General features: G+C 39.7%; 1 protein-coding gene across 1 annotated transcript; it reads right to left on the reverse strand.

Annotated features, from left to right (window-relative positions):
- Positions 1-8,224: 8,224 nt before the first annotated feature.
- Positions 8,225-84,855, reverse strand: PAM (peptidylglycine alpha-amidating monooxygenase; the record flags this gene model as incomplete). The annotated part of the gene is made up of 24 exons (XM_084278389.1): positions 8,225-8,406; positions 8,912-8,968; positions 13,291-13,344; positions 14,713-14,812; positions 15,754-15,872; positions 18,232-18,414; positions 19,047-19,272; positions 19,801-19,873; positions 20,371-20,487; positions 25,825-25,954; positions 30,897-31,202; positions 43,091-43,165; positions 43,821-44,008; positions 48,419-48,522; positions 48,810-48,886; positions 48,999-49,079; positions 50,485-50,552; positions 51,038-51,086; positions 62,246-62,329; positions 64,037-64,122; positions 68,293-68,380; positions 74,921-74,978; positions 83,509-83,629; positions 84,764-84,855. 24 exons carry the CDS (start codon positions 84,853-84,855, stop codon positions 8,225-8,227), a joined length of 2,718 nt encoding a protein of 905 aa, XP_084134515.1.
- Positions 84,856-144,179: the final 59,324 nt, after the last annotated feature.

Here is a 144,179-nt window from a genome sequence, read left to right on the forward strand (position 1 = left end):
ATTCCTGTCTGCTTTGTTGGGTGCAAAGGAAAACCAACCCCTCCACTGCTTGCTTTTTTGTTTTTAAACTTCAACTCATGAGTTCCTTGTTTGCACACAATGCAGCAGAAACACGTTCTGGGGAAGCTCTGGGGCAGCACAAGTGCTCTGTGCTCGTTAGAGCTGCCTTGGGGAAGCAGCTGCAGTGACTATGGAATAGTATAACTAGGAAACATTCCACATAATGTGTAACGATGATCATTCCGTCTTCCTGGTACTTTTGATTGGCTCTATCAACAGGCACGTATTAGTGCCTCCTGAGTGTACCTGAAGGGGCCTTCTTCACGTGTGGGAGGTCCACAGCGTAAAATACAAGCGCTTCAGACTAAGGGTGTGACAAACAGGCAATGGAAACTGGGGGGGTAAAACCACCAGGAAGGTTGAACCATGGCAAGCAGCACACCCTGCTTAGGGAAGGAAGGTCACAGAAACCTTTTGCACCCTTGCCATGATGAAGGGATTTTCAGTGTGTGCTTGTGACCGCAGTGAGTCATAAAATAATGCTTTTGGTTTGTATTTTAACCAACTTTGATAAATACACAAATGTCATTATGTACTCTTTCACTGGCATGCAGGTTTGCTTTATGATAGCACAACAGCAAAAGACTCACAACAGAATTCTTAACAATTCTGTTTTCTAATAGAGTTTGTATCCCCTTGTGTCAAGTTGTTTAGTTAGAAGGGAGCACAGTGTGGAAGAAAAAAGGACGCACATCTCCTCATGCCTTCCAGCACAGAACTATGAACGTTTATGCTTTTGGTCTGCTAGCAGAACTAACTACTGACTCACAGTTTGATGAAAGGCACCCTAAAATACACCTGCTAGTGAAAAGGCTCTGTACAAACATTCAGAGTGCTTTACTATGGAATGACAAGTATTCCTCTCTTGTTTGAATACTTACTGAATTTCTGTACAGCGTTTGCCCATTCTGTGTTACAGTGTTCATGCTTTCCAGCTACAAATGTTAATTTTTTTTTTTTTCTCTTTCTCCTCTGTACTCCTGGAGGGCACCAATGAGTCATGATTTGCTTTTCAAGGCAAGCAGTTAACAAATCTTCTGGAAATACCATTTTTGAGAAACAGATAAGTTTCCTGTATTCATTTGCTTGGGCTCAACATCCATATCAATGACCTTTTGCAGCATACATCATTACTTTAATGACTTCACGTCAAAATCTTTGTATAGCAACCTTCTTGGTATTTTCAAAACATGTAATGGAATATTTTGGCAGATCAAAGTGTCATGGACGATTTCAGCTAACTTTTATTTGCACACAAGCCCTAGAGCCTCACCAGGTGGTGGAAGCACGGCAAGGCACAGCAGCTGCTGGCCTCAGAGCATGCTGCCCACCAGTGAATTCAACAGAAGGAAATGCCATGTTAAAAGTCACCAAGACTGGGCATCGTTTTAAACTAGAAGGCTAAATTTGACACAAATAAACAGGATTTAGCAGTGCCCTCAGGAAATGGGTGTTCTACTCTTCTACACATATTAGAAGACCTGTTGGCCTACTGTGGAAATCTTGGTAATAACACTATGTAGAGATTTGGAATGGGAAGTACTATACAAAAAGCTTTAATATGAAAAGGAAGGCTCTTCCAGATAGAAGTTACAAGACAGTAATTTAATTTTAAAACATTTGATTTAGAAACAATCCTGAGCTGCATTCCCCAGTCAGTTCTCCTTCCCTCCTCTCTGCTTGTACACAGATGAAGTCCACATTTGCAACCCTCTGTGCACTCAGGTGGCCGAGGATGCCTCCACGTTTGTCCCGTTGCAGCAGGCATTACTACAGGCTTTTGGGATGGGCTCATGAGTTTGTTTACCCACAGAGCTCCTGGCTATGGTTCTGTGGGATCCATTTTACCCCGACGCTGTGCAGTGTGTTAGGGGTGATGGGGGGACCTGCAGCAGCCCTCCTGCACTGGTAACAGAAATAGGTATGTTGATAAACAAGGCAGATAATTGTAGGATATACAGCATTCCCAGCAAGCCAGGCGGTGCTGCTCAGATACACAGTGCTAGCGTGATGGTCCACAAATCAGCTGGATGCAAATCTCCATGATTTACCAGGCTTTATTCATTTGGTCCTTTTCTGGAGGTTTGGCAAGAATCCCTCAGCTCTTGTCAGCAGAGCAGGAGTATTGAGAGCTGCCGCTGGTGGCAAGCAGCACTGCCATGAATACATAAAGTGGTACCTAAGATTTCACAGATTCAGTATTTAAATATTTGAGTTTAGTGGGTTGTGGTTTTTCTTTTTTTACAGTGTATACACTCAACGTCTATGTGCCTCACTGCCCCCTTCCAGACAAAGTTAGCAGCACTACGTCAGGTTGCGGACATACTGGGAAAAAAATACTCATCATTAAGCCATCAGAGATAGCAATGAAAGCCCTGGCAAAAGAGTCCACAAGGAAACGAGTTCTGTATTTTGTGCAGAATTCCAGTGATAAGCAGTAAATAATACGTGGGGGGTCCCCACCAGACTGATTTGTTGAACGTTTATCCTGGCAGACATCACCCATTGCTTCCGCCCACTAAAGGCCCGGGAGAAGGAGAGCAGACTAAATGGGGCGAGGGCAGGATTTAGCCTGCTGTTAGGATTACACTGTCCGGGAGTCTTGCCTTCCCCGTGCCCGATCCCGCGGGCACGGGGGGGTTCCTTTCGGAGCACACGCCTGGGCCGGGCCTTCCCCGCCTGCCTGCGGGCCTGGTCGCACGGTGGCAGCCTGGCACCGCAGAAGTGCGACCCGCGCGCCCGCCGCTGGCTCCGGGGCCGGGGCGGGGGGGACACGCGATGCTTGTAAAAAACGCAGCCCCACGGCCTGTATCTCCCGGCCTTCTCTGTCCTGATCTTCCTTCGCAGCAAGAATTACCCCCCGATTGGCAGCAGAGGCTGGAGGCGAAACCCAAACCGCCTGACGCAGCACGCAAGGCAGTTCCAGCACAAACGCGCGGTACTGCCCTGTGCCTTAGGTAGTTTATGCCGTAACTGACGACTGTGGCAAGCGTGTGACACAGCTCTGCGGCTTCCTGAGAGCCGGGCACCCCTCCTCAAACCTCGGCAGCTGCCAGCGGGGGCTCGCCTGCCAGGGCCTGGCAAAAGTGTGTCGTCTCAACGCCCCCCGCCCGGCCCCTGGCCCCTCCAGCGTGACGCTGTGCAGCCCGAGACCCAGTTCAGGGGAACAGGGCAGAACTGTGGGGCTCGGGCCTTTTTCGTGAAAGTCTTGAGCTGCAGGTTAAGGATGTGCCACGGCTGGAGCAAGCGGTGACAACTGTGTCCACGTGTATGTACCCAGTGAGTGCAGTGGCCGGGCAGGGCTCTGATGGCGAAACCTGTGTGGTGAGGAGCACCAGCACTATTGGCCTGTTACCACTGGGTCTGTGGGTTGCCTTCCCCGCCCCATTCTGACAAAATTCTTAAATCCTAATTAAAAAAGAAAAAAAGAGTGAAAGATGTAGGTTTCTCATATGTTTCCATTCGCGAAGTAAATGCCGTTGGTAATTAATGATGGTTTCCCTAGTTAGCTGAACTATTTGCTAGGAAGAAATTGCCCCACTGCACTTTTAAAATCGGTACTTTTGGCACTATTTCCTAGGGGAAAAAAAAATTGCCTTTACATCATCTGTGTATTTTTTGTTAAAGTTGCACAATGAAGTCAGGCAGTGCTTCACATGCAGGGTGTTGTGCTTCATGTGCAACTAATTACCAAGAAACTGCACTGGGAAAGAGCTAAAGGAAGGAGCCATTTAGCAAACATGCTTTTGTAACCTGTGCCATTTATGAACTCTTAGTGCAGCTTCCAAGTTGACTCCAATGCTGCTCTCCCTTTTACCTCTCCAAACATGTGCATCACAAAGCCATCTGAATGCGCCTTTAGGTTTTCCAGCCACTGTGCCCAGAAACAGCAAGAAGGACATAGCTTTTGCTTGGATAAGTAGCTACCACTGGAGATTTAAAACCCTCCTTCACACTGGCAGCTCTCCCCTTCTGCCAGTAATGTTTGAAGAGCAGTTACAGTGCAAATTTTGCATACAAATGTTGGTAATTCACGATGGAGAAAAAATATTTTCATGTTTAAGAATTTGAAAATCCCAACCAAACGGGTAAATCGGGGTTTTAAAGTTCTAGGGTTTATGAACATCCATATTATGTTGAAAATACGGTGACCTAATTTCAGCTCTTAATTGGCAGTGGGTATGGGGTTTTTTTAATATCATTACTGCTTATGTGAACCCACACAAACTGAATGATGTACTGTATCATAACAGTCTTTCAAATTTAAAACTATGTCCAATATGCAATTAAATAACAAAGCTGCTTTTGAATTGCTCAGCAGTAATCTGCTCCACACAACTTGTATTGCTAATACATACATAGTTTTTCAAACAAGTTCCCACATGTGTGCTGGATGGCAAGACAGAAATAACAAAGTCCCTTCTCTTCACCATGGCCCACACTTAATCCCAACCCTCTGTTGCACGGCAGACATTACTGACCTAAAAGTTCTGGTAAAACATAAATAAATCTGGCTTTGGCAAGCAAGAAGCTGTTGCAATTTACTGCATTGATCTATAAATCCTCATTAACTACTACAGTGCACTGCTTAATTAGAAAACTCTACTTAATCAAGATGCTTCCCAAGGAATCAATTTACACCTAATGATACTTGTGGCAAGGACAGCTGCTTAATTGCTATGGTAATTTCCTTTAATCGGGACACCTTCAGGTGACTTGGGTGACAACCTGCACGTTACTGTTCAGTGCATGCTTATCACACCTTGCTGTTACCCCAGTTTCCCCTCACTTACAGTGAGCTACTGAGAATCGCCCAACACCACTTCCCGGTGAACAGGCAGCCACCTTCCTGTCAGTCTGAAAGACTTCCAGTGTGCCAGACCTACAGAGGTGCTCCATACAGTACTACTGCAGGGAAAGGCACCTAGCTACTTCATTAGCCCAATTTTAATGAAAATATTCAGCCCAAAATGGCTGAGATTTTTCCATTTTAAGACGGCTTAAGAAAGGATTAATTATCAATTCACAAGAGCTAATGTCCCACCTTTGAAGTCTTAAAATGTGCAGTTCCATGTTGTTCATTAAAAGTGTACTCTTAACTGGGACAACTGCTGAAACTCAATGCAACACATGCACTCCAAATCCACTAGTTGAGACTGAATAACCAGTATTCAACACTTCATACATAAACAATAGTATGAGCAAATAAAACCTGCTAGGGCAAAGAATGGTCTGCTGGCTTATTAAAATTAGAGCTGTGATTACAGAAAACTTGTGTCTTTCTTTCCTGTTGCAGCCTGGAGTATGTGGCTTTCTTAAGACAAGGCTTTAATATGAGATAAAGGCCATTCAGTGCCTTCAAGCAGGTTCAGGTTTTCTGCCATTGTACCTGCATGACATTGATGCATGCAGCTTGAGGCGCTGAAGTTTGCTTGTCTGTCAGCGCAGTTACCCAGGAATCACAGAATGGCCTGGACTGGAAAGAGACTTTGAGTCCACAAGGTCTCCTGAAGCCCCATCCAACCAGGCCTTGAACACTGCCAGGGAGGGGGCAGCCACAGCTTCTCTGGGCAGCCTGTGCCAGGGACTCACCACCCTCATAGTAAAGTATTTCTTCCTAATATCTAAGCTAAGTCTACCACCTAGTTTAAACCCATTCCCCCTTATCCTGTCCCTACTTACCTTGCTAAAAAGTCTGTCTCTCTTAGAAGCCCCCTCTAAGTATTGAAAGGCTGGAGCAGGGTTTTCCCAGAACCTTTTCTTCTCCAGGCTGAACAAGCCCAACTATCTCAACCTTTCTTCATGGAAGAGATGCTCTGATCATTCGCACAGCCCTCCACTGGACCTGTCTGAACAGGTTCACATCTTTTTTTTCCTTTGGCTGGAGACACCAGAGCTGAGGGCAGTACTCCAGGTGGGGGGTCTCATGACCACCCTCGACCTGCTGGCCGTACACTTCTCTTTATGCAGCCCAGTCTACTGCAGAGACCAACTCTGTGGAGCCCAGCATACTGGAGAGACTAACCTCTGAATTCCAGAGAGCAGAGACTGTGACTAATGTTGAAATAATCTTAGCTCATACGTGCCGTGCCCTTAAACTGTATTTGGCTACACCCCGCTCAACAAAGCATTTTTTTAACTGGAGGGAAGGTTCAGCTAAAGGGAAGTAGTAAGGAGGCAGCTGCACATTACCTTACATTGACCTAATACCCTGGAAGCGGGGAACACCCGAAATCAGATGGACATGTGAACGATCCAAATGCAGAAAAACGCACCCTTGCCGTTCACTTTTGCGGAAAGCCTGTGATCTAGAACGGACACCATACACGTGCCTTTGATAGTGCCACCACAGCTCTCTTAATTGCTCTCATGAAAACCTTCCTTTAAACTTGCGAGCTGTCACCTTTGGAGACAGCTTTACCAAAGCCTTCACAACTACCCTCTTTTTTCACAAGGGGATCAAGACCACAGCTAACAATAACATTGCCTGGCTTTCAAAAGCAAGGCAGAAACAGGCTGTTTAAACATTAGGAAAACAGAAATTATCAGGAAAGGTTGTTACTTGGTGTATACACTAAATATGTACCACATGGCACTGAGCCTAGACTCCAGTATCTTAGAAAGCTATCCTGGAGATTTTGAGAAAAAATTGAGAAAAAAACCCCAACCTCTCAAGGATCTTAAGTTTTTGTTCCAGAAAAAGGACATTTATAAAATCTTGCCAGGGAAAGAAATCTTACCTTCTGCTCCACTATCATTACCCTTATTCCTTCAAAAAACACACTGCAAAACCTGCCACCCCTATCAACCTGAAACCTATTTTTCAAGATCAACACCAGCAATAGCCTGTTACAACACCTGCAATGGCAATAATGAAAGCTGTTTCATAAAAACCTGCAGCAATTACAAGTGTGTACACTCTGCTCATAATGCAGGTTTTAAAAGGAGATGAATCATTTTCTGGTCCTCAAACTAGAGTTATGAATCATGGTGACATCATGCAATGATTCACACTTCAGGTGACTCATACAGCCATGATAATTATCTAACAGGTCTTCTGCAACGCTCCTGGTCAACAAATAAGCACATTGCAGGACTCCTGCTGTATGAATGAAAGAGTGAAGGGAGGGAGTGAAACAAGAAAATCATCACTACAAATCAGGTAGTATTAGATGCCTATCTTGTCTAATTTGCATATTTAATTTGAGACACAGGTTTCCTCTTAGCTGTGACCATATTTTATTAAAGTAAATACCCTGCAGTTTTATTATACAGGTAAAGTTCCTCTTTAAATGTTTAAGCTTGACTTAGTACATGTGTGTAAATTAGTCTTTAAAAAAAAACCCAAACCCCTGTGACATAGCAAAATATTTATCCAGCTCCCACACAAAATAGCACTTTTTCTCTGCTGGTAGAACACATTAAAATTTTTACTGTATTAAGTGGTCTGTGTAACTTTTACAAAAGTTGTATACAAAGAACTTAAAAGTATGCAAAAATTCCAAATTACACTCCGACAGCTAATGCTCTGCGAATACTTTATTACACAAATTACATTCAGCTTCTGAAAATAGTGTTCTAACAGTGATACCATCTAAAAATAAGACATCCCAGAAACACATCAAGTTAGGAAGAAGAAAAAAATTAAATAGAGACTTTTTTCTTTCCTTCAATGCAATATAATGTTAGTGATTTTAAAAAAATAGAAGAAGATTTAGCAGCTTCATTTTCTTGTGGCACTGTATTTTCTCTGTACTGCAACAGGTTAAGGACATCAAAGAGGAAAGGCACAAAACAGAAACTGGCAACTGAATAGTTACAAGAAAAATATTTTGATGAAGCAGATAGTAAGACTTATTTACAAGATCCCCAAATTGACATGAGAAAATACTACTGCTTTAAATCAGTGCTGCAAGTAGAAGACTTTGCTTTATTAAGATGTTCACATAAAAAAACAACGGCACTGATATGGAACTTCCATACACTCCTCCACTTCAAAAACAGAACTAAAACCAAACAAAAATCAAAGGAACCAGTGTACAGCCCCACACAGACTAGTACAGTTCACAATTAAATACACAAAATCGTAAACGTGCTTGCTTAAGGGAAAAGGAATCTGACATTCTGGGTTGAATTGTTATGATGGAGAACTCAAAGGCTGGTTTCAGGATGAAGAAGGTGCTGGTGGGGGTGGAGGTGCTGAACACTCTTCCTCTGAATCTGTGCCATCGTCTTCATCTTTTTCTTGGTCGCTTCCTTCAGTGCTCAGTCGGTCAAACCCCTTTCGGCTGTAGCCTTTGTGACTTGCAAAGAAGTTCCCAAGGTTAAGGCCACCACCGCCCTTCCCTGTGGGAAGGAAAGGCAAGGATTGCTGTAAGGTTCGCTTTACAGTGGAATAAAAATCTATCTACACACTCTGCAATACCGTGGAGAATATTTTGTGTCCTTCCAGAAACTGATTTTAAAGATCAGCATGTGAGCCACAGAGGCTAAGCACAGAGACTAGGAAAGACGAAGGAAATTCATCTTTGTACTAGAAATCTCTAGTTTCTATAGTTTCATGAAGTCTTTACACAGGCTATTTGTGCTCCCACCAGTTAGTCCCTTAGTCTAAAAGTGCTTCATGTCATTCACCAGGTCCACAGGTAACTCCTAACAGCCACTGCCCCCCCGCTGGTGGCAACACATCCTCTTCAGAAGGCTGTAAAGGTGCTGGAAGACACTTCAACAGGACACCTGAGGTTTGCCCCCAATTCTTCCCCTGAGAAAGTTTTGTCAAATCTGTTACTCAACTACAAATGAATAAAAACTCTCCAGTTATGGCATTCATAAAGGATCTGCAATGACTTACCTCTAAGTCTGCCTAAAATTCTGCCTGAACTTGAATCAAGTTTGTGTTCTCCATCAGCTGAAAAATAAGGTAGATTTCAAAAATAAGCTAAAAAACATCACGTTGCATAATTAAATATCTATCTGTATTTTCTGATCCAAAGCACTGACATTCAACAAATTCATCAGTGGTTCTAATAAGCAAAATGAGTACTTTTCAGCTTTGTGATTAAGGTGAAATTAGAATTTCTAACAAAATTATCACACCACACATTTTCAGTTTATTTCAGTTCAGCCATTAAGAAGATTTGCATGTTAATTATTTTTGAAAATTTCATTCCTTTAGCTGTTCACTTGTGTTACTATGAAGAGTTTACAGGAAGGACATGAACCTTGTAATTTATAATGTGCACGACTACACTCCAGCACACTGCAAAACACAGCTTGAGATGTGCACATTTTCCTTCAGAGAAGACTGGCTTTCTGGAAGATCTGTGAATTTCTTCAAGTATTTTGGAGGCACTCTCTCTTCCACCCCAGAAACTATATGCTCCTCCCTGGTTGACTTTCCACTCTCACCCAAAGAAAAATTAAATGCAATGACCAAACTGTCTTGGAATATATACTGCTCAGTCTCCAAGAAATACACTTTTACCAATGTGAATGTATCATGCTCTTTGACACGGTAAATTCAAGCACCACTTGAATCCAAGTGGAATGCAAGGATGCTATTAGAGATCATATCTGTTAAAGGCAGTACTGCAGTTGGCTAGAATGTTACCACATTTGATGTGCTGAACGCGTTGAACACAAAGAGTCAGGAAGCTGCACACTGAAATCTCAGAATAAAATACATCCAATTCAGTTGCACAGCATTACTGGATCACTGAATTACCTATGCTGTCAGCCAGTGGCAGGGCTGTCTTACTTGTCTGTTCCATGGATACTTTCTTCTCTCAATGAGAGCATTTTGATTTAAATTGTTTATGCCACAGAAAATACAAGTCTGATGGTCGGACTCCTACTGCAGCCTGCCAGCTTCTCAAAAACAATGTTGTTATATAATATGAAGTAAGCAAAAATTTACATAGCATTGCAAGGCCCCATTAAATCTCTCACAGCAATGAATGGAGGTGCATTATGGAAACACATCTGACTCGCAAAATGCTGTTAGAGAACAGATAAAATCTCTCATAAGTAAGTGCAGTCTGTTTGCATTTTGCTTACACCTCTGTAATACCCACCCAGTCCCCTCTTCTCAACGATTTAAGGATTGCAAAGTGTAAAATGAAACTCTGCTCAGAGTATTAAAATCTTTTGTTTTCCAGGTGGTAACATGAATATATATGCTAGCCATTTCTGAGTCAGTAATTCCTGTCTTGACCCCAATTAGATTTTAGAAACATGTTCTGAAAGCTGGTGTCTTGAGATGTCGCGTTAGAGGCACCGGGGGATGCAGCTGCTGTGAGCGTTCTGGTCCCAAGTTTGCATGCAGCGCCACAGTGACCGCTCAGAGGGGTGAGGGGACAGTAAGCCTCTCCCATCCTACCCCCGTCCCTCAGTGTTCAGCCATGGTTTGAACCGGAATAACAAAAGCCTCTTCTCTACAGTTACTCATGGTTGTTACCTCCATAGCCAGTTGTCTTCCTCCACCGAATAAATACTAAAATTGCCAGCAGGACAACAACAGGGATAATTAGAAGAGTTGTAATAAGAACAAAGGAAACTCCAGTGCTGGCCTGTCCAACCAAATGCTGTTTTTCCTGCTTCTTTACAGGGTCTGTTGATTCTGGGTTGTTTTTCAATCTGGCTTCTACAATTGTTTCTGATTCTTTAAAAAAAAGACAATTTCAGTATGTGATCCATATGAATCAAGCAACACAGAACAAGAAATTAAAATAAAACAACAAGCTAGAATACCTGAAGTGTTGAGCCACAAGGAAACAAAAGAGAAACACTTACGGAAAAAGCTATAGCTCTTGCTGACGTAATCTAAAACATAAGGCGGAGGGAGGCTAAATGATACCACTTCCTAACAAAGATGCCCTCCCCTTCTCTCAAATGGGGAAATGACAGGTGTTGGGGAGCGTTTTGTTTTGAAAAGCATCTACCATTTAAAATACAAGAAAATACCCAAAAGTGTTGTTATTGCAAATAGACGTGCGATGTAATATCAATCAAATATCTTCTGACAGCAATACTTCCACAAGAAATACAGAAATCCAGTATATTCTGTATTATCACAAACAAGAAGGAAAGCCTTTAAAGTTCTTAATAAACTTGTGATAAAGGGTTAAATTTTCAGAACTGCTACATCCCGTGAAAGAGCTTTTGCTCTCTCAGTCTGGGGACCTTTTGAAAACTGTGTCTGATCACTGCTGACTAATCTGTCACTTTTCCACCTACAAGGAGAAAATCAGTTTCAGTAAAATCCTCCATGCTGTTTTGAGAGTATGCGAAAGACACGTGCTTTGTTCTAGCTTCTAATGAGCAGGCCAGTCTAGCTTTGTGTTTTAAAGCCTGACAACTGCACATCTTAAGAAGCAGCGGCATCAGAAAGACATTCTGAATCAAATATTGTGATTCTGTATCAAACTTAAAATGATGTTCCATTCTGAAAGAACAGTGAATGCTTCAGTGTATGCCGAACACTAATGCAATGATGACAGTATATTTGTTATCACTAATACAAAGATAACGATACCATGATAATATGCTGTCTGTTCAAGCAGTAGTTACAGCCAAGAGCAATTTTCCTCCTCCACCACTGTGACCACCTTGAATGCACGGAGCTCCCCGTGCATTCTTCCCCACTTGACAGCAGTGCAAGCAGTTGCATCAGTCTGTCATCAGGAGGCTGTCAAAGTTGCCGGCCACTCCTATGCATTTATTAAGCAGAGGACGACCATTACTTGATCATTTGTTGTGAAGTCCACTGTTTTCTTCAACTGGAGTTGAAATTTCAAAAAGTTCAGAATTTCAGAAAGTGGAAAATTCACATTTCCGTGTGAATATAAGGAGAAACTTTTTCACCATGAGGGTGACAGAGCACTGGAACCAAACCAGAGAGGTTGTGGAGGCTCCTTCTCTGGAGACGTTCAAAACCTGCCTGGATGTGTTCCAGTGCGATCTACTCTAGGTGATGCTGCTCTGGCAGGGGGGTTGGACTAGATAATCTTTTGAGGTCCTTTTCAACTCCTAACATTCTGTGATTTTGTGAAAGATCTTAATTTCAGTCTACGTACCCTAAGGAGTTTCATACATTCTTTCTTACCCTGGTTGATACTATTCCCTTTTCCTCTGTAACACTGCAAGTGTCAGCTAGCATAGTCTCTTCTCAAAGAAAGCTGAAGTACCTTATATAAGCCTAGATTTGTTGTACCATGGATGCTGTTAACACCAACACTACCCTTTTGAGTACTTCAGGAACAGAGATAAAATAGAAGGATAACAGTCCTGGAAATATGGATTTCACTGTTTTATAATATGCTATTCTACATGCTTGCAACTGGGAGTTGGGATCTCAAGGCTACTTTGTCTACGTATACATGGCTAAGGTAAACCATGCAAGCTCTGAATTCAACCAAAGAAAACCAACAAGGAATACCTAAACAATTTGCAAAGGCCCCTTGACAGCCTGGCACTGTTTTTCTGAAAGGGAGATGAACTTTTCCTTTCCAACATAAAAGGCCTACATAACAGAATACCAGCGGTTAAAATTACTTTTCAGCTTCCTGAATTGCCATTTTGCCCCTTTCAATCTCCCCTACATATATTTCTTTATCTCCTTATAATAAGTTTCTTCATGTTCTTTATTTTCCTTTATTTTTTTTTTCCTCGTGCAGATAAATTGGACACCCACCCTTATTATTTAAGGAATTAAAAACTAAATAGAAGAAAGGTATGTTTTGCCACATGTCATGACTGACGAGGCTGTGTACGGAAAGACTATGCAGAAAGATAAAAGCAACTGCCATTTCAAGTAACCCTTTTTTGGTGGCTGGGGGCTGTAGAGTGGGGGTGGGGTGCTGGGGAGTAACTAGCACAGTTACATTTCAGAGCTATTTCTGCATCTAAGGGAACTGACACAGATACCAATCTGGACCATAGCAGATGGTGGTATGGAATTAATCCACTAGTTAATTTTTTATCTTAGTGTCTGTGAAGCACTTGTCATCACTGAAAACGGAATGTTTACATTGGCTGTAAAATAGCATCTACGAGGTAACACTGCTACAAGTTGCTTTCTTCGGCTTCCTATGTAGTCCCTGTATGAAATGATGGTGAAAAATAAAACAGCAGTGAACCTAGTTGAGCATTTTCCCCCTCTGACTTGGCAGAAGCAGTCCTGGTCTATGTAAAAATACTGGTTCTTTCATTTCCATTACAAATCAGACTAACCTTTTATTTCCTGTACCTCAATACCAGCCTTTTTAACTGACCGATGTTCCATCTCTGTAAAACAAAATTATTCTTCAGGACATCTGACATTTCAGAAAGACGCTCAGTGACATTTTCCTGCTAGCCTTCTCAAATGTACAGTACAATCCTATATTAAACAATCCCACCAGCATTTGATCTTCACCAAGGAGAGTCAATATAAACCATTCAATAGCTCACAAGGCCATGAAAAAAATAAAAGAGCTTGATCCATGAAAGGTGTTTGCAATAATTAATTCTTATGCCACAGAGAGATTTTTATGGGCGCATGTAAAGGTTCAGAGATTCCCACAAAAATAAAACTGTTAAGTATAATCAAGATCATGATGGATTAAAGGCTGGCTGAATCAGGGCTCCTTAGCTACTGCAGTTTTATACTGCAGCAAAAGCTAAAAAGACAACTATGTACAAGGACTTTTCCTCTCCTAACCTGTAACTGCTGATCAATTCCTTTTTCCCCACCCCTCATGTTTCTTTCAACAAAAGCCTAGAAGTGTTCTTGTTCAGATTACTATAAGCATAAAAAAAAAAAAAAGCCCTATCCAGTCAGAATTACAATTTATCTGGTCCAGTTTCCTGTTATTACCAGCAGCTGATACCAGATGCCCTGAAGGAAAACCTGTGAATTATAAACAGACAAATATGGAATAACTGGCTTAGTCAGAAGTTCATTTATAACAGCAGACTCTTGCTGGCTGACTAACAACCTGAGGCCTGAGGCTTTATCTCTCTCATACATATTTTATACAATATAATGCAACAGTGGATTATATCTTTATTCCTGTAAAATATCTAATCTCTCTCTGAATTCTACTAAACTGGTGTCTAACTAATCAGGTCCCCCTTCCTGAAGTCAGGCTGCCTGGCTTGGGGTTTACTAGATTAAAACTGGGAAGTGTTTTCACTTCATGGAAATAGGACTTCACATCATACTGCATTCATATTCAAATGTCAATACTCCCAAAGAAATTACTACAAATTTCAAGTTGAGTTGTGTTTTCACTTCAGCCCCTGCGAGTTTCCCGTATGAGAACCTCAGAGGAAGCAGTTGACTTCTCAGCAAATGATACACTGAAATGCTGAAGAGTTACACTTTGGTTTAAGCAGGTACTGGCACCACAAGGATGAGACACATGCGTTTTGACTGCTCCTGCAACAAACAAGCTGCTGTGCTACGCTCTGTCCTTGGACAGAGCGAGCAGCGATGCTGAAGAGCGGTCTTTCAGTGAAAACATCGCAGTAACACACACAACTTCTGCAGGCAGAGCTTATACTGTACTTAAAACTTTGCCATTACACCACCAGTTTCTTTGACCATGGTACCAGACAACTGGTGCTGATCTGAAGACACAAAATGTGACTTTAAGAACAAAAAGACCCTACTTTCTGTGGATGCAAACTTCCACACGGCTCTGGCATGAACATCTCCAACAAATACTGTTTTATCTTCAGAAGCAATGACATCGTGTGGCATCTCAAACCTCTGTGAAAATCAACAGTCAGAAATTACTCTCAAGCATCTACCCATTCATGAGGCCTCCTTAACCCTGAACTTGAGACTGGTCATACTCAGTCCTTACACCAGAGAACTAAGCAGGTTCTGCGTGAAGGCCTAACACTACCAAAGGGAGAGGAATTCCATTTCTACCTGCCTACTTCATGAATAGCAGCAACATGATTATTAGATGTATTCATACTACACGGTATTTGTATTTATAGCATTCCTATTTATATTCTTGCATTCAAATTTATCCTGTGAAATAGATATTTAAAAAATCATGATCTTGGTTTCAAGCCCACATATTTTGTTTCTGTCAGTTTTTATGAAACACAGCTATTTGCTATGCTCTCTAGTGCAACTTCAAAGTGGACTGCAAATAACTGATTATGTCTTACCCAGAAATCAAAATCTTAAGATTCATTCTTTAGTCTAAGACAATATAAACATTTTTTAATGAAAAAAAGCATAATTTTAATGTATATACTGTATGAACAACATTTAGCTTCCACACTGATCTTCTGCAAAAAAGGGCTGTAACCATGCAGTTATATATCCTCCATTTTTTTGCATATTACTAAGTACCTAAATATATGAACATTTCAAATCATTCATTCTTCTAAATCAGCTTTGAAGAACTGTCTGACAGCAGTTAAGCAGGTTTAACCTGACTGAAGGCATTATCTTCAGGAATCACCTCGAGCATAGTATAATTTTTGAATGTGTACCCCATGTGGAAACTAAGGCACTAAATTCTAGTGCCTTTATATTAATATTATAAAGACTTCCTTTTGAATTCTTTATATTATAAAACATCTTACTTCCTGTAATAGTCTTATGAAAGTTGTATTAGTGGGATGTTACCAGCATATATATGTTCTCATATACATGATTATATGCACCAGGCACTCTGTGCAACACCCTACCTTTCTGAGCGGAATGAAAGTATCTATTATTTCTCCAGTGGAGAAGTTCATCACAAATCCTTGCACTGCTTCTCCCTCTCCAGGATAAGGCATTCCATTAACTGCAAAGAGGAGACCACCTGCAACAACATTAGATTTGCTTTTAGAACCCACAGATGGCAAACTACAGTGAAGATGACTTGTAACAGTACAGACGAAAAAAGGCTGTCAGAGAAAAACTGAACCACAGGAGGAAAGTTAAGTAAAGTATAATGGGTGGAAGTCTGGCATTTAAGAGCAAGGGAGTATTTTACAGATTGGTTAAATGTAAAAAGATTGTGAAAGGGTTAAAAAAAAATCTGGAGAATGCTTTGCTAAGGATGCTTGAGGAGATTCTGACAATTTTTTCTGCTGTAGATGAAGTGTTCAGGGGAGCCAGCTCAACAGGAAGAAGATACACAAAAGGTGTTAACACAGGTTAATAATTCACCAAGTTTGAATGGCATTCACTTAAGTTCAGAAGGAACTCAAATCTGAAATTAGAGACCTCAGGCCAAGCTGAGTAACCTAGCACTGCCAACAGCTACTCCTCCATGAGACCAGAAGACTGCCCAAGTAATGCCTATCTACAAAAAGGGCTCAAAAGGGTGCCTGTGAACTGCATGTCAGCAATTCTGGCTTCCATCCCCAGCAAGATGGTAGCATCCATAAAATGAAGAATAAGACATCTAAGTGTGGCCTGTCAGAAACAAGCTGGTACGGCTTCTCTGAGGGGGAGTTTTGGCTCACCTCTGAAAGGGGAGAAAAAGCACAGAGGTAAAAGAGATTCTGTGGGCATACTTGGATTCTCATAAAGCAGGGTTGTGCCTCAGAGGTTAGCAAAGAATGTGAGCTGTCATAGGGCTGAATGAAAGATCCACTAATGAACAGGAAGCACAGAGCAGAGCATAAGAACAGAACTTTTCATTTTTTAGGATAGAGAAGCCTAAGCAGTGTGATCCTGCAGGGATCAGAGCCAGAAACAATTTAATTCAATGGCCTGAAGAACGGGGTGAAGAGTGACATCTCCCAGTTAAGGAAGGTACTGAGTTCTGTGGAGTAGTCAAAACCTGACGATTTTGAGAAAGCCTGAAAGTCTTTTTCTAGAAGTGAGTTGTCAGATGTCTGAAGAGCTTCAACAGAGACAAATGTGGAGTGACAGTTCTGCAACATAATAATCTAGATCATGCCTACATGATGTTTGGCTTAGAGACATCTCTAAGCCATCACTGAAGATGTTCTGAAATCTCTGGCTCCATGTACAGTCATAGCCAAAAATTCAACAGAATGTTTGGCATCACCAGGAAGACAATTAGGAATGAAGGGGACAGTTCTCTGACTGTGCAAAAACCTAGCTTGCCCACATCTTGAGTCCTGAAGGCTGATGTACTCTCTGTATCTCAAGAAGGTCCTAATGAAGTTAAAGATGCATGAAGAGAAAGGCAAAAGACAATTAAATGGCTTATGGGGAGAAACTAAGGTGGCTAGGGGTTCTTTAATTTGGAGAGAAGGCTAAGAAGCGGCAGATGTGGGTAGTGTGGAACTGTTACTCGCCAACTCCCGGAGCAGCTGGACTGAGAAGCACTCAATAAAACCAGGTCGCTTTTTTAAAATTAAAAAATTGGTTAGTGAACTCCTGAAGCCTGTAACTTCAGGAGGTCAAGATGGCAGACAGTACAAGCCAGTTGAAAAAATGGATTCAGAAAACTCATCCAGTAGGTCTATAGAAAGATACTACGAAGAAGCGCTACCTCCTAACACCTTTAAATAAAGTGCTTGTGGATGTATCAGTAGCAGGAGAGGAACCAACCACAAAATGCAGCCAAGCTTACAGTGTCCTTAGAGTGCTAGGCAGAACACTGGACCACAGGTATCAAGTCCTTCACCCAGGACAGCACCTTCTATGTTCCTGACAGACACAAGAGATAAGTTCTTTGTCCAGTTCTTGATATTTAAATTACCTTCAGTATAGGCATTAAAAATCTAACCCCATAATTTAATACAGTAATTGTTAATCAGATTGGGATATTATGAACAAAAGCGGTTTGGTGCTTTCAGATTTTTTGTTTTATGAAACACAAAATTTTTCTTGACAGTTTGCAAACTGTTTTGCTCTCAATATTCCCTTGATACGAGTATTTTAAAACATTGTTATTAACTAATTACTGAGTGTGCAGTCGCTAGGAAGCAAACAAGATGATATTCTTTTGACATCACACTTAGGGAATCTATTCAGTCATTTCTCAGAAGCAGTGATTATACAGGAGCTTCTCTCATCCTGCAAACAGGAAAACAGGACAGTTCTAAAATTTTCCATTACATCAGCTCTACTTTGAAAGAGAATAAATATCTGGCCTGGGATAAGAAGTTAGCACTGTTCATGAAGTGACACTGTGTACTGTGACACGCTGGCATAAAGCAGATACTTGAAATCTGAAGGACAGGGAAAAAAAAGATTACCTGGAACATAGGAAATTGCGAACACCTCTCTTCCAAACGAATCGTGCTTGATCTCTCTTAAGAACTCCCCAGTCTCTAACCTGAAGCACTGAATTCGACCATTTTCCCGGTCTGCGACACAAAGCTGAGTGAAGTCGGGGATCAGGGCTAAGCTGTGAGGGATACGAAACTGCCCAGGTTTGGCTTTGCCTGAAGAGGTCTCTGCAATATAAAATGTTCAGGTTTGTGTTAAAATACGCAGTGAAGCTATTGTTTTTGCTTAGAAACAGCAATATGTCACATAATGCAATATAACCTCCAGAAAAGAATACAGTCAGCTTGCTTTCTTCTCCTGGAAGTGTTACTCACTTCGGTAGGTAAACTGAGGTAGTCTTCTGCATTTTCTTTGTAAATCCTGGAATTATGATCTTTCTACTTCCCTATAATATCTGGCATAGTTTAATGCCTGACATAGAAATCTGAGTCAAGCAGAAATGTAAATGCTCAGAGAACTTTTAAAATAGATGGGATCATGGCATAAGTCCTGTAAATAATACTGTTTGAGTCAACGTTTAAGAAAAAAATAGGATATTTGTGAAAGTCGGAACATTTTCCTGATCGGATAGGACATGCCAGTGTTTGTACTGACTCTATAGCTACTACAAGTAGCTGCATACTCATACAGCTTCCGTTTGGAACTGTAATGACAAGGCTGAAATTCGCTGAGGGCCTGGAAGGTGTTTTGTTAATAGGAATTTATAATCAGAAGTAGCAGTAACATCAGCAATCTTATTGCTCATGCCGAGTCCCCGGTAACTGCAGTAGGGGTGAGGTACCAGCGCTCTGACCTGTGCCTTCTCCCCACTGCATCACGTACAATCCACTTGGAGAGAACTGAATGATGCGGCTGTTACAGTAGCCATCGGAGACATAGACGCTGCCAGTGGTCGGATCCACGGCCACGTCCGTTGGCTGGCAGAAATGGCTTCTGTCACTGCCCGGCTGCATAGCCACTCCCAAGATCAGTAACGGTTCTTTGTCGTCTGGTCCCAGCTTGAAAACCTTTGTTTTTTAATCAGCCAACGGGAAAAAGAGAATAGGCTGCAGTTATGGAAGGTGAATGTAAAGAGGAATGACTGCCTATAGAAAAGTATCTATTAATATATCAAACATACCCTTAATATAGTGACTACTACATCTATTACCTGTTTTTCAGTAAGAGCTGGCTCTAGTAAATACCTGCCTAAGACACAAATATCCTGTGATAACAGCAAACAACTTAGTTTCACGTTCTAAATACACAAGAGAATCAACAAGCAAAGAAGTAGCAGAAAAATCTGTTCTTTTTCAGAAAAAATCACTGTTTTAAAACATATACTTTTATTTATGAATACTACATCCATGTAGCAGATTGTTCAACACAACAAATTGTTCATCACAACTATATTCTTTGAGGGCCACAGGGGTCAGTTCCAGAGGCAAGCCCTTATTGTTTATTGTAACAGGCAAGCCTAGACAAATAATTTATGTGAAATCTCCAGAAAAATAAAAACATTTTCGGGCAAATATACTAAAGGTTCAGTAACATACCTGATGGAGAGCTACATCAGTGACCCAGTAGTTACCATTTTTATCTACACTCAAACCATGTGGTAAATAAAATCTGCAAGCAGAAATGTAGAAGAATCAAATTAAAAACATCTTTCAGAAAGGACGATGTAGTTGTGAAGATTTAATTTTTTACCTACTGATCAATACGTGCTGTACATACCAAATAACTCCAGCATTTAATAAAAAGATACCTTTATGGAATAGAGATTTCTTGAGAAATGTCTCAGCTCTGAAATTCAGTTGATCTCTGGTATCTCACTCAGGTTAATATTTGGTATCTTTGAGGACAATATGCAATACCCATGAGTTTTGCATTTATATTAATCTGGCTGGTAGATGAAACCGTATAAATTGCTAGAAAGCATAGGTGGTAAAGATGGCAAATTGCTCTTATTAGTAGTTGATTTTGTAATTTTTATTTATTATTTTAAATAAACTCATAGGCTCCAGTCACACAATGTAATACAAACGTGAAAATGGGCTCTGGGATTTTCTGGAGTAAAATACAAAAGAACGTTAGATCTATTGATAAAAGCAAAAATAACTTACAGACTTTTGCCCATGGAATGAAGCAGTTTTGCATTAGCTGGATTCAAGACAAGAATTGTGTTCTGTTCAATTGGTCCAAGTCCTCTTTGCTGATAAACAAATTTGCTGTCGAAAGAACTACACAAAAGTAGTGGAAGAAAAAGTCAGCATTAGAAGGTTCCACTGACAAACACTGCACACACAACTTAAAGCTGAGTCTTGTAGTTTAAATCCAGCGTAGGGTTACTGGCTTCTTTTTTGTCTTTAAGGAAGCCTTATTCCATTATTGTATGATTATAAGACTTACAGTGTTGGATGTCTCAATTTCCTACTGCCTTCCAAATGAGAGGAGCACAAAATCAACACAACAATCAAGATAACTGTAAGGTAAGCAAGCAACACTCTTTTTTTTTTTTTACTTCTCTTTGCTGTTGTGAAGCAAACAATAGAGCCTAAGTAAAAAATAGAGCTAATCACCAGGGCATAATTCCCAGTATGAACAGGTATACTTCATACTGTGTAAGGCAGCGTGTACATGTTTGTGTTCCTTTTGCTTCTTCTGTCTTCAAAAGCATTATTTTCCTAGAGCTTACTACTGTAAGATTCAGGTTTTAGGGTCCTTATCCTTTTCACAGTGTAGTTTCAGGAGATTATAGGACGCTATTTCTCCCACCCCCACAACTACGCTAAATTTTCAGGGCATGTGGAATATAATTATAATTAATAAACACATTTAAACACATCACTGTTTCAGACATTAAGAACCAGGATCAACTTTCCAGAAGGCATTTACTAGGCATAAGTTTATCACATGCATAACAAAGAATTAAAAATACAGTGTCTGTACTCCTATGGGGAATTAATGGCTGTTAATCTAAGATGTTGATATATACACTCAGTATTTAGTGAAAATAAATTGTAAAGTATTTTGAACAAAAATTAAGACTAAATGTTAGATAATGGTATTTAACTGAGGATGAAAAACATGTGAAGACAAGACACACTCCTCCCTCCCACCTTGCATTTTTAAATCCATTTGTTATTCCCAAGAGAAATCCAGCTATGATTGATGCAACTTGGTAAACAAGAGCATACTTTGTAGTCACAGAGAAGGCTATGAATAAAGCTATTAAAACTTTATATTGTACAGTCCTAGCAGCCTCACCCCTCCATAACATTAAATATTTATATGTCTGGAATGTTCAATGTGGAAAAGCAATACTGGCTTGATATATAACCAGAAAAATCTATGACAGATGTGTTTCTGCACAGGCTACAATTAAAAAACATAGTATTTAGATACTGCAATTACGCTATGGTAACTACCCGTGACTATTTATTTAATTTCTGATAGGAATCAGCAAATCCTTTTCACTGTGAATGATTAAGCACAAGGTGATAGCTACTAAAACTCTGTACTGAGCCCTCGTAAATGCTCTGCCATGAAGCTGCAGGGAGAATGGAGTAAATGGTACTGGCACACAATGGCCTGCTGATGTGGGCTAGGCTTCTTTGACATGACCTGTTGTTTGACCATGTTTCAGCAGGTGTTTTATTCCTTACCATTACTACAAGTAACCTTCTGTAACAAATTCCCTTGACTTTAAACAGTTTTATTTAAAAATGAGTCTAATACTCTTCATGACTCGCTCTAGGAGTGGATCACCAACAACTGGAGAACCAACACTGGGCAGACTGAACTGATGTTATTAATGATCAGCACAGCTGATCACAGAAGAGGATCCTCGTGATGGCAGGTATTGTACAACCACCCCCCCCCGAAAACAAGATCATATGGCTGTAAGCTGACAGCTAGACAATTTTTAAAATGGTTGGCTTTCCTTAGGATGATTTTGGATTTCAGTAACAGTGCTGTCCAGACTTCTAAGTATTCCCTGCTAACAGCTACCCAGCTCTTCTGGGAACTGAATGCTGTCAGTGTAAATAAGAGACTATATGGTATTTTATGCAAAGGAAGCCTAGTGAACTTTGAAATGAGTTTATGGGAATTATCTTCCATGCATCTTCTCCCTGTCAAATATCTTCTGCTATAAGGAAGGCTGGCGTGCTACAGAAGCACAGCCGCTCTTTCCTTCTCAGGCTCTGAAACCCACTTTCCCAGGTAGTCAACGTTCCTTTGTTTCAACTGATAAATGAGCACTGAAATTGTGCTGACTACTGCTCGCCTAAAAGAAGCAAGACCAAAACCAACCAAATAAGATAACTGAACACCTTACTATTATATGTCATACTGCCTTACAGCATGATTTTCTAATAGGTTCTGCAGTGTGATACCAGGGGACAACTAACATACGCTGCATATGTTACTACTTCTAATTTCAAACCCTGATGTAATTCTACAGCTATTTTTCTAATTTTCAGCTGGTCACTTCACACTAATGCAAAGAATTTATTGCCAAATCTAATGTTCTTCTGGTGGGCTAGATATTAAATTTGAACAGACCACCTGGTCTCATAACCCCTGGAGGTACAACCCCGAGCTCTCTTCTTGATCAATATCCATCATCACTGTGGTACCATGCTCAGCCTAAATTAACCTGCCTAGGTTGTTAAGACTGCTGTTACAAGAATGCAGTTTATAGTCATCATTGTGTCTTTTATAAATTGCATGAATATTATAAATTTTTCATCATAAAACGCAAAATAACTTCCAACTGATTCACTGCTCAGGCAGATGAACAGGTTTGGCTTGGTTTTTTTTCCAGTCTGAGCAGCACAAGCCACGTATTCCAAAGACTCTTCTGAAATGGAGGAGACAATGTGGTAAAAGAAACCAATTTAAAAGGTTTTTTGCTGGTGGGGTTTTATTATTATTATTATTAGGCACAGAAGGAATGCTACAGCCACTGAAAAACTGCTACTATATGTGCCATTGTATAACTGCTTTTGCATTTTAAAGCAGACTGAAGTTGCCTTATAAAACAGCAGACACCGTTCATCCAGCTATATTTAGCAGAATGAAGATCCAGCCTTTATGGCATATATTAATAATGCATTGCCTAAGAGCACAGATAATTTTTGTTTAATTTGTTTCTATACTATGTTGGTGAAGCACTGAAACACAGAAAATAAATTCTGGGCTTTTAGGTTTGACTGATTCATCACGTTTATGATTCGGTAAGAAATATTACACTCAATTAACTGTGTATTTGCAGCTAATTATAAACATTAACTTACAAGTTTGATAACTTCTTACCCCTTCCCAGTCACAAGGAAACCCTTTCAAATACTGAAATTTTTCATTCCCTTTTATTGAAAACCAAGAACACACATACTCCTTCCTTTTCAGCACAACCCATGATAGAGTTCCCAGATTATTTCATATGCTCATGGCACACAGAAGATAAAAACAGAAGGCCGACTGGCTGAGCACACTTCTGTGTGCCTCCTCTCTGAGCCACAAGGTATGGAACAACTGCTTAACCACAGGTGTGTTTCCCAAATACATTGTTTTAACGTCAAAATACTCTTATTTAAACAGGCTTACAGAAGATTTAGTCTATCTCATTTAAGGGTTCCTACCAACAACAGCTTTCCTATATATTGTTTGTGTTCCACAAGAAGAAAAAAACCCCAAACTTGTGAACAAAAGCCTTCTGAAATTAATTAGGATTTCCAGTGTTGATCCATAACCAGAATCAGTAACAGCTCATCTGACACCTTGGTTACTTCTCTGGGACTGAATGCTTCTGATCATAGTTACAACACCAGGCAGTTTCACATTCTTCCAACTTCAATGCCCACATGACAGCAAACACAGAAAGTTCCCACACAGGACTGATGTATGAACACTACTAACACTAAATATAAGATAAAGCACTTTCCTGGGAAGTCCAATAATTGCAGGCTAGATATGGTGAGAGCATGAAAAACGGCTGCTCTCAAGGACAGGGCTGAGTGAACTCGCAGTGTTACCCAACACAGCTGATGGTGAGCGGGTGGATTTCCAGACTCCAGCCCACAGCTCTGCCCTTGTTCTGCACCCACACCACGAGAAACCCCAAGTTCAGTCTGTCTCTCGACATGGTTGATTCATCATGCTGACTGGCTATTTTAGGGAACATTACTTATTTATTTATTTTAAATTCTGTAGGCTCTCCAAATACTCCCTGGTCTTGGGCTCCCAGCTTCATGCCCTGTGCTGTGTGTGTACCTCCGTGGCCACTCGAAAACCTGAATTCCGAAGTAAGTAATGAATGCAACTGCCAGGCTACTTTCAAGTATTTTTTCAATTCTTTCTTCAGTGACACAAAGAACAGCACTTATGTTCATGCGTAGGAGGATGAAGAAAAAAAACAAATCAGTATCGGCTTTTAGCTGAAGCCTGAGTAATACGAGTTGCAGCATGCGTCATCCTTTCAAAGTTTATAGTCTATATTTATATACACTTCAGCTGGAGCGATCACTGACATAATACGTGAAACATAAATGATTGTTTTATCTGCTGCATGTTATTTAGCTAAAAACCTAAAGACCTTAAAACAGTATTCTAGGCGTAATTTGTTATTACGAGGTTCAGAAAGCTGCCCCCTCTAATTTTCAGAAACCATGTTATCTTAAAATGAATTCATCAAGAGCTGGAAAAAAACCCTCCAGTTTAGCCTTATGTACGTGGAGAACAGATGCTAAGAAAGAAGACTGAAACAGGACATTTTAAAAAGGTACTACCTAATATTCTGTTAAAGCTAATACTGTTTTGCTGCAATTTCATGGAATGTTTCCTGAAGTGTCCATGTAAACAGTTAGACACACCATTTTAAAGCTCAAAGGCATAAGGACACTGCACAAATACATTATATATAATTTGGAACATTCTGCTCTTAAAATAATATACCTTTGAATATATTACTTTACAAACACTAGAAAAATGGCCATTATAAAGTTTGGAGGTTTTTTATTTCATTTGAGTGACACTAAATGTAGTGAATTTTACCAAACGAATAGAACAAAGCCTGTTTTGAGAGGGTGAATAGCAACAACAACAACAACAACAATAAAAATAGTAATAATAACTTGAAGAAGTTCAGTGGACATAAAAAAAAATGAAGATACACTGCAGCTAGTACTGCATGTCTTACGGTCAGGTACTAATAGTGGTATACCATATTAAAACATAATTTTCCCAGGCTAATTAATCCCCCTAAAAACATGGAGAAGCAGGGATAATTAATCTCAGTGAACATACCACTACCATGGCTATGCTGTTTAAGGACCTAATGTGCTATGTTCTTTTTCTCTGGAGACATATTCTAATTGTCTAAAGGCCCAGAAAACCCCATGATCTTGAAACGGTCAGTCACCACTTCCATTCTGAGTCCTGTGAAAGCACTTTCAGCCCAAGAAATGAACTTTAAATTGAAGAGGAACTGCATCTTTTCTTTTCCTGAAGAGATACACATACTGCACACACCAGTTTGACCTTCTAACATGCCATTCAGCAGAATATCTACTTACTTTTCATCCCAAACATGATCACCTCTGTGGAAGACAACTAGGTTATTTTCAGGGTCCAGAGCCAACCCAGAAACTTGACCTAGTTTGAGGTCTAACCCGGGCCACTCCACAACCTCTTCCATGTGGAAATCTGATCAAAGAACAAACAAACAAAAGACAGACATTCATGTAGCACATCTGTAAAAAAATATGGTTACCTGGCTTTAGTTAGAGACTGTTGGGAATTACACAGACATTTTCTTACATGCTCTATTCCCATTAATGCATTGCAATTTCATTCCTAGCAGAGTTTTATTACAGTAAAGCATGCACAAGCACCAGCATCCTGCTATGTATATGACGACAGAAACTTCAAAACTGCTTTTGACTCCATTCTTTTCTCCACCTTATAAAGACACAGGTACACAGACTCTGGAAGATTCTGGAGTCCTGTGAATATTTTATGCATGCAAAGATTACAGAAATATATACAACTACAATCCAAAATCAGCAGACAATTTAAAATTGTGTTTTAGTTAAAAAAGCAAAACAAAGACTGTGACTCACTACACCAACTACACATGGCTTTTTTTTCCAAAAAAAGCTTTTACCATGAAGAAGAAAAATACAGCAAAAGAGGGGAAAAAACTGCCATAAGAAGGAAATAAATCCATTCTGGGAAGTTTGCCTATGATGTTTCTTATAGCCAACACATCTATTGTTCATATCCTAATCCAAATCCAAAAGGCATGTATAGGAAGTAAATGTCTAAATCTGATGAAAGAGATGAAGGATAGAATATCTGTCAGTGTTTATGTTGTAGCACAGTTTTTAAGAATAAATACTGAATAATTTTTGAACACCACAAATATTTTCACACTAATTCAACAGCACAGGATTTTAGCACATGAGCCACTATTAAGAAGTCAGATTGCTTATTGTGGTTGTCTTAAATCCTCAATTAAAAGAAACGAGTTTTGTTTCAACCGAAAGATTAAAATTGAAAATACAAAAAGATTTCAATCCCTGGTTTATGTAATAAAAGGCATGAACCGTCCTAAATTTGAGAAAGTTGTAGAGGGCTGGTGACAAGAATTGATTCTCACAAATAGACTGCTTAAGTGCTATTTGAAAGAGGCTGGTCTGGGTTGCTTTGGCAGTATTAAGAGACAACTGGACAATACTGCCCAAAATAAAGAAAAAACGTAAGGGCAAGGAAAACTTAATTGTGATAAAAGAGTTAAAAAACCCTCAAACAAATCCTAAAATGCTGCCTACACATTAGGAAGTCCATTACTCCTTCCTTACAGAAATTAACTTGTTCAGCGTAATTCAGGTTCAGCGTAATTTGTAAGGAGCAGAGGCTGTTTGTGGGGACGTACAGCCAAACTGAAGGTGAACAGAAAGCCATTCATTGCAGTTGAGGGAAACTGGAGCTGTTTCACTCGTGTTCAGAGTGTTTGGCAGCACCGTGCTGTACTCTGCAACTTGCAGTTCACCCACAGTTCCCGTGTTCTGCCCCGATCCCAAAAGCTGAGCTTCTGGTCAGGCGTCTCCCATAGGCCCCTTCACCAAGCACCAGGGCCCCGACGCTTTGAAACAAGGCAGGTCACAGACCTGAACATGCAGCACCCAAGGAGTCTGCACGGGTTCAGCTGGAAGTGACCTTCCAACGAAAGGGAAAATGAAAAGGGGAACAATGCCCAGTATCTCCAGGTCACCTGTGAAACCCAGCTGTTCCCATAAGCACCTCCCCCCACCAACCCCCCTCCCCTGGCTTCCACTGCACTTGGAAGATAAGTAGCAGTCTGTGCAGGGGCAAGATAAAACCAGTGCTGGAAACCCTCCACAGGACAGGAGGCATTTCACCTCTGTGGTTTTAGACACCAGCAGACAAGAGAGAAACTAACTCTTCAGGCTAACGCAAACCTACGACACATCCAAGGCACGTGGCAATGACAGTGACCCCACGAGAGTCATCAGAAATTTCTAACCCAAGAACATCTAGTCTGCAGCAATTTTTTGCTGAATGCAAGAAAAAGAAATGCTGGTAAGAAAAAAACAAGTACATGTATTCATACTTCTGTACAGTTCAGCTGGTTGCAGCAGGTGTAGTACCAGGTATATCCATGGACACTGACATTTTGGAAGGAATACAAGGATGGAAATCAGGTGTCTGCTTCCTGACTTGCTTATCTTGTATCAGTCTACATGCAGAAAATGTTATTGTGCCCCTTGGCCTCTGAGTCTTTTCCAAAAAAGCTAGAAAAACTAAAAGGCTAACCACTGAAAGCCCCAATTCTGGCCTGTGTAAAAATTCAGCCCCTCAAAAGGCATATATACTATAAACCACAACACCTTTATACTTAAAGGACTGAAAGGTTCCTGATCAATCAAAACAATAAAATGAATGTGCAGTGAAATAGTCTGATCACAAGAACTCCAGCCTCTCTACAACCTTTATTTTTTCTTACTCTTTTCCAAAATTGTTTATTATTGTTACCTTTTCCCTTTGAAATCTCATGCTGAAAGTCTAATACAGATACTAAATTTAATTTGTCTAAGATTGCCTATTAATTTCCTAAAAAGCTAAGTGGCCTGTGGAACAAGTTACACACAAAACTAAAGAAAGTGACTTTTCCCCATTAAAATAATTTAAAATGTCTTTAAAAAATAATTATATAACTATCATTTTTGTTGTAAATGAGACTTCTAAGTATCAGATCTTTGCTACCTTGAAATTTAGAGTAATTTAATCAATAAAACTATAAAGAAATACACAGGTTTACAGCATGCAAATCAGCCTCTAATCTCTCTACAAGGGAAATAATAAAGCCTTCTTTTACTGGCAGAATTGCAACTGACTGTCCAGAAATCCCTGAAAGCTCTTGCTAGCTTTTACCATTACAAGTGTTAGTCATGCTGCGTTTACTTCCTGCCGCCAGAACAGGCACTGAAATCTCGACAAACATTTATGACATTATAAATAATGCCATAAATTCTAGAAATATTTATCCATTTATATCTATGACAAATATAAGCACTGCACAAAGGAGTTTTAAAAACTGGAAAATTACACCGTCTGCCTTAATCAGGAGGTATAATTATACTGCTCGCAGTCATGCTTAACAACCTGATTGAGAGTGACCAGTCTTGGGGTAATAACAGTGTAGGAAGAGTAGAAGTATAAAGTTAAAACATTTCTAACCACCTTACTTAACATGTTAGTTGGTATTTCAAAGCACTTACATGTTTAAAATCATAACATCTGCAAGACTAAAAATATTAAACTGCTAAATTAATGGTGGTATTTGTAAAACAGTTACATTAATTTAACAGCAACCAGAGCCTTGTCTGAAGAAATCCTGAGATTTTTTTTATTTTAATTTAACAAAGGATACAAAATTTTAACAAAGGGTACAAATTTTTTAATTAAGGCACGTTAAAGCTCTTTATGTTCCACTTCTTCCTCTGAACAGGAAAACTCCATTATGGAAGGTTCTGTTCTTCCTATACATAAACAGCACCCAAACCAGAAACAACATGTCCTTGAAGATTTCACTGTTTTCTAAGTTCTCTTGCCAAAAGATGGCGCTGACAGCTTCTGCAGAATTTCTGTACTTAGCAGTATCACATACATTTAAAGAAATGAATCAATGCTAATTAAGATAATCTATTTTTCCTTTTTGTTGTAACTCAAAATTGAATCAACGGGAAGTCCATTTACTAATTATTCCCCCACCACCAAATTTCCCCAAAATGTACATATAGTACTGAAGTAGCCAGGCAAATGCTGTCTGTAGTTAGAATTCACGACATACTGTGTGCCAACTAAGCCATTTATTCAGTTCACTGGCACTCCCTCCTCTGCATCAGTTAAAACAGAAAGGAAATTTCTTTTTTCCCCTCCATACTCCAAATGCTATTAGTCTGAACAGAACAAACTGGTTTTGTAGAAATGCTACACACAGTGCTCTTCCAAGCATTTAATTCCAGTGTCACTTATGGAATTATTTATGATTTACACTCATGCCAGATGCGTGGTAACATCCCACCTATTTTTTGCCCCTACGCCAGTAACTTGACAGGCTCTCATTTAACTGGAAAATCCTCATCTTTGGGTTTCTGTTAAATACTCAGAATTCCGCTGAAATTGAATCCTACAACAGAATCTCACGTAAATCAACATTTTAAAACTGAAATAACAATCAGAGGAATGATGAGTGATGTGTATTTGCGTACAACAGTACATGGAAACATCAAGCTGGCTGGTTGCAACATAAAAGCAAGCATGTGCTGCTACTGCTCACGCATACAGATGACTTTCATGCATACATACTGGTTTCTTTTATGAGATATTTGTCACATGCTGCATTATCTGGCTTTCCACATTAGCAAGTAAGACTAAGCACAATCAATAGCACAGAGACCAAAACGCAAGTAAAACAAACACAATACATCTGTGGTTTCTGCTGTCATAGAAACCTGAAGGGAATGAATTATAATCCTGGTACAATTCAACAAGCTGTCATCCAAGAATATTTGGACAGCCAAGCACAATTTTAAATAAATATGAGGAACATTTTACTTTTTAGGAATCTTTCAGGATTGACTACCTCTCTTTTTCTGAGTGAGAGGGAAAAAAGACCGATAGAATTACAGCAATAAATTTTATAAAATCTTGTCTCTGACAAGGGTAATCAGAAAACTCATAAAATGCATCGATTAGCCCAGTGACTATTTTATAGTCATTACTTGTATTAAGAAAATTCTTCACTTCCCATGACTACTATATCCCGTGTTTGCCTTGTTACAGCACAAATGATATCAAATTATTACCTCTTGAGAGCAGAAAAAATTATTCTATGTTATAAAAAGTACTGGTACTGTCTCAATGGCATACAGTTTTTCTTCACATCTGGAGAGGGAAAGAACTCCACTGAAATACCTCTAAAATAGAGGTATTTCCATAATTAGGAAAACTGTCACGTAAAATAATTCCAAGCATCAATTGATATTCCCTTCAGATTTTGCTAATGTGGATCACAGCTCTTACATTGCATTTCATTGTATAAAATTAACCCCTAACCCACCTCCTGTATGTTCTTTTTCCCAGCTTCCCTCACCACGCTTAGGCTCTTGTAAAGAGAAATGTCTGTTCTCTGGTGGCCTCAAGGTAGACTCTAGTCTGTGAAATTTGTGAACTCTGTCTCTGACAAGAACAGTATTGTCCCTCTCATCATGATTTGTGATCTCTCTGGCAAGATCCTTCTTTTGGACTACGTTAGCAATCTCAGCTACGAGATCTGATTCTGCCTTTTCTGTAGGGTTATGTTTATGCACATGTACAACATCTTCCCTTTCTCCTAGCAGCTTGGAAAGGAGTGAATAGAAATCACCTGTACAGAAAAGAGAAAAGATAAGAGGAAAGGAGGGAAAAAAACAATTATAACAGATCCTGTAGTTGTAGAAAGCTTCAGCAAAGTATAATGTAACAAAGTTATTCAAACAGCCATTGTCAAAAGTAGTGTAAGAGGGAACTGTTTCAGCCTCAGGAATTGAATGAGCCAAGTCTCTGGTATGAAAAGATAATGTCAAGCCTTTATCAACTTTAATTTACATATAAATGTCCACTTTTACCTGAAACTCTGGCATAAAATAATTATCACCTCTGCACAGATGTTCTTAGGAACAAGGAAAAAAAAAAAGCACAAAGCAAAAAGCGTGCAAATTTCAGAAGAAGAATTTTTATGATGGAATTATCTGGCTTGCCAGGCTACTGGAGATTTACTCCCTCTTAATAAAACAAAACCATAAAAATTCTATAGTTTTATCAGTTTGTTCATTTATACAGACAATAATAGACAGTCAATGATGTATTTCAAAAAATATTTATTTGAAATCTGTCATCTCAGAAGAAGCTCAGGCTGTAAGAAAACAAACTTTGAGACTGCAAACAGATTTCATAGAGCATACTACAGAAAGAAGACACGCTAGAAAAAAGAGTGATCCATTAAATTTTCATTCATTAATTCAGGCTGGGTCCTGTTCCTCCTCTTCCTCCAAACAGTTAATACCCCTTAGACACAGCATCACCTGGAAAAGCAGGGAACAGTATGTTCTGAAGTTCCTTGCCAGCAATGCAGTTATCTCTATAGCTTTCTTAGACATCAACAAGCATTTCAGTAAATTCCACAATGGTTCAAAGCAAACAATCGAAAATTAGGTATGCAAATTCCAGAACCACAACTTTATTCACAAACTACTCCAACCAAACAAACAAGCTTTGATTACGTCAATGGTAAACTCTGTGTGCAGGATTAAAGTAAGTGATGACATGGTAACAAGAAGATCCCTCTCCTGGGATTCTCTGCTAACCAGCAGGTACCCAATTTATAATTTATTAACCAACCACTGAGGCTTCCTGAAGCAACTGTCAGTTATATCAAGGTCCTGGTTTTCAGCTAGGATCAAGTTAATTTTCACCAGAAGCTGGGATGGGACACAGCCAAGGCAAGAGACCCAAACTAGCTGAAGGGGTACTCCTTATCATATGATGTTGTGCTCAGCATACAAAGGGGGCTGGCTGGGACAGGCTTTGGGACAGGCCAAGTGTCAGGGGTGAGAAACCTGCCTTGCCCATCACCTGCTTTGTATATTCTGTTACAAGTCCTGCTGATGTTACTTCCCTCTCCCTGTGCTGCCCTTATCCCAATGTCCGAGGTTTGCTTTTGCTTCCCAACAATGCGGGCTCAGGGGGAGGTGGGGTGAGCGAGTGGGGTCATGATGCTCAGCTGCCAGCTGGGGCTGAACCGTGGCAGTCAAATATAACTGCACCATTGGCTGGAAAGAGACATCCAATATGCTTTAAGATTTAATGCAGGTAAGGGTAATTTTAAGTACAAATCACTCATAATTGAGAATGTGATTGTTTTATGACAGGCTATATACAAGATTCTTTAGAAAAGCAAAACTACCACTGATGAAGCTTCCACTAGAAAACCCAACAAGGTTCAGAACCAGAAACCAATACTTGCAGCCTGGGAAGAGGTAATTAAGTCTTTTGGAAACGAGTTTAAGAGGACCTGTCACATTTATAAACAGTCCTAGTTCAATGATTTTCCACAGGATTCCATTCTTCGCCCATGGAAATTAAATATCCCAGATGAAATCTTCTGTCAGAAAATAATTACTGAAGTAACAGGGCTAATTTCAATGAAATTAACAAAGCAAATTAGATAAGAGAGAAAACTGTTGAGCTATAAAACAAATACAAATTATTTGCTTCAAATACAATTGTGAAGCTAGAATGCTTCCTAATCCTGTCATTCAACTAGTACAACTACTGAATCGGAACAAATCCAAATATTAAAAAAGTGTGATATAATAGTAGTTTTGGATACAAACCATATTTATTCTGAGAAAGGTTTATAATTAAATCAGCAAGTTTCAGTAGTCTTTACTTAAAGCATCCAAGAATTGGTGATGAGGTAGAAACACACCTGGAATTTCCTTTACTTCAGAAACATTCAGTATTAAAATACTCCCTATTGGCCTAAACTATATTTTTTGAACACTAAAAATAAAAAAAATTAAACAAAGTTTATATGTACAAACTTTTGGGTTTACCCATGGCTGGAGACCCACAGACAAGCAAACCCCACCTACTTCTCTATGTGCAATAATTTCCAATGGAGAGGTCTGAATGGTAAAAGCAGTGTTCTGCCTAACCTCACTGTCCCCTTGAAACAAAAGGCCCAGTGCTTTTTTAAACTGCAGACCTTCAGAGCAATTTTAGTGATCTTTGCCCAGATCACTTTTTCCTAGTTCTGTCTCAATAGTCTGATCAATTTCCTTGTAATTCTTGGTCACAAAAAGAACAAAAAACATGCTAGTCTACATAAATACTCCAGATCCCTAACTCACAACTCATATAATCCTTCTGTTTGAACAATGCAGTTAGTCAGCTCCCTGCTTCAAAGACATTGCATTCTACCTCTCTTGTGCAATGGTTGCCACAGAAAATTAACTACTCATCCTCCAAAACAGGTATCCCTTGCTGATTTAAACAAACAATTTGCTTCAGTTACCTGTTTGAAATTAGCTTCTCTTGCTAGCAAATAAACTGCTAAGAGACGGACTCAGTGGAGGACAAGAAGAAAAGAGACCAGGGGAATCAACCTTAACAACAGCAGAAGCCCACAAACAATTTTTAGGACAAGGCACTTCCATAGAAAATTCCAGTGCTCTCTATGGGAGTTATTAATCAAGAGACTACAAGCAGGTTGATCAGTTCTGGTTTTCTCCTGTCACTAAGTCTATGATCACAAGATATATGAGGAACATTCAAACAGTGGAGTCCTGAAGAAGGAAGTTTGGGTACATCAGTGGCTGGCTGTATATAATGTTGAGTCTGTCCCATTAGAGCTTTCATCAAACAAGTATGTTGTAACCACAACAGTTAAGAATACTTAGGAACTGTGTGAGTATGTGAGAAAAGGGTGTGCCTCAGAGTGAGGTGGTCTGAAGTGTAGCTGATCTCAAATTGTGATCTTTAAGTAAAAGTGTTTGAGAAAATTAACACAAAATTTCTACAATTTAAGTTCAAGAGACATCCATGAAGCCTACATACCCACCCCGAACCCCCATCTGCTTGGCACAAACAGCTGGCTGAAGTCTTCTGTCAATTTCTTGGCATCTTAACACAACTTAAGAGTAGAGGTGTATACAGACATGGAAGGGAAGAATTGAAGTTTTCTGATTCTTCAATGTATGCAACTGTTCTCTAAACTCCACACATTGAACAGAGGTCCCATATTATCTGGCACCACGTTTTTTGTGATTCTCAGGCAGATCTTTTCAAGTGACTCTTAATTCACTTGGTAACAAGAAGAGAGCAGACTAATGTTGTTTCTGACTAAGAGTTGCTCTCTGCAAAGCAATATACTACAAATATCAAAGCACAGCTCCTGCTGCTGCTTTACAGATGTTTTCTACAAGGGTGTTACTTGCTTGAAGACAGTGGGGAAAGAACACAAGAAAGATGCACTGTGTTATTTGTTTGGTCTTCTTAGAGCTGAGACAGCCTGGCCTTTAGACTGCCTGGGTACGACTAGAAGATATGGGTCAACGAACAACATCCTCCTGTTGACATAACTGAAGTCCAGCAGTGCAGTCTCAAGGAAGCTGACTGATTAGGATCGTTACACAGAAGGTACTTATATGCACTTACGTGTAAGCTATCAGAACGCTTCCCTTTATGTAAAATATGACTGGCTACAATTACCTAGAGTTTATTCTGTTCTGAGGGAAGTGACATCTGTCCAGATCAACACCTCCAGAACGGAACAGTGCAGAAGCACCATGCAGAAGCATGCTGCAGTAAGTTTAAGCTTCCTTGCTCTACATGAGGAATATTCTTTTACAGAATGCTGATTTGGAAAAACATTATTCGAACAAATAAAATCAGAACTTTGGCAGCTTCATTGAGAACTGTGAGGTGAACCTCACCTAGCTCAGTAAAAGACCAGGATGATGTAGGGTTAATGAAACAGTTTAGTATCTTGACCACTGAGATGTGAGTAGAATCCCAATGATGTTGAGCTACCCAAGTATAAAACAACCCTCCTTTTTTGTAATCACCCCTCCTCCAGTGACAGTGATTTCTGGATGTGCAGCGAGCAGTCGCTGTCCATGGTCCTTACACAGCTGCTGGAAGTACCAATTTCCGGTCTGGAGGAAGTATCTAGTCATGGTGCTGCAGGATCAAGCTCTGAGACAGATGGAAAGTTCACTCATAATAGGCCTGTCCAGAGAGTTTGAATATGTAGCGATTAAGATACAGATGTGAAAACTCGTTTGGCTGAAAAAGGCAAGAATATCCTGGTGGTGCCTGAGAATTCTCATCACCAGAATATGTACTTGTGTCATAATGCCTCTTAACAGTTTCACTGAGACCGCTCAGATAGGCTCCCCAATCTGTCAGCAGCTTTCCAGGCTGTTAAGAATCAGACTGAACAGGGTTTCAAACACGAAGGCACTACTGCAGCCTTTTGACAAAATTATTTCTTTCCAGGAGATAACCAGAACTGAGGGATTAAGAGTAAAATTCTAGCAAGCAGTCCTCTGTATTGGCAGGGGACAGGTACTGCAAAGTTTATCTGTGTGTTGCTGCAGCTCAGCTGGTGTGAATACTTGTACTGAAAGCCTTGAGCATACCTGATCTGACACAGAAGCAGTATGTTGTTCCTACAAACTCAAGTCTCAGTCATATTAAGATCATATTAATAAAAAAGTCAGATCATATTAAGAAAAAAGTTTTCATAGTTGACTTTGGCTTTCCTCCTTATCTCTGAGTAAAATGGGGTCTGAGACTGTACGTATCTGCCATGCACAAAGGTGCCTCTGTTTAGCATGTTCATCTGGCAAAAACAGTCAGTGCTTTTCAGAAGTGCTGAAATCAGGGTACAAATGATAGGGACTTCAACTATGACTTCATGTCATCTTACATCTTGGGAACAGCCTTTGATATAATAGGACAAAACAAGTTTCAAAATGGCTTCTAATCTGGTATTATTTTTTCATGCGAGTCCTTCCATGCTGATATCAAGTGTTGCTTTGATAAAAGCACTGGAAAGATTCCTGAGAACTACAAAAATATTAAGTAAGGTTATTTCCTTTTAGAAGGAATTTGAAGGGCTTCGGGAAGGAGGCACAGATACGAAGAAGTGAAAAGGGTTAAGCTCCTCTGGAGATTCTTGGCCATCATCAATGTGCACTAAGTGATATGCACCTACAGTGTAGCCAAACTGACAAGTTCGAAGAAGAGGAACTGCATCTGCTCTCAAGGCATTTCTAAGCAGCTTACAGAGCTAAAAAAGATGGAAGAAAAGGTTAAAAAATAAAATCATTAGGTGTTTTCTTCAATGTCTGCACAACCTTAAGAAGGCCTTTTACTACTACTGCAATGTAAATGCACTTTCTTTGGGTTTAATTCATGATTTGTTTTTTTCTTCAACTGTAAAAATGTTTTAATGCACAAATGGTTTTAGGGTCCAGCCATAGTTGACAAGATCACCACATTAAATGAGTTTGTAACTGCAAAAGACAGTATAAAAGGTAACAGAAAGTAAGGAAGGTGAAAGAACATTCACTGAGGATTGCATTTTGTTACAGATGTGTGCTCTTCATCAACAAACCAGAACTTGAGACTGAAAACTCAACCTGGTTGCAGTTTCCTAACTAATTATTTCCTTTCTTTCCTGACCAGTAATAAGTTCCTGACAAGCACCAATCATTTTGTTACAACAAAATGCAGGTATCAGCAACTGCTAAATGACTAGCAAGAAATGCAATGGTTTCATTACATGGAACTTTGATGTGGTCATTTCGATATACTACAGACATTTGTAATTCAGTCACAGAGTATGCCAGTTCCACATCAAATTCCTACTTCCTGCAGCACATACATGTAAACACATTTTATTTCACAAAATGTTATATAAAAGACTATGCTTATTAAAGAATAGTTCTGCTAGGTTTATTTCTTGTAACACCATCATGCTTTAGTTAAAAAAAAACAGATATGAAAATTATATAAAAGGAAAACATGTTCCGATGATAATAATAATAAAATAATTTCTGCTGCTTTGTATCTGTGGTCTGACTTCATCGCTTCTCTGAACTCTTCCTGTACTAATACAATGACCACTTTCTACTTCTTCAGACATGTTAATGATATTACAAATAGGTTTTGCAGTTGTTCATTGATTAAGCAGTTTTTTTACACTGCAGCAAATACCCAGAGAAAGTCCCTCTATAATTTTAAGAACCAGAGAACATAAACAAGGTATCAAAAAATGAAGACTGAAGCATTTAATTTAAAATGGCTTCTTTCCCTTCTTGTTACAGTCTTTTCCTGCTCAAGTATGCAAGCACAATTTTTTCCCCTTAGATCAGTTGCTCCCTTCTTTACTGTGCTGGAGATGCTTTTGTAAAGATTATGAATACTCTTGTTCTAACCAAATCAAAGGCTCATCTTTTATTTACAACTTTTGACTAGGATCTTTCACTTGAAACAACAAGAAAATCCCCTGAAATTCTTAATCTTTCTTATTATACTTCTCTAAATGTTAATATTGCTCCTAATAGAATCATAGGGGTTGGAAGGGACCTCCAGAGATCATCGGGTCCAACCCCCCTGCCAGAGCAGCTCACTAGGACATGTCACTCAGATAGGCGTCCAGACGGGTCTTGAATATCTCCAGAGAAGGAGACTCCACCACCTCCCTGGGCAGCCTGTCCCAGGGCTCTGTCACCCTCACTGGGAAAGATACGTTTCAGTACCATTTTCTTTCACAGTTTAATTCAGTCATTTTTCTCTTACTCTTGTACTCTTATTTAAGGGACCTCATATAATCTCTGAGCAACAAGCATTCATCCCAAGCCTGAAGACGTTTAAAGATTTTTTCATATGTCTGCCCTTAATCTAAAAATCTCTCTAGCACTTCAGTCTGGGCATTCCATGTCAATAGTGGAAAGTGAATTTTCCTTTTGTTTCAAGCCTCATCGTTTCTCCATCAAGCTAAGAAATTTTAGCCACCTACCTAATTGAACTCCTCTCTTTTCTCACAACCACACAAACTAGCCAGGGTAAATTACGACAAATTTCTTTTAGAAATGAATGTAACTCATGGCTACGTCTTCTGGCGTGAAAATACATCCAGTCCTATGGACTCTGCTGTCATAGGTTTGCCATGTAATTCTATCACAGAAATACACTACTTCATTACCTGAAAAATCCAAGATCTGTCTGCATGCTGATTCTCTTTTCCTCTCAACACCCAGCACACAAAAAATTGTACTCTTCCCTTCACATTCCCCCCCTCACTTTCTTTTAAAAAAGGAAAAAAAAGATAAAAGATGCAAAAAGAGGAGGAGCTATATAGCCCAATTTCACTACCTAAAAATTTGTCTCAGGGGTACAAAAAGCCATGTACAGTACATTTTTATTGTAACAAACTTTTCACAGAAATGCATAAGCAAAGAGCAAAGTCAGCTACACTGAACAGACACTTCAGTTTCTCAACTCACAGATTTAGCTACAACCTAGCAAAATATTTCCAGCAGTTCAGAAAAATGTTCTGCAAACTATCTTTGTGTTTGTGTGTGTGTGTGAGCCCTTGTGCAAATATAGCATACAACAACTGAGAATAATTAAAAGGTGGTTTAGGCATCCAACAGGTAATAAATTGCAGAGTTATGTGTAACCATAACTCAGCCACCATTTTGTATGGATTGCGACGTTAGCTCTACTTACACAGAAATCTCATACAATTGATGGAGCATCACTATTTCATTTACTACAGACACTCTAATCTCTAAAACAATGAGGTTTCTATGCAACCTAGCTCACTGTCAGGACAGTAATTCTATGATTGCAGACTTAAAGCTACCTTCAGAATGCTAGATTGAAGCTGTAATATTACTTTAAATGTAGGAGGTTTAATGGGATTTATGCTGAAACGCTCAGCTGTGATACAGGAAACTGATATGAGACATTGAAAAAGAAAGATCTTAAGTTCACTAACACTGAACTTCACCATTTCAGCTCCTGCAATAATTTGTGCTCATGGTAATTATAAAATAATGGGGAATGAAGGAAAAAAAGGACCCAAACTGACAGTACAAATGACCAATACTGAGGGCAGAAGAACTGTAACTTTGACTCTTCAGCTTCTATCATCAGAGGCAAAAAATACACATTACTTCTTTTTTGGTACTAAATTCTAAATTCCCTAAGTCTGACACAAGCAAAGATGCACTTTTTTGTCACAGTAGAACATTAATACCTGAAATAAGATGAAAATCCCATCTCCTCTCTCCCCCGTGTAAGTGTAGTAACTTATACATGTGTATACACATGCCCTTCTCAACCAAAAAATCAAATCTAAATTTTGGGCTGTGTGTTGTAAGTGAATTTTCATTTCAAACCAGCCTTGAGAGTTTTTTAAAAAACATTTAAACATAATTATACTGACTTTACTAGGGAAAAAAGCTGCCTTTTCTGCTTCAAAAGAAAGTTCATGATTACATCTAATGCATACAAAATGAGATATCAAATCATGAGCCACAGGTCAACAAATTAAATACTGCACATCTGATTAACCACCATCTGTGTATTTCCTTGTCAAGAAACTACTGCTATTGTGCCTATATAGCTTTCAGGTCCATCAGCAGCTGACTTTCTCAATATAAAAGGTGCTTCATTGCTTGCATACCAAAACAAACCTAAACTATATTAAATTATGCTACAGGCTACAGACAGGGAAGTGTTGAACAAACACAATAAAACACATTTAGGCCTTTTTTTCCACAGGGAAAGAAGACACATCTACCAGACATGGTGAATGCTTCGAACAGATAACATATTTTTTCTGTACTGTATCTATTCAATACAGTTTTATCAAAGTTCTGTTGATGAAGAAAAAAAATCATAAATAATATTTGGTTTGCTAGGGCTTTTGTGCTTCAGCAGGAACAAGAAACTCTCCCATATGCACAAATGTCTAAATCAATTGCATTTCCTACAATAATTAACTTCTTATGAACAGTTTATCTTCACCAAACAGTGACACTGCTGTTTCAGAAGCAGTATCATGAGGTCAGTTTCATTAAGGTAAGTTCAGTTTAATTTGAACACAAAAAGGGATTTAGCTTTGCCTTCATGCTGATTGGTGGTTCACTTGGTGACATTACTTATTTCAATACATTTGCATTGTTTATTAATGTGCTCCTGATGAATGATGGTGGTGAAATGGAAAATTTATCGTAGAAGCAATGATTGATAACTCCTTGGAGGTGCCCATGTAATGAACTGCCTGTGTGTAGCAAAACCTCTGCCCAGGCAATCATGTGACATACGCCCTGTTAGCAGGCAGATCCTTTCACATGGCAGACTTTTTTTGTTTTCCCCTTTGGAGGCAAATGCTTAGACTTAATACCAGTCAGGTCAAAATCCGTCTCTCTGACCATGCACCTACCCGCTAGACTTTTACGTATCTCCAGGACAACATAACAATTTAACAACTATTCCAGCATTAGTGAATTAACAGGGTTTACTTCAGTTACTTGAAACTAAGGAGGTAAAAGTGAAAGTTGCACAACATAAAGAGTCACTGGGAAAATACTATGCAAGATAAAACACAGAATTATGGAAAAATCGTTGAAGTACTATCTCCAGAGCAAAGCAAAGGCCGAATTAACTATGCAACAGCTCAGCAGCAACAGATCTAATCAAAGCCTGTGTTTTGGTGGATCTGTGTGTGGATAAGCTTATCATATAGAGTATGTCATGCCAGACCATAAAGGGAAAAACACGTGCTATAACCTTTACCTCAGCAAACGTATGTATTTGCTTCTGTGCAGCTTTAAGGGTCCACTGCACCCTCCCTCCAAACTGCAAAAATTTATTGTCTTAAAGATGTTGTTCAAAGCCACTTGAGGGGGGTGGACACATTGGGAACACAACTACATAAAACTGCTTTGCTCCACAAAACCAGACTCCATTTTGGGTGTAATTTTCATAGGCACATTTTAGCAGACCACTTTGGGTTCTTGGTTTTCTCAGTCGATCTTACAGGTGCTCATGTGCCTGGATGGACCAAAACCCACTTCCTAAAACACCCAACTTTCCCTCTTTGGAAAAAAATATATTTGATTTCTCCTTTTGCTTGTTTTGCTTACACACACATAATTCAAGTGAAGTTAGAACTGTATCAGTGCAAAACTGAAGGTAGGCTCCTATACATGATGGGAGAGTTTATCTTAAACTAACAATTAAGAACATGAAACAAAATTCCCCCAAGGCAACTACGGTGTTTTGATATTTCACACCATGAACACAACTAATTTCAAGTGGACAAAACAATGCAGCATGTTTCCATAGAAACATGTTAGATGAGGATGTACACTGAATAGTGGTCTCAGGAAACGAGGCTGCATTGCAGAAATGCAGCTTTGAAATACATTTCAAAGACAAATGAAAAAGATTTTAAAAACAGGACTTTGTTTCAACATTCTGTTTCAATCTCCAATGAATTCAATAAAACACAGAGGTAACAAGATCCTCAACCAAATGCTAAGGTACTTCTTAGTAACATAATGGTGAAGCAACTTGCCAGCATACATCTTGATATAAAGTTGGAAGGAGCTAGGTCATTCTGGTCTGGAATAGGTGAGAAAAATGAGAAGAGTATCTCCTTCCTAAAAAAATCCATCTTGAAATGACTTAAGACAATTTTCAGACATGGGATTATAAAAATTGTCCCTAGCAGTTTAAGGTACTTTAATTTAAGATGCTTTTAAACTCTAGAAGCTAGATTGTATGGAACTGTAACTTAATTGTGAGTTAACTCTGCAAAATGGCAGAGTACATAGAAAATCCAGCCCCTCTGGGAGATGTTATCAAAAACTCTGAACAGTGACCTAATCTTTGCTCTCATTAAAGGCGAAACAAACTGTGTCTTTAATTTATTTAGTCCTTGAAACTGAACTCTGTTCAATGAAAACCAAAGGAAACTGTAGCTGACAAAGTCTCTTCCTAAGTATTAAGAAAAATCTTGACAGTAAACCAATATTAATCTAGAAGCATATGACCCACAAGAACTTGAAAGTAATTTAAAAATATCTCTTAAACATGAGTAGCAGCATATTTCTAGAAGTTGTAGAAACCCAACTAAGTACTGCCTGCATTTTTGCATGACTTGTTATGCATATATGCTCACATACACAAATGTAGTGAAAAATAATTCAGTATTAAACACTAGCAGCATATACAATCCATGCTGATGCCCATGAACATACTATTCCCTAACACACACATAGCAATACAATCTGATAAATAGGAGAATAGCTAATAGCATGTAGCTACATATTGAATATAGAACTGTCACATGCTATAGGACTATTTCTTGGTGTCCATTCTTTAGGATTGCACTTGCACATAGATTACAAGCTTCTCTGGCAAATTAATCCAAGAGTAGGAAAATCTAATGAGATTAAAATGCACTAATAAATTTCACCCACAAGAGATTAGTGGTACACTATTTTTAAAAAAATTATTTGTTATATAGCATTCGATCATATCAGCTGTACAGAAATTGAAAATGGCATCAATTAAGGATAAACAGATTACAAACTTCATAACTCGTTAACAATCAGGGTATGATTTATCAGTATTTTCTATTAGTGATTCCCTTACTTGACACAGAAATAAGCAAGTACATACCCTGATCGAAAATCTCTTCTTCTTCTTCTTGTTTGGCCTGATTCAGCAAAGAACTTTTATCAGTATCCTTGGTTTCTGAAAATGGATTTAGGATACGATGTTAACCTCTGCATGTGAGTGGAATTGAGTATCTTCCTACTGGGGAAAAAAAGCCCTTCAGAAATAACATTTGGTATTTTATCTATCCATAGTAGTTGTACCAAACAGCACAGCAGTAAAACAACAGAAATAAAATATGATTTGTACTTTGGTACACAGACATACCAATCAGATTACTTCTGGATAATACTGCTGGTCCAACTTAATGTCCCTAACAGTGTTCAATAGGAACATTTGATTCCTTCTGTAATAAGGCAGTGGGATCCAGAAAACTACTGAAATGTTATGATACAACTTTGTGGGAAATAGAAGATAAAGAAAATATTAGGAAGTGATAATATGAAGTACTGTTACTTGGCACAGAAACCAGGGCAATCTTTTTGGTACACAGCTTACAGAGCTCTATATTGGAAACTGAAAGACAGTTATAAATGAAGAAAAGACTATGGGAAACATTTTCACCATAACCAAGAGCAGAATCCTATGATTGTCCATAAGTGATTTGAATTTCATTTAGAATTGCATTTCCTCTTTAATGAAAATTTAGAATATCAAAGTGACATAAACAAACACACCCGTGAGCATAAACAGACTTAAATAAAATGATGATAAAATTACTATTTTTTCTCACCTTCGTGATGTCCATGTGCCATCTTTAGCATGTCAGACTTGACTGGAATAGGAATGTTTGCTTCCTGCGGTATATTTCTGAACATCTCAGGGTTTGCATTCTGTGTGCAGGTCATATACGAGACAGCATGCTTGGCTTCCATATAGTACATGATGTAAAAATTACACATTTCATCATTGGCTGTTCCCCTGCACAATACAAAGAAGGTGTGGCAGTTAGGAGAGGATGGACTGAATAAAGATGCAATTCAATTATATAACTTGTTTAACAGAGCATTAAAAGGTTGGAATGAAGTCCCACAATAACATATTTAAAAGCTTAATTGCAGTGAATATAGAAAGTTTCTTTCACTTTACACTAAAGATGCCACTTTGCACAAGCTTCCCATCTATCTCAGAAATTTCTAATAACTAGAGTGTGATTCTACAGAAAATTGCATCAACTATTTACACTGCTCTTCCTTCTCACTTCCCCAGTATCATCCTCACAGTCTCCAGTGTGTCATCAACTATGCAAATGTTTGGATGAACTGTATCATTCATTACATCACTATTCATATATTTCTCTGTCAATCTGGGGCAAGCCTGGTTTAGAAGCATTGCAAAGAAAGTCTATGTTTCATTTCAGCAGCTATCCTTTACGAAATTTTCCGTGCCATGTTCAAGTGCATCCACTTATTGGCTACCTTAATTTCATTACTTGTTAAGGCTACTTAAATATCTGTTAAAGAGGTTATAACATTGCCATCTTTAGAAAAACTTTATCACAAGCTTCTGTACAGAAAATATAAGCGCAAGAGGAATGATTAGACACGAGAAAAATTCAGGTCTTCAATAAATGTTGTGCATTTATTTGAAACAGAAGAGGCTCTTCTGTACTGCAACATAATCTTGTCTTCAACAGAAAAAATTGGCTGGTTAGAGAAAGACTTTTTTCATGAAAAATATTACTTTGTGAAGCAGATAATACAGGTCCTCTTTGCAACTGTGATCTGTGTCTTGTTTTTTTCTCTGCCATATAGGTGTCTTTTATTTATAACCACAATCCTGACAATGGAATAAGCTAGGAATTATAAAGAAAGGTTCACAAAATAAAGGGCTTTATATTAAGATTTTTTTAATTAGCTTTCACAATTAAACAGTGAGTCCACAATCATAAAAAGATACGGGGGTGGCCTATTAGCTGTTTGCAAAAGACGTCAGTGCTGAATTTCCAGCAGCATCCTGCAGCACTCATTTATTCACCATAGCAACAATAATGACACCAGCCAGAGGGGAGACAGGGGAAACATGGGAGAAGAGACAGTTTCAAAAGGGGAATTGGTATTTTTCCATGCATTGAAAATTTAGCATCCCTTGGAGACCACAAAAATCAGACTCTGACTGGGCAAGCTCTGCTTAAGCTTTTAGAAAGCATCAACTTCACTGCTGGATTATCAGTATCTGTCACTATTATTGCCCTCTCCTTAAAAGTAGAAAAAGGGATGTGGAACCTACACAAACTCTTGTTCACCTGACACATGTTACTGTGTATAAACATTTCAAAGTGTGTAATTTTAAATATTTAGAGTTTAAGAAAGAAAAATAAATTGTCAACAACAGTTTTAGTAAATCTACAGAAAAACCAGAAACCCTTCATTAAATATTTGAAGTCTTGATTAGATATTTGTGAATGAGTTTAATGAGTAGAAATGCCAATACACTATGGGAGAGAAATTTTAACATCCTTAAAGAATGCATTACACAGTGAAGCACAATGAAAAAGAGGGTTTAGCATCAAAAAGCAAGATAATGCAGTTTAAAAATCTTAAATGCTGAGTGGGAACATTTTGCTACAGGCACATAAACCTTCTTTTCAATGGTACAATGCCTGTTAAACATATTTTGAAAAAGAAAGATAGATGTTGCACTATTTTCTGTCAGTTAAGAGTTTTAAACATTGTATGACATGGCAACTGGAAAAACAAGCAGCCTCCATGGCCAATGGCACTTTCCTTTACAAAGATACCATCTTTACAATGAATGGGCTCTAGTTCTTTGAAATCACTTAGGCTGGTAAACTACAGACTACTTGACACAGTATAAACTCTAATGTTTACCCTGAAACATCATTAAGTTATTTGTTATGAAAATGCAGTGGCTGCTTGCATGGAGTACTTACTGGCCTGTAGCAAAAATTAAAAGCAATCTTGCTTCATAACTTAAGAATAGTTTATGTCCTTATTTTACAAAGGATAATTCAACCCTTTAATTTTCACAGGTTTGAGCTAACTGAAATGGATGATTTATGAAACTTCTGACGAGAGGAGTCCTGCCACACCTCTCCACACCAGAGTCACTAAGTCTGTGCTTGTGTAACTACCCTGAACTTGTATGCAGTCAATAGCATAAGCAGAGTCAGGTTTCACTTCTGAACCTTGGCTTGCCAAACTCCACACATATATGAGGCATGCCTCAATACCTAATTTAATTTCTCAGAATAGGAGAGGAAGCAGGATGGAAAAGGTTAGTGGGAACAATGGGAGTCATGCAATAACGTAAAACAATGGAAAGCAGTTAATGTAATTAAAGCATGAAAAAAACCCAAGCTGACCTTTTTTCAGCTAGTTTAGGAAAAAAACCAAAACAACACAGGCAGAAAATTAAATATAGACCCGAAAAGTGAACATTCAGAATCCAACTGATCCTTTTCAGATATCTATTATTTCACAGCTTTCCATTCATGTTTGCATTTCACATTTTTTCAGTGCTGGTATTTGGAACTCAAAGGTTCTTTTAATGTTCCTTGTGGACTGACAAGTAATTCTTGCAACACTGCAAGACAACTGCAACATCAGGGCAAAATTTTCCAAGATTTAAACAATTTTCCTTGATTTTATTTTAACTTTTATCTTTCCATATACACATCATTGTTCTGAATGCATTCCTTTTCATCCATTCATTGCCTATTATGGTAATAATTATTTTTCCAACCATATACACTTCCATATTTTCTTGGGTTTTGTGTAAGAAAGACTTGTTTAATATGTTTATGTGTAGTGTCTGATAATTCACGGGTAGAAATTATCTATAAGTTTAAAGGTCAGCTTGTTTTATACAAACTGCCCCAGTGTGTGTTTCTTCTACAGGGTGCAGCCCTTGAAGTCCAGTCTGCTCCAGCGTGGGTCCTCCAAGGGGTCAAAAGTCCTGCCAGCAAACCTACTTCTCCCTCTACAGGTTCATAGGTCCTGCCAGGAGCTTGCTCCAACATGGATTTCCCACTGGATTTCAGCCTCCTTCAGAAGCTTCCACCTGCTCCACTGTGGGGTCCTCCACAGACTGAAGGTAGAATCTCCACTACCCATCATCTTCCATGTGCTGCAGGGGGACAGCATGTTTCACCATGCTCTCCTCCACAGACTACAGGGGGATCTGCTCTGGCTCCTGGAGTGGCTCTCTACCCCCTTTTTCACTGACCTGGGTGTCTGCCAAGTTTCTCACATCTTCTCATTCCTTTCTCTGGTGGCAAAAAGCTGCTGCCTGTTTTAAATTTTTTTTTCCCCTTTTTAAGTTATGCCAGAGGTGCTACCACTTGTGTTGATTGGCTCCTTGTTGGCCAGTGACAAGTCCGTCTTGTAGCCAGCTAGTATTGGCTGTGTCAGACACAGGGGAAGCTTCTGGCAGCTTCTCCCAGAAGCCACCTCTGCAGCCCCCTGACCCTTGCTGCGCAACCAAAAACAACTACCCACTGCAAAGTGATAAATCCGTATTGAATCCTGAACCCTCGACTGAGAAGCAATCTTAGGGTGGTTCAGTACACTAAAAACTCCTTCCTTGGGTGTTGCAGCACATACTTGCAGAATGGGCAGATTTCTGCAGGATATCTTCATATTTTTGCACATGCAGTTAATTACAGTTCAAAGAACTGGAGCCAGTTAAGGGAACAGCCATATTGCACCTGTTTTTGCAGTTGTATTTGCCAACTTGATCTTATAGAGCTATGCCTGTCATCTTCTGCTGAACAGCACCACTGAAAAACAGGTCAGATTTTCCTGTTTATCACTGCTAGTAATTTATGTCTTCATCTTATTTTTCATAAAAGCCTGTATATTTTTACATAGAAAAAAAGGTAACAGGCATGTTGTTCCAAATTATAATGTTAGATTTTATGATGTGTCAAAATTTTATTAGAATTTTATGTGTCCATACATTTTATTTCTGAAATAATGAAGAGAAATTGTGAAGCTCTATTATTTTGCTCTGAACAGTCAGTAACTTCAACTTACTAAACCCACATATTTCAGAGTTAATATTCTGAATCCTTCTCTAAGTGCAGAATAGACCAACACCTGAGTAAGGTATTTGGAAGCGTATCTTTGCCTAAGAAATATGTTTACCTAATAAACACGTCAGCAAAGTGATTATTCACATAAGTAAAGCCAATGAACATTGTGTAGAGTAAAATCTTTCACAGACTATACAGCAGAACAGATCATTCTGGTAGAATTTAACAGTTTGTTAGAATTATCCTGGAAGAAGAAATGAAACAAATACATTTCTACACATAACCAATACCTTGGAAACACTGCTTAGGAAATGGGACAAATAGAGAAAAATTACCCTATATGTGTCTCTGTAGTTCTGCCTTCACCACTGAACACACATCTAGCTGCAAGGATATCATCATAACTAACATCTACAGGATGTTCTACTGGGTAGAATGCCTGAAAGAGAGGATGATTCACCATAATTAGTGAAAGTTTCTTATACTATTTACGTCATTATACACACACAAGAGAATAACAGTGCTAGACATCTGGAAAGTAATTTTGGAATGTTTTTGCATCATAATGTAATCATGATAATACTTGGCAGTATTCACTTCCAGTGGCACAGCAGCATGTTACCAGTGGAAATGTCATGACGCAGATCTGTGTGTACATGACTGCCAATTCACCTTCTCACTTGTAAATAATTAAAATTCACAGTTAGAATTAATAAAACAACCTACCTGTGGTAGTTGTGGACTCTGTCTACCAATCAAGGTCCATTGACCATTCCTCACTCTGTATCCACTCACTACTTTACCTACAACATACCAATATGTTTGCAAACATGAGACACATTTATAAAAAACACGTTGTAGTGCCATTTTTTCTGTTAAATATTTGATATTACTAAGTTGCAATACAACTCTTACCTAGTCTGTGTGTATGAACTCTGTAGGCAAAAAGGTGCATTGGAAACCTTTTGTAATGGCAGGCAATGTCGGCATCAACCACTGTTAAAATATGACGGCATAATAAGCAAAGAAAACCCCATTATTTATCAGAGAAAAGTTCCGTGTGAAAACCATTTACGAAAGGTATACCTAAACCAGACAACAGACAATTTCAAAAGATACTGCATGATGTTTCTGCATGTCTATCTCAAGACATCTGTAAAGAAAAATTAACAAGATAAAGTACACGTAGCATGAAAATTACTTTCTGTGATGATGTAGACACAAAATAGGGCTGAAACTCAGTGGCATTTTTTCCAGCGTGTGTTACTGCTACTTAATGAAGCAAAGTACCTGCTTGCAGACTGCGCTGAGGGACATTTAACATAAACATACCTATGGTCAATGGCCTACTCAGTAGAAAATGAAAATAAAACTATATAAACTATTAAAATTTACAGTGAAGGCTTGATTTTAAGATCTTACAATTCTATGCCTAGCTTTAAAGACCCTGGGTTAAATGTAGATATTGCCAGAGAAATGCTGGAGAAATGCTGGACAGACAACATCTGCAGGCCAATTCTTATGTTAGGTGCATCACAGTAGCTAAAGAAAAGCCCACAGAGAAGTACACATCTGCCCATGCCTCTCTCCCAGAGCTATCTGGGGAGTTGCTGCATTTTTTGCGTTATAATAAACTTCACACTTTGCTTAAGAACTGCAAATCTGATTGAACATGAGAAAGCAGTTATCAATAGGCACAGAACTGGTTTTATTCCCCTTTCCCTCATCCCTCCAGGTGAAAAACTAAATTTCTACACTGATCAAGTATTTCTGGAGGAGGATTAGTTTGATATGGTTTCATACTGAAGAGCAAAATGTATTGCTTCAATTAAAATTAAAAAAGATTCACTGAACAGCTTCAGTCAGTTAAGCATTTGACCATCTCATTCTATTTAGGCATCTAATTGTAAATGGACAAATGGTGTTCTTGGATATCTTATTTAAATTTCTGGTATAGTATAGGAAAATGTAAGAACAGTCTTCAGCTTCCTTAAAATAGAACATTCTGTGCTAACTTGAAGAAGAGATGTAGGGACTACCCAAGTTGAGTTTCAGATAAAATCCATGGCATAGCAATCTGAATAGAAACTGTTTGGAAACTTTCTTTTACACTATTTTAACCATCTAGGAACAGAAAAAGAATTTGAAGAGCAGCTCCTTACTGTTAGAAATTAATTCATCAAAACTGAACTCTTACTAAATCACAAATAGCATGAATGACAAATGTAGATGAAGAATAATAAAAAAGATAGAATTTTAAAATTATAACTATTTTCTGATTATTTAAGTAATTAATGTGTCCACCTACAATTCAGCCTCTGCTAAATCTTCTTCTGCAATTAACAGTAAATCTAAATCAGATGTTGAAATTATGTAATCACTTGGAAGAATTACGACTCACCTTTCTCGCCAGGTGGTATTACAGTGTTCACAGACATCATAAGATACATTCCAGCAATCAAAGGCTGCCTGCAATTCAAAACCCAAGCTCTGCTAAACAAGTTCTTTGTCAAACCCAACTGCAAGCGAAACAACATGTAATCCCACTTAACACCCCTACTTTCTAAATACTGGATTATGTCTGAAAGCAGTCTAAGAAGCTGGTACACAGTACTTCCCTTTCCCTCCTTTATTTCACAGTGTATCTTCTACAAAGTAAGTGAAATAAGACAAAATAGTCACCCACATAACTGGAAAGTAATTTCACAGACCCACATCACTGTTTGTGTCCCTGATTTCTAAATGTGAAGCTCTTAAACTGCATTACCTCAGTAGTGCTTGCACTATTTCATCAAGCAAGAAGAAAAATTATTGCCAGCAGATGACAAATGGCTTAAAACAGCCTTAATATCATGGAGTATGTATTATTTTTATTTAACATGTTTTCACAGGAATCTAAAGGAGAGGTCTCTATGCCTTCTGATGAAAAAAACAGTGTTTTTAAAGAGACTTACTTCTGATGTGTCAGGTGTAAAGTTACACCAGAGCAGTCCTTGTGTTTATCTGTACAAATTACAAAACAGTTTTATTATTAGTAACTGAATCCATGTGAAATTATTCCACATTAGTAACATTCTTCTGCAGCATAAAAAATACCAAAATACAAAATTTAATTAACTTTCATGTATGGAAACATTACTCAAATTTGCACAAATCTGACCACCACAAAATCCTAATATAGTTCTGCCACTGTATCACCCACATTTTTTCCATTCAAATAAACAGCCAAACAAACGATACATTGTAGAAAAATAGACATTTTTCAGTATAATAACATCAATAAGTAACATCATTATGCAAACATGTATGTTTGTACAGACATATAATAGACACTGAAAACTTAATCTAAAATTTACAATAAAAATTCTCCACTTTAAAGTGCAGTCTTGAAAACACATGTATTACTTTTTACTTTTTTTAAGTTAAGTCTTAAAAATGGAGCGGGGGGAAGAGCACCTCTCCAGACAGAGGGATCGAGTGTACCCTCAGAAAGCTGCTGGTCACACCAAGCTGTGAGGTGAGGTCAACACACTGGAGAGAAAGGATGCCATCCAGAGGGACCTTGACAGGCTGGAGAGATGGGCCCTGCCTGAAGTTCAACAAGGCCAAGTGCAAGGTCCTGCATGTGGGTTGGTGCAATCCCAAGCACAATTACAAGGCTGGGTGGAGAATGGATTGAGAGCAGCCCTGAGGAGAAGGACTTGGGGGGGGGCTGATTGACAATAAGCTCAACACAAGTCAGCAGTGTGTGCTAAAAGCTCAGAAGGCCATCAACAGGCCGTGAAGCTGTTCAGGGAGCTGCAGCATTTCTCCCATGAAGACAGGCTAAGAGAGAGTTGGACTTGCTCAGTCTGGAGAAGAGAAGGCTCCAAAGAGACCTCATTGCGGCCTACCAGTACTTAAAGGGGTCGTACAGGAAAGTGAGAGAAGGACTGTTCACCAGGGACTGTAGTGATAGGACAAGGGGCAATGGCTTCAAGCTGAAGAGGGCACGTTTAGATTAGACATTGGGAAGAAATTCTTTACTGTGAGGGTGGTAAGGCACTGGAACAGGCTGTCCAAGAGAGGCTGTAGAAGCCCCATCCCTGGGAGTGTTTGAAGCCAGACTGGATAGGGCTTTGAGCAACCTGATCTAGTGAAGGGTGTCCCTGCCCATGGCAGGGGAGTTGGAACTAGATCATCTTTATATTCCTTTGAACACAAAGCATTTTATCATTCTAAGTTACAGCAGACAAAGGCAAAATGTCAAAATCAAAATACGGTCAGCACTGGCTAAAGATGGAAACAAAAAATGAAGTTATGTCGTGCCAGACTAAGCACTAGTTTTCAATCACAGATAACAAATGTTGCTTCTAAATGGCCAAAACATGAATCTAAAAGCACCAGAAAGACTAAGCAATTAGGACAAAAGTATAGAAATGGTAGGAAAACATTTAGTAGAAAGACAAATTAAATTATTTGGTTGTCAAAAAAGTTCAAGATATGTATACATACTCCTCACTAGAGGAGTCTTCACTTACAATCTTAATACTACCACGTCTGCAATAAAGTTCTTTGTGACATCTCTTTTGGCCCACCTTCCTTGTTTCAAATTATTATGATATTTTTAATTAATATTTGGGTATTCATACAACACTGGAGATACTGCAGAACTCATATTTAATGAGTTAAACATTGTTAGAAGTTTGCAGTGCATCAATTTGAAAGGAAGCTAGGAAATGCTTGCTTCTTATCAGAACATTACTTAAAGTAATAAAACTTAACATTTAAAATGGAATTGGTAGTTTTGTGTCTCTCAGTTTTGCAACTTACTGCTGAAAATTCCACCATCCCATGTTTCAAACACCACCATTAAAACACCCCAGAACAGTAAAACCAAACCTGTCATAGGCCAAACGAGTCATGCTTGAAAAATGTAACCGTTACCATTTCATAGTCTCTTTAAAAATAGCGATTTGGGAGGAGAAATACTACTCTTACATATCTTTCAATTTACCTTTCAGAGTATTTACTGAATTTTTAATGTTGTTTTTTCTTCTAAACCAAGCAATTTCAAAATGAACTGAAGACAGTGAGATAGTTATTATGGCTATTATGCAGTACTTACATAGTATTATACAGTAATAATCATTACTGGGAGAAACATGAGAACAACCTCTGGCACAAGAATCTGACCTGCAGCGCTGTATCAAGAATAAAATAATGAACGGACAAGTTGGTCTAGCCTTACAAGAAATTCCTACAGCATACTGTAGTTTTGTCTGTGGTTATATTTGGCCATGACTGAGGCAAATGTTTTTCTAACTACAGAGGTATGCTGGAAATGCTTTTTCCTTGCCTCTCCTCTACAGCTCACCTCCTTGAAACACTCAAAGCTGTTAAACCCTCCACCCAAGAACTCTTAACTGCAGTGAGCCCATGCGTAGTTCCTTGTGCAAACTCTTTCCAAGCTTTGTTTTGCAACCTATGAATAATACTCCTAAATAAAGCACACAACCAACAAAATCTGAAGGTCTCCTTTGTAGTCTGTCACTCCAGCTTATCTAACTCATTGCATTTATTTGTTTCAGCTATTCAACAAATACACAATGTCCTAGGACACAGTAGATACTAGTTACTGTTTGCCATGTGGCAAAGACTGGAAAGCACATTTCTAGATGCCTCAGCAACAGGTTCAAACCAAAACCAATTGTTCATGCAAGTTTCCAACTCAAATGAAAGTAGAGGATGTGCTTATGACTATGCAGTCATTTAATATGATTGTGTTATATTTGCATATATATTTGCATATAACACAATCATATTAAATATTCCCTGCTTTAACTTTATCAAACAAAAACTGGTGTCAAATTTTAAATATATCATTTGTTTTAAAAGTTGTACAACAACTCCGTAACAGTAACTCCAAGTTTAAATGCCAATAAACTTTTAAATTAGGTAAAAAGAATCACCTATGCTATACCTGTTAATTTTCTAGGAGAAATATCTCACACACTAGAAATACTGACTTTTGTCAAATGAAACACTCATAGCTGAGAAGCCAAATTATCCTAAAGCCAAATACTGCTTTTCTGTAGATTGATAGAATAAAACTTTCAATGCAAGTATGACTGGCTTCCTGCTAGTCTGTCTACCCAGATTTGTAATGCTGAACATGTATGATAATTCATCATAAAGGCTGAGATTTCTTGGGCTTCCTAGATAGGTAAAATTCTGCAGCTTTTTTACTGCGAATTAGGAGAATAAACACTCTTCAAACCATTTTTTCTTTGCACTCTGGGTAGATGCATTATAAATTATAAAGCACATTGTTCAAACTAGTTATTCAGTTTCCATAGCTCTATTTCTAATATTTAATAGGAACAGTATAGCATCCATACCTGGCTGCTAGAATGCATAAAAGCATTCACTGTAACAGAGTGGTGCTTTTTTTATGAAGCTACAAACCTCGTTATCTCAAAGTTAGCTATTTGATTTGTACCAGAATCTCCACATATGTTCTCGGAATTGGATTAGCCTCATTAAAGATTAGGAGTAGCGTCAAAGCTGACCAAGGCAATTCCAAAGCTAATGCTCACTGGAAAGTGAATTTGTACACATTATGTTTAAAAAGACAAAGACACACAGCACAAAAATGAACCTAAGACTTGGTATATAGAAATACAAATTATGTTGCACTCAATATTGCCACCTAAGAACACCAGCTGATACATAAAAGAACATTATCTTTGTCGTAAGAGTGAAGGTGCTTGTTCTTGCTCATAATTTCATTCAGACAAAATCAACTCAGCAACAACGGTCCTGATTTTGGCTACAAGGGTGGATTGGCACAGCTCCAGGACAGTCTGAGGGTGGGCTGAGTGTACAGTTGGTTGTCAAGTCAGTAAATTGTCTGGTGTAATCACCAGGTTTGCATATTCTGTGGGAAGTCCTCATTTTGTTGTTTCCCTCTCCCTGTGCTGTCCCAGCAAACCATCCTTATCCCAACCCATGAGGTTTGGTTTTGTCTTCCCCTTCTCCTACCCATCCTGCTAGGGGAGGAGTGAGTGAGTGGCTACATGCTGATCAGGTGGTAGCTGAGGCTGAAACACGACAGGCAGACATGAATGTCTACAAATATGCAAAATTAATTTTATTCAAGACACCACCGTTAAGCCTCCTCGTTATTAAAGAGATGACACTGTTCAGATAGGACTAGGGTGCTTATGAAAAAAAACAGTTACTTTCAGGACATCCACCACCTTAGTGGCAAAATTGAATTACTCTCCCTGATACTCAGAACAGCACCCCACCCCCCCTCCCCTGCCTCACAAAGGCAGACATGTATCATATGTAACGTGGGTAATGTAATTCTTGTAGGGAATGAGAGCAGGAAGAAATAAATCCTTGCTCAGTGAAGAAGTGTGGCTTAGAAAAAAACTGAGAATGTGAGTATTACGTGTGCTCTGTGCATGAAAAGAGAGGGAAAAACAAAGGGAATGAGAAAGGAGCCAAAGTTGAACAAAAATTGAGGAAGTCCCCAAAAGTTTGCTCCACACACAGAATCACAGAATATATTGAGTTGAAAGGGACCCATATGGATCATCATGTCCAACTTCACAAAGATTTTTTAACTACTTCAAACAATGCTAGGGTTATACGTATAGAAAATGATAGTATGTGATTAATCACAGAATCGTAGGGGTTGGAAGGGACCTCAAGAGATCATCGGGTCCAACCCCCCTGCCAAAGCAGCTCCCTAGCTCATATTGCACAGATAGGCGTCCAGATGAGACTTGAATATCTCCAGAGAAAGAGACTGCACCACCTCCCTGGGCAGCCTGTCCCAGGGCTCTGTTACCCTCACTGGGAAAAAGTTCTTCTGCATGTTGGTGCAGAACTTCCTGTGCTCCAACTTGCAGCCATTGCCCCTTGTCCTATCCCCACAGACCACTGAAAAGGGGCTGGCTGATTCACCTTGCGTCCCATGTCTAAGATATTTATAAACACTAATTAGGTCCCCCCTAAGTCTTCTTTCCTCGAGACTAAACAGTCCCAGTTCACTCAGCCTGTCATCATATGGGAGGTGTTCCAGGCCCCTAATCATCTTCGTTGCCCTTCTCTGGACTCTCTCCAGGAGATCCCTGTCCTTTTTATAACAGGGAGCCCAGAACTGGACACAATACTCCATGTAGGGCCTGACCAGGGCAGAGTAGAGGGGGAGGATCACCTCCTTTGACCTGCTGGCCACACTCCTGATGCACCCCAGGATCCCATTGGCTCTCTTAGCCACCAGGGCACACTGCTGGCTTATGGCCAACCTGTCATCTACCAGGACCCCCAGGTCCTTCTCCACAGAGCTCTTCTCCAGCAGGTCATCTCCCAGCCTGTACTGACACAGACGGTTATTCCTTCCCAGGTGCAAGACTCTACACTTGCTTTTGTTGAACCTCATCTGGTTTCTCCCTGCCCAGCTCTCCAGCCTGTCCAGGTCTCTCTGGATGGCAGCGCAGTGTTCCTGCATGTCAGCCACTCCTCCCAGCTTTGTATCATCGGGTACTTGCTGAGGGTGGATGCTATTCCCTCATCAAGGTCGTCAATGAAGATATTAAACAGGACTGGACCCAACACTGAGCCCTGGGAACACCGCTAGTCACAGGTCTCCAGTCAGATTCTACTCCACTGATCATAACCCTCTGGGCTCGGTTCGACAGCCAGTTCTCAACCCACCTCACTGTCCACTCATCTATCCCATGCTCTCTCAGCTTTGCTATCAGAATCTTGTGGGAGACAGTGTCAAAAGCCTTGCTGAAGTCAAGGTAGATGACATCCACTGCTCTCCCTCCATCCACCCAGCCAGTGATGAGATCATAGAAGGCTATGAGATTGGTCAAGCACTATCTCCCCTTGGTGAATCCATGCTGACTACTCCTCATGACCTTCTTCTCTTCCAACTGCTCAGAGATGGCATCCAAAACAAGCTGTTCCATCACCTTTCCATGGACAGAAGTGAGGCTGACTGGCCTATAGTTACTGGGATCCTCCTTCTTGCCTTTTTTAAAGACCGGAGTTATATTGGCTATTCTCCAATTTTAAGGCACTTCTCCTGTAGTCCAGGACCTATCGAAGATGATAGAGAGTGGCTCCGCAATCACCTCCGCCAGCTCTCTCAGCACACATGGGTGTATCCCATCCGGGCCCATGGATTTGTGTGCATCCAATCCTTTGAGTCGCTCCTGGACTACCCCTACCTCAACTAGAGGGAAGCCCTTCATTCCCCAACCACTCCTACTTTTGTCCGGGATCTGTGGGTCCCAAGTAGCCTTCGGAGTAAAGACCGAAGCAAAGGCGGCATTCAGTATCTCCACCTTCTCATCATCTCCTGTTACCAGGACACCTGCCTCATTCAGCAAGGGACCTACGTTATCCCTGGTCATCCTTTTACTATTCACATATCTGAAAAAACTCTTCTTATTATCCTTTATGTCCCTTGCCAGCTTCATTTCTAAGCGGGCTTTAGCCCTCCTAGTTGCATCCCTACAGGCCCTGGCAACATCCTTATATTCATCCCAGGAACCCAGACCCTGTTTCCACAGTTCATAGGTCTTCTGCTTCCCTTTGAGTTTACTCATAAGCTCCCTGCTTATCCATGCAGGTCTTCTCCCTCTCTTACATACAGAACAAGTTAAAAGATATTATTATTATTATTAATAACTTTTAATTAATTTGATTCTTGGGGATAAGGTCAATAAGGACTAAGATATTAGTACAATCTTTCTTTATTAGAAACAATCTTTCTTACAGTGATGATGGAAAAAACAAACTCTAGGGACTGGAAAGAACCCCGTATTTTAAAAAATTAGGTCTAAAGGCACTTGTATCAAAGAATAAATTCAGAACAGTGTGTCAACTGCATTGCATATACAGTAAACTTTGTTTTGCCATCTGAGCATGAAGTGCAGGTCTAAATATGAATACTTAGCTGTGGATTATGTCTAAGGAGGGAGGAAAAGCATAATTAGTTTAATAACTGGTTAATTAAATGAAGAAATATCAACAGTTGAAAATGAGAGTTGATACATTTTTAACTATGACTTTTTTTCACCCAAAATTGATAGGAAGTAGAATTGGGTGCTAATACACAAATAATTATTGGGTGCTAATGCATAAATAATTACTACCTCCAGCCAAGTACTTTATATTTGCACTCATTCTAAGTCAGAAAATTAAATTATGAACACTGCTTCTGAATCTGGTGTGCTACTGAAAATACAGTAAGTTAATTCGTATATTTTATCATTTGTCCTCTGAGTTGTCACAACTCAGAGGAGGACACGGGGAACTACAGGCCTCAGCCTGACCTCGGTGCTGGGGAAGCTGATGGAACAAATAATGTTGAGTACCATCACCCAACACATGCAGGACAACAAGGTGATCAGGCCCAGTCAGCCTGGCTTTATGAAAGGCAGATCGTGCTTGATCAACCTGATCTTCTATGACAAGGTGATCTGCTTTGTGGATCACTGGAAGGCTGTGAATGTGGTCTACCTGGACTTCAGTGAAGCCTTTGACACTGTTTCCCACAATATCCTCGTACAGAAACCAGCCACTCATGGATTAGATGGGTATACGCTTTGCTGGGTTAAAAACTGGCTGGACAGCCAGGCCGAAGGAGTTGTAATGAATGGAGCTAAACCCAGCTGGGGGCACGTCACAAGTGGTGTTCCCCAGAGCTTGGTCCTGGGGCTGGTCTTGTTCAACATCTTTATTAATGAGCTGGATGAGGGGATTGAGTGCACCCTCAGTAAGTCTGCAGATGACACCAAATTGCGTGGGAGTATCAATCTGCTGCAAAGCAGGAAGACTCTGCAAAGGGACCTGGACAGGCTGGATCAATGGGCAGAGGCCAACTTTATGGGGGTTCAACAAGGCCAAGTGCTGGGTCCCGCATCACTATAACCCCACGCAATGCTACAGGCTTGGGGCAGAGTGGTTGGAGAGCTGCCTGGAGGAAAAAGACCTGGGGGTGTTAGTTGACAACTGGCTGAACATAAGCCAAGCCAGCAGTGTGCCCAGGTGGCCAAGAAGATGCCAGCAGCGTCCTGGAATAGTGTGGCCAGCAGGAATAGGGAAGTGATTGTCCCATTATACTCAGCTCTGTTGAGGCCGCACCTCAAGTACTGTTTTCAGTTTTGGGCCCCGCACTACAAGAAGGACATTGAGATGCTGGAGCATGTCCAGGGAAGGGTAACAAGGCTGATGAAGGGTCTGGAGCACAAGTCCTGTGAGGAGTAGCTGAGGCAACTGGGGCTTTTTAGTCTGAAGAGACTGAGGGGAGACCTTATTGCTCCCTACAAGTGCCTGCAAGGAGGGTGTAGAGAGGTGGGGGGTAGTCTCTTCTCTCAGGTAATAGGGAATAGGACAAGAGGAAATGGTTTCAGATTGTAAAGTACTAGAACAGGCTGCCCAGGGAAGTAGTGGAGCCACCACCCCTGGAGGTATTTAAAAAGCGTGTAGATGTGCTTGAAAATATGGTCTAAAAGTGGACTAGGCAGGGTTAGGCTGTGGTTGGACTCAATGACCTCTGAAGGTCTCTTCCAACCCAAGTGATTTTATAATTCTATGATTCTAACCGCATGTGCTTATTTAAAAACTGAAATGACTGTATTTTTATACTTTGACAAGCCACACTTATCAACAAACATGTCATTCATACAAAAAAAAAAATCTCCCTTAAGGTCATTACTGAAGTTTAAAAATACCTGTAAAACTAGTCTAAAGTTATGCACTGAATATCCTTAACACCACAATCAAGGTTTAAGATATTTAAATTATTAGGAGATTAGATTATATTTTTCTCTACTGGAATTTTCACAGGCAGACTACATTTTTTTGTCAGGAAAACAGCTGAAAAAGTAGACTATTTTTCACTTTTAAATTGAGATACTGGACTACCAAAAGACACTGAAATAAACCAGGGCATTCTCTCATACTTTTCAACTGCAACAGTACATAACACTAGTATCATCTTCTAAATTGTAGTCCTAAATTCACACCTCTTTTCCTTCCATAATTTTGTAGACTCACGTCCAATCTTTTATAGATATTCGAGGCAAAAAATAAGGAATTCTGCTGTAGGGAGGGGTGCTGGTACAAAATTAAGTTTTCATTTCAGATGCTAACTTATTTCACTTTAGTTTCACTACATGGGCAAGAGGATTTTTTGAGTAGAAATTTTGACAATCAATTTACTAATTAAAACTTCTAAACACATACTCTTCTCATTGCTCATGTGCAATGGAGGTTACTGAACTCATTTGTTTTGGTGGGGTTTTTCTTCTAATAACTGTGTACACATAAATTGTACTTAAGAGTGAAAATGAACAGTGAGAACTCTCTCTGTCCCCAAGCAATAATGAAGACCAGGCTCTCAACGCGCTCTCTTTAGAGGTTTGTAACTTTAATTATTCATGATTTTAGCAGGCAAAGAATCTCATGGGCTGCATGGGTCCATCTGAACTGTCTCATGAAAAATCAATTCTTTCAACTTCATTTGTGCGTATCTGCATATTTTCTCCATTTAAGCAGTGCTGGCAGGCTCAGCCGTTATGCTGCATTGTATCTTGATGTCATGGTAGAAGCCAAGCCTTCAGCTTCATGCAGTGCTGCTGAAAAATCTAGGTGAGTATTACCCAAAGTTTACCAGAGGTGTACAGAAGAGATGCTGCACAGCACCACGAAGCTGCCAACTGCAGTGTAATTTCTTTATTCAAAACCAAGTACAACCTGCGGATCATTTACCATGGTACCACTGAAGGACTCAGAGGCCATGGGCATTTACATCACATGTTATTGGTGTAATGCATATTCCTCCCTTAATTCTTCTATTATTCAGCTTCCATCCCCTTTCTTCTTTCAAGTCCAACATTTTTATTATCACTTAGCCCATTAAGTTCTTCAAACTGTGACACATCACAGCCAAGTTCCAAGATAATGACAACCCACAGATTTTTTGTTCTTGAAGGCCAGAGAGGCCCTAACACAAAAACTTCACAGAGCAAATGAATCACAAAGTAAAATTAAGAATTTATGTATCTCAAAGGTGTCAGAACAAGGCATTTCACGCCTTAAGGAAATCTAAATTTAATAAACCCAAGCCTATAATATACGGGATTGATGAGCAGAAATCAAGGTGAACTGAAAACGAGCTGAATGGTCAGGCCCAGAGAGTGGTTTTCAGTGGTGTAAAGTCTAGTAACAGACGTTAACTAGTAGTGTACCCTAGAGCTCAGTACTAGGTCCAGTCCTGTTAATCATCTTCATAAATAAGCTGGATGATGGAGCAGAGTGTACCCTCAGTAAGTTTGCTGATGACACCAAACTAGGAGGATTGGTTGATACACTAGAGGGTTGTGGTGCCATACAACAGGACCTGGACAAGCTGGAGACAGCTGGGCTGACAGCAAGTTCACGCAGCCCAACAAGTCCTGCACCAGGGAAGTAACATCCACAGCCACCATTAAATGCTGGGGACCACCCAGCTACAAAGCAGCTTGGCACAAAAGGCCCTGGGGTTCCCTGTGGACACCAAATAGTACATGAGCCAGCAACAGGCCTTGACTGCAAAGAAGGCTAATTGTATCCTGGGTTGCATTAGCCAAAGTATTGCCAGCTTGTCAGGGAGGTGATCCTCTCCCTCTACTCAGCACTAGTGAGGCCACAGCTGAAGTACTGAGTGCATTGCTGGGCTTCCCAGTGCAAAAGAAACATAGACAGACTGGAGAGACCAAAAGGAGGGGCAATAAGATGATGGATGGTAGCATCTGCCTAACTGAGAGGGTTAGGATTGTTCAACCTGGAGAAGAGAATGATTCGGGCAGGGGGAGAATCTCATCAATGTATAAAAACACCTGAAGGAAGAGTGCAAAGGAGCCAGGCTCTTTTCAGTGCTGCCCAGTGACAGGGGCTGAAACAACATCAAGAAACCCCTTTTTACTGTGAAGATGACTGGGCTAGCACTGGCCCATGTTGCCCAGAGAGAGTATGGATTCTTCAGCCTTGTACATACCCAAAAGCCACCTGGACATGCTCCTAAGCCAGTGAGATGCGATGGACTAGATGTAATTTAACATTGTAAATATTTTACTGATAAAAATTACAAAACAAATTTCCAAAATACATACCTCTAAATGCACTAATATCCCCATAGTGTACCTGGAGCACAAAATATCTGCCACCTGTTTCTCCTCCAACTCTGAATCCAACACCTGAGAGAAGCAAAATGCATCGCTTTCAGAAACAACAAAATGTAAGCTTGTTCACCACTGGTAACCATACCTAAAAATACAAATCACTGTAATGGCTTAAGAGCAAAGGGGTAGAAAATTTCACTGAGACACCAGTGAAGAAAACATTGTCCTGAAAACTAGTAAAACCACCATCACAGCATTTCCAAATAGACTAAGAAATTAGGACTGTAACTTAGTTATTCATTTTCTTAGGCAGAGAATTCTCTCAATACAAGATTTTTACTACACATTATATATAAATATATGCACACACAGAGCTATTTATAAAAATAAAAAAAAATTTAAAATTATGTTTTGCCATCCTTGTAGGATTTGGTTGAACTTTCTTATACAACCCCTGAATAACACAACCTGATTAACACTGACTTACTAAGAACACACTGAGAATAAAAAGATAAAAAGATCGCCAGTAAAATATTTTGAGATGTAAGTTAATATTGTATGCAGAAAAAATCTTGTAGAAATTATGAAGCTATGATTCTTGTTGATAGAAATAAGCACAGGCACAGAAGAAAACGGAGGAATTTGAAATAATGTGACATAATGAAATTGCAAAATATCACCAACACCAAAAGGGATTTCTCTAAACCGATTCTACAATGAACACTCTACAAAAGAAGCTGAGAAAGCAATTTCTTCCTATTTGGCCAGTGGGTCCCACTAGATTAAACACTGCCCACGGCAAAGCCTACTTATAAATGGGACTGCAGCCTTTCTGTGCACAGACATAATATCATTATGAACCCTCCCCTTCAAACCATGTATTTATGGACAGCTGAGAGACAAGAAAATTATTACTAGCTGGGGTTTAACAGCAAAGCAAATACCAGGCTTCCACAGAATCCTCCAAGCAACGTTTTTTTAAACTTGACATTCTGATAACCAAATCAAATAACATTCATGCTGATAAGTGTGTAAATGGTTTATTAAAAATAAACCTCTTCACGATACTGTGCACTGTTCATACTGCTTATGAAAAGAGGCAGTAATTTTTTTTTTTTTTTAATTTCATTCAAAGTATTTTCAGACTGAGGCTATATAGGTAGTAGATATTTCTAGGACCCTTAGTGGTATTAGAAAGAGCCACTTCTCCCTGTCTTTCAAACATACCACTCCAAGTACCTTAAAAAATTTTGATTGAATTCAGCAAAGTCATCTATCATACAAAACCCTGGTACATAAACATGTTGCTCAACCGTACCAAAGTATCAAGAAATGAAAAGCACATGAAATTGTCAAGTATACTTAAAGACAGAGGAAAAAAATTCAGTGTTTAGATTGAAATTGTTTTTGCTTTCCCACACAGGCAAAAATATTTTAATGCAGTTGATGTGCTACTGAAAGATAAACAGTACCCTTCCAATGACATATCGTAGGAAATGCAAGATTAATGCTACATAATAATAAAGCATTATATTATGACCGTTATCTTTCCCTTAGCTATTTTCCCCTACTGAGCCCCAGAACATTATAGTAAACAGGAAGACAACCCCCACCCCCCACCCTGTAAAATACCTGGCATAATGTATTAATAGTTTATGATGTCAATGTTTATACAGTTTCCATCAACAACACATAATAAAAATATTACAGGAGGTTCCTAGGTTTGTCAGGGGCTTACTTCCACCCCCTGTATGCCAGAACTTCACAGTAAAGGTACAGTACCTTTGGGTAGCCTGGTGGGTGGAGCGTTTCTTGCCCAAGCATACAAAATGTTAGATTTGTCTTTGCATGTTCCTTCATCACAGTCCCTAAAAACATGAGGAAATAAAACAAAAAGGAATATAATTTTTAAGATTTCAAATCCGAAAAGGGCAGGTGAATTACATACAAACCCACTAATTCCATGATCTATGAAGGTGGCTTTGGGTGTATTTTGATTAAACATAGATCTTTTAATGTCAACTTCTTTCCCAGATATCATTAGAACCATGATCTCCTTGAAACATCAAGTAAAAAACCCCAAACTATCCGGAAGCTAGTAAAAACTATAAACTTACAAACGAACAAAAAGTTAACCAATCTCTGAAATCCATAGCTTCTTTACAAGCACAAATTCATGACATTTTGAACAGAATGAGTAGCACAACTTAAAAATGGACTGCAACTACATACTATACTGTATTGTACTAACAACTAATTTTGACTGCGATCAAAATTGGTTGCGGCGGGGGCAGAAAGGCAGGGGAGGGCATGGGAAAAATGCTTACTGACTGCTGCTCAGATCTCTTTTTTTCTGCAAATTCTCATGGACTTCACAAATGTATTCTCCCTAACCATAGGTAAGATCAGAGGCAGGTTACTTTAATGGCACTGGGGCTATGACCAGTTACCTAGTCAAAAAGCAAAATATTTCACTATTTCAGCATTTGGCTATCCTATGAGGACATTTGTTTTGTTAGGAAAACAAAGATTAATTTCTTTCTCTCTTACACTCTACTCCTTGATTCTAACCATGACTTGTCAAAGAGATAATGGACGAGACTGAGCAAGAAAAATAGTAATTTTTGGTTCTTAAGCTGAACGTTTCAGAATATTCTGGGGCAGTGACAACAGTAAGAAACTACACTCAGAAATACAAAACTTCATACTCATCCCACTTTCCCCTAAACAGTGAAATACAGCAATTTCACTGAACCAGTCTTAACATCTTTGGCAACCTTTCCTGAACTACTGACGTCGAAAGCTTCCAAATTCATGCTCTCCTGCCAAAGTAAGCAGCTAGTCTGACAGAGGAATTACTGGGTGGTGACCCATGACCTGTACTCATGCATTTGTTTAAATTAGAAAACTATTTAAAGTTGCCCCACCTGATCTCTAAGTACAGAATGCCAATGAATCACCTCATTCACAGGAACTCATTTCAGTGTTAGGCTTGATGCACCGCAAGACCTGCCTTGCCAGGAGACTCAGAAGTTCTCAATAATTCAACATTTTCTGTTAAATCATTCAAGTGTATTCTTGATTATCTACAAAAAATCTGAACTTCTGATGAATCAGCTCAGGGATGAAACTTTGATTTCTGCAAACTTTATCAGCTCAGGCAAAACTTCTTGTCATAGTGGGTGAACTGTTTCTAAGGCAAATTACAATCAACAAATAGGAACACCCATACTTGGTTTTGGTCCACTGAGCAAACCCAGAACATACAAGCCCTGAGAGATTACTTTATTTCTGTGGAAAGACCTGAGTATTTCAAGAAGGGAGAAATATCTGTACACCCCTTTTGTGTTTGTTCAGATGAAGATCCTGCCGTGTTTCAGTGAATGTGTCAAGGCAGAGGCAGTGCGGGCCCAGCACTGTCAAACAACCTTTCAGAAGGCCAGGGATATTTGTGTGAATAGCATCAAGTCACCAGAAAAGCTAGCAGGACAGCCGTGTCACAGATTTTGGCCTAGCACTGCTATGGCAACAGGACAGCTCATCCCAAGAGAGTTCTTTGGATGGTGAATTGTCCCTGCACCCATTCCACCACAGTCAAACCTGGCTTGAATAAAACCTTACAACTCAGCAATATGACTTTTTTCTTGTGTTCTGAACGCTCCTAAAGGATTACTTTTCCATAATACACATAGTCCACATTGTGCTGGTATGAAAAATACCTCTTGACTTGACATGTTTTCAATGTTCTGACTAACGTTGCCCAGAATTTTGATGAAGAAAATACAATAAAGCAAAAAATAAATGCTGTATGCCTTAATTGAATAAAAACTTGCTGTGTAAAAATGTTGACCATGTAAATGGTAAGGTTACAGTATTGCTACAAAATTCTTATAGTGGTGTCTTCAAACGCCAGTTCTCAATCAACCATTCTTTCCTCTAGTAGGTGGAAGGGCAAGTAAGTAACAAAGAGAAGATAACAAACCAAAATAAAAAAATGAAACCGTTATCAGAAATACCTAAATGGAATTTTTACAAAACTGGTTCCAGTGGGTGGAAGCCTCTAGCAAATTTAAACTAGTAGGAAAACACTTGCTTTTAAATTATATGTACTCTCTGCAATGACTTATAAAAATGTGCAACAGTTTCTACACATCTGAAAATTTCAACTCACATATTCACAACACAGGCATTTATAGATATAGGGATATATCTATACACACATCGGTATTACAGTAATTATGTACAGACACAGATACATAGCGGCATTTATATCAGCTTATGTAAGTGTGTCAAATAGGCATAAATGCAGATGTCTAAAGCCTGTTTTATGTAGAACAGATGTGATCATCGTCTTTGCAGCCCTGCAGAGAAGTCATGAGCAGAGCAAGACGAAATGTGGCAAACTCTTGCAATAGCAGGGACGTGAAATGATGAGAGGTTTATTTTACGAATGTAAAGAAAACACTACATCTCAAAAACTACACACACACACAAAATAATTGCAAGATTTAATCAAAACCTGCACAGGAAAAATTATAATTTTCAGATTTAGATACAACACTAATTACATGTTTCATCATTTGACAGGTAGCTGTTAAGTACAGCAATCAAGAACTGCCACAGACTACCATTGGTGAGTTTTCTGTTGGGTCATCGTTCTTCAGGAAGTGATGATACAGCCAGGGAGCTCAAACTACCTGAAGCCTAGTCTTAAATCAAGGATTTGAGTCTGATTCAGCTTTGAAGAACTTATATGGCTTTTGATCCCTATCTTTGTCTTTGATAGCTCAGGAATGTAGCATTTCGCCTTCAAAACATCACCTAGAGGTGACTTAGGCATCACCTCATGACTTCATCTCAACGCAAGCACTTGATCAATACACTTCTAATCACATATGGATTATTTCAAGGCTCTAATAAAACTTCTTCCAGACATATGAAAACAGAACAATCTACGAGTGCAAGCTACTCAGTTTTAAATAGGCCACCCACAGTGTAAAGTGATTTTAAAAGGTCACAATGGGACAAGTTTCATGTTGGCGTATTTTTCACATTAAACTACTGCAAAAGTGTATTCTAACATGTAAGATAAAAGATAAAGAAAAGCTGTCTGCTGGGAAATTAATAGAAATTCTCTGCTTTCATAGTTTTATTTTTGTCTGAGCTTCTTAAGCATCCTCCAAGACAAGTTTACATAACACTTTTAATGAAAGTTTGCTGTATGTTCAGAATAGTAATCAAATCATCTTCCCAAAGATGCAGAGAATATTTGAAATGCTAAATTTACTTTTTTGTGGAAAATACAGTACACTATTCTTCCTAAATTCCAGTTATAGTTACCTTTTCTGCAAATGCTTGAAAGATAAATTGTGATTACATAATAGTATCAGAAAATCTGTAATAAATTATTCCACAGATTAGATAAGCAAACTAAGCTTTGTAGTATCAGCAAAGCTACCCTATTTGCTCTCTTGAAAAACTGTAGAAAACTTGTGAAATTACTGGGCAGACAATTTCCACCCATCTTCACATTCTCTTCACTTTGTTTGCCCATGCTTGTTTTAATGGCATTGAGAGCTTCCCTCTGGCCTCACTGCTTAGGAATTTTGAAGGACAAGACAACTACCAAACCACTTGACAGACACAATCCTCTTCAGCTTAGCCTTCATTCAGTTTCCTTCTCAACACCTTGAACAATACTTCTTCACATACACAGAAAAGCAGCCAACTAAAAAGGAAGACTAGATTTCTTGTTATCCAATGGCAGGCACAATGCCCACTATAGATCCTGTCTCCTCAGCGACAGACAATTAGTCATGAAGAACCAGAAAATGGATCCTTTTCTCCAGAGGAATGAGTTAAGAAAAAAACCCAAAACCAACAAACACTTCAAGAGGAAAGACTGGAATGTTAAACATTTCTTCTTTCCAAATCTTTCTATTTTTCCAAGAAATTCCAATACTGGGAAAGGTTCTATGTAGAAGCAATTAACACAAGAAAAGTTAGGTACAATAAAAAAAGCAACTTGCAACTCTTACCAGTAATTTTCAGTAGAAGAGGGCTCATTACATCCGAAGAGCAACATGTGGTGGACAGTGTCCATGCTGGCGTAAGGCTTAAAGTCAACTGAAAAATAAAATGATAAAACAAGTAATCTATCCTTACTCTCACCATAAGTTACATTAAAGCACTTTGTGCATTTTTTTCCTGTAATACTAGAAACAAGGCATATATGTTCCAGCTCATTTACTTTCTGCATTCCACTTAGCAAGTTTTTCTTAAATTTCCATTCAAAAGCCTGTCTTCCAAGCTAAAACAATGTATCTCAGTCATTAAGAAAAACAAATTCCAAAACTGATGCATTTTTCCCTACAAGTTAAATTTAATGCACAGTAAACACATCATTGTATCCCAAACCACAAAATTTTACTGTAATCAGTCTAATTTCAACCTAGCTTCAAAATTTCTACTTGTGACTTAATAATACTTTTACGCTTCTTTTGTACTTCATCAAAAATATAAACATCAAGTTACAGTTATGTGCAACTAACATCTTATGCATTAGCTGAAGCTGTATCTTCTTCCAGTATTCCATCTGGTTTACATTTTTGCTGCATCTTTTTTAGGATAACAGTTCCAATAAGTGATTCTGATTTATTCTTACTAATATGTCAAACCCTTTGGAATGGAAACCAAGATTTGTTTAAAGTCATTGCCCGAATATTTCTCATTATTAGAAACACAGAGAAAGGTGAATGTTCAGCACTCAAATGTCTGTTCTTTATCCCATGCCAGAAACAGAGAAGGATCTGGGAGGGTTTTTATTCTACAGCAGAAATTCCAAAAACGAGTCACTTCTGCCCTTACATGTACATAGACACTAAGGAGCCTTCAAGTTAAGTTTCTTTTATCTCTTTTAAGACTCTTAACATGGGATTTATCTGTACTTTGGGCCGAGTGTTTTAACATGCAGCTGAAGCAGGGTTCCTGAAGTGAATTGTGATATGGATTGTTGTCCCAGTTTCATGAGGGAAAAAAAAAATCAAATCACTTCTAACCCTATTTTTGGAGCTAGGATCTGTTGTGAGAAGTGAGGAAAACCAGCCAAAAGTTAAGGCATGCAAGTCAAATTCTAGCTTGAAGACATAAGGCATGCAGTCAGATTGTACAGAAATGAGCACAACAGCGCTGAGGGCTTGGTTTGGGAAACAAGAGATGCCCTGGAAAGGTACTTATGAGCACTACACATGAATTCAGAAATGCTGAACTTGTCAGCATGAATGAAGTCCAGAGACTACATAACATCTTTTTTTGCTATAAGCAAATTCTACACAGTATATAGCTAAAAAAGTAATCTGCATTACAGTAAGACCTTTTGTATTGATGTTTTTATCAGTAACAGTAGTCACATGGGACAGACAATGTGTCACTTTATGTGGATTTCCTACCTTAGTTTTCAGATGTTTCAAGTGTTTCAAGATGCTGTTACCAATTTCAGTGAGAGATTAAATTTCTGAAGGAGTTTATAAGAAATTAACAGATGTGAAATTTAATGAACTTTGTTGCCAAACTTGGTATCTGTACAAAACATACTGTTGGCATGTACTAAGTGATGTACCCGAAACTACCAAGGGCTTAAGAAATATGAAGCAAAAGCCTTATATGTCTAGTTGGCAGAATCCACATTTTACACTAATGAACAAAAGATTACTCAATAGAGAAATATCTTTTTATGCATGGAGTAGTGCTACAGAGTGTCCACAGTTTGGCAGATTAGGGAGACATCAGCGGCTTTCAATACAGTCAATTCGTCGTTACTTGCCAACAGGGAAGTTGATATATGTTGCATTAGAGCAACAAACCCAAAGCATCACGAGTCACATATGGATGAAAAGTAATAAATTGCATAATTATTTCAATTTGTGTTGCTGAACGTAACAGGCTCCATCTCATTTCTACAGCACAATCTGACAGATAGTGACTTACCATGAATCAGTAAGAAAAAGACACATTTATTTACTGGTCACCCATGTGAATGAATGCAAGGAGGTGAAGATGACAGTCAAATTTCTTGGCTGAGTGGCTTGCTGTCAGACTCAATTCTTATGAGTGTCTGTAGAGCATCCTTTAACTATCGCTACAGCTCAGTAGTCAAAACCTGATTTTTATCGATGCCTGCAGTATTAAAGACTTAATCTAGTTTCTGGTTTGGTTACTTCTGCATAAGCATTAATCAAACGAGTCGGAAGAAGAAAACCGCAGTATGCTTTCAAAAAGTAATTGGAATGATACTGCCTTGATAAACTACATTTTAACCTCACTCGTTAAGAGCTTTTACGTATTAGCCTCACAGCCATTTCTTTCACAGGAGCAAAAGGTATGTTCCTCACATTAACCTAACATCATACAATCCCACAAAAGAACAAATATTTTCTGTGCCTCCATTTGTTAGCATTTAGAGTTCTTTGGGAAAGAAAAACAACTGGTCCAAACAGAAATCTCAGCCTTGACAGTCTGACTCTCCACTAAAGAATGTAACAGCATCTGCAGAAATACACAGATGCATCCCTGAAAACAATTTCTAGTGCAAAATTTGCTCTGCTCCTCCTTCTAGCTGGTAACATTTCATAAATAAGTTTGATTAGCTCCTTCTTTTGACGCTGCCTGAGAACTGACTCAGAAAAAGTTGGTAAAATCTGGAACCGCATCCGTCCAACAGTGCAGTATGAAATTACACCCTTTGTCCCTATCTATTGGTTTTAAATGTTTTACTTGCCCCCATTACAAGAAGGACATTGAGGTCCTCAAGCCTGTTCAGAGAAAGGCAACTAGGCTGGTGAAGGGGTTGGAGAGCAAATCCTATGAGGAGCTGCTGAGGGAGCTGAGCATGTTTAGCCTGGAGAAGAGGAGGCTGAGGGGAGACCTTATCACCGCCTTTAATTACCTGAAAGGAGGTTGTAGAGAGGTGGGTGATGGTATCTTCAGCCAGGTGACAGGTGATAGGACATGGGGAAATGGCACAAAGCTGTGCCAGGGCAGATTCAGATTAGATGTTAGGAAAGAATTTTTTACTGAAGGAGTTGTCGGGGCCCGGAAAGGGCTGCCCAGGAAGAAGGTTGAGTCACCTTCCCTGGAGGTGTGTAAAAAAGGGTAGATGAGGTGCTTAGGGATATGGTTTAGCATAAGACTGCAATGGTTGGACTCAATGATCTTAAAGGTCTTTTCCAACCTTGTGATTCTGTGGTTTAGGGAAATAGCAAAGTTGAGGTCTGAATTCAAAGTCCTCAAATACTAATTAAAAAAAATACTATAAAAGTTACAGATTTTTTTTTTACTTACTAACAAATGTACTACTGCCTACATACAACACTAGGAATGAAGTTCTCTCTTCAAAATCCCTCAAATTTCACCAATTTGCAACAAAACTATTCTGCTGCTGGTCCTATAGACTGAACCTCTTACACACTGTCTTGGAGGAAGGAGGAAAAGGGGGTAAAAATAGGAAAACGAAGTAAAGTAAGAAACTAATTATTCTTGGTCAAAGTGTAAGTTCACTTAGTCATAAAAGCGTCCTTTTAAAACGCAAAAGGGAAAAAAAACCACATTTACTTGGCAACATAATGTGCAAATAAATTCATCTGGAGGCAGGTCACGTAGGTTCTGGTCTCAGCTTTCCCATTGCATTGCCTCAGAAGCTCACATTATTGTTTTAATTCTTTATATTCACATCTCCTCATGTTGAAGTTCTTCAAAACACATATTGTCTCAATACAACACTGAACAGCAACCCAGAGTGACAGTTCATATGTTACTTTTTAGATGCTTCTATCACAAAGTACTACAGTAGTTAATGAAAGTTAATTGCAACATTTGTTGGCAACGCAATGAAGGCAGATTCTGCTTAAAACATAAAAGTGTAGACACTATGCTTTTAAAAATAAGCATCTCATTCTCTGTGTGTCAATCTTCTATGCTTGTTTAAGCAACACAAAATCCATGAATGCAAGTAAGTTAATAATTAGTTTAACAACACTTAACGGTATTAAGAAATATTTAAGGAAAACTTTCACTAGGCATCTCACTTCTTAGATGATGATTCCTGTTGTAAAAATCTCTTTTGTGAGAAGATCTAGTTTGCTATTTGGGTATTTTATAAGATACATTAGTTTGCATTCTTGCTACTCTCTGCAAACGGATATATTTGAGTCTTTCTAATGATTACGTAACTTCTGTTAGTTGCAAAGACTCCCATCTAACAAATGTTTTCCACCGAACACACTTCCCAGTGACCTTACTGAAGCATGAGGGAACTGCTTAAGACTGACCACATGCCTATCCATTTTGGTGGAAGACACCAAGAAGAATAAAAAGCAAGCAATTTTGTTTCCTTTTCAAGGCATCCAGACATAAAAGGCTGTAAGTAACGCTATCATGGTATTGTGGTTTAACTCAGCAGGCAGCTAAAACAACCGCACTGTCATTCACTCACTCACTGATCCCAGTGGGGTGGGGGAGAGAACAGAAAATGGAAAAGGGAAAAAATATAATTGTGGGTTGAGACAGCACAGTAACAACAACAACAACTGAAGTTGATGCTCTGCAAGACACCAAACTGACCTGCTTCTGAGCTCACCCCCCAGTTATAAACAGAGCATGACGTGGTATGGTATGGAATTTCCCCTTTGGCCAGTTGGGTCACCTGCCCTGGCTGTGTCCCCTCCCAGCCTCCTGGCTACCCTCCACTCTCTCAGTAGCAGGGCAGTATGAAAAGCTGAAAAGCCCTTGACTGCTGGGCAACAACTAAATCATCAGTGTGTTATCAACAGTGTTCCCATCCTAAACTGCTAACACAGCACTGCACAAGCCACTAGAAAAGAAATTAAATTTATCTCTGCCAAAACCAGGACACATGTGAAAACTTCATGTTCACAGAACAAACGTGGGTTTTTTTTAAATTTGCTCATTGAGTTCCTTTTGCTCTTTAAAGCTCCACCTGACAGCCAGAATGATTACTGTGCCCAGACCTTACACTGCTTTGTAATGATATGTACTTATGAAAGGTCATCACTGGAAAGGTGACTAAATCCTATAAAAATATGGTGAAAAGCATGTAAACACCTAAAATTTTTCCAATCTTCAAAGAAAAAGATGGGTTGCCTTGTATGGCTCATGTTAAGATAAATACCACTTCTAAGCAAATTCTTTTAGGAAGTCTTTTTAAAAACTACTGAAAGAAGTTTATCTGGCTGTCATGGTTCAGCCCAAGCCAGCAGCTGAGCACCACACAGCTCCCCCCTTCCCCACAGCAGGACGGGGCAGAGAATGGGGAGACAAAGACACACATCAGCAGTGGGATAAGGACATTGTCTTGGACAACAAAGGGAGAGGGAAATAGCAATAACAGGATTTACCACAGAATATACAGAATCACAGAATGGGAGGGTTAGAAGGGACCTCTGAAGATCACCTAGTCTAACCCCCCTGACAAAACTGGTGACACGCAATGCAGTTTCTCACCACCGGCGATACCGCTTGCACCGTACAGTCAGATTGGCCACGAAGCTAGACCATCACCTAGCTGCATGTCCTGCACATGCACCACCCTCCCTGACCAACCCCCTTTTACACTGACCATGATGTCATATGGTATGGAATACTACCTCTGGCTAGTTTGGGCCACCTGTCCTAGTTGTGTCCCATCCCAACTTCTGGTGACAATAAACCTATCCTAGCTGAAACCACAATGGTGGCTTTAACACATGTAAACACCAAAAGACAGAACTAAATGTGCAGCAATCTAACAAAGAACTGAACTATGCAATTTTGCAACTCAGTGAAGCACTAAATAAAAATTGCTTAAGCAGCAGTTTAGCAGTATGCCTTTCTATGAATCACTTGAAATCAGAAGAATCTATTGCACACACTGCACAGCAAGTATAGTTTAGCAGAGAACGAACACCCACTCCCCTTTACATTCATTTCTTTTCTTTCTCAGGCCAAACTCAGAGCTAAAATGTGAGGGCAGTTTCTGACTATTTACAAAACAGATATACAGAGAATGCACTGAAGAACATATACTCAATTTTTTTAGTTATTATAATACAACATGAAGTTCTACTATATACACAGTATTTTCTGCTATCTGTCCACCAGCATTAAAAGAGTCATGCCACAGCATTAAAAAAAAAGGAAAAAAAAAAAGAAAAAAAGAGAAATAAAAAAAGGAAAAAAGGAGGGTAGATTAGTTAGTTTTGATTTTTTTTCCCTGATAAGTAAAATCTTACTGCAGCCAACACTGACTGTAAGTGCGAAGGATTTACAGCCTGTACCAGCAGGTAAATAAACACTCTGCTCAGTGGAGCAGAATTAAGTACCCAGCCAGAGACAGAAAGCCAATACTTTACAAATGGGGCTGTTTGGTACTGACTGCCAGAGGCATCTGCATGCAGCTCCTTAACTACTATTACTCATGAATCTCTCCTGATACAGTTTGTTATCTTGACTCTAAGTAGCTCTCTCTAGTTTGTTTCTGCATTAGCAATGACGAATGCATTTTGGAAGCTCTGACATCCAGAGATTAAGTCAATATGAATCAAAGGAAAAACAAAGAAAATATTGAGGTTCTTCAATGGCTTGCTTAGGCTCTTCCAGTTAACCAGTACTCACCTACATAGGCTTCATCATCCACTGGCAGGGGTACTGACATGCAGAGGTAGGTATCGGACTATTAAAAGACAAAAGAACAGAGATTACCTTTAAAATAGAAATACTTAGAATGAAAAGAATAGAAACAAAACATCAAAATTCTCTACACTTTCTGAAGATGACTATGGCTCTAATGAACAAACTAATATACAAAAAATATATAGTTATGTGCCTTAGCATTGAACTTACTTGCAGTGGTTAACACTCCTTGCCTGCTAAAAATTTGAAGAAGTAACAGTGCCCTCTCCATGTCCAAACAAATAGCATGAATCAGTGAGTGTGCTATATGAAGTGAATAGAATTATTGAGCTTCTGACTAGTTGTGTTCTTGGTATTCTCAGTATTTATAAACTTACTATAATCTAATAATCAACAGCACGTGAGTAGAGGGGGAGGTGCTGATCTCCCCTCTCTGGTGACCAGCAACAAGGGACGCAGAATTGGGATGAAGCTGCATCAGGGGAAGTTCAGACTGGCACATTAGGAAAAGCATCTTCACTGAGAGGGTGGGCAGTCACTGGAAAAGGCTCCAGGCCTCAATGAACCTTATGCATCCTTTCCCATTTGAGATATTCTGATTCTATGACTTCATAGCTAAGTAGATTTCTGCCTATAGCAGTATTTCACCTTATTCCAAGATTTATATAACTGGACTACAAAGTGTAAAAATGCTGTGCCACTGCAGCAGCAATCATAGAAACACAGGTTTTTTTGATTTATGCAATTCTACTACAATCAATGAAAATATTCTTCCCCTGGCATTCTAATAAACATCAAATGTCCTTTAAAATGAAGAACAGAATCAATTACGAAAGAAACAATTCAATATGTGATTTTCTTGCTTAAGCATTGTAAAGGAATAAAATTTTCCTGGAGCAACTGGACAAACAGTCTGCACAAGATGCAAAGATTTACAAAGAATGCCTTCTTCATGATGCTGCAGTTACTTTTGTTGCCTCAACAACATGAGCCATTGTGTGGTGCTCAGCTGCTGGCTGGGGTTGAACCACCACAGGACCACACTGAACAGATCAAGATAAAATTCCTGCTGTGAAAAACTTCAAACCTAATTTAAAAGAAGCCACTGCAAATAGATGTAGACAATTAAATGCAACTGAGAAGGATGGACAGGAACAATGGTGATAACAATGTGATTACACAAAGCAGTGATGTGTAGACAGGAAACCGTTTCTGTTGGTTTTCCTAGAAAATGAAAGGATGATCAAAGGTCACCTGATATAAACAATGTGAATGCCTCTATGTACTCTAGTTATATGTGTTTACAGAATGAACTAAAGCCTTCTAGAATTGAAAAGGAGCTATTTTCCCATTTCTATTTTACCTGGGTTAAGAAGTATGTATTTTTTTAAAGCCCCTTAATTTTGTTGATATTGTTACGATACCCTTTATTTAGGCTTTACGTCCAAACTTTGAAAGTCAATGGTAGCAATGCTTCACATTGTAGTAGGAAGAAACAGCAGATTCTTCATCTTCAAAATTTAATTCAGAAACAGTATGGACTAAAATTAAGCATGACCCATACTTTTTGAAATTAACATTTAGTCAATTAAGAATTAAATTAGTTAAGAACAAAAGAACAGAGTATTAGGACAGATAAATTGGCTGAGATCTTATAACTTGTGTCTTAACATCTACAAATACTAAAAGTCTAGATGTACTAATATTTTTGGATCTTACTTTTCTAATTGAAGACTGTTAACTGGCTGTCATTGATGTAACAAAATGGTATTGTGCTATTCATTAATCTGAGAGGCTCCAGAACTCAGTCGTGCCTCTGACTCAGTGTTATAATGCACACAGCATCTGTCCCAGTTAAACATCTCTCTTCCATCTTCTTTGTCATCTGCACAAAAGCTGATGTACTCTACATTGTATAGTTTAAGAGAAAAACTCTCAGATAATCTGATGTGCCTTTAGGATTTTAATCCTAAAGTAGAGCAAATGGGTTTTTAAGAGGAAAAAATCCCAACCAAAACCAAAAAACCAAACAAAAATGTCAATCAAACCCACTGATTGGAGAACAACAGAGCAGCATGGGAGTGGAGCAAACAGTTTTATTCAAAGCTTTTTACCTCCTATCTGTCTGTTATTGTTTGTATTGCCTGACATTAGTCATCTCTGTTCTTCAAAGCAATCTGAAGCAATTCCATTTCATTACCAAGAGATCCTGGACAGCAGTTCCTTTAGCCTGACCACCCTACAGATGCAGGCAAAGCATTTAATTGCAAAAATTCCATGCTACTCACAGTGTAGTTTCACACTTTTCCCCTTCCTACTGTTCCAACCTACCACCATGTTGGGGTTTATTTTAATTATCTCCTCTTCTTCCCTATCAAAATGTATTTTGAAAAGTAGACAGACCAGGAAACAAACCCACAAAAATTGCCCTAAATATAACCCTTTTCTAAATGCTGCAAATAACTTTTAAAAAGGAAAGAAACCTATTTGAAAAAAAAAAAAAATCCAAGATTATCTATGGCTTGAATTTCATTCTACAAATCAATGACAAAGACCTATCACTATCTATTAAATATGATAGTATGAACTAAATCCCCAAGCCAGCAACCTCTCATTATTACTTTAAACAGGGAGGGCATGTTCTAGGTTTTGCATTACCACCCTCCTACCCTGCCTCTTATAGTCTTTCCATAAATAACTCCCATTAGGTATAGTCAGAGAAAAGATCACTTGGCCAAATGGATCATGCAGTCAATCGCTGTGGTCATTAAGTTTTTACCATTACTGGCATAAAAATCTGAGCTGGCACAGTCACAAGGGTTTTCAGTTTTGTTTCTGACATACAAAGCTATGTTGTATTTAGCTGATAAAATGAGTAAATAATAAAAACAGCTATTGGATTCAACAAAACAGATTTTGGTTGCTTATCTCCAATTGCCAGTACTCCAGATTTCCAACACAGGAAGAGCAGGAACATCCTGACACCAAAGCATTACAAAAGGCACACAGCAGAATCCACAATAATCCTGTCCTGTTTTCTTTTCCTTAAGTAGGCCTTTGAGCATGAGGTTGTACATTTGATTCATCTTCAGAAGAAAATTATTATGTAGACTTCAACGTGCCTAAGAAACAAACAGGCAAAAAGCTAGACTGTTCCACTATGCACAACCTCATCAATTCAGATGTTTAAAAAAAAAAAATAAAAGAACATTCAAAGTGCAACAAGCTGCCTGCTGAAAAGAGACAGGGGATGGGGCTAAGAGAAAAGCTGAAGTTTTACCTCTGCTACCCCAGTCCTTTCTTTAAAGGAACAATCTTTGTAATTGCTAAGTCATTGCTGACTAATAATTGCACCACTTCTCATAAATCTCTGGCATTGACATTAGTGTTTACTGTGCCAGGGTCCATATTCATATAATTAACTAAAATATGGTTTTTTACAGAATTTCACCCTAAGTAATATCCAAGTAATTCACCCAAACTTCTCCAGAGTCAGAGCAAGTCTTTGAGGATCTCAGGTCAAGATCTCAACTTGGTTGTTGTAGTGATAGTAAAGAAAGCCATGCCAATAATGTATGGGTATCTGTCCTGGTTTTGGCTAGAACCGAGTTAATTTTCTTTCTAGCAGCTGGTGCAGTGCTCTTTGGGAGTTGGGAAGGGAGCAATGTCGATAACACACTGATGGTTTATTTGCTTCCCAGCAGTCAGGGGCTTTTCAGCTTCTCATGCTGCCCCGCTAGCGAGAGGGTGGGGGGCACCCAGGAAGCTGGGAGGGGACACAGCCAGGGTAGATGACCCAGATTGGCCCAAGAGGGTATTCCATACCATATGATGTCATGCTCAGCATAAAGGGGTGCTGGTGGGGGAGGAGCACATGGCTCCAAGACGTGCAGTTTGGGGACAGTCCGGCTTTGGGATAGCTCTGAGCAGTATGGCCTGAGTTGTGTGGTTCATGGAGAAACCACATGGTGTAACATCAGTTTTGTATGTTTTGCTATGACGTCCTGTTGCTGCTACATCTCTCTCTGCTGTCCCAGAAAGCTGTCCTTATCCCAACCCACGAGGTTTCTGTTTGGGTTTTTTTCCCCTCCCCATTTCTTCTCCCTTCTCTTGCTTAGAGAGAGTGGCTGTGTGGTGCTCAGCTCCCAGCTGGGGCGAAACCGTAAGAGTCTCCAATTTCCTTCTTGTATTATGTATTTTTATCTCATAGGGTATGATATACCCAAGCAAACTGGAGATCAGAAGAAAAATTTTAACGAAGTATTTCAACTGAGAAACTAAAGTTACAAAACCAAAAATGCAAGTATTACAAGCACTGCCGACCTACTAGTAGAAGTTCAAGATAAGCAGTTTTATCAAAAACCAAAACCAACAAACAAAAAGCCATGAGAAATCCACTGAACAAGAACCCTTTCACACATAACCTTCCCACATTACCACACTATCAATACCCCACCAAGGCACATCTTTTACTACTTTCCTGTGCATTTAGCAATGTTTATGAATTTTGAAATTTAAATTTAAGAAGTCAGCCAGTGCCACACAAGAATTAATTTATCAATGGAAAGTTTGTTCAGCCTCAAACATAGTATCAATTAATTTAAAAAAAACAACCCCAAAATAGTATTTACGAACAAAATTACTAGAGATACAATTTTAATTGCACTATAATTTTTTATCATTAGTTCTTGTTTGATTTGTAACGAACACAAATAGTCACAGCAGCAAAACATTTTACCAGCAGAGTAAACATGTTTACCCTGCATTCTTAATGCTTTCACAAAATAGACTTTAATTTGCTTAATAGTATTGGGTTTTGTATTTGAAATTCAGAAGTCTTCAAAATGCAATGTTCCAGTCCTTTCTTGGAAGACAGAACAATCTGCTTTCCCGTTTAAACAAGTCCTAACATAGTATTAATTTACTGTGCAGAGGAATAATTTTCTTCTAATTATCTGAATTATAAGGAATTATTATTGAAGTTTTCCCTCAGAACTCAAAAAGCCCTTCAGTCTTCCTCTCCACAGCTCTTATATGTCCTCCAGCCTTCAGCGGAACACCAAAATTACTCTTTACATGACATTAGTTGTGTTTTTCCCTACTGTGCAATTCAAATAATTAAGAAAAAACAGAGCATTCAAATACTGCAGATACTGTTTCCCCAACGTATGAGAGATGGCATTGGTCAAAACTAGGAGTGAATATAAACCAAATTTATTAACTGAGCTGGAAAGCCATTTTGTCTCACTGATTTCCAGATTTGTCTTGCTTGAATAGACATGTCAGTGCCCCCGTTCATAAGTTCCTGAAATGGTTTCACAGGACTGTTCTTGTTTGGCACTTGGGCTGAAACAACACACAACTTGAGGGCAGATGAGCAGAGTTATCACCTTCCTGAGCCACATTAAGGGTTGGCTCTCACTGATTCACTGAGGGGGCAAGTGCAGCTACAGAATGTCAGGCAACACCCCTCATCCAACCCTCCAAAGTCAGAACAGGTCTCGTAACTCATTGAAGAAGAAAAAAGAAAAGCAGGGGTTTTGGCAACATTTCCCACAGCCTCGATTATGAGATACACATGAATTAAATTTTAAGCGACTAACCTAGCAGCACAAGGACATACTGTGAACTTTACTTCAGCCATTTGCAGATCATTCCACCAAGAACTATACCACCTAAACAATTTCAATTTGCTACCTGTGCAGATAATACAAAATCATTTGGGGTTTCTTTTCCTTTGTCCTATTTGGAAATGGCCATGTATTTGCTCTGTGAATCAGACACATATTTCGGAGTTTAAACTGTAAATTAGCTCTATGCCTCTACATTAAAATAATTCAATAATTCAATGACAAAAACAAGAATGTGAATGATCATAATCTAGGTATAACCTTCCTGGTAGCACCAAAAATTCATCTCAGTTTCAGGGGAAACATGCAGATCGGTTAGATCTCTTGGAGGCCAATGAGGTTAACTTTTAGTATCTGTTTTCAGCAAGCATTACATGGGAACATGGAGTATCAAGGACTTTGGAAAACAAAATTAAATACGGTCCCCTTCAGTGATGCTATGTAAGAACTCAACTCAACAGCAGTGCTACTTCCGAAGTTCCCTTTGTTTTTCAAGCTTGGAGACTTTTTTGACTGACCAACCAACCACTGTAGCCTTTCCAGAATAATTCTTACATTGCATGGACCTTCTGATTGTATGTCTAGAGTAGGTCATAGTGGGCATAAATTGTAACCAAAGAACTGTTTAGTTCCATTAGACATCATTCTGAGAGCTAGCTGTGACTCTAGAGAAGAAATGTGACTGTCATGTGCATACCACCAAGAGAGAAATTAGCCAGAGCAGTTTGTGAAGTCTCTGTAAAGTAGTAATCTGTGGACAAATAGTGAACTCAGAATTCGTAACAATCCAGTGGAAGCAAGATGTTCTTTTCACAAAAACATGCACATACTAACCCTACACATACTGGTGTTGCCCTGAAGATACACTTCTGACTTTAACTCATTCACCTCTTCTCCACTACTTTCAGCTCCTCCTCATCTTTTTCTTTTTATTCATTTTCTTTCTCTTTTTTCTTTTCCCACTATTCCCACCTGAAGTTTTAAGTGTGAGAATTCAGGAACTGCAACTAGGCAAAACAAAACTGCAATACACCTCCAGAAAGCTCTTAATAAAGCATTTTAGAAATTGCATTTGTTCTTTCTCTTTGGCTTATTTTGGCATCTTCCATGAATAGATAAACTTGCTGATAGACACTGGAAGCAGAAACCTATGTATCACAGAATATCTCAAGTTGGAAGGAACACAAAAGAATTAAATCCAACTCACAATTTACACTCATAAATAAACAGCAGTATGGACAACTTGAAGGCACAGTAGATCCACGTTCACTAAACGTGTGTTATCCCACAATTAGGGCCAAAAGGTACATGAAGATAGCAAGCTACTAAGAGCCTGTCTAAAGAGGATTCTTCCCTGCCATGTTCTTTCTGCCACAAAAATGAACTAATGGCTACTATAGATGTTGGTTATCTTCTGTGAACGGCATGAAAATGAAGACTGTCTTTTCTGCCACTGCTTCTTGCCAAGTGTATCAGTTTAACATGTCTAAATGGGAACCAAGTTTCCTGTACAGTTAGCAGGGAACACTCTGGAAGGGAAAATGAGAAGATAGGCAGGTGAGACTGAGAGATTCAAATAAAAGCAAGACTTGAAAGTGTATAAGGCTAGTAGTTACTGATTATTTTCACCTACATTTTTTAACCTGGTAAGTTGCTTTCTGCTGCCGTCTTATCCTGTCCGTCCCCCAAATGTATACTAGACTGCAACATTTCAATATATTGTATACATAAAGGCTGCTGACCATATATATACCCACGAATGTGAGAAGTATTATGTTCTCTCTATAAACCATGGCAGCCTTTTGTTGGTGCTGTTGGGTTTTCGTTCTCTTTTTTTAACAGGAATCTGAAATGTCTGACCCCTTCATATGTGTGTCCTACCTCTTCAACTAATGGCTCCTCAGGTAAAACCAATAAAACACAATTACAAATATGCAGCTGGATGAACTGAGAGTATATTTCACTCTTTCTGAACAAGAAGTTTAGTATTTTGCTACAGACAAATAAGATCTAGCAGAAACTATATTTCTGTTTCACACTTGCTGGGATGACACCACTTGCTCTAAATTACAGGTTCCAGAGGGGGCACTCCCCAATAATTTAAAACCTCATTTCCCTTCAGTATTTTTTGAAAGTGCTATCTGCAACTATGAGTCATCATCCACTGCAGCACATCCTGCTCTTTCCAAGCATCTGCAGCCCTCTAAAAGAGATGTGGGGTCTTTTCATGACATATGCAATTCCCTGCATTGCCTCGCCGCAAAAAAAAATAAAAAAAATTAATCAATTAATCATTGTTTATCTTGCTTTGTGAAATTACATGTGAAAATGACTGTAGAATCTCAGACTTTTATTTGAATCTTAAAAATGCTAATGCTAAATATATTTACTATTGCCTTAATTTTGTTCAGTTGGCTCAGCAGAATATAAACAATTTCAAACCTTAAAGAGTATTCCATTACAATTTGTTTCTAGCAATTTTCCTGGGGTATTGTAATGGTTTAAAATACTGTGCCAAAAGTATTGCCCTTATAAAAAGCTTTCGGTTTTTTGTCTCAACTTGCCAAAGTTGCACCAATGTTCAACTCAATGCAACCGAATTCAGCTCATCACCTGGGATTTGGTGTAAACTGGAAATCTAAATAAAGGTATGCCTTATGAGCACAGCTGGTAATATTTCACTTTAATAAAAATCACATTCCTTCTTTTAATAAACATCAGTAATGCAGGTTATGAAAACAGTATTTTTACAAATAAAATTAATCAGATTGAATTCTTTTTTTTATCATTTGAGATTACTATTCTGATCCCTACTTTTCTCTGAATATATAACTGGTTTTTGTTTTTGTTTTCATTTTATGTGACATTGTAGGCAAGACTTCCTTTTCCTAGGTTACAATAAAAACAGCATGTGGCAAAAACCCCCTGCATTTCTCTCACCTGCTTAGGTGTCACTCCAGGCATGCGAATGTCCAATGCAAAATCTGACAATCCAAGTGAAATCACTGGGCGATCACTTCCAAGGCATTGACTGGAAAGAGATCTGGTAGTATCTTCATACCTTAAATAGAAGGAGTACATATTTTTTTAAAATATTGATTTTTGTTATGACTTTCTAAAAATAAAGGTCTTCAGAACTAATTGGACAATGCTGAGTAGCTCCAGGACTGATCTAAAAATTTCCCTCTTTCATAAGCTGAGGAAAACATCTTAGTTATCAAGCATTTACTGAAGTAGTTCTGCTGAGCAATGAGACAGACTAGTTTGGAAAACATTAGCTGAAAACGTAACCTATAATCTGATCTGAGTAACTGTCTGATGTACAGACAAAAAATTAATTCATTAGAAAATGTCAAGTTAAAAATTCAAGACAGGTTTCTGGAGTCTCTTTGTTTTGGTTTGGGTTTTGATTTTTTAAAAATCTATGTACTTGATGTATAATTCAATACAGATTAAATTTAAATAATGTGGTAAAGGACAAATTTTTACTTCCAACACCACAATATCAATAACAACTCTAATTGTAAGTAGCAAAGTAGAACAATTAAGTTTTACAACTTCACATGAATAGCAAGGCTTGTATTGAAAGCAATATATAAACAAGTTGGAAAAAAAATGTAGATTACCATAGGAACTAAATTATAAGACATCTGAAACACGATGCAACATTGATATAAATTTTGAATATGTGTATTTATGTATATATATAAAAATAAAAATGACATGGTAACTACCGTGCACAAAACACAAACAATAAAACATTTTTTTTGGTAGAGCTAAAAGGCTACTTTTTTTGTCCACACTAAACTAAGGTTTACCTATGTAATTTTGCATTCAAAATCCCCCAAGATTATCCAGTGTTAAACTAGCTGATGCTTTCTCATTAAAACATTCAAGTTAACTTAAGCAGCTGAAATACATTTCCTCCCTGTGCAATACATCTGTGGTGTTATCTAAAAAGTTCTATTTGCTGTTGTTTTATCATCCTTAACATTTTATAGAGCAACCTATGGATAAAGCAAGTTTCTGTCTTCAAAACGACACATTTCAAAATCTAAGGAAAAAAAAAATCAGAGCAAGTAAGCAAAACCCAACAAATCCCACACACATTTTTTATCTAGGACATGCTTTTTCATACTTCCGTAATATCGTGACTGCATGCATTCAACAAATAAGGTCTTCCTGCATAACCCACCTCTTGAAGACAGAAAGTGGGCTTCTGAAACCCAAACAGATGTTTTGGAAAACAAGAAACAGTATAAGCAGGTTGTTAACGGAGCTAGCCATGTCCACCCTGCTGTTCCCGGCCTGATTAAGGGAGCAGAAAAAGGACAGTGCGGTTCTATCGGCTGTGATCCTGACAATTAGGCGGCGGCGGCAGCGGTATCAATTCACCACTTCATTATTATGTGCTCTGCAGGCATCCTCCAGCTTCTGACAGACCATCTGTCTTGGAAGGTGGTGCGCTGTAAATCAGGAAGGTGGATGATGCTGTGTTGTCTTTATTATTAGCTGTAAAAATCTGTTGAAGAATCTTCCCTCGCAGATAGATGACACTACTTCTGTCCACTTAAGGAGCTGAAAAGAAGTGGCGCTCCTGACACTTTCTCTCCAGACTGTGCAGTTAAATCTGCATGTTACTTATCAATCCACAGTGCTGGTGATTCCAAGTGGCATCGCACAAACCAGCGTCAGTCATCCTTCAGAACCTGTAAAAATAGAAGCAGATAAAGGATGACTAACACATTACAGCATTAGTTCTCAGCAAATCCCTGTTCAGGCATTTTAATACATTAGTAAGTTCTTTCACAAGCTTTAGACCAACCCAGGGAAGATTGTACCAAGTCTGTTGATTGCTCCTTTTTCTCCCTTTCCACGGTCTGAAACTGACACGTTTCATATTGATACATTAAAATGCACTCTCAAATATATTTTATATGATAGGAAGAAATATAAAACCCCTTCAACATGCAAAAGGCAAAGCATGAAGTATTTCACGTGTACGAACACTAGTATAATGTGTTTTACAAGCAGGAAAAAAAAAAGAGCCAAACACTGACATGACAAGAATCAAGGTTTGTAAATTTTATCAACTACCATTAAATGTTTCAGCACACATTGCAGGCTGGGAGACTATTTTACATTTAACACAGCTTGTAATACACTATTATGTTGTTACGGTGTTTGTTTCTTATGTACTTAAGTTACTTTTTTATCCATTTCAGAAAGTTCATACTTATAAATTATTTTCTGAACTACTACAAGAACTATTAAGATCCAACTGCTTTATATTATTTGAATATTTTTCTATCCTTTCATATATTGAGGCTGTATCAGCGTAAACCATTAATCTCCTCATTGCTTTAACATCCCAATTTCAGTTGTCACAACATTTTAGTTTCAAAATTTGTATCTTTTTATATGCATGCTAGAAAATCATGCTGTGTGTTAGTGAAGACATATACTATTATTTTTATGGAGCATTCTAACTCTGGCAGGAGACAAATTCCAAGTCAAAATCCTTAAAATGTATTATGTAGTGATTCCTTTAAGATAAGTAGTATTAGGAAGAAAATGCCTAAACCCAACTATTTCCCAACCCCTGGAAGACATGGTCAAAATACTGCTATAAGGATGAACCAGAAAAGAAGGATTCTGAAATTAAACAAACTTAAAATTCATGTGTTTTATGAAAAATAAATCACTTCCATCTCTGGGCACCAGTAGGAAAAGGCTTCCTATCAAACAAAAGTATATGTATATGTAGTATCTGGGAGGTCATGTCTTAGAGACCACATGAGAAAAAAGAAAACAATCTGGAATAATCTCTAAAAGCAAAGACATTAAATCTGTGAGATCAATACATGTATATCTAACATCTGTACATACTACTTAAAAACAGGCCAATTTCACCCACAACCTTTGCTTTTAACTACCTCAGCTGGATGGATAAAAAAGGTTAATTCATCTGGTACCTAAGATGAGACCCCTGCACAACCGAATTTTACACTGGGAAGAAAACAAAAAAGAAAATAAATTATAAAGAAAAGCAGCACTGCTCTGAAGACAGTTCAGTATCATTTCAGGTAGGATGCAATACACAAGAATTCCAGACAACAAGGGAAAAAAGCGAGGATAAGTGATGCAACAAGAAGATTACGCAGTTACTCAGGTTCATTATGCAGACATCTTGATACTGTTTTGCTTTCAATTTGGGGTAAGAGAGCCCAAGGGAACAGGAGTAGTCAAGTAAAAAAGATGTAATGAATGACAACGACTAGAGTGAAAGGAGAGAAAGGGAGATGCAGATCAGATTGGGCAACATACGCATGTTATTTTGTCCTACATGCCACACCCAGACACAGCAAGAAATTATATAAAACAAAGGACTGAAGAAAGCCAAAACAGGCCAACAGCAACTAGCATGAAGACACCTTACTGAGTAAGCTGAGGGAGGAAAAAAAAAAACGTGACCAAGAAGCTGGAATTCAAAATACAATTCAAAAAAGCACACAAAATAAAAGTATTGTTTCACTGTGATGTTAAACGAATTAAAAAGCGAGTCTTTTGAAAGAAAGAAATTAGATAATCAATTTACAAAAATGAACTGCTGAAAAAGAAAGCTCTGTATTAACCACAAATTCATAAAGCACATCATAGGAATTCCTTATCTCAGTTTAGTCGCTAGAACATTTTATATACAGCAGCAAGTACACAAGCCACAAGCAGAAACCTCACCTTCAACCACCACTACCATCAAAGAAAAAAAAAAAGGTCAAAGCCTATGGGTATCGATATGGAAGTCTGTCACAGGTGGTAATTTCTCACAATTCAATCTCTTTCTTGTCCTTTATGGACTGAAGTCATGGAATTGAGCAAGGATTACTTTTCTGTCTGCATTCTGTCTCAGACAAAATTTTAAGCTTAGGAACAACTGGGTACACAAACAACAGCCAGCTGAACAAACTGCAGCTAGGCCTCCAGGTTGAAGCACTTTGCTTCTAATAACACAGGAAGTTCAGTATGTTGTGAGATCACCTCAGAGATTCATTAATTAACTAAATCCAGTCACTTACAACATCTTGGTCAAAGACGTACACAAAAAGCACTTTGCCAGAAACTGTCAACCTCTTGTGCCTCAACATCATTAAAAACATCTTACAAAACATTTAGCAATCTAGCACCTGGATAAGCAATTACGAAGAACACAGATGTATAATGTTGATGACACCAAACCAGGAGGAGTGGACAATGTAACAGAGGGTTGTGCTGTCATACAGCAGGACCTGAACAAGCTGGAGACACGGGCTGGCAGCAAATTCACGCAGCCCAACAAGGGGAAGTGCTAAGTCCTGCACCTAGGGAGGAACATCCCCAGCCACCATTATATGCTGGGGACCACCTAGATACAAAGCAGCTTGGCACAAAAGGCCCCAGGGTTTCTCACCAACACCAAATTGAATGTGAGCCAGCAACAGGCTCTTGCTGCAACGAAGACTAATCATATCCTGGGTTGCAAAAGTATTGCCAATAGGTTGGGGGTGGAGGGATGATCCTCCCCTCTAGTCAGCACTGGCAAGTCCACAGCACTGGCTTCCCAGTACAAGAGAAACATGGACAGACTGGAGAGTCCAAGGGAGGGCCAAGTAGATGATGAAGGGATGGGATCGTATCTTCTCTGAGGAAAAGCTGAGATACCTTGTACTTTTCAGCCTAGAGAAGAGAAAGAATGGTGGGGACGATCTCATCAGTGTATAAAAATACCTGAAGGGAGGGATGCAGTAAGAATGAACTCAGGTAAAAGCTTTTTTAGCATCTTTATCAATAATCTGGATGAGGGGATCATTAACTGCATCTTCAGTCAGTTTGCTGTCAACACCAATTTTTGTGGGAGTGCTAATCTGCTGGAGGGTAGGGAAGACTCTGCAGAGGGATCTGGACAGGCTGGATCAGTGGGCTGAGGCGAACTGTATGAAGTTCACCATGGCCAAGCGCCAGCTCCTACACTTTGGTCTGAACAACCCCATGCAATGGTACAGGCCAGGAAAGAGTGGCTGGAATGATGCCCAGTGCAAAAGGACCTGTGGGTGCTGTTTGACAGCTGGCTAAATGTGAGCCAGCAGCGTGCTTTGGTGGCCAAAAGGCCAACAGCACCCTGGCCAGTATCAGAAATAGTGTGGCCAGCAGGAGTAGGGAAGTGATTGTCCCCCTGTGTTTGGCACTGGTGAGACCCCATCTTGAGTCCTGTGTTCACTTTAGGGCCCCTTACTGCAAAACAGGCATTGAGGTATTGGAGTGTGTCTAAAGATGGGCAACAAAGCTGGTGAAGGGTCTGAGAACAGCTCTCATGAGGAGCAGCTGAGGGAACTGGGGTTGTTTAGTCTGGAGAAAAGGAGGCTGACGGGAGACCTTACCACTCCAGCTGCAACAAGGTGAGCATCAGTCTCGTCTGCCAAGTAATGAGTGATAGAGAAAATGGCCTCATATTGTGCCAAGGGAGGTTTAGATTAGATTTTAGGAAAAATTTCTTCACCAAAAGGTCTGTCAAGTACTGGAACGGGCTTGCCGAGTTAAGTGTTGATTCACCACCTCTGGAGGTATTTAAAAGGTCTGTAAATGTGGTACTTAGGGCCATGGTTTAGTGGTGAACTTGGCAGTGTTATGTGGGACTCAATGATCTTAAGGGTTTTTTTCCAACTGAAATTATTCTGATTCAATTCTATGACAGGACTAGAGTCAATGGGCACACACTGCAACACAGTGGGTTCACTCTGGACATCAGGAAACACTTTTTCAGTGTGAGGATGATCAATACTGGTACAGGTTGCCAAAAGAGGTTATAGAGTCTCCATCCTTGATCATACTCAAGAGTCATCTGGATATGGTCCTGAGCTCCCAGGTGATCTGGACTGTTGGACCAGATGACCTCCAGAGGTCCCTCTCAACCATTCTTTGAGTCTGTGACAATAAATTCTTTCGACCTTTAGAAACAATATATAAGGACAGTAGAGTATGTCTATTAGAAGTAGGAAACTGATTTGAGAGAAATAGATGGCAGTTGATGTGGATAAGGGATTACAAGCATGGAAATTCTAGCACTCTCAATGGCATAAAGAAGATAGAAGGCAAAAAGGACAGATGATACCTAGGATTTTCCCCATGGATTGTCATGTGTTATCATTTTGCATAGTCGTGTTCTGGTGGAAGAGGGGTGGTTGCAGGGGCAGCTTCTGCAAGCAGCAGCCAGAAGCTCTCTGCAGACACCACAGAGCAAACACCAGCTGGCTCAAGGCCAGAGTCGTGGTTGACCAAGGCCGAGCCCATCAGCGATGGTCACAGCACCTCTGGATATCACATTTAAGAGGAAAAAAAACACAAGCAGCTGCATTTTGCCATCAGAGAAGGGAGTGAGAAGACGGAAGGAACTGTGCAGGCACCAAGGTCAGGGAAGGGGGAGGAGGACGCGTCCCAGGTGCCAGAGAGAATGATGTTCCTGCAGTCCATGGAGAAACTCACGGTGGAGCAGGTATCCCCCCCACAGCCCATGGAAAAGGCCAAGACCCCACCTGCAGCCTGCGGAGAGGCCCCACACTGGAGCAGGTGGAGACATACAGAAGATACTGTGACCTGCATTGGAGCAAGCCTCGGCCAGCACTTGCAGCCCGTGGTATAGACACAGAGATGAGTGAGAGAGAGAGACATCCATGATGGAGCAGGTTTGCTGGGGGGACTTGTGACTCATGGAGGCCCAGGCTGGAGCAGTCTGGGTCTGAAAGACTGAAAGACATTCTATGATTTATGACAGCACCCCATAGCAGTGACTCTTACACTGGGGCTGCTGGTGAGGTGCTGAAGCCCCAACAGAAAGGACTCACATTGGAGACATCTGTGGAGAACTGTCTCCCATGGGTGGCACCCCACAGTGAGCAGGGGAAGGGTGTGAGGAATGTATTCTGTGTTGAGTCTGGTTTGCCCGTGATGCTCACTGAGGAATGATCTCTCCCTGTTCTTATCTGGACTCCTAAGCCTCTCAATATAAATTTTCTCCCCTGTCCAGCTGAAAAGAGGAGTGATAGAGCAGCTTTGGTGGGCATGTGGCCTCCAGTCAGGGTCAAACCACCACATCATGGCAGATGATGAAAAATTTGTATATCCAAACTGAGGGCCCTTGATTAGTTTTACAACCTTACTGCCCATACAGGGCAATGAATGTGTAAAAAGATACCAGGAAAGCTCAGAAAAAAAATCTCTACAGGTGCGCTGCTTTTACAGATTAGAATTCTTTGGACACCAATGAAACCATGTTTAAAGAAAATATAAGGCTTATGTAACTTTTAATGAAATGCATAGCCAAACAAATGTATCCCTATACTTATTTATTTTAAAAGTAAGTATTGAAAATGTCCTGACATGTATCATGTTTTAAGCAATTTTTTTTGATTAAGTAATACATTTATCACTTTAGAAAATACTTCACTTAGAACATGATCAATCATCTGAAAGCTAAGAAGGTTTTTTTGGTTTTGGGTTGGTTGTTTGTTTTTTTTTTTAAGTAGAAGCTGCTGCTTCAAACTAGACTTCATTGGCCTGTTCCTCCATAAAAGTTAAAGGCAAATTCTCACCATATACCAAACATGCTGTAATTGTAGACTGTCTTGTGTTTTCTTCCTCCTTTTGCTCTGCATTGGTTCAGGAAGCTGATGCCCGCCCCTCTGACCAGCCCCAGCACTGTGTTAATTTCCCATCAGATCAACTGGTCAGTGTGCCAGCAGTCAGTTGTGGCATTTCTGTCACAAAAGAAATGGTGTGAGCACGAAGCTGGGGTTGGAAAGGCACAACTCCCATCTTCACAGCAATCCACTGAATTTGGAGCAGTATTAAACTTCTTTTTTTTTTTTTTAATGAGTATTATAATTTATCAAGTACAGTTTACCTTTTGGTTTCATTTAGGTTTTACAATTTTGTATCTTCTGCTACCAAAACACTTTTCAGGTATGGATACCAAAGGAAAAAAAAAAAAGAGCAAGATGATTTCTATTGTTGTTTCTATGAACATCCTTTCCTAAAATTTGCTCTGCTGAGCATAAGCATGGTGCTCACTTTAAAAAGAAGTATTTCATAATAAGAAACCTATTGTCCACTCGACCAGAGGCAGCAGAGTATTCATGTATTGAATAAAAGACTGCAACTTGAATTTTCTCCTATGTATTACAGCAGTTGAATTGGATACTTTCTAAATGGATTTACTCTTCACATGCTTTCTGAATGAATTGAAATCAGACAACGTGTATTTCTTTCTGATCTGACTACAAGTATTAAATGAAAAATTTGTATTAAGCAGCGCTTAAAAGGATGGTTTGTAAGGGCAACATTATTTATTAAATGAAGCTAAATACCTGAATAGCTGAACTTATTCTGAGGGATTTTGCTGACCTGTTAAACATTTATGTGCTTCTTGTTAAATGAATCAGTTTTCTGTGTTTCCTACTTGGAAACTTCTACCATCTAAAGACAGGATATCTACACCAAGAAAAACAATAAAGCAAAGTCCTTTGTCAATTCAGTAGGTATTTTACCCACTAGACAGCAATCTGAAATTAAGTTTTCCACAGCAAAGAAATAAAGGATGGAGAACTGTCATTTACACTCTGCCTTTTCCTTTTGGATATCAAGTTTCACAAAAGGTCTTGCAGGTTCCTAACTGCTAGAATGAGCAAGAATCACAAATATATCATAAACCCTATTACCCCAAGCCATACACAAACCCCACCGACACAACAATGAAGGAAATACTTGAATTGTACTTACTAGGCAACTTACACAGCAATACCAGTCATGGAAATTAGAAACAAAAGAATGTGAAAAAAAAAAACAGGTTATAAGAAATGTTTATGCAATGAAAGAACAGACAGACAAAACAAGAATTTTATTATTACTGATTTAGAGAATAAATACAAATTAATACCAGCCTCAGACTTCTGTAAACATCAGGAAATACATGAGGAAAACCAGAAAAAAAACCAAAAGAAGCAAAAAAAGCACAACCGGGGTTGTCAGAATCACTGTCACCTAAGGCTCCCAAGCTCCGCCCACAGCTGCTGCCTTCAGTACCTCCAGGAGGACTGAAAGGGGCCAACTTCAAAGCCTCAGCAGACCTGATTTTGTCAGATCAATTTCTAGAACAGCTAATTTTCTAAACAGTGATAACTTAGTCAAAATAGAAGAAAATATGTAATAAAAAAGAAGGAAAAACATTTAACTGCTACTTTCCAATGTGATCTTACTGAGCAGCCTTTGCTTTATCAGCCTGTTGCCTATCTGCCAACACAGTTCTTAATGCACATTGCCTCTCCTTTGCCAAATTAAGTATGACAAATACCACTCTTCAAAATAATATACACTCAGGTATGAAATAAATAAATACCTGAAAAATAAGGAAATTAAATATTACTTAATCTAGAGATACATGCTGGTGTGTTTCAGACCAAAATAAAACTAATTTTCTTGGAAATTCTGGAAACTTAAATAAATTTCTTAAATCTAAGACAAGATTTTAAAAATGTGATATACAATTCAAAATAAGATTTTATTCATTTACTCCATAACCATACTGTAAATTCTTAGGTATAACAAGAGTAAGGAATTGAACTTATTTTTATAGAACAGAACTATGTAAGAAACTACCACACAAAATCCTTTCCTCCTCATATTGTGTTCACACTGCTAAAATATTAGGAGATTTCAATCAATAATGAGTTTTTATAACCTGATTTTTCAGTCTTGCACATCCACAGAATAGAAAACCCTATAGTGAAACATCATGACGGTTGCATGCTTTCTTGGAAAATGGAAGAATTAAAAGCTTTTCATTTTCTTTCCCCTACCATCTTTTAGAATTAAGATTGGCTACAATTTGCTAACTCAGTATCTGTTATTACATTGCTAATGAAATATTTTATAAATGCAAAACATAAGCTTGTCAAGCGGCTTGAAACTCTCCCTAATAAAACAGTAAAATGCAACCCCCCTTTTTCTTCCTGTGGGAGTCACAGGCGTTTTTCAGAAGTCTGAAGACCAGAGAGAGTATGTTTTAGCTCTCCCATTCTGCATTATAATAGCATTTGAAAAGCATTTTATTCACAGCAAATCAGCCTGTAATCCTTCTGCTTTGACCCAGCATCAAAACAGGTAAAATTCTCTTGTCAAGGAAGATCAACATTTTTCATTGAAAGACGACATCTGAACGAACTGCTAATTTTATATTCTGAAAAAGTGAGTGAGTTGGATGGTACTAATTACTTGCTAAAAAGGGAAAACACAGGAGAAGCCTCCGCTTTCATTTTAATATCCAGATCCCTATCAGTAGCACAATGTAATAAGGATGAAGGTTCACTGAAGTGCCCTTTGTTTTCCTTTTGTTATGAAAAATAGAAAATACTAAAGGGAGAATGTTTTACAGAGTTAGAACTGGCCTCCAAGGATAAATGAGAGATCAGTTAAAATATTTAAGTTCAATTACACATTGCATATGAACTAAATTAATTATGAATTAAATTAATTGCATGTTCCTTCATTAAGAAGGACTTAAAATAAAGCTCCCTGAATTCCTTATGTACAAGTTATATCCTCAAATAAAAGTAAAGCACCAATTTTTTTCAGTCAAAATGCGTATAATGTTGTACATATGGTGTATTGTATTTACATGGAAAAGCTTTGGAAAGGGGGGGGCAGCACGGCTGGAGTGGCTTCTGTGAGAGCTGCCCTCATGTCAGAAGGAGTATCAGTATCATCCAGGTATGAGATGCACCAGTGATGCTGGTGGTGCCTTCGCAATAACACAATTAAGACAGTGTAAACCCATGGAAGAACCCATGCTGGAGCAGGTGGATGCACCGTGAAGAAGCTGCAGTTCTTGAAAAGCCCATGCTGGAGCAGGCTCTGGGGAGCACATACTAGAGCAGCATGTACCTGAAGGACTGCACTCTCAAAAAGCACCTACTCCGGAGCAGTTCACAAAGACTTGGAGCCTGTGGGAAGGACTCATGTTGAAGAAGACTGTGAAGACCCTGTATCATGAAAGGCTGTTTCAGGTTTGTGTGGCAAGGTTTTTGTAGCAGGGGCAGGGAAGAAGTGGCTTCTGCAAGAAGCTGCTACTAGAAGCTTCCCCTGTGTCTGACAGAGCCAACACCAGCCAGCTCCAAGACGGACTCAATGCTGGCCAAGGTCAAGCCAGTCAGAAATGGTGTTAGCACATGCGTGATAATGCACTTAAGAATTAAAAGAATAAAAGGAGTGGCAGTGTTCTTTTCAGCCAGAGAGGAGTGAGATGTCAGAAAGAGCCTTGCAGACACCAGGTACAGTGAAGGAGGGGGAGGAGGTTCTCCAGGCACTAATGCACAGATCCCCCTGCAACCTGTGAAGACCATGGTGAAGCAGGCTGTACCCCATGCAGCCCATGGAGGTCGACAGTAGAGCAGAGATTCTACCTGCAGCCCATGGATGACCCCACATCAGAGCAGGTGGATACACCTGAAGGCAATCCAGGAGCAGAGAAAGCATTACAGACTGACTTCCCCATGCCCTGCACCATTCAGGTGCATGACATAGAGGGGGCAAGTGAAGTTGAGCCTGGGAAATAAGGAGGGGTGGAGGGGAAGTAGTTGCAGATTTGTTCTTATTTGTCATTACCTACTCTGTTTAACTGGCAATAACTCAAATTAATTTCTCCAAACCAAGTCTGCTTTGTCTGAGACAGTAGTTGGTGAGTGATGCCCCTTTCCTTATCTTGACCCGTTAGTTTTATTTTGTATTTTTTTCTTTCATGCCTTCCTGATGGAGAGGGAGTTACAGAGGGCCTTTGTGGACGCTTGGTGGTGAGCTGAAGTCAACCCACCACATATGGCAATTCATCTGTTTTAAACTGCTTCACTGAAACCAAAATATATTAGGGAGTGATTAGGTGAGCAGCTGAACTCACAGATCACAGATAAGAAGTGACGGAGCACAGCTGCTGCTCAGAGTACCTGTGAGCACAGCCCTGCTATGCCACTTGTGAGACTGTGGAGCCATGTGAGTTGCTCACTGACACCAAACAGAACATAAATTGGAGTATTGGAAGTTATTACTTCCACGTTTTCTATTTGCTTAACACCCAAACAGGAAGCAAACACCATCCAACCCACACACCCCCTTACACACACCCCTCGTCCCTGGAAAAATCCCACCTAAAGAAATTTTCTTCAAAAGGAACGGACCACTAGATGGATGATATAAAGGAAATTATTCCCAATAAAGGACAGAAATATTCTTCTGGCAGAATATTTTATTTGAGACAAGTGTAAGTGAGAGAGTTGTCGGTACACTCCTCCCACCCTGAAAAAATAGAGAATTGTTTTTTTCCCTTGAATTGTATGCAGTAGGACACTCTTAAGAGCCACCCAGAGTAAAATCTGGAATATTCTCCCACAAATCCAGCCTAAATTATATAGTTAAAGTGAAATTTACAGCATTGTAGCCTCATAAAAGTCACAAGCAACTTCATTTAACAAAAATAAATCAATAGAAGCTTGTTACTTTAATACAAAACTAATGTTGTGGTCTTTCCTTGTTCCAAATGGCTCAGATAACACCACCTCTTAATTAAAGATAATGAGTGGAAGACAAAACCCAGGTCACTGATTGTAATTCAACTTAGTTAACGGTTGAACAATGTAAAACACATAATAAAGGAATTCTCAGTAGTAGAGACACCACACTGGAGCAAGTGAACATGGTCTGAAGAAAGCTGAGTCCTGCGGAGAGCCCATGCCAGAGCAAGCTCCTGGCAGGATCTGCTGCCTGTGGGGAGGAACTCATAAAGGAACAGGTTTTCTGGCAGGACATGTGGCCCCTCAGGCGACCCACACTTGAGCATTCTGTTCCTGAGGGACTGTACCCAGTGGAGAGGACCGATTAGCCCAGTTCTTGAAGGAATATACAGGGTAGGACCTTAAATAGGAGCAGAGTCAGAAGTTGGAGTTCACTGCAATGTTAAACCCCACAGCCTGGCCCAAAAGGACATGAGTGGCCTGTAACATCTATATCTTTAAATTGCTGTAACCCCTAATTTGAGTTGCATGTTAAAGGAAGTGCTATAGCAGGAACCACCTGAACCTGTGTAGGACAAGGCTTACAAGAAGCAGTGCAAGTGCAGCAGTGACCTTACGTGAGGTAGCTTTGGTGCCAAGTAACTCCATGCATCACACCACCTCCTATGGCCAGAGTGATCACAACAGATGGGGCACAAAGTCATGAACTCAAAGGAAATTTTATAGGCAGGAAGGAAACAGTATCTGTGTATACATCAAAGAACAGGCTGAGATGTATGTGGGATGTGGATAATGAGGATCTATTAGATAAGTGTGGGATCTGAGCATGATATAAATGGCATGGAACAGGGTGGAGTTTGTACTGGTTTTGGCTGGGACAGAGTTAATTTTCTTCACAGTAGCTTGTAAGGAGGTTTATTTTAGATTTGTGACCAAAACAGTGCTGAAAACACCAAGATGTTTTAGCTATTGCTGAGCAATGCTTACAGAGTACATCCTGGTTCTGGCCAGGCCAGAGCTACCACCCCAAGCAGTCAGCCCAGGCGAGCTGAGTTATCCCAGGTGAGCCGAGTTATCCCAGATGAGCTGAGTTATCTAGTTCCAGACCACCTGACATGACTCCCCCATAAAAGGGGCTGGTCAGGAAAGGGTGCTCTTGTGCTGCTTTGGGGCAGTCTGAGTGTGGCCAGGGTGTCGAGTCTGTCCTCACATAGGTGCACAGCTATCTGTCAGGTCAATGAGCTACTCTGTATTATCACTGGGTACGAGTGTTATTGGCTGATTTTGTTCCCCTTTCATGGTGCTTTTGTCAGTAAGCTGTCTTTACCCCAACCCACAGAGGCTCTGTCTGTTTCTCCTCTGGGAGTGAGCAAGTGACCGGTGTGTGGTGCTCAGCCGCTGTTTGGGGCTGAACCACCACAAGTGTCAAGGCCTTCCTTGGTCCTCCTGCTACCCCACTAGCAAGTAGGTTGGGAGATGACACAGCCAGGACAGCTGATCCCAACTGATCAAAAAGATATCCCATACCACATGAAGGAGGACTCAGGGGGGACATTCAGAGTGATGTCGTCTTCCTAAATAACTTTTACATGTGGTGGAGCCCTGCTTTCCTCGGGATGGTTGAATACCTGCCTACAATACTTTACTACATGCTTTAAAATGTATTTACATAGAAGTGGTTGCTTGCAAAATTTAGTTAGTTCAAATGATGTTTAAACTACTTTTCCAGAAATTGCAGAAGAAAAACCTTAAAATCCAAGACTGTTCAGTAAGTCTATTGTCTGTTTTGGCTCATGCAACAGGATATGTTTGATGTATGAAAGAGGACATCTTTACTTCATATTTCTTTTACTTCCTTTACTTGTTCAGACAAAAGTTTTGTACCAGTAACAGGGAAGATGTGTGTCAAATCTACCGTTAACTTCTCCCTCAGCATAATAAACCAACTATGTAAACAATTAGTTATCATGTACTCGTGAGACCAATGGTACGTGCAATTTTAAAAGCATGTGACATAGTCGTAACTCCTGTTTGTCAGCAGCATTAGGTTTTATTAATTCTGAAAATCTTGGCTGAAGTTAAAAAAGCCCACATAAAAATCTTACGGTTAGACCTTTTGCCAACAGCCATGAGTCACACACATATTCTGTCTTCCAGAATCCGTTCAGTAATTTCAAAGATTACAAGTCACCTTTATTTTAGGTGACCTTAACTAAAGTCAATTCATTATTGTCAGCAAACAGCACTCAGTTTAAAAGCAGACCTACCCTTGAATGAAGTGAACAGAAATCAGATTATCTTTGAACACACGAATAAGAAGCTACTACTGAAGTAAATCTTTCATGCTACAAAAGGAGAACCTTAGAAGTGTCAAAATTAAAACTACACTCTCACTTTTAAAGACCTGACCTCTATTAAAGATACAAAGTGTGGAAGCTGTATGTAAGAAAATAATCGTAAAAGTTGTACTAGTTTCCTTCTTGCAAAAATAGAAAAATGATATTAAATCATAGAATCATAGGGGTTGGAAGAGACTTTGAGAGATCATCGGGTCCGACCCCCATGCCAAAGCAGCTCCCCAGCTCATATTGCACAGATAAGCATCCAGACGGGTCTTGAATATCTGCAGAGATGGAGATTTCCACCTGGGCAGCCTGTCCCAGGGCTCTGTCACCCTCACTATGAAAAAGTTCTCCCACATGTTGGTGCGGAACTTCCTGTGCTCCAACTTGCAGCCATTGCCCCTTGTCCTGTCTCCACAGACCACTGAAAAGGGGTTGGCCAATTCCCCCTGCATCCCATACTTCAGATTTTTATAAACATTAATAAGGTCCCCCCTTAGTCTTCTCTAGGCCAAACAGTCCCAGCTCACTCAGCCCTCCTCTGGACTATCTCCAGGAGATCCCTGTCTTCTTTATATCAAGGAGCCCAGAACTGGACACAACACTCCAGGTAGGGCCTGACCAGGGCAGAGTAGAGGGGGAGGATCACCTCCTTTGACCTGCTGGCCACACTCCTCCGGATGCACCCCAGGATCCCACTGGCTCTCTTAGCCACCAGGGCACACTGCTGGCTCATGGCCAACCTGTCATCTACCAGGACCCCCAGGTCCTTCTCCACTGAGGTCTTCTCCAGCAGGTCATCCCCCAGCCTGTACTGATACAGACGGTTGTTCCTTCCCAGGTGCAAGACTCTACACTTGCTTTTGTTGAACCTCATCTGGTTTCTCCCTGCCCAGCTCTCCAGCCTGTCCAGGTCTCTCTGGATGGCAGCGCAGTGTTCCTGCGTGTCAGCCACTCCTCCCAGCTTTGTATCATCGGGTACTTGCTGAGGGTGGATGCTATTCCCTCACCAAGGTTGTCAATGAAGATATTAAACAGGACTGGACCCAACACTGAGTCCTGGGGAACGCCGCTAGTCACAGGTCTCCAGTCAGACTCTGCTCCACTGATCACCACCCTCTGGGCTCGGTCTGACAGCCAGTTCTCAACCCACCTCACTGTCCACTCATCTATCCCATGCTCTCTCAGCTTTGCTATCAGGATGTCATGGGAGACAGAATCTGTTCATACACATTCATTCAGTTAAATTATGAACCGTTAAAAAATTATCAGAATTATCTCATTTCAATTCCTAATGGATAAATGTCAAGAAACAAGATCTTGATTTGTAACAGCCAGCCAAACACATCTGAGAGTACAGAACTGTCAGAAGCAGGAAGAACAAACAAATTGCACCCACAGATTTGTACTGCACACTCCTGTTCAACATTCAAGACTGATTTTATTTCATATACACCTAGAATTCAGCTTCAGTACATGTACACACACACACAAGTTCATAGCACCAGTAAAAATAATGAAACAACAGAAACTTACCTTGCGTCAGCTCAATCCGGTTTTAGTGTATGTAACGCATTTTAAAGCCACATATAAAACATGCATCTTGGTTGCAGCTGCTAGGCCAGAAAGATCTGCAAAGTACCTCTTCTCATCCCCAGCGCAGCCACACACTTCAGCCAGTTACCTTTGTACTGAACTAAGCAATGGCATTCACTGACGCTACTTTTTAAAGTCGTGTTTTGAACACCAACTCAAATAGGCACCTGCATCCTTTGTTAACAGCTGCACTACATCATAAAGCCATCTTTTCAGGCAAATATCTCCTCCACGTAGCTGTTATACCTCTCTATATATGTGTGTGTCATATGTATATTTCATTTTATTTGTATTCTTTTTTTTCCTTATGTCTGCTGAATTGTTTTTTTTGTGTGTTTTAAAGAGAATCTTGTACAGAATGTGTGGGAACCATAATACAAGTGGCAACAGCAATAGCTTTGATTGAAAACTGGTTTATTGCTACTTTCCACAAAACTCTGACAGACACGGGAATAAAACTCACCATCACTCTGCTCTCCCTGCAGCCTACAAAATCCTCAAGCTTTATGATTTCTGATTCCTGCATGATGGCTGCAATTTAAGAATGAGAAAGAATCTTAACCTACTCTAATAAAAAGAAAACTAAGGACAAGAAATACCTTGTGCTACGCTTGTTAACTAATTTTGACAAATTAGTTGAAAAACATTTCTGGAATACGTAGTTTGGACAGAACCTAAGAATTCTGATTGAATCCACTGTGATTGGAGAGCATAAATTTAAGCTTTGCATTCTGCATCACAAGATCTGCAGACACCCAGCAAGAGAGACTGGAACGTGCTGGGATGCAGTCAGGCTTTCTTAGCTGTCAAGGTAAGCTGAGCTGATAACCACGGCTTACTGAAAATTAAAATTAAGATGTACTAGAAATCTCCCTTAGGAAACAGCAAAAACAGGTTTATTTTTGTAACGTGAGTACATGAGAATCCCACTGACCTCTGGACTCTTAAATCCTGCTACAGGGATGAAAATGGAAGAAAATTCAAGAGCTGTAATGAATCTCTTCAGTTTTAAAGAAAGGATTTCAGAATTCGCCTCTTTGTTTACAACCACTCTTACAGACCCTATATTGGTATTGCTAGTAGTTTCCTCCCACTCACGGAACAGTGGTAAATGCATAGATAGGTATATAAATGCAAAGCTGAATCAATTTCTAGGGAAAAAAAATTAAAATCACAAAGCAAACAACCACCAAACCCTGCTAATTGTTTTATGTATTTTGCATTGCGTGCCCTTTTCTTCAGAACACAATCTCTATCCTGCCCTATTCCATCTCTCAGGTGATATTTTGATTCTCTGAAAAGGCAGAAATTAAACAGGCTGTTTTTACTGGTGGTTTTTCATGTCAAAACAGTCTTTTCTTAAGCACTATGTTAATGATTTATGCTAGTACACTGCTCTGAATTGTGTTTGTTAAATAACAGCTCCTATGGAAGAAGCAGGTGAGCCAGAATGTACTCGGAAACAAAGAGTTCATCAGGAATTGACCCACTATTGGAACAGAGGACATGATGGTTTGACAGATGACGGCAACAATCAAACACCACAGGAAGCAAGCCTTCAAACACCTTTCAAACATCATTCTAACTACAGGTCAGATCGAGCATAAAAAAACTGTGTTTTTTTACTACTATAATTCTATTTAGAGATTTCATTTTATAGAGCAGAGTTAAGAATAGCCCAGCCAATGCAGCTTAGAGGCTACAACGAATTTTTATGATTCATCTTCATTTGTCCATTTTATCTTTACTCAGAATAGCTCACTCTTCTAACTGGACATATTTTATTGTCTTTGTCAGTAATCAGATAGAAAACAAAAGTAGCGAGATAGAAACTTTCAAGGTCTTTTACCAATCCTTCTACTAGTTTATCTAACAATATTCTACAATGTATTTAGTAATAATAACCTAATCCAAACAGATAAACCATATACTAACCTCTTAGGCAAAAAAAAAGAGGGGTATCTTCAAATAAGATTGGTCTTTGCTGGAACAGGACACAAAGAGAAATCCCACAACTCCTTGAAAATAGCTGTAGTAATAAAACCCACACCCATAAAGAAAAAACATTGTGGAACTGGCTCAACTAAAACGTAAGAATACTACTTATCTATCAAAAAAAAAAAAAAGCTACAAAATTGTTATTTTTAAATTTAATTAAATTATTTTAATTCCTAATTTTTAAGAAAATAATATTGTTTCCTTTTAATGCAGTGGCATTAAACAACTACAAGACAGAGATCAGAGTCTGTCCTTCCAGAATCAGATTTGTGAAGAAACTCACGTACACATTTGTGTTTTGTCTTGTTAAACCACAAAACCCACAAGTTAGTTTAGTGAATGTTATGAACCTGTAATAAAAAGTTTTGGACCAGTGAAGGTAAACAAATTTTAATTAACACATTAATGCTTATCAAGAGTCTATTACTTAACTTCTTGATAATGGAAAACAGTTGACTGAAAGGTTTCTTATGTATTGCAGTGCTTAGAAGCTTCTTCCAAACACAACACAGTCTCACCTACTTTGAAATAACATATTTTCAAAGGAGTACTTCAGCTCTTCCTGAATGACACCATCTGTTTCTTCAGCAGTAAGTCCCAAATCTTTCATGCTCACTTCCCCACTCCACAGGACTGATTTTCCTGATGGAGGGTGAAAACTACAGGGTGGAAAGGTGGAAGGGTGTGGGATGGTCTCGAGAACAGAAGAAATAAAAGTCATTCATACGCTGCATAGAAATAGCAGCAGAAAAGCTTTAAAAAAAGGAACAGGAGTTTTGAACACAGTACTTTTAGCTTGTAGCATATATTTTTTTACATTTCTTCTACTCTGTAAATTATAAATACTTTGGTTTTCCTGCATTTTGTTCCTTCTGGGACAAGAACCTGCATTTTTGCAGGAAAACAAAAAATTAGTATAGGTTTTTCAAAGATTGACAATTTAAAAAAAAGACAGTACTACACATATTGAGCTAAAGCTTTTTTCCCCCTCTTCACCTACATGTCAAGTGCTAACCAAACATTACATAGATTTTTATCTTAAGTTACTTTCAATTTCAGACACACATTTTAATTCAGAAACAAATTATTCAAGTCAAGTTCCAAAAAACTGAATCCCGAAAGACTTCAGAGATGAACTATCTGAAAGGAATCAGATACAAAAAGAGATCTGACAGCAAAGTACAAAAATTTCAAAGAATAATTTTTCAGGTTAGCATTAAAAAATTGTTCACACAAACATTTTATTGTCACAATCTAAGTCCTCCTTACCCACTGACAAAATATAGAGAAACAAGATTTTTTAATATGCTTTTGTGTGACATAACTAGTGTTTTGTCAACAAAATTAACTCCGTGATAATGGAGAAGCAGGTCAGCTATCAGCAGACTAAATCATCAAGGTCATCAGTTGTTGAGAACAGTGTAAGTCTTTAACACTATTATTATCTCAAGTGAGAAAACTCTTGTTTTTCCAAGGGACCACATTAACTGACAGTTTAATCTAAGACAGGTCACTCCTCTGACTAATTAATTGGTTTAAAATACAATAAGGTATTGTTTACAAAACTGTTTTCCAAAATCCAACCACACCAGCTAGCCCCACAGACACTGGACTGCCTAAAAACCATCATGGAAAGGGGAGAAAGACTAACTTTATCTTTACACATTAATTCCATATCTGATACTCCCATGCCTATACAGAGGCACGCAGTTGGCAGGGACCATACTCTAAACTCACCTTGAAGTATGGTGCTTACTTGCCATTATCCGTTCAAATTAAAATTTTAACTTCTAAAGTTGCAAACATACCATAATCCCATTGATTTTACCCCAACTGCCTTCTGGCACTACAGGCTTGAAATCAAGGTAGTAAAGAACACGACGTCATAAAGCAAAGATAAAAATCCACGGCAAAGATAGAAACCAGGTGGCAAAGTAACACCAATAAAACCCCAAAACTGTAATTTTGAATTAAACAATGTAACTGTTGTGGCCATGTTCAGATGGAATTGAGATATTTTAAGTATTAGAAACCAGGGCATAACTCATACAGAAGAACCTCCACACCAGCAGGAAGAGAAATCTGTCTCTTCCCCAAGCTCAAATCACATCCTATGTTAATTCCCTCTTTTTATTCAAGGAGTACTTTACAACTCTTCTGCAAAACAGGACTGCAGGTCTCATGCCATGCAGCTTTTTCCAACTACAGCTGTTTGCTGTCATCAAAGGCAACAGCCTCGGTGACTCAGATGATTTTACTTTCTATTTCTGTCTGCTTTTATCCTCCAGAAGTGGGCTTCTATCTTTCAGTTCAGACTTTAGTGGTGGGAAGGGAAAAAAGACATCAGTACTTCTGTTAGTCAGAGCACTTTTGGATAGGGGTTTTGGTAGCATCTGTGAAGCTCTTTTTATTTTACACATTGCATCATAAGCAGAATTACCTCTCCTAGTTTTTAAACAAGCCTATAAACCTTACTGTCACAAAAATCCATGTGACAAACCTGACTTTTAGACTGCCTTTCAAATCATCTTAGCAATTTTCTGGTAATGTTGGGGACACCTATCCTTGTATCAAGAGGTAACTTGGTGGGGCGATCCATGGCCATGCCAACACACTCTGGCAATGCAGCTGTTAGAAGGGGTTGTGCTCGTAATGCCACCGGATCAACATTCACATTCTTCTGTCCACAGGATCCACCAGTGTCATGGAAAACTTAAATCAGGACGTTTTAAGCTAACAAAAAAAGTAAGCAGGAGTGGGAATTGCCGCGTGATGATAAAATACAACCATGTGCCAGAGATACTTGAGGGGAAGTTGGAAAGTGGGACAGGGGATACCTCACCATTGAGATTCCATGGCCTAAACTGCACTTCATGTCTAGTGATTAGGGCACTGCAAACTTTTTGTGAACTAAAAATAAGAGTATTGATTTTAGATACACACATTCTTCTGAAAATCGGGTTTGCGAACTCAATGTCAATTTTCTGCACTTGAAGCTGCATTACTTGTAACAGCTACTCATGTCAGCACAGTAAGCACTCCCAACCTCCTCTGGCAATACATTTTTACAATCACCCTTGTATGGCTATGTAATGGTTTATTTAATGTCTCGTTGTTTGTGAGGCATACAGAACTACCATAGAGTACTGGTTCTCCTGAGTGAATAAATGTCATTTCCAGTTAAAGGCTTCAAGGGGGAGAAATGGTGTATCACCAGCAAAGACCCCACACTACCACTTGATGTAAGAATTAACCAAAGCTCTTTATTAGACCTTTGTAAAACATGTGTTTTACAGATAATACTTGAAAGTAGAAGCGACTCAATCAGTTTGTGACTGGTTGGCATCTCATCAGAAAATCCGATGGTAGACTTTTATGTTTACTTGAGTAACACAGAAGTTCAGGAGACGTTTATTGTAAGATGTTTATATGATGAAATATAACTATTTGATTACAAGGTAATACTGGCAGTCACAATACTGAAGGGAATGGGAAAAAATGCCTATTACCTTGTAAAGGACTCGGCAACTTTCTCCTATATTATGCCTTTTCCTTCCCACATCAAGTCTGAATTACTGCCATGCCTGTCTCTGAGGCAGGGGGTTGACAACAGCATATCCTTTAAGGAGTCATGTGCCAGTGCCACGGAGGCACAGACACTACAGGGTGGCAGGTACGTATGTGGTGACTAGTCACACACTGTATCAAACCGTTACCTCCTGCAATTTGTTGGGATTTTTCAGTTTTCCAGCACGTAGCAACTGAATGTTCTTATCTTGGCAGCACCCTCTTACAAATTAATAACCTAAGCTGTTCTCTTTGCATGGTACTACCCTTAAAACTTCATTGCATTCTGCAACCACTACATGTCACTATTAAACAAAGAAAGACTAAGAAAGATTTTAGTAAGGTTTATAGTTTCATGAAGATGGATTCTGTTATTACTGTGAAGAGCCACGTCAAAAATATGAAGCTGAAAACTGCCAGTTTAAAAATATTAAATAGAGGCAAACAAAAAACGCCCCTCAAACAAACTACCACATACATGGGTTGGCAATGCTAACCTGCAAACAAGCTGACCTGCAAGATCGTTAAAGGTCTATTTATAGATTTAAAAAAAGGTTTTTAAAAAATATAGTAAGTAAGCATCAACTGTGACACTGCTTTACAAAGAGTAAGCTAAGTTATACTACTTGTTCTTTGAGGTGCGGGCTCTATGCAGAGATGTATCAATTCCAAAACCTTCTTCCTCCCAAATGAAATACAAGTGATTGCTTTAACAAAACATGTTATGTAACTCTTCCACTGAAGACAACTACAGGAATGACAAAGGCTCCTGATGAAAAATTAATTGCCTTAAAGTTTGCATACCTTATTTATTGCTTGAGTAAGTTTGCAGAAACAGCATATGAAATTAATATGCAGACACAGAGAAACACAACCATCCTCAGTATTCAATTCCGTAGCACCACACCCTGAGTAGACCCATCATAGTGTTGAAGGCTAACTCTGATATTTAGAAAACTTCATTATTTTCTGCAAGGCACACAGTTAGCATTCATAGACTAAGGACATTCTGGAATGATTAGGCCTTGAAGAGGCAACAAATCGAGCGCTCTGTCAACTTGCAAGAATAGTCATGGTCCATTGGAGCAATCACCGGACCTAAGCAATGCAGGAGAACTTAAGCCAAGAGAGACTGATTACTATACCAGCCTGGGGGTTGGAGTAATGAAACTTGAGACATTGTCTCTCCATTAAGTGAATTTAGCTCATTACAATCTCACTATGATACTAAAAATAACAGCTCGAGGTCATAAGACCCCTCCACAGATAAAAACCTCTATTCACTGAGTATGCATAGTGAATTCACAAGGTACTGTGTATCTAAATTGAGGCGAGTCAAGAATTAACCAACTGTAGTTAAAAAGGTGTGACTAACAGCCAGAACTAGCACCCTGAACTGTATAAACATACAATGTACTGTAACCTATGCTTGACTTGTGGGAATCCACCCTGAAAACCAAGCAATGTCTCCCTGCCTGTGTGAACACTGGCGTGATGCACACTGGGCCACACATCCTTTTTTTGGACAACAGCATACCTAGAAGTTTAACCTCCAGTTTGGGTCTGTACGGACCACTTGCTTCCTCCACGTAAGCGATGTATCTGATGAAACAGGAGTGATGAAGTTTGAGCCGGTTTGTTGGGGTTTGGGGTTTTTTTTTTGCAACTGCACAGCAGCACGCACGTGAGCTCTGCAAGCGCCACGAGACAAAGCACGGCCTGCAGCCAGCAGGTCCAGCTGGGAGCCTGTGCTGGATTCGCAAACGAGCACGATCACACATAAAGGTTTCATTTATTAGTGCTGTCACTGTACAAAGTAAGTCAACTATGATTTCCTAACAGGCAACCTGCAGAAGCACAACAAGCTATACCGATCAAGTGGAAAGACAAATTTTTGAAGCAGCAGGTTCCAGGGTCACTATTAGGCCTGCATCTAGGTGCCTCTGAGAGGCAACAGACTGCTTTACGCTTTGCTCAGGTTCCATGCTCCTTTGAAAGGCAGTTAACTAAGGTGACAGCTGCAAACAGAGGATAACTTCTGCAGAAGTGAAGACGACGGGCAGCACAAAGGAAGAGCATGTAGGCAGAATAAAGGTGGCACAGTAAAAATCCCCAAAAACAAAAACCAAAAAAACCCCACCCAACAAAAACCTAATGCTGGTTCATGGTATTTACTCTTCACACATTCTAAAATAACTGCTAGATGGAGGGCCATCTTCAGTTCCTTGCCATGTATTTACCACGCAGAAGAGCCTTCCAGAAATGTATGACTAGAAGCTGAGTCATCTAAATTTGTTTGCAAACAGTTTTAACAGATTTTAATACTTTCTAAGAAATTACCATTGAAGTTTTAAAGGTGAAGACAGAAACACAAGCTGCTGCAAGCATTCCCTAGTAATAACAGGAAGGATTCATTCGAATACTGTTTCTTGCTTTTTCCACATTTGATTTTTCTATTCATCCCTTTCTCAACACAGGCAATTCTATTTAATCTCTAATTACCCAGTACTTTCATAGGTGCTTTGTATTAGATCCGTCAGATGATTCTCTCAAGGGTACCAAGCTGGATTTTGTATTAAGCTGCAGAGAAAAACATTTTCTATATTCTTAAGTTATTTAGCACTCAGAGAAACCTCATATAATTTCATCATCATTGTGATGCTTTTGGGGAGGAAAAAAACCCCCCACAAAAATCCAAAAAACATAGTTGTGTTAATACAAGCTATATTTAACACTGCATAAATGAAAGCCAATACTGCTGTCTTTCACCACAATACTAGCAGTGCCAAGCAAAAGGCCTGACAGCTTTCCAGGGCTCCTCAGCAGCTACCACTGACATTCTGCAGACAACAGACTGACAGTAAAGCATCTTTGCACCGTGTGCTTTCATATCACCCAGTTTCAGGAAGTTAAGCCAAAAGACATCAATTACAACTGCACTTCCAATGTACTGCTCCGAAAATAGATGCAACTGAAGTCTTCCTTCCTGTTAAACATTTGTTGGTTTTAAAGACAGGAAACAAAGTAATCAGAAAAATCCATTCTCAAACATAGTGGAGACCCATGTATTCAGCAGCAGCCCTAGCTCCTGTTTTATCAGACAATATTGTGCAAACTAAGAATCAGAAACGTAAATAATAATGCCCAGAAAATAAATCAACATCTGACAACTTTCTCTTCAAAAGAAAGTTGATTGTTTAAAATATTTTGATTTATAAAGCAAATCTTCCAGTTACTCATAAAAGTATGTCTATTACAAAAGGGGTGCAAAAATTTTAAAATATTTTTGAAGTCTTTTTTATTATATATTAAAATATAATAAAAAGTCCCAAGTTGTTTTCTTGTTCAAAACAATCCTACCAGAGCAACATTTTCAAAATTGTATTTCACTGATAGTTATAACTTATAAATCACAGCTTTCTTTCTCCTTCCACGCAAGGTGTCTTCGAACCAAGCCACAAGCTAAAATTAAGTCCAACCATACCAGAGCACTGTTCACAACAAATCATCACACCAGTCCCTACAGTCACACTGCCTTCAATAAAACTCAGCAGAGCTAGTATACACCACAATTCAATGGGACACTTCTAAAAGCTTATACTGGAATCAAGAGTGACGGGTATAGCATTCTCCTGTTACAACATCACATTCTAATTACAGACAGACAGAAATACAATACCTACCATTCATAATTTTTACACAGTAGCTGCTGTTACTGGCCAGCTACTGTAACAAGCAAAGAAAATAAAATGTACACTGCACACCTAATTCCTTGAAAGAATATAGATTTTAAAAACCTCATTAGATCTCACCATCAGAAGACCCAAAAAGGTCTGAATTAGCCATCGCTCTGAGGTGGCAGTGAGGACCTCCCAGTCGTCAGCCCTGAGGCATCCTTGTTTCCAGGTAAGATCGTTCCAAGTAGCAAAGGGAGGGATGGCATACTACTAAGTGGAGTGCTTCACAACTCTTCACATCTAGGTTAGGGTACTCTAGGGGAACCTCGAGGAAACTGTACGGTCATGTTTCCCCTGATTGACTATAAACAATCAAGTCACTGTAACACTGAAGCTCTACACTTCTTTTTGAAAGAATTTGCTCCTTTCCAGCCCTTCAAATCCACATCTCACGTCCCTAAGTGGATTTCTGGAAGAAAGCACTACAGAATAAACTACAACCCTCTTCTCATAGATGTCTTTACTCATAAAGTAAAAGCCCTCAAAGCCTTCAAGTTATATTAAATTTTTAATTAAAAAAAAAAAAAGCAAACCACAAAACATCAGCCAAAGTAAAAGTAGTACAAGGACTGTAACAGTACTGTTTTCATTGCAGCAATCCAATCCCCTTCACTACCCCCACAGCAGCATTTCTGGGTTGCTGAAGCATTTAAAGAACAAGAGTGACTGATCCATGGCACTCCCCATGCACTGAAGCTTTTTTCAGGTGTGCTGTAAGGACATAAACATTTGGTAAGAGACTCCTTATGTATCATCAAGTAAAACGATTTATCAGTCTAATGCTACCTCTCAACCAAAAAACGCCCAAAATCAAAACAAACCAACCAACCAATAACAACAACAAAAAAACCCAAAACCAACCAAACAAAAAAACAAAACCACCCCAAAACAAACAAAACAAAAAAGCTACTGGACTGCCGACTTAATGTATGATGGAAGTCAAGACACGGAAATCTTGCAGGGAGGTCCAGTACTGCTTCATTCCTCTAGAAATCTAATCTGGACTTCATTCTGGACTTCAAGCTCCCTTCTGATTCTTGCTCTTTTCCACTGCAAATCACTTATGGATTTACATTTGGAAAAATGAAGATCAAATTAATTCCCTGAATAAACTGTGCAGCTTTCACTGAAGTCAACATCATTCATTTTCAAACAAAATTGTTGCAGCACCTCCAACTGAAAACCTTTCACCTTGATAATAATTCTAATGCACTGAAAAGAATAGCACTTTTTTAAAAAAAGGAAGAAAAAACTCTCACCCACAACCTCTTTGAGGTAATATACAATGGAACTGCAGGAACTGCAGTATTTAACTGAATCATAAATTAATGTCTCTGCTAAATACACAGCACTGCTTCTATTCTGAGGGTTAGCAGTCAAAAGATTGAGAGTAAAAGGGCAGAACAATTCTGTGAATTCGTAAGTTTGATTTTTATTCAGGAAATAAACCAAAAACCCAACAATATTGCAGTTCCGGGGGTATGGAAGGAAGGGCTCAAAAAACAAAGCACAAACAAAAAACATGCAAACCCAAAATCTTCAAAAACATCAGTGAAGTCCCACTTTCACCTCAGGCAGAACAAGCTAAAGATTGCCAAAGGATTCTTCTGCTTTTTAAAAATTCCTTGAGAATTAGGTGGTGTAGATAAAATACCCAAAACAGGCAGTTCAGGATTACACAAGCTCTACAGAATGCTAAAGCGTTTTTCTTAATGCACTATTATTTTTTTTCTTGTATACTTGCCTTTATACTTTTTCCCTCCTAAATAACAATCACCTAAGCCACCTATCATTACAAAATCATGATACTTACAGGTTATCACAATATTCCCAGGACCGGAAAGCAGTATTTTCAAAACAGGAAAATGTAATTTTGAAAATAAATACTAGTGGAACGAAAACAGGTTGCCAGTCAATAGGGACTAGGTGTATTTAAAAAAAAAAAAAACATTCAGGAGATACTAGTTCTACCTACCAGTTCTGCCCACTTTATTATTACTTTGTTACACACTCTTAGACAAGGAAATACACACAGTTCCAGACAAAAGAAAGGCACTTAAAAGAAAGCCAGTTAAAATAATTTTATGCAATTGTTCTTAATTTTCATACAGAAGGAAAATTCCACATCTCAGGGGCACAGCAGAATGGCAAAAAAAAGCCCCCAAAAACCACACAAGTGTTGCATATGAGTTTTTCTACATTTGTAGCCCTCCTGATTAATGGATCCAATCTTACAGAACTATGCTTATCTCTAAGTAATTTCATTTATTTTGACAAGCCTAAAAATACTACAAACTTCCTGTCAGCAAACCTCAGCAAGACTAGGGCACAATTTTCTCCTGTTGACCAAAGTGCAAGCCACATAACCTTCATCTCTCTATTCCACATACAGGTGTACAAACAGCGTCATAAGAGACAGGAGGCAATTAAGCAAACACCACTGATTCGGAAACGCCAAGCATTCCCTCCATTATAATTAACATGTGGAAAAAGGTAGAAGCTCCATGCTTTAAAAACGTAACTATGCAAAATATCTTAAAGCTTTGTGTTGAGGGAAAACCCTGACAGACTGAGCAGGCCAAGAAAGGCAAGGTGACTGCAGCTCCATGTCCCTGTGTCCAGCCATAGTGAGGTTATGTACTCCCACTAAGCACATGCACACAAAGCACACATATATACCACACATACATTATACACACAGCCATCAATACAGATCACACACAAAGAGTGCCAACAGCCTCATCCCATTCCCTGCTGGCTGAGCAGGTCCACTGACAAGATGTACTAAATTTGATGTGGGTACCTTCGGCATCTGGGCTCAGACACTCCTGTGCCCAATAGCTGGTTCTAGTTGCTGGCACATGGACATACAAGCCCCCAGAGTAGACTCCCATTTCTGGTACAGTCCTATGCACACACAGAGCTGGCCAAGATTCCCCTGGTCAACCAGAAGTCAACCTCTTGTGGTCTGAACCAGAGAGACCTAAGCAGAAGGTTTCACCTCTAGAGACCCCCAGACCTGCAGTGAGCCTGGGAGTTAGCCAGCACCCTCCTGGTCCCCTCACTAGCCAGCTCCACCCATAGTCCTGTCCTTAGAGAGCAAACATACATCTGGCCCCCAGGCCACTTCATCTTCTCACTAGCTAGTCTAGTCCACCTTTGTTAGCCATCATACCACGCTCACTCCAGTTGCTGGTGTCAAAGACAAACAAGCTCCCATGACTCAAGTTTCCGCTCCAGCTAAGCCCACTCGCTCTGGTCTCTCCAGTCACTGCACCATGGGTGCACGGTCCCTCCACTCTAGTGTGACCCCAGCAGCTGCACTAGGACCCCAGGTACACACGTAAACACACAGCCAGCTCTCACTGGGGAAACACGCAGACAGGAATTTAACAAGTAGACAGGACAGACTGCGCTGACCAGGCACAAAGCACGGGTGGTTGTTGTTTCCATACAAGCTTACCAATTAGCACATTGCTTGCACACAACTGGCTCTTTTCTAATCCCTCACTCCTATTTTCTACAACCTTGTTCATTCCCACATCACCTCACTCCATCCCTTTTCCTACCTTTGGTTCTTCCCCCACACACCCCGTAAGTAGCTTAGCGCACACCCGAATGCTTGCATCACATACTACATCCTACACGCCTGGAGAGAAACTCACGTCAGTCCAAAAGGTGCTCCCTTGTTGATTGATCTTGATGTTTCACAGCTGGACACTGCAGCTGAGGCTCTACTGGGACAGCCCTAGGAAGGTCCCCAGAAACCATGGAACCCCCTCCAAGTGCCTAATTTGGAGTACCCCTCACTGCCAGCTCTTGTGCTCTCCTGGGTTTGCAGAGACTAGGCTTTTGATACTATTTGCAGGGCAGGATATTATTTGCATTCCCCCACCTATCATTGTCTCCCTGCTCCTTCATGGGTGTGGAGACCAGTTTATATCACATAACCAAACACTTCAGATTTTAATTAAACAGACAGAAAATAAATATTGATATTAATTGTGCTTCAGCAGTCTTCCACCCCACCACTGCTTGAAAGATTTCCGGGCAGGAGCAGTGAGGTGTCATCATGCTGACCTTGAACTGAATTCCTGTGTTCATGCAAACTGGATGAAAAATGTCTCTAAGGTTTCTATCCAAGTAGTAACATCCCTAAATTTCAGAGAAAAATATTCATAAACTGTACATTCGTATCAACTACACCAATTAACTAAAATCTTCTGTGCCAACTAGCACTATTACACAGTTGCATTTAAACAAAGATTATTTTAAAAACCGTAAAACCACACCACAATTTTAAGCTATGACTCCACTTTATGGGTAAGGCAATAAAGCAGGGTGTGCTCAGAGCTCACTGATCCTTTCATTTCTACTGCGACAGACTTTGTGAGTTCAGCTTCAAGTGCAATAGGTTCATCTCATGAATTTTGTGGAAAAGTAATCTGTTCCATTACAAATTTGTTTTATGTCACATTGGCCAGCCTGATGAACTCCTCCTACCTATTCCATAGGGAGAGAACACCAGCACAGTGAGGCTAGGGAAAGCAGGAGCAAGACTAGCTGCAGCCACACTTTGAATTGACTTAACATCATCAAAACTTATTAGCATTAGCTTAGATAATCTTGTTCTCTTGATACATAATAGAAACAGAATGGTTTCCAATTTACCCTGTTCAAGCCCTTTTTTTCTCTGTAATAACATCTCCTTCACTCCATTTTTAAGTTCATTATCTCCATCTCTTCATTCTCAATATCCTTTTGAAACTCCTTCTAATTCTGTAATGTCCTTCTGTATGGCCAGTATTACAGACTTCAAAAAAAAGCATGCTTCTTTTTTTAAAGTAATCGTTATCCTTTCTCTCAGTCCTCTTATAATCCCGCTAGCTTTCCACTCAGAATGGAGAAAACATGCCAATGATTAATGGCACCACTGTAATAGAAGTTCTCAAGTACCTCTACAAGTATCACAATACAAATAGAGTACACCCAAACATGCACTCCTATAAATGACCTAACAGAATTACAGGGGGAGAACAAACAGAAGTCTTGTTTTTGTAACTAACTGTTTGAATGTGAAATCTGAACATAGAGTCAAAAGCTCTGGTGAGGAAAAAAAGTAAAATCCAACGTATAAATAAAGAAGAAAAAAGAATCGCCCAAACTACTGCTATGTCATTAGACAGAAGGAGTCATTAAAGAAACAGTTGAGCCTTGGAAAATCAATTTTCCCTAGCTGCTATCTGCTTTATTTACTGGATGGTTGTGCCTAATGTACTAAAATAAGAAAAAAATCCTACAAGTGCTCCCCAAACCCAATACCAAATAGTTCAGAATTTCATTTTTCCTCCTGTGCCAGGAGGATACAAACAAGGAAGAACTCCTGAAGAAGACACAAACAAGAATAGAAAACCCAGGCTTCCTCCCATACATGAGCTGCCAGGTATATGCCATTAGCTGAAGACAGCTTACTTTTCCTTGCTTTTTTAAAGTCACTTAAAGAACTGCTCAGGATGTAATTATCTGGAATTAAAATGAACTAAACCTTAATCTCCATCTATGTATGCAAATCATCAGCAAATTGTCAGTGTGATCTGTGGTCGCATTGTTAGCCTTTATGATAGCATTCTTCAACAAATTCTCTCCAACAGCCAAAATTGCTTCTTTCTTTTTTAATAAAAACCACACCTTTGTTTCCATTCAGTGCTTACACCCAGAAAAAAAAAACATAATCAAAGCAGTTTAAAAGCAAATTTAGGAACTAATAAACAATAGCTCTCATGTTAACAACCTTAAAATAATTTGTATTACGCTACTTTTAACTGAGACCATAGTTAAAAGCAAATGCACATGCCTACGAGAAAACACAATTATATAACAGATAGTTAAGACAATGGTGCCTTTTGGGACAGGAAATACAAATCTTAAGATTGTAACAGTCTTTGCTGCTAGCACATACTACAAAAAAACCCCAACAAACTTAACACTCTCAATTTCATTTCAGGGGTCAAATATGCTATAAAAGTAATTGTTGAAGTCTGGATTCAATAAGGTATAATTATAAATTCCATTTAAATCGAAGCAAGGTATTTTGAATAAATAACTCTAACAGCTTGCCAAAATGATGTTCTAGCCATTGTCGACTTGCGGCTGGAACAGGGTCCATTTACATCTAAACACAGCAGGTATTCAATATTAGTGAGTAACTATATTGGCAAAAATGAAGTATTTACATTGTTATGTAAAGCTTTTTATTTACTTGTGCATCATTAAAGTGCTTATTCAAGAAAAATAAACAGGTTACATGTTCTGTAACAAAACTTCATATTCATTTTTACCTTGAAAGTGATCTAATCCATGACAAATTTAGACAATTATTTTGTTTCGAAGAATAAGACTTTCCTTTTTTCAAAGCATTTAGTTTGTTCTTTCACATATATGATAACTTGCAATTCACCTCGGTATGTATAGGCTCACTTGGTCAATTTGAAAAACACGCCAAAAAGTACACAGAAAATTGTCTAATAAAACCAGTTTACAAATACATGCAAATCATACACCTTCATGCACAGTCCACTCTACTTATATGTTCTTTAGGTAAGTGGGAGGCTTTCTTACCCTAACTGAAATCTTCTAAAACTGTTTCTGACTTAAAATAGATCACTAATATTTGGGTTCATAATTTTATTTGTATTTGAGCCCATCATCAGTCTCCTCAACTTCATGAGAAGCTACATGAGACAACCAGCATATATACAAAACTTCAAATATGTTTCCTTACAGACACATTATGGGACTGCTAAAACTAAAATTCATTAGAAAAATGACATGATCCTCAGAATTGACTCTTTTTCCAGAGCTTTCAGGAGAGGAAATGATGAGTGGAGTTTTAGTCTTAACTGGTTCTGTACAGTTATATAAAACTTCTGACACTTAACCAAAGTAGTTCCAAAGCTCTGCCTATAGAACAACTCAAGGTTGGTGGGCTTTCTTCCAAAATCTTGGGTCAAATTCTAGTAGTCAAATACAGTTCATATACTAAATATTCTATTCCTGAACATTTTATGAATCCTTTTGTCTTTATTTGCTGGGTAACCTTCCAGATTAACACAAAAAAGATTTACAACACCTAAAGCCATAAAATAAAGGAGCACACTGTGACCAATATGAGATTGCATTTAGTACTGTCGTGGTTCAGCCCCAGCTGGCAGCTGAGCACCCCATGGCTGCTTGCTCACTCCTCCACCTCAGCCAGACGGACAGGCAAATGGGAAGAAAAGGGTAAGGCATGTAGGTTGGGACAAGGACCGTTTACTAGACAGCAAAAGAAGAGGAAAATAACAAAACCAATTGTTATAAAAGAATATATAAACTGGGTGATACACCATGCCATCTGCTCAGTATCTAAAACCCAATGCCCAGCCGGTCCCTGAACCACAAACTCTCCTCTTCAGCAGGTCACCCACTTTTTATGCTGAGCGTGACACCAAAATGTATTGAACATCCTTTTAGTCAGTTTGATTCAGTTATCCTGGCCATGTCCCATCCCAGATTCTTGTAAAAATTAATTTCTAGGCGAAAATTAGGACATTATCCACCCCTTACATCCTAGCTACATCATGCCTAGATCCCACACTTCCAAATTAATCACTTTTCCTGTCTTTGATTGATATATAAATACACACACAGATGTATACATGCAGATATAATTCCTTTAGTCTATAGGCCATCTCTCCAAAATGTCTGTTAACTTCACACAGTCCATGACTTCAGGCTCCATCTGTCACTAAGACTCTCGCAGGGCAAAAAAAGAGGTGGTATGTGGGGTTGGTTAGTGGCATGCTGCATTCAGAGCTTGCTGCTGGTGTATCTCACATGGCATATGCCAGTGGTCTACAGGCTGAAGATGCTGAATTCAAGGGGGTTGCTGGAGGCAGGCTGCAGCCAGTTCTTGTTCAACAAAGCAGCACTTCGCTCGGTTTCATCAAAATTCATCCTTCATTAATTTGGGTGATTCTTACTGTAATACCAACGACACAGCATATAGCAATCATAGCAATGGTAACATATAATGACAGGATGGATTATCAATTAACATCATACAGTTTAATTTATTGGCTATTCTTACCCAAACTCAGATCCCCTTGAGGTACACACTGGACTTCACCTACATCACCTACCAAGTGCACTCAGCTTCCTGAACAAAAGAAATCCTGCAGATGCCTTTGTCTGAAGCAGGGCTAACCCAAACTTTCTTCCCCAACATATTCTTCATGTGCACTACAAGGGCTTTATCTCCTGCTATAGCATTCTGGGCAGAACCAGCTGAATTGGTAGACCGCCCTAGAGTTAACTAACATGGCCTTTGCTAAACATGTATCCCAATGTCTGAGAGTCCCACCACCCATTGCTCTCAATGTAGTCTTTAAGAGCCCATTGTATCGTTCATAGAATCATAGAATTGTAGGGGTTGGAAGGGACCTCAAGAGATCATCGGGTCCAACCCCCATGCCAAAGCAGCTCCCTAGCTCATATCACTCAGATAGGTGTCCAGACGGGTCTTGAATATCTCCAGAGAAGGAGACTCCACCACCTCCCTGGGCAGCCTGTCCCAGGGCTCTGTCACCCTCACTGGGAAAAAGTCCTTCCACAAGTTGGTGCGGAACTTCCTGTGCTCCAACTTGCAGCCATTGCCCCTTGTCCTATCCCCACAGACCACTGCAAAGGGGCTGGCTGATTCCCCCTGCATCCCCTGCTTCAGATAATTAAAACTTTAATTAGGTCCCCCCTTAGTCTTCTCTTCTCAAGGCTGAACAGTCCCAACTTACTCAGTTCAGTTTTCCCAGAGGCCAGTGCATGACAGAGATGTGATACACCCACTAAATGCCATGCTCATAGGCCCAGGTGTCTATGAGGGTGTTCTGGAAATGAGTTCCAAACTCAACTCTTTCTGGGGTGCCATGTCACCACAGGACTTGATTTTTAAGGCGTAGTATACTGTTGTTCTGATCAGTGGCCTGGTGCACAGCGTATGTTTCCAGCCATCCAGGGGTTGCTTTCTACCATTTTAAGTACGTGGCGTTTGCCTTGGTGCGTTTGTGCAAGTGTGATGTCATCAATCTGCAAGGCCTCCCCATATTTCTACATCAGCCTTCATCCTCCACACCAGAGAGACTTCATCCGCTGGGCTTGCTTGACTGCAGTGCATGTCTCACATTCATGGATAACCTGTGAGATGGCCCATGGTCAAATCCACCCATCTATACGCTGCATCTCTTCCTTGATGGCCTGAGGTGTCATTGGCCCAGTGAGCTATAAGGAATTCACCCTTACGGTGCAAATCCAAGTCCAGAACCATTTCAATTTTATTAGCCCAATCCATCTAATGGTTGTCGGCCCAACTCCTGGGTGCATAAGTGTCAAGGAACGGACCAGACACTGACCAAAGCCGAGACAACCAGCAGCAGTCACAGCGCCTCTGGGAACCACATTTAAGAGGGAAAACAAGAAAACAGCGAGTGGACACTTTTTGCCACCAGAGACAAGGGTGAGAAGATGTAGGAAACTGTGCAGACACCAAGGCCAGTGAAGAAGGAGGGGGAGGAGGTGCTCCAGGCGCCAGAAGAGAGATTCCCCTGCGGCCAGTGAAGAAGACCGTGGTGAAGCCTGCTGTCCCCAGGCAGCCCATGGAAGATGATAGGGAGTAGATATCCCATCTGCAGTCCATGGAGGACCCTGTGGCACAGCAAGTGGAGACATATGGAAGATGCTGTGACCCACACTGGAGCAACTTTCTGGCAGGACCTGCTGCCCACAGAGAGAGAGAGCCACACCAGAGTAGGTTTTCTGGGGGACTTGTGATTCCATGGGGGACCAGGCTGGAGCAGTCTGGGCCTGAGGGACTGCACCCCATAAAGGGACTCACACTGGGGCAGCTGGTGAAGAGTTGAAGCTCCATGAGAAAGGACTTATGTTGGAGAAGTTTGTGGAGCACTGTCTCCTGCAGGTGGGATGCCACGCTGGAGCAAGGGAAGAATGTGAGCAGCCCTCACTGCTAAGGAGGAAAACAACTTGTGATGAACTGATCAAAACCCCCATTCTCCATCTCTCCCTGTGATACCTGCCAGAGAAGAGGAAGGAAGAGAAATAGAGTGACTTTGGTGGGCATTTGGCCTCCCTCTAGTCCTGCACATCACAATTGTTACTTGTTTCTTGCAAAAAGGACTTAGAAGTCCCTTCAACAGAATCGTAAGTACAATCTGGCCTTCCACTGAGTCTGGGGAATGGCTCACTGGAAACAAGCAGCATTTTTCCTGGAAAAATACTTTTGCGGCTGTTTTTCCTTGCTACTCACGTACTTATGCCTATAGGGTTGAAGTAGGTTCTCCATTCCACTTCCTTATGTGCACTCCGTAGTCATATAAGATAAAAATCACACAGGACTTTGTGGTGTGTGCCCTCTATATCCTCTTTCTTGAGCAGAAGAAGACAGATAACTTCTAATATCTGAAATACTGGTCCATACAGATGGGGAATAGGACATAATCTCTTGGAACTGTTGGACCTTCAGGACAGTTCCTCTGTAGCAGAAGTGCGGCAGAAAGAGAGAGACTTTCTTTGTATTGCTGGAGTCAGGCAGCCACGTCATCCAGCATTGGCCCTGCTTTGTCTTCCCAGTCCATCGCTTCCAAGGAGTTGGCATATGACCATGGTGAACTCTGCAAGCTCCTACCACGTGAATTAGATATACTACCCTTCAAGAGGATCTGTGGGCAACTGTGCATCATCCAAGTCATAGTAACTGCGTGGCTAATTCCCTCAGGTACTGGATACCTCTCGCTCCACAGTGGTTCACTTGCCTGGATGGCACACAATGTCTTCACTGAAGGGACACCTTTCCGTCACACTTGAGAGGCTGAGGGCTTATATCTTTTTCCCCAATTGCCTTGTCAATGCCCCCTTCCTTAGACGGGGATCTCAGATGCTCCCTACCTCCCTCTAATTCCAGACTACTGACACTGTTAAACCAGCATCAGTGCGGACAGGTAATGACGTGCTTACCTTGATAACAGCTGAAATCAGGTTATTGCCACTGGTTCTGCCTCTTCTTCCTGATCTCATGATGGTTCTGGCTCACTGGCATCTCTTACTAAGCACAGAGTTTTCTGTATAATTCTTCTTATGAATAGGGGTGACTGATAGTGGTACAGGTTGGGTTTTGGATTCAGTTGCAGTGCCTGTCAGTAGAGTTGGAGTAGCCGCAGTGCCAGTTGGTCTGTTTCCCACCTCTTCCCACTAATGGTATTCCCTACCATCAAGCAGGGCTTGGTAGATAGTGCCTGGGCCCAGCACAGCGCAGTGAGCTGTGCTTCCTTGGAATAGTCACACAATTTTCCTTTCAAATATTCTATCACTGTATCAGGGTCCTGTAGTTGTTTAGGAGTTAAGTTCTAAATCATTGGGGGTGTAAAGTTGTCTAGATACCTGCCTGTGTTCTCCCACATGCCAGTCCAGCCCTGGAGCAGACCTCTGGATGGTATTCATAAAATTTTAAATCAAATTCTTAAAATTGAAAAACCCCAAACAAGACCTGGAACACATTCAGGACACATAACAATAGGAACATAATGGCTTGAATATCCCAAGTGTATTCAGAATTCTCAAAAGCTGTTGTAACCAGCCTGAAAGGAAAAGGGGAGGTTAAAGAGTGCGAGAAATTATCTTCCTCCCCGCCTCTGCCAACATCTTCCACATAGATTGGGTCTATTAATGAATGAGAGATGTCAGCTGAGGTACAGGTATGACAGCAAGGCCACACAGAAATGCCAGCTTAACCTCCTGACCACTGATGTTATCGTAAGTCGATATCACACATTATAGCAGAATCAGAATCCTGATCCACCTCCCAGAGGTGACAAACACTACTGCTGGAAATACATACAGCAAGGAAGGAATATTAATTGAAAATTAATGGAATCCTAGCTGGACAAGTACATAAACAGACTTTTTAAAGTATCAAATACAAAAGTTAAAAGACAAAAGCACTGGAAGGGGAGTTGGCTTCTGCATTTTACCTAAAACATTATTCTCTGGGTTATTATCCAAACTAAGGGCTAGGCAGTTGAGGGGGAAAAAAAGCTCCACAGAAAGCAAAAAAATCCTCAGTCTACGTGGACTTAAGAATACCCAAGAAAAACCACAGTATTTTCACTAACAGCCTTCTTCATTCTTCTAATGCAACAAATCTATCATGATTAACAGTATTTCCACATCTCCTCTTGTATGTAGTATCAGACTGGCTCCGTGACTTCTCACTAAGTGCATACTAAACAATTTGGTTAAGAGTCGTCAGTAGAGGACCCCATTACAAACAAAGATTTAGTGCCTAAATAAACCAATGGACCTTGTGGTCAGAAAGAAAGCATAAAACAAAGCAGGTAGAGGGAAAGACAAATTACTTGTTCACTGTATACTTAATAGCTCTTTCCCTACTCCCCATCCCCAAATTATAAAGCCACACATTTTTCAGGGTAGAGAAATAAGACTACAATAAGCCCACATTTAAGTTCCAAGGCATAAAAATAAGACTTTAAAAAGAATGCTTCCTATAGTTCTTCAGCTTTGGCCCTGCAGGGTTGGGGTTTTTTTGTTCAGTTTTGAGGTGAGGTTTTGTTGGGTTTTTTGTAAAAGGCAAAATCATACACTTCACGTATTGGGCATGGCCATTAGCAGACACAGTGATCTAAAGCAATACAGAAAGTGAATTGGGAGGAGTTAGAAAAAAAAAAATCAACTGCGACACCAGTTACCAGCTTAGCATCTATGGCTTACACATCAACTTCGTTTGCAAGGCCAAAATGTGCAGGAGTCCTCAGAGCTTCTCATAAAAGAGTTCCATCAGTGTTTTACTATGTTTTTCCACTACTCAAGATAAACAACAGAGCCTCTGCTTTCCTAAACAGTAACATTACATTTCCACAAGAATTCACATTTCCTTATACAAACGAAACTGTACTCAGAATAGTTGCGTAAGCGTATGTCCATCTGCTGTTCAACTATCCACATAAAGACAACAAGAAGAAGGAAAAGACAGTGTGAGTTGGGGGATAAATTTTGTTGGTTTGTTTTCGTTTAAAAAACCAAAAGAAAACCCACAAACCAAGAAACAAACAAACACCTGAACATTTTTCTCAGAGGTAATGCTACCATTACATAGCTTATGTTCCCTTCTTATGATTTAAAAAAAGGCCTGGAAATTTTAATAGGCAGAAAAACCTCTTCATAGACCAGGCTTCAACTTCAGGAATGTTCAGTTTGGCTTTTTTTCCATGTTGTTGAAGATTAGCCAGACTTTGCCAATTCTAAATTATACAAACTATGCAATTGGTTCAGCTAAAACACACTTTATGCATTCAGTGAACAATGCAACAGTGGATAAAGAGAGCACAGTATAAGGATATGTAATACAAAGCAAAAGCCACTTACCTTTCAGTCTCATGAATTCCTAAAATTACACTAGATAATAAAACATAAGGAGAGATGCTTATGATCTTTAGCAAGGGCTGAATCATCTTCATGTAGATGCTGTGAATAGCCCCTGTATGCATACTGACATCATCAGTAAAGACTTGGAGGCAGAGGATGCTATGGTAACCACGCAATGTGCTGAGAGAGAGAAGCCTTTAATTGCTTTAACAACTTCCTGAGGCTCGTGCTACTGGGCTTCCATTTGCTCAGAAGGAAACGGAGGTTGTCACAGAGGCAATCACTCTGACACTGTGCAGAAAAATCACCACTGAATCCTGCATCTATTAAGTCTGTGTGACTTCTTAAGTGACAAGTGCCATAGCCTGAATCCATTACTGAAATTCCCTGACATCTGCAAGCTCTGCTAGAAGTCACAGGTCAAGAAGTAATATGGTCAGGTAGCAATTTTTTAAGCATTTCGATTTTGTTTTCTCTATTTGCACACACTGATACCACCCTGTTGAAATGGTTTCTTCAACTCACAGCACAGTTTTAAGTATAGGGTGTTCTTCTGTACCAGAGGGTCAAAGACTGATCACAACAGAACCTAAAGTCCTAATGCCAGGTCTCAAGTAAAATATAAGCTGACATGCTGTAAAATGAGGTATTTATCCTAGAATCATGTATCTCAACTTCAATGACTATCTGCCAAAATACCACTTCTGAAAGGACAAAGCTCAAATAAATGTTACCAGAGGTGACATGGTACAGCCAACAGATAGCTGAGTAAGAATTGCTGGCAAATCTTTCCAGAAAAAACTACTGTATTATCCTTTCATTTTGCAAATAAACAGCTCAGCTGGGGTTTATTTGTTTCTTCTGTGCGCATTTTAATCATCCCCTTGTACTCAATACTGACTGATCAGTTCAGCGTGGTGTGCAGTTCTTTTCCCACAGACAGAAAGTATGAGCTGACTGTCTCAGTTACAGCGTTAAAGGATTTGTGTAATCAATCCTTCCCTGCATTTGGAATATCTAGAAGAGCTGCTGTAAACCATTCGTTTGATGGGCATTACTGTTTCAATTTTAACATCAATGAAACCCTTGTGAAGAAGCTGCACATTCCGGAGTTAGGTTGAAAACTCTGATCATGAGATCGCAGATCAAGAATGCAGCTGGGCCAATCACTTCCATGGCCAGTCACCATTCAACATGACAAATCTTGCAGACTCAAAACGAAACAAAGAACAAAATTTAAAACCACACTTTGTGACCTACTTTTCAAAAAGGAGTGCAAAATGCTTCAGCTGAATCACATATATACAGACTGCTTTTCATAGCATTGATTTAATGTACAAAGAAGTGTATCGCTCTCCATCAGTCTCTGTTCCTTTACACGTAAAACACTGCTCATTTTTGGGAAAAGGTAGAGAAAGGAAGTAGAAAACAGTTGGAGAATTGTCTTTACCATTAAGTTCATATATATTTACAAATGTATCTAAAAAGATATACAACATATATATATCACAGATATACAAGATATATATATCATGTATATATATATATCACTGAAGTAAGTTCTAACTGCAGCAATGTATAAAGCCATACTTAATTTTTTTTCTTTTGATTCTCTGTTGAGACAAATACTAGGTCTCTCAAGACAAAAAGCACTCATCTGTGTGCATCCACAGATACAAGTACCAGCCCAAAACAGTACCTCAACAAAGCTGAAAATTGTACCCACTCTATTCCCTTCAAGTCCACCTTTAGAGACTGACATAACAAGCCAGTTAGCTCTTTTTAGGAAGACAAAAGGGTCACAGCAATATGAACAGTTAAACTTCTTCTAAAGACAGGGTATGAAAGATGCAAAGGTGTTTACCATCTCTCCAATTCATTCTCAAGAAAGTAATTAAAATAAACAAATAACCCCCCAAAATAGATCACCCTGCAGCCAAACAGAAAAGCTTGTTTTGGAACTGCAGCACTAACCTTTTGATTGTGAAGTTGAAAATGTAGTTCAGAAGATGAAAGTGAACACGTACGCAACCCTAAATTACCAGGCAACACATACAGCCTTTTATCCAAACCACCTTTTCCACAACCTCATTTCTGTTTTGGGAAAAGGAGGCACACAGTATCTGGCATGTCTATTAAATTACATCCATCCCCCCCCACCCCCAGAAGATGTAATAATAACTAAATCAAATAAATCCATCACCTTGATTTAGTGGCCAAGTGACTGTCTCTGTTTTTTTTCATGTGGAAGTATTTATCTAGGCAAATTCTACAACTTCCTCTTCCATCTCAAGCTGACTCACTCGATTGCTTTAAAAACTAAATAAAAACAAAGGTTATCTTGTTCATTCCTTGCACAGTAAGTTAATTTAGCATGGGAAGTTGATCTCGTCAGCCAAAAGTGTTTGTTTACACAATGCAACTCTTGGAATCCCCCAAGAAACCCAACTAGCCGTCACACCAATTTTTGTATGACTGTAGACAGGCATGAGGTTAGGGTATCAGCACAGGTTAGAATGGCACTGCAAATAATGATGCAAGCGCAGCACACGGTTCTTTCTTAAGGTCAGAAAGTCAAGTACTAAAAACTTAAAGTTGGTATGTAGAAGAGCAATCTTGACTTCATTTCTGCAAACACATGAAACTTGTTCCTCATATGCCTTAACTTCTAAGGCTATTAGGCTTAAGACTCCATAATCTTGTAAGAATCTCATTTCTACAGCAATAGAACAAAAGAAAGAGTAGCTCAAGAAACCACAACACTGTTTCCTCAAGTCCTCTTCTGCTTAAGAGACATCCCAAGCTACTTATGCCCATCAGTTCTGCAGATCTCTTTCCCACCCACTATTTCTGCAAGAGATAAAGAATACACACACAAAATTTACCACTGTTTACCTAGAACATTTCCAGCAATTTTTACCCCCCATCCATAGTTATACCCACTTTTCAAGTCAGCAACCGTTAAACAGATACAGAACAAGCTATAAAAGGTTCCAGCTTACAAGGTGATAAACATCTACCACATCTTAGAATATCACTACGTGATCAGATTATTATTTGTCAAACTATGAGTAGGATGAAATATAAGGGATTATGAATACTGAATTAAATTAGAAAACATTTTGAATTAGGACATCACTGTTGTTGTTAATTTTCATATATGTACGTCTCCAACTGAAGGGTTTCTCTAGTTTTCTGTACTGATAGTTTTCTGCAGTGATATGTTGCCAAAAGAGAGTTGCAACTCTTAACATCAATTCTTACAAACTAGTGGAAAAAAGGAAGGAAAATACTCTGAAGCAGCAACTGCTTACTTTAAAGCATCAATTCCTGAACTTGGTCATATTATGAAGCATATGATCTTTTCTGCAGTTTGGGCGTAGTTCTAAACATCTAGGTCTACATATAAACACTGTACTGCAACACCCACATGTAATTAATGCTTACAAACATGGATCCCTGAAACACACAAAAAGGTATTTTGTAGAAAACAAAACTTTTTATAAAACTCTGCTACATGTCTTTAAAAAGAACATAGTAGTACCTGTTTGTATTTGTAAGGGCGGAACAGTTCACATCACCTTGTTTGAGACTAAAAACAATCAGGCACTTGCCAAGACTAGTGTCTCTACTTCATTTCAAACTTCATCTCATTTTACATTTCTGCATCTCAGACAAGATTATTTAAGTAAATCCTGACTTGTCATCAACTGAAAATGTTAGTCTTGCTCTGTCCAACAGCTCCTCACAAAATAAATACACATTAACCTTTTTCCATCCCCATAGCTTTGTATATGCATGTTCAATTATCAGACACCTTCTGCAGCTCTCCCAATGGAGTAACATCAGAGCTTTTTCATTCAGTACTTACAGAAAAATACCCTGCTTTGCCCTAAAACAGGGTTATCATTCAGCCATCGACTGTCCCCATTTCTTTACTGCTTTGCTGGCATGCGAACTGCTCCAAAAGTCAGCTAAATGCGTGGGAGAAACAAGTAACAATTCTTTTACATTCCTCCTACCACTCCACTGTCCTGCAGTAACTTCAAAGCTTCCACTTCAAGGAGCTTACTGAGTTTACACTGCTTCCAAATCTCAAAAAGGTCTCAGTGTCACATGCCTACCTTATTTTCTTGAATCAGAAATTTATCTCTAGAACAAGGGCCTTTACAAAAATCACCACACTTGAAGATGCCTCTAGATTTCATTACAACAAAATGAGTTATGAAAAGACCTCAGCCTGCTTATGGCACAAGAGGACATTGCATGTCCTAGATGTTCCCAGACACTATCCTAGATTAAGCGGGTTACTTTTCCAGAGAAGCAATCCCCACCTGAACAGAAAAATTGGAAAATTTAACATTCTGGCTACAATCTCTCTCCAGTAACCATGAAAAGTCTGAGGGGGGCCTGTAAGAAGGATTAGAGCACCCATCTCTGCTTTCCTGCTGAAGTGATTCACAGTTGCATAGCACTTTGTGACTGGCAGTGCTCTGCAATGGACATTTCACAGAGAGTGTGTTATTTCTGTGTCTTCAGTAGGTCTGGTCTAGCTCTTACACAGAAATATAAGTAAACTTTGATCATGGAAGATTTAATAGTTAATTAGGACAAGAAAATGCCTTGCAGAATACCTGGTAAGTGAGCAGGAGAAGGCAAGCCACCGTTCTTCAATTAGCTCAGCCGAGACAGCCTCTGCAGTGAAATGAGCACCTTAGACTGCCAGCTACTTTTCCATGCTGGCCATAAAAGTGAGCAAATACAGATTACACTAGAAGGTCTATTTTTATTTAAAGATGACTCAAAGTGGCAAAATTTATTACAAGATGACAGGCATGCTTGATTCAGTCAATTAAAATAAAGCATTTGTACTATGGATAGTGAAATGAGAGCTATAGCAAACATCTTCGCAGAACAATCACAAGAGTAATATTTAAACCAGTAATGTTTTCTCCAAGAAGGCTTCACATATAAACAAGAAAAGCACAGATATAAAAAGAAAACAGAACCTATTGCCACTGCATTGTAGTTTATTACTGATTTATTTCTTTATCCTATGCATAATACACCTATGTAGACATAAAGAATGCCAATTTATAACTCCCTGACAGAGTACAAAACATGTAGAAAATTGATCTTGATAAGGATTTGTTACTTGAGTAGAACTTGGCAGTGTTCAGAAAACAAAAAATAAACAGTCAGTGAAAATATTTTTTTCCCCAAAGTACGCTGGAAAGACAGAGGATGATAAGAGAAGCAGGAATTTGGCTTTCAAGAAAAGCACCTTTTTGCTTATCTATAGGTAAATTATTAAAGGATACCTCAAATGTGCTAGCTCTCCTTTCAACACACAACCCACGCACAGTTATAATCCTAAACCCATCTCCATTGGCAATGAATGCAACTCTTGCCCTTAACAAGTTTAAATAAAACCAAACCACCAAAAAGCAATTTCTCCCTGTAACACTCAGTTTTAGTTTCACCAGCAAACAGCTCTAACAAAACAGCTCTAACAAAACTATAAACAAGGGATATGAAGATACTGCTCCTTAAGATTATCATGAATCACAGACTGCTTAGAAAGCAAAACAATGAGCTAACCATACATGAGCTTGCAGATCTGCATAAATCATATCTTGATTTGTTTCAGGAAAGAGCAGTACTGTTGTGTAGCAGTATAAAACATTAATTGATTAACTCCTCTCGTAATGCCTGAGCAGATATAGAACTTCATAGAATCATAGCATCATAGAATGGCATGGGTTGGAAGGGACCCCAACAATCAGAGAGCTCCAACCCCCCTGCCACAGGCAAGGACACCAGCCTCAGGCCTGGTTCTACACAAGGCTGCCCAGGGCCCCATCCAACCGGGCCTTGAACACCTCCAGGGACGGGGAATCCACTACCTCTCTGGGCAGCCTGTTCCAGCACCTCACCACTCTCTCTGTAAAAAACTTCCCCCTAATATCTAATCTAAACCTTCCTTCCTTTAGTTTTAATCCATTCCCCCTTGTCCTGACATGGTCTATACTTTTAAAAACTTGAATCCCCTCCTGCTTATAAGGTCCCTTCAGGGACTGGAAGGCTGCAATGAGGTCCCCCACAGCCTTCTCTTCTCCAGGCTGAACAAGCCCAGTTCCCTCAGCCTCTCTTCGTAGGGCAGGTGCTCCAGCCCTCTTATCATCCTTGTGGCTCTCCTCTGAACCCTCTCCAACCTCACAGACCATACTCTCATTAGCTCCCAATGATGAGAAGGAGAAGGATGCTCGAGGTATTTCATCAAGCATCATGCACCCACATCAAAACCGACATCTCACACACAGGTTTCAGAATTTAAATATTTGAGTGCTGACTTTGTCACATCAACACATCACTTAAGGGCCCCCCACCATGAGATACCTCCTGTGAGGCTGTTTAGAATGCACACCTCCAAAATGAACCTCAATTTTATTAAAATGAGAGAAAGGACTGTGTAACACTGCTCACAAGAACTTAAGAGACAACAAACTGACTTAGAATTTGATACAAATGGAAAATGCATGTTCAAGTACCATCACGGTATGCTACTACTAGGTGTACCATTCCTCAACGCCACAGTGAAGCATACTTCCATTCTATTTTACATAACTACTGAATTTTCATATACTACCAATCAGTTACTTATTTTTCTAAATGTGAATACCTGGCAGTTTTCACTTCTAAAAGAAAGCTGTGGCTTGCAAATGATTTTAATAAGCCATGAAATTGTATATCCCAAGCCTAATCCTATCGGACACTGTATGATTAAACTGAAACTGTCTAATTTTTGCTAATTCTCCCTGGAAAGAAGGAAATAACTAGGGTATAGTTCATTGAAAGTTATAATTGTGTATATTTAAGATCCAGCACAGACACATCAAAGATTAATAGCACGGAGAAAAAAAATAAGCAAACCAAAAACAACCAAACACCTGACAGTTTGTGCATAGCAAGGGAAATGGTCTTGGAAGATTCAGATATGCAAGATACCAGAATGGCTTTTAAGATAAGAACTATTTTGCTCCTTGACAAAGTCTGTGCTACCACTCCTTTGGGGAAGCTATGTTAAATCAAAGACAAAAATCCTGACTGTAATAATATTTGTTCTAATTGGGCTCAGAGGGCAGTCTTTGAGTGCACACAAACAAAGCTCATGTTCCAAATGGAAAAGCAGGCAAGGGGCAACTCAGTTATCTCTGTAAAAATGCAGCTGGCAAGAGCTGCAGGGGTTGAAGCAACTATCCATCCACCTGCCCAGGGCACATGCCTTTGCCAAAATACCAGATTTTCATTAAAAGCATATTCCTCTCTTGTAGATCAACACAAGTTTGACACACAGACTGTCACACAGAAAAGACTCACACAGAGCTGGAGCTGATAGTACTAAGAGCAGCAAGGACCACCACTGAAATAAATAAAACCCATTGAATTGCTGTGTACAGTGCTTTATGTCTATGCAGAGCCTAGTAACTAACTCTACTTGAAGCAATCTGTTGGTGTCTCTTTATGAGTTAGAAAATGAGAAGAAACATCACACTCAATATGTTTATATTTTCACATCCCCAGCAACAATAAGGGGAAAGTCTGGAGCAAGGAAGACATATCCTTGATCATGTCAAGGAAAAATTAAGCCGAACAGACAGCCCCACATTGGGACAGGCTGCACATTACAGCCTGTGAAGTGCCCCATGCAGCACTTCACAAGCTGCAATCCCCCAGATAATGCCCCAATAAACCAGAGATGCCCCAAAGGATGCTGCAACCCATTGAGAGCCCATCCTAGTCAATTTTTAATTGGCAAAAAAATTAATCTCCAAGTCTTTATCTTTACCCATAAGATGCTCCATCTTATCTTCTCTCCTCTCCCCATCCTATTGAGAAGGGAGAATAAGAGAGGAGCTGGACAATCGGCCAAGGTCAACCCACATCACATGCCATCTAGATTTTAAAAGAAACAGACCATACAGTAAATGATTGACAGAACTGTTCACACTTTGATTTCACTGAAGTAGTAATGCAGCTGTGAAACAAAGCAAATCAGTTTTAGATGTGAGTATGCCAACCTAGTCCCAAGTGAAATTTCAAACTGCAGTACAAAACAAGGTCAGCAAGTAAGAATTTCTACCCTTGACGTGCACTATCCATTCATTAAAAAACAAACAAAACAAAACCCCTCCCAACTTCAAACAAAACTAATAACTAGATATGATAACGCTTGACAAAGATCCTACCTCAAAGATCAATTTCAATAACATGGTCTATTAATTTGTTACTAATAAATGAATATATGCTGTTATAGTTGAAGAGATTATATATTCGATTGAAGAGATTATATATTCAATATAGGCACATACACTGTAACTCAGAAATTTCTCCTAAGCAAACTACTGTGGTCACACGTAGGTGAAGTTGTCTCGACAGGGGTGAAGGAAGAGGAAAATAAGACACAGATGGCTATCTTCATGATTTGAACATCATCCAAAGAAAAGCCTTAGTGCTTACTGAAAACCACAATAACTTTAGGGAGACAGAGGCCTGTTGTGAAGATACAGCTTCTTAGCGCTGATCAATTGAAAAAAATTTACATGAAAAGAAATATGTTTTCTAGCACTATTTTTTTTATAAATATTTACTCCTGAAAGCCTCTATTCAAAGCATAAACTCAAAAATACATGTCAGTCTGAATAAAGACATTTTCAACAGTGGTCACCCAAATTTCAGAGGAGCAGTAACTCTGCACTGATTTCCCCATTTCAGTCGCCTAAGGAATAAAGTACTCAGTAATAACTGAAAGTATTGCGTGATGGAAGTAAATCAAGTTCAAATGAGGGCACAAAGCACATGAACTATAAACAAAACAGAAATATGAAACAACAAAAGCTGGATAAAATAGCCCAATTTAGAAAAGCCAATTATAGGTAAACAACTGTTTGGAGTGATATTTTGAAGACAAAACTACAAAGCTAAGAGTTACTTTTTAAAGTACCTAAAAATGAAAGAAAAAGAAAGAGCTCTCAGAAATCTGGCAAATACATTATCCTCCAGTGACAGTACTGGCTGACAAGCAGTAGTTGAAAATGGGACTGGTGAAAAAAAAAAAAAAAAATCCCAGAAAACAAGTACCAACCATAACAGCTCTAACATTCTCATACTTGTGGGCGTTGCTGTCGAACTAGTGCACCTTCCCCTCCACCCTGCCCAGACATAAGCAATTTTGACACAGTCAGGTCACAGATCCAGTTATCTGAATTAAAAACAGGAAAATTACCTTTCTGTTTATTTCCTTCCCCCTCTCCTTCAGTTTATTACCATTGTAACATGAGAAGAAATACCCAAATTTCAAATCAGAGACTGCCTGACTAAAGCAACAGAGAAAGAAATTAATGGGAAGAACTCTGAGGAAAATGTAGTCGACTGTGAAAGTCAATTGGATGATGAAACGGAAAATCGAGTCGAGCTAAACAGAGAGAACAAGACAAAGTCAGCCTGGGTAAGAGCCAACAGGGAAGATAGAGATCTGGATCCATGGGGACAGGAAACAACAGGCAGGAGTGGCAGGAAGCTCTTCCTGCAGCCAGAGGGGTCCATTGAATTGCTTCCAGAAAATGTTGGCAGCATCAATAATTTCAACAGCAAAGGCAGCTTTAATCATGGTTGCCCCTTCTTCTGGCACACAGCTACGTCCATGAAGATTACCAACAAAACTTCGTAACTACTGATGGTATCTAATAGCTGAAACTGCCATCATCCCAAGAAACATGAACCTTGAGAAACTTTCGTACTGTATTTCACAGCGAATATGAATTCTTCAAAAAGCATTTAAGTATAACAAGATAACAATTTATAGTCTATTTTGCAAACGTATTTAGTATAAAAGTGTCCACTAAATGGATTGTCAGAACAGAATCCGAATAAAAGAGGTCAAATAGAGTAACTAAATAATGAGAACACTATTTATAGCAGCAAAAACCTGCAAATTGCCTGAAGATGACAGGAAACTGCACTTATGCAAATAGAGTTGGGTTTGAGATTAATTAAATCATTAATCCTTTTTGTTTGCAAGTCATTTTCAGAAAACACTTCAGCCTGACATTAGGAAAGTACTTTATGTGCATTATTTTATAAAAGCCTTCTTCAACATTTTGACATTGCTCCTGTATTCACAAGAACAATACTTAGTCTGCAGTTTCTAAAGCGTTGGTGGGGGGAAGTTGGTTTCGTTTTGGGGTTTATTTTTTAATGCTTATTTTCTGATATTAACTCCTTTTAAAACCTTCTTGACACCATCATATTCTTTTACTTCCTTTTGTCACGCATGATTCTTAACAGCACAAAGGTGTTAGGCTATGAGCCAGGGCTCCTAAAACTAATAAAACCAATGGAATACACCTACCTAAGGTCAGCTGCTTGTGATTCATGTTGTTGGTCTCTTACACTGGGTACCACAGAACACCGCCTGCCTCACCTGAAGGTACTTCTCTTCATACAAAAAGAATACTTCCAGCTCTCTTTTTGAAGTGTAGATCTTTGAAGATGTCCAAGCACCAGTGTTGGCTTGAGAGCACTTGCTTAATATTGCCACACTATGCTGGAGCTTTATTTCACTTTATCTTTGAAATGCAACATCAGTATCAGTGTTCTTAGACGAGTAACGTATTTTTCCAATTCTAATTTTCTACAAATCAAGTATCAGAGATGGCAATAAAGGAAGCAATTGCAATGAAAAGTGACTTCCCTAAAGAGACAGAGTTATACTAGCTTTGTTGAGATCCATTTCCTAACTAGTCCGTTTCTGGATCTGAAGCAAGGCCATTTCAAAAGTAAATTAAATGGGGGAGGGGAGACTGCAACATGGACCAACAACAACAAAACTAGCTAGCAATGGCAACTACCCTGAAATATGAAACACACAGCAAACAAACAAAAAATCCATTCTACACAAATAATTAACTACTGTATTAAAATACATTTTAAGCAGAACTTACAGGCAGAGTGAGAGCTGTCAAGGGATGTGCTTCTGAAGCCTGACAATAATTTAAATCCCACATTAGCTTAAAAGAAATTCACACAATCTTGACAACAGACGTGCTCAAAACATGCCACCAAACCTCCCAACTACAGTGCATGCTAACTCTACAGTTATTGGTCCATCTCTGATGATGCTGCACAGCTAGCAAGTTTTATATTGAAATCAGTGCAAAGAAATCCTCTTCTAAAGTATGAGCATATTTTCAGTAAAGCCAAAGATTAGTTACCCAGGAATATTTATTTTTATTTAGATGGTTACAGAAAAGTCAGAAATAAAAGTTGATGTTTTAGGCATCCTGCTGAAGCTCAAGGCTGTAAAATCAGCATGGTAAGAATAAAACATTACTATAATGAATCCACTGAGAATACCATCAGGTTTTCTGCTGTTTTAATATCTAAGATGTGACAGAACTGGTGCTACAAGCTAATTATTCACTCACAAGCAACAAGGACAGGATAAAGAAAAAAAACCTAAGTACGAGTGGTACTAGGCCTGGATGTGATACTGGACCTAACAGTCACCAGTGCAAGTGAGCTCATCAGGGATGCCAAGACTTGGGGCAGCCTGGGCTCCAGTGATCACACACTGGTGGAGTTCAGAGTCCTAAGGAGTATATGTCAGATAAAGGGCGTTAGTCAGGACCTTGAATAGGGACCTCAATAGGGACCCTGGGAAACTGTCCCCAGGGACAAGGGAGCAGAGCAGAGCTGGCAGTGTTGCTTAGTATCTTCATCAATGACACAGGGGAATCAAGCACACCCTCAGCAAGTTTGCAGATGACACCAAGATGAGTGGTGCAGTCGACATGACAGGGGGACAGGATGTCATCTAGAGGGACCTGGACAAGCTGGACAGGTGGGCCCATGCAAGCCTTGTGAAGTTCAAGAAAGACAAGTGCAAGGTCCTGCACTTTGGTCAGGACAATTCTTGCTACCAATACAGGCTGGGGGATGATGTGATAAGAGAGCAGCCCTGTGATAAAGGACTTAGGAGTAGTGATAGATGAAAAACTGGACATGAGCTGGCAATGTGCACTGAGAGCTCACAAGGCCAACTGTATCCTGGGTTGCATAAAAAGAAATGTGGCCAGCAGATCAAAAGAGGTGATTCTGCCCCTCTATTCTGCTCGGGTGAGATCCCACCTGGAGTACTGCCTCTAGCTCTGAAGCCCTCAGCACAAGAAGGACATGGACCTCTTGGAGTGGGTCCAAAGAAGCACCATGAGGATTATCAGAGGGCTGGAGCACCTCTCCTATGACGAAAGGGTGAGAGTTGGGCTTTTTCAGCCTGAGGAAGGCTCAAGGGAGACCCTAGCGCATCTTTCCAGTACCTGAAGGGGACCTACAGGAAAGCTGAGGAGGGTCTGTTTGCAAGGGCATGTAGGGATATGGGGCAATGAGACACTGGAAGGTTGCCCAGAGAGGTAGCGGAGGCCTCATCCCTGGAGACATTCAAAGTCAGGCTTGATGAAGATCTGAGCAACCTGATGTCCCTGCTTACTGCAGGGGGGTTGGACTAAATGACATTTAACGGTCCCTTCCAGCCCAATACATTCTGTGATTCTAACCCAGAGCAGAGCCTTGGGAAGCTCAAATAACCGAACACTGCCACAGATTGAAGTGCCCTTCCCATGAAAGTGGTGTAAAGACAGCAGAGGAAAGCTACATCACTGCAAAACAAGTTTTCCAAAATAGACTGATTCTAATCAAAACCATGCTTCCAATTCAATTCTGAAGCAGTAGCTACTGCAAGAAATAGTCACAAGTAATCAAATGAAGAGTCAACCTCCTTGCTACATTAACTATGGAATACCTTTACCAGCCCACAAAAGGATTGCAAAGGAACAACACTGTATCAAAAAGAATCACTATTGCAAGGCACAAAGAAGACCCACAAGGTTATCACAATAGGGTAAGTATATCCAACAAGCTGACAGGACTTTTGCAAGCAAAACTGACTCTCCATTCCTTAACACATTGCTAGGTCACAGAATCATAGAATCACCTAGGTTGGAAGAGACCCTTTAGATCACTGAGTCCAACCATAGCCAAACCCTGACTAATCCACCATTAATAGGTCTGATGCTTATTAATAAATAAAACCAAACAAACCAAAAAATCCCCTGTAAATATACACATTTTGATTCCAGTCTGATTAGATTCAAAAGCCAACTAAGGCAAGAAAAAGTTGATCACCAATTCACTACATATTCCCACAACTTCCACTGATACGTATCATGAGCACCACAATATATGAATCAATATAAAACCACAGATAATAAAGTATTGCATTATCTATCTGTATCATCCTCACACATCCTTAGGACAAAAGGCTAATTATCAAAACACAAACCACTGATAGAAGACCAACCTTCAAATCAGAGATGTCTTTTGAAGACCATATAAAAACAGGAACTGGTGTCTAAATGCAGCTCTGAATAATTATTTTTTTCCCCCACAAGTAAAACAAAGTAGTTTTGGTAGCTATTCACTTCGTTTGATTCAATTTCTTCTGAAGATTAAAGGGTTCATATTAGATAAAAGCAATTAAAAAGTAACGAGCATTCTGTATCCCACAGGGGGAAAAAAAAAAGCGCCAATATCAAACTTCTTAGGATAGAAGCACAACACGGCCCAGAACAGACACAGACAAATACCATGTCCTTCTGTTTGATAAATTCTTTTTAGAAAAGGACAGTGGATAAGCTGGTTACATCCTCTGCTCCCCCATTCTGTGGGGAAAGGGAGAGTATACTAGAACCAACTACCCCAGTTAGTGGCTCACATACAAAATCCATACTGACTAACCAGACCTGGATCTTTGCCTCCGAAGGGGCAATGGGTGGTTGAGGTTCCATAGGGATGTAACAAACCTTATATTCCACTGATAGTACACTGGTTATAACTTGGTCATAACCATGAGCAGGTGATAACTCCAGAAGTTACAAGCCTTAGGGTACTGCAATTCACAGGGACACAATCGTCCATCTGAAAAATAAACTGATTAAAATTAATCCCTGTGAAGGGGTCGGTAAAAAAACTCTTTGTTATTACAATTGTATTCCTACCTGCCTTTTAGAGCCAAAGTACACGTAGCTAAAGTACATGAATATATTACTAGGCCCAACTTGTTGGCAGGCAAAACTCTAATGACAACATGGGGCAAATATTCTATTGGGGTTCATAGTATCTCTGTGGGAAAAGTGGTTACAATTCCTGCTAATTTGAAGCCTCCCTCAAAATGTGTTACATCTAAACAGGACTACAGCTATTAGAGAATCGAGTTATTCAGAGACCCCATTCTCCTCTTCAGCAGCCCCACTGGGTCAGTGAAAATGCGTGACAGCTTCCAGAGAATGACAGCTGGTTAATGATTGCTCAACAAGGCTGCCTCACACTCCCAGCTGCAGTGCCCAACCTTATCACTTTCCTCCAGCAAGCTGTAGCTGAGGAACTGGCATGCTGTGTGGGATCCAGCAAAGGCATGGATTGGCATTCCAGCTGCTAATGAACCATTGGAGCAATCTGCACATTTGTGCTCAGGACAGCAGTATACCTCCACAGTACCATCCCAGAGGTATTTACACAGTCCCAGGCTTTGCCATGGGCTGATAGCCCAGTGTTTGGAAGGTTTCAGATGTTTTCCCCACATTGTAAATCACTCAGCTACGTGGATGATATCTTCATCGCTGGTGGGACCACTGATCCCATTGAAAAGCATGTAGAAGAAGCATTGAGTAACATTACTGAGACAATGCAATATCATAGTTGGGAAATTAACCCCAAGAAAATTGAGAAAGCTGCCACAGAAGTAAAATTTGGAAGGGTAATTTGGCAGGGACTTTGTAGAATGATGCCCAAATCAGCTAAACAAACCATACTTTATATGGTAGAAATGCAGAGCAAAGTAGAAACACGGAAGATTATTGGTCTTTGGAGGTTTGGAAGCAATTTATACAATATTTGGCACAGATAATAAAATCATTATATAATGTAGTAAGGAAAAAAAAAAAGTCAGTTCCTTCCAGAAGAAGAGGTAAGAGCCCCCTTTGAAAAAGCAAAGCAAGCAGTTTCCCATGCAGTAATTTTAGGCCAAAAACTAGCCATCAAGATTTCTGAGCTCAAAGTCCTAGTATCCAATGAGGATGTGACTTTTTGGAGCCTCTGGCTGAGGGACAGACAGCACACACTGTGGAGCTTTTGGACTCAGGGATGCCCCCCCAACAGCACAAAACTACAACAGCTGAAACAAAAGACTCACCCAAGAGGCCTAAGTTACTGACAGCAGGGCTCCCAATTTTCACAGTGGGTACTGTCAAATGACTCCAGTCAGTAAACTGGGAAGCCACAACAGATTAATATTGTGAAATGGAAATGCAGCATTTCTATGCTTACATCTCCCTGCTCAAACAATGTGTCTTGCAGGAGGAAAGAGCAAAAACTGGCCCAGGTAATCACAGTGTGGCTTCACCACCTGGTCTGCCTTCATCTTGGGCACAGCAGGCCCCTGCACATGAGCAATTAACCCAAGAGCAGAAGCAGAACGTATAGTTCACCGAGAGGTCAGCAAGACATGTGAAAGAAAAACTGCAATGGAAAGCAGCAGCCTTTGAAACAGCTGGGAAAACCTTCCTAACCTATCAACAGAAGAGGGGAACAGCCAATATGTGAAACTGATGGCTGCAGTTATGCTGCTGGAAGAACCATCAGCTTCAGAAATCTTTATACTGATTCTTGGGTGGTATAAAAAAGGTCTCACACTGTGCACTAGCAAGTGACAAACAGATGACACATGGTAAACCTCTTCGGTGGCATGATTTGGTAAACATGAGAGGGCAAGCAGAAAACCACTACTTTTTAGGTAAGATATGTAGACGTTGACACTTCTCATCATGGTGAGCCAGAGTAGGAACACAATGCAGTTGCTGATCAGTTACCCAAGGCATTTTGCAACATCTCCCCCAGTGAGGAAGCGTTAGCCAGGTTGAGTCATAAGAAGTCAGGTCATTCAGGGATATTTGCTCCCTACAGATAGGGACAAAATAGAAGCATTCCTTGCTCCAGAGAAGTCATTCAAAATGCCTTTCAAGAATACCAGATCTGCAAATTAATATAAGCAAGAAAACTACCACAACAGTCCTATGGAAACATAGAGCCCCAGGCCATGCCAGACATTACTTCCAAAAGACCAGGATTTGCAACAAATACTGGTGATGGCAGATACATATAGAATCACCTGACTGCATTGCCTGCTTCCCATACTGATCATAAGGCTACTATGAAAAGCCTTCACTGTTTAAGCCAAATGGTTGGTATTCCCACTTGTATTAAATGGTTGTCATTTCTAGGACAAAAGACAGGGTGGTGAAAACCAGGTAGCATGGGTACCCCATTGACTTTATGGAACCAATTTAGTAGAGCATCCTAATGCCTTACCAAAAAATGAGTAATGAATTCTTTTATCCACATACCCACCCTTCAGTGGAACTGACCAGCAGTGCTGCCACAAGCATTAATAGATCTGAGCAGCAGGGTGGGAGCCCAAGGCTACACTACACCACTTACAAACTACTGCTAGCCCATCAGCATAGACAACGCCCACCAGGCTCCTGCCTGAACACAAAGAACGCTGCCTATCCCGGCTCTGGACGGGCAACCTCGTCTGTGCTGCTCCCTGCCAAGATGCTGGCCCCGGTGCTGGAGAGGCCACGGTCCCCTCCACACACAGGACTCGACGAGGCGCCCTTCCCACCCGCCGCGCGGAGGCCGGCGCGCGCCCTCCCGGGCAAGGCTCCGCGCTGCACGAGCCCGCAGCGACACCTGTCGTAACCCCCGGGTGACGCGACACTCCCCGCGCCACCGGCCCCGCGAACCCGCGGGGAGAAGGGGACAGGCCGGCGGGAGCAGAGAGGGCAGCGCTTAGGAGATGCCTGGTCAGCATCCCAGGATGCCAGGAAAGGGGCCCTTGGCGGGGGGCAGGGCAGACAGATGGATGCCCCGTGCCCGCACAACCCCGGCAGACACTGCTTTGTAACGACTGCTACACACGACTCGCCTCTCGCGGAGAGGGGTACGGGTGACTCCGTTCAGTAAGCGTCACCGTCTTCCCTTCAGACAAACCCCAGTGTTACAGCATCTCTGGTATGCCAGACCTACTGAGGTCCGTTCCACAGCGGAAACAGACAGTAATAACTCACTGCCACTGCCATCACAGCTTGTGACTCACGGGAGGCATGAAAAATAATTGTCCTTCCCCAGTAAATTATATGGGCAATTTCTTAGGGGAATTAGGAGGTATTTTCACATAAATCACTTTGTCAACCAACAATTTAAGCCCACTTTATATTTTGAGTTCACATCCTAAATAAAGACGTTTTCAGGCCTGCAAGGCTATTGTCAGCAAAAAAACAACACCCCCTCAAGCCATTGCTAGAGTCGGACCCTCACCGTGTAGCAGCAGGTGGACTAGGAACCCTCAGGTAAGCCTTCTATTTCTCTCTGAATCTCCAGAATAGCCATTTAACACACCAGTTTGGAGAACTGTTATTTTAACTAAACAGACTTAGTCACCCAAGTATGTGCATAGGAATGGGTGAAATACGGCACGGCCTAGAAAAAGAAGACAGTGAGGGGGACTGGCTGAACTGCCAGGCTCAAAGGACAGTAGTAACCAGTGGCACAAAGTCCAGCTGGAGGCTAGTCACTAGTGGTGTACGCTCCAGGAGTCAGTATTGGCTCCAGACCTGTTCAACATCTTCAATAATGATCTGGATGGTGAGGCAGAGTCCACCCTCAGCAAGTCTGTACGTGACACCAAACTGGAAGGAGTGGCCAATACACCAGAGGATCATGCAGCCAGAGGGAACTCAGCAGGGTGGAGCAAAGGTCCAACATGAACCTCATGAAGATCAATCACAGGAAATGCACTGTTCTGTATCTGGGAAAGGACACTGGTACGAGCTGGGGACTGACTGGATGGAAAGCAGATTTCACAATAAAGCCCCTGGTGAACAAGATGAACAGGAGCCAGCAATGTGCACTCAGGGCCAAGAGAACCAGGGACATCCTGGTCTCCTTCAGGAATAGCATCACCAACAGGCTGAGAGCGGTGACCCTTCAGCTTCCAGTCAGAGATGGTGAAGCCACATCTGGAGTGCTGTGTCCAGTTCCGGGCAACCCAGTATAAGGAAGACATGGCAGTACTGAACCAAGTCAGGAAAAGGGCTACGAAGATGACCCAGGGACTAGAGCATCTGCCAGATGCACAACTGTTTACAGTCTGAAGAGGAGAAAGCCTACTGGGAAGGGCACAGAACTCTTATCAAAACATGCACGTTGACTGGTGTGATGTGAAAGCAGAAAGTGCCAGGCTCTTCTCAGCAGTGCCCACTGACAAGAGAAGAGGCAGCAGGCATAAAGTGAATCACAAGAAATTATGGCTGAACAAAAGAAAACACTTGCCTATTATGAGGGTGGTCAAACATGGGGAAAAAGCTTCCTGTAGCAGCTGTGGAGACCCCATCCATGGCAGTACTCAAAACCTGACTGAACACAGCCATGGGTAACCTGATCTAGCTGACCCTGCTTAAGTAGGGGGTTGACATTATACTGCATGATCTTCAAAGACCCCTTCCCACCTCAAACATCCTCAAAGGGAGAAAGCTGGGTGAAACAGTAAAAAAAACCAAAAAAACCCAAAACCAAACTCACACACAAGAGAAAACAATCCGTAAGAAAGTTCTTGTAGTCAAAAATAAACGAAAGCAGAAATCACTGTTTAATTAACATTTTCATGCCTGTCACATGTAATAGAAGCTATGGTTTACAGCAACAGCTTTTATAGGAATAGCTAGGCTCTCTGAAGTATCACAGAAAGTTCTTAGGAGGACAAAATTAACATACTTTAAAAATTAGTATTTTGTCATGAAAATATATTAATACTGTTCCAATACATGCATCAGTAAGCAACCAGAAAGCAAAGCCTTTTAAAGTCAGGGTAAAAAAGTTGCATTAAAATCCACCAGAAATCCTTAATCTCTTCCATAATGAGATTGGGATTTTTAGTACCATGCAATCCAGCTCCTTAACTTGAGTTCAGGGTAGAACATGCTCGCAAAAGGAATTAAGTCCAACTTAATTTAACCAGTCTGAACACAAATAATCCCTGCAAAAAACCCCAAAGAATATAACATAGAAGTGTGTAACAAAGCACCACTGATTTAAAATGGAACATTAGCTTTCATAATTGCTTTCCTTCTCTTTAAATGGACTGCTGGAAGCATGTAACAGCTGACTTGATCAGCTTTCAAGTTCTTTTTCTCCACTCATGAAAATACCGAGCTTTAGGGTCCACGAACAACATTCAAGGAGAAAAGAACTCTATAAAAGGAAGCTGATGTGTAAAGCAAAATAATCACAGGCATTCCAGAATCAAAAACAGTCCCAAAGCAATAAGCACAGCTGTGGTGGATAAAAGATTAGACTACAACCAACTTAGTACCTGAACAGATGTGAAGGTGTAATTTCACATAGCTGACTCAACTGGGAAGGGGCATGGGGCAGAATCATAGATGACAGGTATCTACTTCCAAACAAAAAGGCTACAGCTTCCTGGAAAGCCATGGATGAAGAAAGTAAGTATAATTGTGTATCACTGATGCTGGATTATGAATGTGTGTTAATGAACCTCAAAGAACAAAGCATCCAATTATACCAAATAATTACTGATGTAATCTTTCAATATCTATTAACAAAGACATGAGAAATAGACATTTGCTGCAACATAGGTTAGATACATGACCCATTCCAGGCTGTCTTCCCTGTTTCCTTCTCCCTTCTACCTCACTTCATGTTAGACTAATTTTCAATTTTCCAGTCTTTCAATTCAGTTTTTTTGGTCAATATAAAAAAAAAAATCAACTCCTATTCCAGTTTTCCAGTTCCCCACCCAATCTACACCTTTGTCAGTCCATCCCCAGACTTCACAAGATTTTTCCTTATTCTGGTTGTACATCCCCACTGGATCACAATCCCAACCATGTCTGCAGATGCCACATTTCTCTGCACACTGGCTTGCTTCAGTGGACTTACCTTCATGTCAACTCATACTCTTCTCCTCAGTTCACTTCTAAAGTTCTCCTCTGATCTCATCTTCTCAGTCCTCTATTCTCTGCACACTAAAGCAACACCTCACCCCTGACATCAAAGACCTCATCACCAATACTTAACAATTTGTCAGTAAGCTACAGACCTAAGAAACTTAAGGTGGGAGGTATCAGCATTTTTAAATTTACAAGGCTGACCATCATCCTGCAGTTTAGAAATGTACCTTGGTGCTATTTCTACTTAACATCTATCTACCAGTACATGAATTAATTTTTGTTTCACTGAGGGTGCTTTTAGTAAAGCAAAATTAAACAGAAGGAGAAATTGATCAGTTTCTGAAGGGACAGGATGCCATCCAGAGGGACCTGGACAAGCTGGAGAAGTGGGCCCAGGTAAACTTCATAAGGTTCAACAAAGCTAAGTGTAGGATCCTGCATCTGGGTCGGGACAATCCCCATTATCCATAGAGGTTAGGAGATGATGTGCTTGAAAGCAGCCCTGAGGAAAAGGACTTGGGACTACTTGTGGATGAGAAACTGGGCATGAGCCACAAATGTGAATCTGCAGCCCAGAAGGCCAACCTCATACTGGGCTGCATCAAAAGAAGTGTGGCCAGCAGATCAAGAGAGGTGATTCAGCCCCTCTGCTCTGGTGATATCTCACCAGGAGTACTGAGTCCAGCTTTGGAGCCCTCAAGACAAGAATGACATGGACCTGTTGGAGCGCGTCCAGAGGAGGACCACAAAAGTGATCTAAGGGCTGGAGCACCTCTCCTGTGAAGACAGGCTGAGAGAGTTGGGCTTGTTCAGCCCGGAGAAGAGAAGACCCTGGGGGGACCTTATAGCAGCCTTCCAATACCTGAAAGGTACCTATAAAAAATCTGGGGAAGAACTGTTCATGAGGGCGTGAAGCAGCAGGACAAGGGCTAACAATTTTAACCTAAAAAAAGGGAGATTTACATTGGATATTAGGAAATAGTTCTTCAATATGAGGGTGTTAGATCACTGGAACAGGTTGCCCAGCGATGTAGTGGAGGCCTCACCCCTGGACGTCACAGAATCACAGAACTGTAGGGGTTGGAAGGGACCTCAAGATATCATTGGGTCTAACCCCCCATATATACAGGCTTGATGGGTCTCTGAGCAACC

The sequence above is a fragment of the Gallinula chloropus genome, assembly GCF_964237585.1.
Source record: "Gallinula chloropus genome assembly, chromosome: Z".
Taxonomy (NCBI): Eukaryota; Metazoa; Chordata; class Aves; order Gruiformes; family Rallidae; genus Gallinula; species Gallinula chloropus.